Source organism: Vicia villosa, linkage group LG2 (genome assembly GCF_029867415.1).
Source record: "Vicia villosa cultivar HV-30 ecotype Madison, WI linkage group LG2, Vvil1.0, whole genome shotgun sequence".
In the NCBI taxonomy this organism is placed as follows: Eukaryota; Viridiplantae; Streptophyta; class Magnoliopsida; order Fabales; family Fabaceae; genus Vicia; species Vicia villosa.
The window spans coordinates 168,469,490-168,605,915 of record NC_081181.1 but is presented as its reverse complement, the minus strand read 5'-3'; the positions used below and the strand labels follow the sequence as shown (position 1 = coordinate 168,605,915).

The 136,426-nt window shown below is 32.7% G+C and overlaps 9 protein-coding genes across 12 annotated transcripts; 2 read left to right on the top strand and 7 right to left on the bottom strand.

The window, feature by feature from the left end:
* Positions 1-19,550: 19,550 nt before the first annotated feature.
* LOC131652896 (protein trichome birefringence-like 19) lies at positions 19,551-22,648 on the bottom strand. The gene is made up of 2 exons (XM_058922886.1): positions 22,058-22,648; positions 19,551-20,492 (listed from the first exon to the last, which is right to left on the bottom strand). The coding sequence occupies exons 1-2, from the start codon at positions 22,565-22,567 to the stop codon at positions 19,689-19,691; spliced, it is 1,314 nt and encodes a 437-aa protein (XP_058778869.1). The 5' UTR covers positions 22,568-22,648; the 3' UTR covers positions 19,551-19,688.
* LOC131652897 (uncharacterized) lies at positions 22,497-23,401 on the top strand. Its single transcript, XM_058922887.1, has 2 exons — positions 22,497-22,636; positions 22,841-23,401. The coding sequence occupies exons 1-2, from the start codon at positions 22,610-22,612 to the stop codon at positions 23,393-23,395; spliced, it is 582 nt and encodes a 193-aa protein (XP_058778870.1). The 5' UTR covers positions 22,497-22,609; the 3' UTR covers positions 23,396-23,401.
* Positions 23,402-28,464: 5,063 nt separating this feature from the next.
* Positions 28,465-32,721, bottom strand: LOC131652895 (probable galacturonosyltransferase 10). Of its 3 annotated transcripts, none has more exons than XM_058922885.1 (4): positions 32,531-32,721; positions 32,126-32,191; positions 31,748-31,930; positions 28,465-30,388 (listed from the first exon to the last, which is right to left on the bottom strand). In XM_058922885.1, the coding sequence occupies exons 3-4, from the start codon at positions 31,895-31,897 to the stop codon at positions 28,937-28,939; spliced, it is 1,602 nt and encodes a 533-aa protein (XP_058778868.1). In that variant the 5' UTR covers positions 31,898-31,930; positions 32,126-32,191; positions 32,531-32,721; the 3' UTR covers positions 28,465-28,936. The 3 variants fall into 3 exon arrangements, with proteins under 3 accessions (XP_058778868.1, XP_058778867.1, XP_058778866.1); XM_058922884.1 differs by having other exon boundaries at positions 31,748-31,984; positions 32,531-32,720; XM_058922883.1 differs by having other exon boundaries at positions 31,748-32,191; positions 32,531-32,720.
* A 5,809-nt stretch (positions 32,722-38,530) lies between these two features.
* LOC131652894 (uncharacterized) lies at positions 38,531-44,365 on the bottom strand. 2 transcript variants are annotated; one of them, XM_058922881.1, is made up of 8 exons: positions 44,098-44,365; positions 43,135-43,200; positions 42,838-42,977; positions 41,976-42,109; positions 41,185-41,365; positions 39,899-40,498; positions 39,417-39,596; positions 38,531-38,937 (listed from the first exon to the last, which is right to left on the bottom strand). In XM_058922881.1, exons 2-8 carry the CDS (start codon positions 43,169-43,171, stop codon positions 38,758-38,760), a joined length of 1,452 nt encoding a protein of 483 aa, XP_058778864.1. In that variant the 5' UTR covers positions 43,172-43,200; positions 44,098-44,365; the 3' UTR covers positions 38,531-38,757. The 2 variants fall into 2 exon arrangements, with proteins under 2 accessions (XP_058778864.1, XP_058778865.1); XM_058922882.1 differs by lacking the exon at positions 43,135-43,200 and having other exon boundaries at positions 44,098-44,361.
* Positions 44,366-55,823: 11,458 nt separating this feature from the next.
* On the bottom strand, positions 55,824-67,356 carry LOC131652893 (cell division cycle protein 27 homolog B-like). Its single transcript, XM_058922879.1, has 16 exons — positions 67,136-67,356; positions 65,443-65,515; positions 64,434-64,543; positions 63,755-63,801; positions 63,182-63,279; positions 61,086-61,381; positions 60,691-60,843; positions 59,355-59,574; positions 58,923-59,146; positions 58,597-58,662; positions 58,163-58,282; positions 57,680-57,756; positions 57,092-57,211; positions 56,801-57,020; positions 56,410-56,691; positions 55,824-56,246 (listed from the first exon to the last, which is right to left on the bottom strand). Exons 1-16 carry the CDS (start codon positions 67,238-67,240, stop codon positions 56,196-56,198), a joined length of 2,262 nt encoding a protein of 753 aa, XP_058778862.1. The 5' UTR covers positions 67,241-67,356; the 3' UTR covers positions 55,824-56,195.
* A 1,508-nt stretch (positions 67,357-68,864) lies between these two features.
* LOC131652891 (uncharacterized) lies at positions 68,865-71,662 on the bottom strand. Its single transcript, XM_058922877.1, has 5 exons — positions 71,521-71,662; positions 71,055-71,382; positions 69,845-70,599; positions 69,446-69,544; positions 68,865-69,364 (listed from the first exon to the last, which is right to left on the bottom strand). The coding sequence occupies exons 1-5, from the start codon at positions 71,603-71,605 to the stop codon at positions 69,108-69,110; spliced, it is 1,524 nt and encodes a 507-aa protein (XP_058778860.1). The 5' UTR covers positions 71,606-71,662; the 3' UTR covers positions 68,865-69,107.
* Positions 71,663-72,180: 518 nt separating this feature from the next.
* On the bottom strand, positions 72,181-73,966 carry LOC131652892 (uncharacterized). The gene is made up of 2 exons (XM_058922878.1): positions 73,455-73,966; positions 72,181-73,074 (listed from the first exon to the last, which is right to left on the bottom strand). The coding sequence occupies exons 1-2, from the start codon at positions 73,769-73,771 to the stop codon at positions 72,198-72,200; spliced, it is 1,194 nt and encodes a 397-aa protein (XP_058778861.1). The 5' UTR covers positions 73,772-73,966; the 3' UTR covers positions 72,181-72,197.
* A 6,526-nt stretch (positions 73,967-80,492) lies between these two features.
* LOC131647372 (uncharacterized) lies at positions 80,493-82,937 on the top strand. The gene is made up of 5 exons (XM_058917271.1): positions 80,493-80,651; positions 81,006-81,178; positions 81,765-81,863; positions 81,965-82,116; positions 82,378-82,937. The coding sequence occupies exons 2-5, from the start codon at positions 81,011-81,013 to the stop codon at positions 82,763-82,765; spliced, it is 807 nt and encodes a 268-aa protein (XP_058773254.1). The 5' UTR covers positions 80,493-80,651; positions 81,006-81,010; the 3' UTR covers positions 82,766-82,937.
* Positions 82,938-89,860: 6,923 nt separating this feature from the next.
* Positions 89,861-93,211, bottom strand: LOC131652889 (proline dehydrogenase 2, mitochondrial-like). Its single transcript, XM_058922876.1, has 4 exons — positions 92,535-93,211; positions 90,615-91,260; positions 90,167-90,407; positions 89,861-90,036 (listed from the first exon to the last, which is right to left on the bottom strand). Exons 1-4 carry the CDS (start codon positions 93,069-93,071, stop codon positions 89,997-89,999), a joined length of 1,464 nt encoding a protein of 487 aa, XP_058778859.1. The 5' UTR covers positions 93,072-93,211; the 3' UTR covers positions 89,861-89,996.
* Between the last annotated feature and the right edge of the window lie 43,215 nt (positions 93,212-136,426).

Below are 136,426 nucleotides of genomic sequence, written 5' to 3'. Positions count from 1 at the left end.
TTAAAATATCTCAAAAAAAATATTTTTTGGTATATGAACATATTAACATGATTAGTGTGAACTAGAAAAGTTTAATTTTAATTTTGTATTTATAGATATAAACACACAAAATACTTAATGGTCACAAGATAATATTTCAACGAGCTTTATCATATAACATAAATAAATATTTTATTAAAAATACTATATTAAACTTATTATTTTAAAAATATTTATAAAGTTTATCTATTTTATAATATTTTTTGACAGCATATCTATTTTAAAATATTAATTTTATATATTAATCAAAAAAATTGGTATGTTCTCACGAATATTTTATTAATATATTATTAGAATTTGTTGACCACATGAAACACTTCATCAACCTAGACGTCGGTTTCAAGACAATTTTAGGTGTTAAATGGTTGTCCTAATTAACATATATGGTGTCACTACGCCAAATTTGGCTTTTAGCAGCACCCCTACGAAAGCGCTTTTAGGAAAAGCGCTGGCATAGGCTTCGCTAAAGACAAAATTAAAAAACACGCTAAAAAAGCGCTCTAATAGTGGGGGGGTATGAAAGCGCTTTTAAGAAGCGCTCTGGTAGGGGGGGGTTATGAGAGCGCTTTTCAAAAGCGCTCTGGTAGGTGGGGGGTACGAAAGCGCTTTACAAAAGCGCTCTGGTAGGTGGGGGGAACGTGGGGGGAACGAAAGCGCTTTTCAAAAGCGCTCTGGTAGGGGTGTTTAATGAGAGCGCTTTTTGTCAAAAGCGCTGGTATAGACCAGGCTATGAGAGCGCTTTCCAGAAGCGCTTTAGTAGCCTTATTACTAAAATTTGATATTACGCGTTCAGAATCCCTAATTCATCTTTTTTCTCCCATTGACGCTAACTTGCCCAGAAAACCCAGAAAACCCATTTTGTCTCCCCCATCTTTTTTCTTCCACTTCGTCTCCCCCACTTTGTCTCCCACAACTCAAAGTTCTTCACCGCCGCCGCCGCCGTGTAGCATCTCGCCTCCACCGCCGCCGTCATCTTCATCTTCATGTATGTCACCTTGTTTTCTTTTGCTTTATTTTTAATTGTTTTTGTTCGACTGGCTATGTTTCTTAATAGGTTATAATCCATGAACACAATTTCTTGTTGCTTTGTTGTTGGGTACTGAATGTGTTGTGCTGAAGAACACAATTTTTCAAGAATAGAACACATTAGTGCCATTATTTTAGCTAAAAACAGAACTTTGATATTTTTATATCTAAATTGCAAACACATTTGTCAAGAATAGAACACATTAGTGCCATTTTCGTTTTTAATTATAATGGGTTGTTTGAAATGAAAGCATGAAATGAAAGCTATAGTATATGATATGAAATGAAAGCTATAGTATATTATGAAAGCATGAACTACTTGCTGCATAATTTCTTCTTTGTCATATCATTGAGTTATTTGAATTGTAATGGGTAGTTCAATTGAGGGTTAATAACTTGTCTACACCAAATGATTATTAAGAGAAACTACGTTCACTTTAATGTTTTATGGTTTTACTTGATTCTAAAATATGAGTGAGGATTCTTTCATTTCTTAAAAGGAGTAGAGTTTTGAAAAATGGAGACCTTTGTTACTAAAGTTTGTTTAATTGTATAAATGCATATATATTTGAAAGTGATAATATGTATTTTGTCTAATTTGATTTCTTATAATCTCAAAGCATTACTAATTCGATATTTATTTCATTTCATATTAAAAGTAATGTATGAAAATAAATTAAGATTCTATTTTAAAAAGACCGTTAGTTATCACTTAATCCTACTGGTGGTTATGTTGTAAGTTAGTTATAAAGTTAGACTGTTAGTTGAGGTTAATTGTTAGGACTAATGAACTAGCCTCTCATTTACGAACCAATGTATGTTGAACAAGCCGTGGTACACATGTATGCATCTGTTCTTTCTCTTGTTTGTAGTTACTAGCTAATTGATAATTGATTTCATATCATTTTAAATAATTGAGTTCTAGATTGGGTTTATTTTGATATTTGTTAGTAGTGGTGTATTTAACCGCATGGTGTGTGTGTTTAATTTTACAGTTACTTTGAAGTCTCTGGTTTCTACTTGTACAACGCCGATTCAAACCTACCCATCTCCCACATCAAGTCTAACTCAGGTTACTATCCCTTTCTTCTTGCTTATAGTTTGTTATTTTCTGCTTATAGTTTATTGTTTATGGTTCTATTTAATATCAATTTAGTGTCTCTCAACCAATTTTTTGGTTTGTGGACTTATATTACCTTGAAATAAGGTAATGTCTTCTTTAAGAATTCGGGTATTCTGATTAGGTTTTCTGATTAGGTATTCTATTATGATGATAGCTATTTATTATCTTGACAGAATTCCTTAGTACCTGATAGAGAAACCAAGAAGCATTTGTTTAGCTTAATTAAGACATGGATAAGACATGGATGAATTCAAACCGATTGTCGAAAGAGTACGAGAAAGGGGTATGGGAATTTGTTGAGTTTGCGGTTGCGAACTCCAAAGACCCGCTTCGAATGCCGTGTCCTTGCTTGGGTTGCTGTTATGCCGGGGGTAAGGTTGACGGGAATCAGTTGGGATCTCATTTACTACGGTTTGGAATTGATAGAAGTTATACATGTTGGACAATGCATGGTGAGAAAAGTACCGGGAATGCTGGGTCGAGGTGTAATAGGAAGTATGCTTCAAACGACGATTGCACAGACACATACGATTGTGATCGAGTCGAAGAGATTGCAGAAGCGCTGGAAGAAGATCTAGCGGATTGTCCCAAAATGTTTGAGAGGTTGGTAAGCGATGCAGAGAAACCGTTGTATGATGGTTGTTCAAAATTCACAAGATTGTCTGCGGTGTTAAAGTTGTACAACTTAAAGGCGGACAATGGATGGTCGGATAAAAGTTTCACAGAGTTATTAGCCCTTATGAAAGATATGCTACCAGAGGATAATGTTCTTCCCAATCGAACGTATGAAGCCAAAAAGATGTTGTCTTCTATTGGAATGAGCTATGATAAGATACACGCATGTCCAAACGATTGCGTTTTGTTTCGAAACGAGTATGCAGCGTTGAATGAGTGTCCTAAATGTGGTGCCCCTCGATATAAGAAAAAGTTGTCTCCTGCTAAAGTCTTATGGTATTTTCCTATAATTCCGAGATTTAGACGCATGTATCGTAGTGAGACCGATTCAAGACACTTGACTTGGCATGCAGATGAAAGAATTATTGATGGAAAGTTGCGACATCCGGCAGACTCACCACAATGGAGTAAAGTTGATACTGAATATCCTGAATTTGGAAAAGAAGCAAGAAACCTTCGGTTGTCATTGTCTACTGATGGAATGAACCCGCATGGTATTCAAAGTATCTCGCATAGCACATGGCCTGTGATTCTTATGATTTATAACTTACCTCCGTGGCTATGTATGAAGCGTAAGTACATGATGTTATCTATGCTAATTTCTGGGCCTAAACAACCAGGGAATGACATAGACGTATACTTGGCACCCTTAATCGAAGATTTAAAGTTTTTGTGGGAGAGAGGTGTGGAGGTTTACGATGGGTATAGGAAAGAAAGTTTCAACTTGAGGGCGATGTTGTTTGGAACAATTAATGATTTTCCAGCATACGGAAATCTATCCGGGTACAGCAACAAGGGTCAAAAGGCGTGTCCTGTTTGTGAAGATGAAACCGATACGACACGATTGGCGCTTTGTCAGAAGAATGTCTTTCTCGGCCATCGTAGATTCTTAAATTCTAATCATCACTACCGTGGGTGGAGAAAAGCATTCAATGGAGAGGCCGAACATCGTACAGCCCCGCCTTTTTTGTCAGGTGATCAAATTTTTGAAAAGGTGAAAGATGTGAGCACTCAGTTTGGCAAGCCTTTTGCACATTCAATTGTCAAGGGTGGGTGGAAGAAGAAGTCAATTTTCTTTGAACTTCCATATTGGAAGTCGTTGTACGTAAGACATTTCCTGGATGTTATGCATATTGAAAAAAATGTATTTGACAGCGTTATAGGTACGCTACTCAATATACAAGGAAAGTCTAAGGATGGCGTTAACATAAGGAATGACATGGTAAACATGGGGATGAGAACTGAATTGGCGCCCGTGACGAAAGGAAGACGAACATATTTGCCACCTGCTGTTTACACTCTATCTAGAAAGGAGAAGAAAACATTGTGTAAGTTCCTCAGTGAAGTAAAAGTTCCAGAAGGCTACTCTTCAGATATTAGAAGACTTGTGTCCATGAAAGACCTCAAGTTAAAGAGTTTGAAGACGCATGATTGCCATGTTATAATGGAACATTTTTTACCAATAGGTATACGTTCTATTCTGCCAGAAAAAGTAAGAAGCGCAATAACTAAGCTGTGTTTCTTCTTCAGGTCTATTTGCAGTAAGGTGGTCGATCCCGCGATCTTACCAACATTGCAAAATGAGATAGTTGTTACTTTATGTGATCTTGAAATGTATTTTCCTCCCTCGTTTTTTGACATAATGGTTCATCTAGTCGTTCATCTTGTGAAAGAGACACAACTGTGCGGACCAGCTTATATGAGATGGATGTACCCTGCTGAACGTTATATGAAAATATTAAAAGGGTACGTGAAAAACAGAAGTCGACCGGAGGGTTGTATTGCCGAGCGATACGTTGCTGAAGAAGCGGTTGAGTTTTGTACTGAATATCTGTCAAATGTTCAATCAATTGGACTCCCCAAATCTCATATTGTCGAAAAAAAAGAAGGAAAAAGGCTAATTGGAAATAAAGTTGTGACAGTATCAATGGTCGAACGGGATCAAGTGCACTTGTATGTTCTGCACAATGAGATTGAGGTTGAGCCGTTTGTTGAAATGCACAAAGTTGTTCTCCGAGATTTAAATCCAAATAGAAATGAGAACTGGATAGTACGAGAGCACAATCGAAGTTTCATACCGTGGTTTAGAGATCATATTTATTCAAAGTATCGTTCAGATCCTGCTTCAGTAACAGAAAGGTTGAGATGTTTAGCCTATGGTCCATCTGTAATTGTACTTTCTTATAGCGCATACGCAATTAATGGATACACATTTTATACCAAAGAACAGGATGATAAAAGTACTATGCAAAATAGTGGTGTAACCTTGGTAGCTGAAGCTATGCACATATCAAGTGCGAATGACTTAAATCCGAAATTTGCAAATTTGTCATATTTTGGGGTTATCGAGCGCATTTTGGTGTTTGATTACGCGAAGTTTCAGATTCCTGTATTTGGTTGCAAGTGGGTTGAAAATAATAGTGGCGTACGAATGGATAAGTCAGGATTTTTGCAAGTGGATCTCAATAGGGTAGGGTACAAAGATGAGCCTTTCATTCTAGCCTCTCAAGCTAAACAAGTGTTCTATGTCAATGATCCGACAAGTACGAAATGGTCTATAGTGCTTTTATCTAACAAAATAGTTGATGAAAAAATTGAAGATCAAGGTGATATTGGTGTTGGCATTGAATCTTGTACAAGAAACGATCAAAATGAGAATGAATCTTGTATTAGAAATGATCATAATGAGGGTATTTGGATCAATCCAACCGTCCGCATTGTTAAGAGACGCGTAGTACACAAACCTACCAAGAAAAGAAAGAGACGTTAGTGATAAAGGTAATAGTATACATAGTCCGACTAATTTGTTTTATTCAATTTGGTGCATATTCTCGTTTTGTACATAACTTTTGAACCATGTATCCGCTTGTTGACTTCTTTACATGTAACTATACTATTTTGACGATTCCGGAGCTGCTCATGCACTTATCTTTACATTTCGGGACTATTTTTTTATCGGTTTTGCTTCTGCCCGTAATCAAAAGTCGGGCTTAGGGTCTGAATTTCGGAAAACCGACTTTGTTTTTGAGTCCGTGGCGACGTTTTACCATAGCCATGTAAATTTCGTTCAATTCCGATAACTTTCTTTTTTACGCTTATTTTGATTTGTACCGATTTCGTTTCCGATTTACTTGTACATGCATGGTTTGACTTCCATTTGACTTGTATAGATTGTTAGCTTATTAATAGTGTACTAATGTGCTTTAGTTTGTTTGATACAGGTTCAATGGCTTCAGATAGAGATGCTCCACCTGAAAACCCACCTGAAAACTTACAAGAAAACTCACAAGAAAGAGTTGCTTCGGATACAAATGCTCCACCTGATACTGAAGCAAAAGAGGTTGCACGAGGCATCACTATTATGAGGAGTATCATACGACATAGAGACCAAGGATTAGTGTACCGATTGGAATGGAATTCTGATAAACAACCAATTGGTCCTAATTCTGCAAAGTTGACAAGTTATATTGGTACACTTGTCCGTATGCATATTCCGGTCTCCATAGCTACCTGGAAATCGAAAACGAAAAATTTAGAATTGGAGGAGAAAAAACAAGCGATTTGGGAAGAGCTTCAGGTATATATCATATATGGTTAATTGTTGTTATTATCTTGACGATAAATTGTTTAAATTATTTATACTAACACACTATGCGTACGTTTTTTTGCAGAGGACTTTTGAGATACCAGATGAACGTAAAAGCTACATACTTAGTTTGGCCGGCAAGAGATATAGAGGGTGGAAAAGTTTTTTGACAAACACCTATCTTAAGGATAAAGATGGAAAATTTCTTGAAAATGCACCGGGACGGCCAACAAAGTATGCGACCTTCATTGATGAAGCAGATTGGGCTGAGTTTGTAAAGCAAAGAGATGAAGCTTTTCAGAAAAAGAGTGCCACGAATAGGGAGAGAGCATCCAAACCCGCGTATCCATACAAAAAAGGGCGTTTGGGATATGCACGCTTAGAGGATAAAATTGTAAGTAAATAGAAATTCGATTTAATTAATTGTCTACATGTGCATGTTTTAATTGACGATTTTATCGTTTGTGTCAATGCATAGTTGGAGGAGACTAAAAGTGAGGAAGCTTCACTTCCTGTACATGTGTTGTGGAAGGAAGCTCGTGTGGGCAAGAATCACGCTGTCGATCCCGATGTTCAGAGAGTTTATACTGAATGTGTAAGTATAATACTATGTCTTTAATTAAATCAAATGTTTTTTAATATATAAATGACTTTTTATCTCCACTAATAATTATTTAAATGTAAATGAATTACAGGAGACCTTGTCGCAATCGGCATCCACCGGTGAGGAGAGCGTACTTAGTAGAGTACTAGATGCTCCCGAGTATCCCGGTCGGGTGAGGGGTAAGGGTCATGGTGTGACTCCAACCTCTTTTTACAAGAGTCCTAGGAGAAGAAATCCTTCAAATGAAGAAGTGTTGCAAAAGTTGGCGGAATTGCAAGCACAAGTCTCTGAATTGCAAAGAGATAAAGAGGCGTATATGAGAGAAAAATGCAACACTTCATCGGTGAAAGAAACTAGTGATAAGGCTAGTATCAACTATCAAAGGAAATTTCCCGAGGTAATTATAATTTTTTTTCCTTTTAAATTGTTCTATTTTATTAATGATAATGACTTTATATTTACTATTGGTTTAGGGCATTTCATCTTGCCAACTATACTTATCGGAACCGAGTTATCGACTAGTTGGCAAGGGAAAAGTGCACAACACTTCGGGAGATTTACTTCACCACAGACCGCTCCCGGATGGACACCTGAAAGTATCGGTGGATGTTGTATTAGATCGTGATGCGATTCTACCGGTACCTGACATGGTCTCAGAGACGACATTGCTGCGAGATGCAATAGGATCGTTTGTTGCATGGCCCTCGGAGCTCATTACCATTAGTGATGAGGTAAATTGAAAACGATTATGAATCATTTAGTTTTCGAATGTCAATTCTAAACCGTTTATTAATTATGTTTTACATTTTATTTTTAGACTGCTCCTATAAAACCCGCAATTAAGGGTAAAGGGATTTTACAGGAGGAGGAGTCTGTTGCATCGCTAAAAGAGGTACATTTAAAGTGTTAATATATAATCTGAATCAAAATATGCATGATTTTATATTTTACCTAACTTATATGATTTTTAGGCATCCGCTCGGGAGTCACAACAAGTGACGCAGCAGGTTCGTAGCGTACCACCCAGTGGTCCTCCGAAGCAAGCGGCAAGAAAAGGCGGTGCTTTTGTGCCTCGATACCGGGCGACACTCGCAACAATGGTTGATATGTCCGATATGAAGGATGGTGCTTTACGGGAAATCGATATGGATGAAAGTGTCTTCGGTATTGAGTTCAAGTCACATATTACAATTGATGACTTGCAAGAGATTTTTAACCAAGATCAACTAGGCGTCAGTAATATGCATTCATACATCCGGTAATATTCACTCATCCGATATATTATTTAATTAGTCCCACAATATAATTTATTTACACTTTTCAATGAAAAGAATCTAATGTTTATTATGTTTTTATTTAAGGTTGTTGTATGACAGAGTGTTGCGCGGGACTGCATTGTCTAACAGATTCCGGTTCGTGTCTTCCGCCCATTGCAGCGGAATGGAAATTGTTTCGGATCCGGAATCTGTTAGACAGCGCTTAGTCGATAGATTCATGTCCACCGGCAATACAGAATGTCTGCATCTTTGGGCGTATAATACCCGACCAGTAGGGTTAGTTTCTCATTCTTTATTCATCTAATCTCTGTTTCTTTAGTGTATAGCAATATTTTCATATAACCTATTGTTTTAATTTATAGAGCACACTGGTTGCTGCTTGCTATCAACCCGATAAGGGAAGTCGTGTATTATCTGAATTCGGTAAAGGGTGAATGGACCAATTATCCGGCCATGAAGGAAATCGTTGATTTGTAAGTAGGATCGTTCTAAATATATATTCGTGTATATTTATATATTTACTTATTTGTGGGATTGATCTAAACATATGCTTTTATATATTTGTTAATTAGATCAATACAAGTATTCCGTAGTCAACGGGACGCACAGGTATCCCGGACTAAATCAAACAACATCACCTGGATCGAAGTGCAGGTACATTACTTTTCACAAATTTGCTTATAATATTTATGCTACTTGGTAAAACAAGACAACTTATATAGAATCTTATTTGTTTTTCTATGTAGTGTCCGCTACAGCGTAACAGTTCAGACTGCGGATACTTTGTATTGAGGTTTATGAAAGAAATCATTCAGGCGAATCAATTAGAGATTCCTCCCACGGTATAAAGTTATAACTTAAGATAATTTCATATAATTTATTACATTTACCTAAATATATTATTCATATTATGTTTTTGTTTTATAGTACCTTGACGAATTCCGTGCTGCTGGGTACTCGAAGCTAAAGTTAGAAGAAATCAAAGAGGAATTGTGTCAATTTTATATTAAGCTATTTTTCATGCAGATTTGAACTATAATATTGTTGATTTTGTAATGATGTATATATATAATTTTGTAATGATGTATATATATAATTTTGGATATTATAATGGTATATATTAGTATATATATTGTCTTACTGATGGCTGAAATAATATAGTCGAAAATATATTACAGGTCGAAAATATATTACAGGTCGAAAATATTACAGGTCGAAAACATTACAGGTCGACTGGGAGGATTAAATTATAGGCTGCACATAAAAATACCTCATTTAGCAACTACAGCGCTTCTAAAAAGCGCTCTTAAAGGTCCACATACTAGAGCGCTTCTTAGTAAAAGCGCTGGCAAAGACCAGTAAAAAAGCAAAAAAAATTAAAAAATTACGCAGCATACAAAAGCGCTTTTGGAAAGCGCTCTGGTAGGCCCCCCTATGAGAGCGCTTTTTCTGGAAAAAGCGCTCTCATAGGGGGGCCTACCAGAGCGCTTTCCAAAAGCGCTTTTGTATGCTGCGTAATTTTTTAATTTTTTTTGCTTTTTTACTGGTCTTTGCCAGCGCTTTTACTAAGAAGCGCTCTTAAAGGGGGATCTACCAGAGCGCTTTTTCCAGGAAAGCGCTCTAATAGGGGGTCCTACCAGAGCGCTTTTTCCAGGAAAGCGCTCTTAAAGGGGGGGTCTACCAGAGCGCTTTTGAAAGCGCTTTCGTAGCCTACGCCAGCGCTGGCTATGGCAGCGCTTTAAAGCGCTGTTAAAGGCCAAAAAAAGCGCTGTGAAAGCTGTTCCGTGTTGTAGTGTGTCTATAAAAAACTACCCTTTTTTTTTCTTTTTTTTTGAACTTTACTTAATTCGGAAAATGAGCTTAATTAGGAGCAGTTCAATAAAGCAAATATTGATAAGAAATTATTAGTATCAATGAGTTGAGTACTAATACATTTTTATTAAGGAAAATTTATGCGAGTTGGAGTTCAGATTAGAATAAAACTCCATAAATTTTAAAATTATTTACAAATATGTATTTATATATTATCTACCAACGAGATTATCAAATCAACCAACAAAATTCAAATTAAAATAATTACTCAGATATGAGTTGATCCTTATTAATTTATAAATAAATTATTTTGGTTGATCTAGTAATAAATTTGTATTATTATTTGAAAAAATTAATATATTAAAATAAATTTAAAGGATTGGATGTATCATACTTGTAAATAAATAAATAGATTTAATTTAATTTAATTAATTATTTTATAAATGAATTAGATGGATGGATGGTAGATTCATGAATAAAACTGTCACACTAGTTTAAACCAGGTCAACTTCTGATTATATTTATCAAAAAAAATATTGATCTAAAAAAACAAAATTTTATGATATTAGAAAACATTTCTAGGTTTCAATACAAATTAGTTAGGTGGGTAGTCAATTATAGTGAGAGTGATTGGTTGATTGGTTCCAAATAACTATAAAGATGAAAATTTCTTTAGCCACCTCCCGCGAAAATCCCAAAATACCCCTGCTTCGGAAATGAACTTCCGAAGCGCTTTTTTTTAAAAAAAATTTCCACAATTCGGAAGTGCATCTCCGAAAACACCTCATGGGGGGTGTCTTCGGAGATGAACTTCCGAAAACACCTCATGGGGGGTGAATTCGGAAGTTCATTTCCGAATTATGCAGAAACTGTGTTTTTTTTTTTTATGTTTTATCTAAAACAGTCTCGCATTTTGAATTAAACGTAAACGCCAAATAAAATAAGCAATAGATAAACTGAAAATACTAATATGATAAATAAACAAAAAAAATACTAATCCGATGAAAATAATATATACAATCCGAAAATAATAATAATAATACTGTGCGGAATATACAATCCGAAATCAAAAAATAAATAAATCCGACCACTACTGGGTATGCCTAACCCTCTCACCCTGGGCCCTCCTCTGCCGCCTGTACCCCGCCGCACGGCCCGCATCAGTGACGATCATCTCCATCACGGCGACTGCCTCTGGACCGCCCTGATCAACGATACCTCGATCCAACGCGTCCCGCCCAAGCATCTCTATCCGCTGGCAGATCGGCATGAGATCAATGGCGTGGTCATCCTCGGCCTGCTGGTTCTCCAGGATCTCCTCATGTGCTGGCCTAGGAGCGCCGGAAACGTCGGGTCTCAGCAGAGGATGGGACACCCGGTAGAACCATGTGACGTACCCCTCCTCACTGTGCCAGTCCTGTGTGACCTGAGTGAGACGGTACTCCTGCGGTACCACATGATGCTGCCAGTCCTCCCATATGGCAGTGAGCTGCACTCGGGTCACTGTGTCGGGAGCAGCCTCAAAGGGTGACCTGGGTATCCGCTGCACGAATCCGAACTGACGCATGCACCGCTCAGGGAGATACCGGACCATGATGCCAGTCCCGCATGCCAACCAGCCTGAATATAGAGCAATGCCGTCAAAGGGGACAATCTGAGCGTAGTCGACGAACGGCCTCCAGGTGACGTCGTCGTGCATCGTACGGTCCAAGTACAGACGGTATGGTCCCACCGCATCGTTCCCCCTCTGGAGAGCGTATCTGGCGGCCCTGGGCATGGCGTCCACGTACGCAGGATCGATGTGAAAGCCGTGGATGCGGGAGAAGTAGGAGATGATCCAGCTCTGAAACAGAAACACGATAATGTATTAAAAATAAATACGAAACATAAATAAATAAATAAATACGATAATGTATTAAAATAAAACGTACCGTAAGCAGTGTGCAGGATCCGACCAACTGCCTCGTCCTCCAGTTGGAGGCCTCATTCAGCTTCTGGTAGAGATATGCCAGAGTAGCTGCCCCCCAGTTCCACTGGTGAACGGTATCCAGGTCCATGAAGTAGCGGAGGTAGGTCACGTCGACGTACCTGGCACTCTTATCCACAAAGCATGCAGCGCCTACCACATGCATGTACCAGCACCGGAGAGCGCAGCCGCGGTGATACTCTATGAACAGCTCGTTACGCACACCCTCAGCCTCGGCAGCCGCGTCCAGTTGGAGGCCTCATTCAGCTTCTGGTAGAGATATGCCAGAGTAGCTGCCCCCCAGTTCCACTGGTGAACGGTATCCAGGTCCATGAAGTAGCGGAGGTAGGTCACGTCGACGTACCTGGCACTCTTATCCACAAAGCATGCAGCGCCTACCACATGCATGTACCAGCACCGGAGAGCGCAGCCGCGGTGATACTCTATGAACAGCTCGTTACGCACACCCTCAGCCTCGGCAGCCGCGTCCAGGTGGTGCTCAAAATAAGTGCTCAGTGTGGTGAACCGGACATGAGGCCCAGATGTCGTGACGCACTCAAAGTGAGCAACCTCGTGCTCCATGCCCAAGTAAAGCATCATCCACTCAATGGCCTCCACCCTCTGGATCTTGGAGTGGGTCAACAGCGGCCCCCTAATCGGCAGGTGGAGAAGACACTGCACGTCATGCAAGGTGATCGTCATCTCCCCGACCGGCAAGTGGAAAGAGGACGTCTCCTTGTGCCAGCGCTCCACAAATGCCCCCTGCATGCCGGTGCTGATGGTGGTGTACCCCGTCATGCAGAGCCCGCTGAGCCCTGAACCTCGCACATGGTCGTTAAACCACTCAGCTGCTGGTTTAAACAGACTGAAAATCTTGCGGGCGTGGTTCACCATTTTCAGCGGCTCTCTCTCCTGTTAAAAAAAAACAAATAAGCGACATATATTAAATAAGCGACAAATAAACGGTTAAATTATAAAAAATGGTGACAAATAAACGGTTAAATTAAAAAAAATACCTCTCCCTCCCAGATCCGCCGAGCGACGTGATCGTGGTAGTGAATCAGCACGGAAGTGTCAAAGGGCCCTCCCGGATAGCCGTCCTCCTGCTCATCTTCCTCCCCGGCTGGAGGGTCAACATCCGGTACCCCCTCCGGCTCGTGGTAAGTCACTGCCGCCACCTCCTCCTCCTCCTCCTCCTCTCGCTGGCGGGAAGAAGATGCCCGAGCCAGCCGACTCCTAGATCCTGAACCAGATGTACCCTCTCCCACGTCCTCGAATACTCGCACACGGTGTCCCCGGCCACGCCCCTGTCCCTGTGTCGACGCCAGCTGCGCCGCCGTCCGCTCGCGTCTAGCCGACGCAGTCTGGGTTTCCCTACCCTGTCTGATGCGTGCTGGTTGGTTGCCTGACATGTTCCTGTAAACAATCGAAATCGATTAATATTCGAGACACAATAAAAAACAAAAAAAAACGCACTTCTGATACAGTTCGGAAGTTCATTTCCGAAAACTGGGATGGAGGTGTTTTCGGAAATGAACTTCCGAAACACCCCTGCGCAGAGCTTCAATCTAACCTCCAATGGCAGACCCCAAAAACCTAAACCAAAACCATTTTTATGCCTACTAAACATCCTAATATCAGTACTAACCTATCTTAATGTGATTTTTTCAGTTTCTAAACACCCTAATATAGTTTAATCAAATAGATCTAAAACTTGAAAAAACAATGATAAACTTACCAATTAGTGTTTGATGATGAGTTTGGTTGAGTTTGGAAGAAGAGTTTGGCTACTTCACACTTGCTTTTGTAGATTTTTTGCAGAGATTTCTCCTTTGGAAGTGTTTGATGATGATTAGGGTAAATGATTAGGGGGAGGGGGCTGTTTTGCTTAATCTGCAAAACGCGCATTATTTCGGAAGTTCATTTCCGAAATGCTGTTTTCGGAAATGAACTTCCGAAACAAGACAATTTTTTTTAAAAAAAAGGCGTTTTCGGAGATGCATCTCCGAAAACACATTTTTCTTGCATTTCGGAAATGAACTTCCGAAGTCAGGGGTAGTTTGGGTTTTTCACCAGGGGTGGGCTAGAGAGTTGGGAGGTTGGCAAAGAAATTCTCATAAAGATAATTTCAAGAAGAAAAAAGCAATGCAAATTATTAATAAACTTAACATCGCAAATTAATTTAACCAATTTTTTTAATTTATAGGATTTGATATAAAGAGACATGGTTAATATCTTTTTGAGTGAATACTAGTGGACTATATCATTCTAACTTTTCGGAGGTAGTTCATTCGTCCTGTATTGAAATCTATGGTTAAAAATCTTTTGTTTTATTAGAGAAATTAAAAGTATTAAAATCAATCTTAAAAGTTTGAAATAAACGGGTATTTGATAATTCTGACTTTTTTTACTCCTTAAAAGAGGTGGCAAGAGTGGTGGTTGGCTCAAAATCCCCAGGTTGGAGAGGCGTCTCTTCCTTCCACTCTTTCTTGGATTCCCCCCCCCCCTTTCGGATGGTTTAAATGTAACGTTGATGCGGGTTTTAACCGTAATCAAGGAACTACTAATAGAGGTTGGTGTATCCGAGATAATTTGGGGAATTTTGTTAAAGCAGGTGTTGCTTGGGATGTTGATTCGTTTTCTATCCTTGAAGCGGAAGCGTTGGCGTTAAAGAAAGCTATCCAAAGTGCTTTAACCCTTCATCTTGACAATGTTATTTTCGAGGGTGATTCTCTACAAGTTGTCCAAGCTATTCAATCTAATTACATTGGTGGTTCTCAATTTAATTTTATTATTCGTTCTATTATATCTTTACTTTGTAATTTCACGAACTTTAAGGTTGAGTTCGTTCAGCGTCAAGCGAATATGGTTGCCCATTGTCTTACAAAGGCGGCCAATTCTTGGCCTCGACATAGTCATGTTAACAGTATTCCTCGTTGTATCGATTCTATCCTTATGAATGAAAGAAGTTAAGTTTGTTTTGGTCACACAAAAAAAGAGGTGGTGGACAATGTGTATGCGGTATTTGATAATAAGATCTTATTCGATGAGAGATTGAGACTAGATTGCGAGTATTTGGTCATTGTATTAGATTCTCAATTGTACAAAAGGTTTAGGTCCATGTGGCTAAGGAAAAATGATTTTAATTCTGAATTTTTCCATGCCTTTATTAAAAGTAAAGTAGAGGTAGAAGGAATATTATCTCAGCCCTTAATAAAAAAGGTTGGATTAAAGGGTATCTGAAATTAAGTAAGAGGTTGTTAAGTTTTTCTCCAATCATTTTAAAGAACCAAATGCCGACTGACCTCTTTTTGACAGTGTTGTTTTATGTTCTTTTTTGAAAAATAATAATAGGTCTTTGACGGTACCTTTCAGAATCCACGAGTTAGATTTTATTGTGTCTCAGTGTGAGGGTAGTAAAAGCACACGTCCGAATGGTTTCAATTTCTTCTTTCTAAAAAGATTATGGAATTTAGTAAGAGAAGATATGGTGATCATGTTTGATTCGTTTCACTGCTTTGCATCTCTACCGCGTAGTTTTGCATCCTATTTTGTGACTTTGATCCCTAAAGTTAGCTCTCCTACCCAGTTGGATGATTTTAGACCAATTTCTCTGGTCGATTCGTTCTATAAGTTGGTAGCTAAAGTGTTAGTTGCTAGACCCGAACTGGTAATGGAGAAGCCTATATCTCCTATGTGGGTGACTTCCTGCAATGTCAGATTGAAACCCTCTCGTTTAAGTACCTAAGTTTGTCACTGAGGGTTAATCCTAGGCTTAAAGCTATTTGGAACCCTTTAGTCAATTCGCTGACTAAAAGACTTCATTTTCAGAAGCACAAATTTGTTAGCTTGGGTGGTCAAGTGGCTCTTCTTAACTCAATGCTTAATTTTATTCCCACCTTCTTTCTATCTCTTTTTGAAGATGTCTTTGAATGTTTAGAAGAAGCTTGTTAAGGTTAAAATAAGGTTTATTTAGGGTGTAGTGAAGGATTGAAGATGATAACCCTATTTAGTATCTTAGGTAGAGGAGACCATTCTTTCTCTGTGAGTCACCGGTGGTTAATAACTTTCCTTATATGTTTCATGGTTCTACTCTTTATCAGGAAAAAGCTAAGTGATATTTGAATCATACAAGAAATGATATTTTTTTCTCGTGCCTTTAATTACCATGCTCATTTAGACCTTCTTATCTCTTCTTTACCCTTTAATCTGGTTGAAAACTTGACACTCCTTTTCATTTTGGTCAACTAGGTCCATCTAAGGTAGTGTTATTTCCTTAGAAGCTTTTGCATGATAGACTCCCTTTTAGAGTGAACATGTTCAATCGAGTGGTGATTGTTGATTCTAATGGGATCTCTTGTCCCATGTTTCGGGGTTTGGTTGAGTCATTTCCCCATCTTTTTGTCATTTATGACTTAGCTTTGACAGTTTGGTATATGATTTTTTAGTGATTTGGTTGGTAGGTGGTTCTTCCTAGTGATCATAGACTTCTCTTCAAATTTTCTCTCTTTGGGTTGACATGTTGTTGTCTAGTACATTAGGAGGTCTCATTATGATATTATCTTTAATGGTATTTCAACAACTGTGAAAGAAGTGGAGGGGAAAAGTTTTTTTGGCTTGAAAATGATTTATAGATAGAGAAGATGTGGACTTATGTACTTTCTTTGTCTGACTTCAAAAATCTATCATTTGCGTCAACCAATATCATATTGAGTGCTTGTCTTGATTATGAGAATGGTAGTGATTATGTTTTTTGGTCTTATCTTGGTGAGTTCTGATTTGATAGTAGTTCTGATAGTTTGAGATATAACCTAATCTTTACGAGAAAGATTTCTAATTGCCTGCATGGACGGACCTACGTTTAGGCTTACTGGGGCTATAACCACACCAAAGTCTTACTTATTTTTTTCTTAGCAATGACAATTACTGTATGAACTTGATAAAATATTAATTATAGACAACATTTTGTTTCATGAATAGATTGCTTATTGACAACATCTACCTGTCATTTTTTTCTCCATCAATGCATACATGTTCATCTTCTCTCAATAATATAAAACACAAAATCAAAATAAATTTTGAGAAAGTCTCATTAAAAAATAAATTAAATAACAAAATAAGTGGAGTGTTTAATAAATTTAATTTTAAAAAGAAAAAGTTATTCTAAAATAAATAATTTGTACTTATATTTTAATTTTAATTTTTTCAAAAAATTATCAAAACGACTTCATTTTGTCAGAGAAAAAAAGTATTTAATTAGTCGATTTTTCAAAATTTTTGATTCACCAATTTTTATTAGTTTTGATTGGTTCTAACTAGCTCTAATTGATTTAATAATTTATCCGATCGAGCAATCAAATCAGACCAATGACCCTTCCAATTCTCAATTAGAATGGTCAGTCTAGTTTAATTTTTAAAACAATATCATTATATTTGTTAATCCCTCATATTAATGAGACTATTTTCATTATAAATATATTGTTTTAAATAACATTATTTATTATTTTCGATATAGTTTAATTCATATTTTTTTTTTATACTTAACCCCATCAATATATATTGGCTGGAACCGCCCTGCTATTGATATATGTTTGAGTATTCAATTCCTTAAATTTTAGGAGAAATATTTGGTTGTAAAAATGAGTTTAAATATTTATATTGTTCGTGTAAAATAAAACTATGATCTCTTTCATGAGTTTGAGTATATTTTAAGAATACACATTTTAAGTAAAAAATTTGTTGTATATTGTGATTCTCTCTGTATTAAAGAATTAATATTAAATTATTGAAGGTAAAGCTTTATTGTTTATTGTATTGTTTCTCAATTTAAAGAGTTAGTCTTTACTTTACAATTGTATACAGGGGATATATAATTCAAACTAAATTAATAATGATATTAAAATTACGAAAATTAATAAAGTTGAATAAATTAATTAGTGATATTAATTTCATTAACAATCTGTGTTATTTTTACTTACATTAATGACTTTATGTAATTTAAAAAGATGATTAGATTAGTTATTGGTGTTAAATTTATTAATAATTTACTTTTTCTTTTTGAAATTATCTTAATAGTTATTGAAACCAATCAACTGGTGGCTCTCACTAATTAACTATTCACCTAACATTGATACCCTAAAATATTTATTAAAGTTTTCTTTATTCATCATAAAGAAATGTTTTATTGAAATCATTAACTTTTTTTTGATAAATATAGGTAAGAGTTTGATAAGAAATCTTCAACTTTTTTAATTTATTACAAAATAACAAAACTTATCTTCACAAAATCCAATAAATATGACATTCTAGGGTGATCTTAACAAATATTTTAGCTAAAATTCTGGTATATCAGACTTCAGATGTCCTATGACATGTCGAAACATCTGAATCCGAACAAACAATAATGGCAAGGTACATAATCAAACAATACTGAAAAGTAAACAACACACCAGAATTGTTAACCCAGTTCGGTGTACAACACACTTATTCTGGGGGCTACCAAGCCAAGAAGGGAATCCACTATTAGTAGTATCAATTCAAAGCACTATGCAAACAACCTCCGATTTACTGACTTCTCACTTAATCCATACCCCGTGCAACTTCTACCTAAGAAATTCCTAGATAAGAGAAACCTCTCTCACTTCCAATCACCGCAATGATGTCTCACAATAACTACCCTAGTCACAGATATTGACGGCCCTTTAGCACAATCTTCAATTACAAACAATACATGATTAAGACTCCCTTAATCAACAAATAGTTGATCTTTCTTAAAAGCTTTGATCAAGAACAATACTCACTCTTGCTTCACAGCTCTGAGGAGAACAATAATAGAGACTTACAACTATATAACATAGTCCAACTCACAACCCGAATGGATCACACAAACCAACTCTCCTAGAGAGTGGCACAGTGACTAAGCCCTAATGCTTCTACATCTTGGACCCGTACTATTTTAGGTTACAAATAATTCTATTTATAATCTTTTTTCCAACTGGATTTAGGCTTTTAATCACAGCATACCAGCTGCTACAAATCTGTAAAAACTTCTGCATAAAAATAGGTCTTCAATCATAACCTTCCTAATTTATCTCCATAATTAGAAAGTGCATATTCTTCTTGATTCTGACTTGAATCTTCCAGAATTTTACAATCAACGCCACATAGGACTGCATAATATTCCCAAAATATCATCTGTTAAATCTTAAACTGATCCAACAGCCTAGCCCAAACAGTCACGATGTCGAATGACTCTGCATAGGACATCTTGTCCGACATGTTGCTCCAGATGATGAAATATTTTATCTAAACATGTTTATTCATAAAATAGGACTTCTTGTTCAACCTGTTCTTTTTAGCAAGCTAACACATCCTATTTAACATATTGTTGCTATATTTGTTTTACTAAAATTAATGTCAATCAACAAAATAGAGAACTAACATTAGCCACTAAAAATCTTCAAATTTATTAATTTTATTACAAAATAACAAAACTTATCTCCACAAAATCCAATAAATATGGCAATCGTAGTTTATAAAAAATATAAACGGCACATAAATAACATTTATAATCTATCTAATTATGAATCTATTCGACGTCTCTCTCCCTTTGACTTAACAATCTCCATCTTCAACATTTCAAGCAAAAAATCATTCCATGTGTCAATCGGTCCTGGCAAACACCAATGAACACAATCGTTATACAACGTCACATTCTCTCCCGGCAAATGTCCATACCTACTTGGATGCCCGTCTGGTCGCAATAACATCGATTGTGTAGTATCAAGCAATCTGAATTTCAAACCATTTCTTTTTGCCCTTTTTTGGGAAATTTTATACTCCTCCAATTGAATCATATATAACTCCATATTAGTCCCCTCTAAACTAGCTTCATTACTCTTAAATGGCTTACTCCTCACACAGTTCCCACCTTGATTCCATAGACCATTCTCAAAATGAGAGGGTGCAAATGTCCTAAGAAATGTCACACCCTTAAAATTTTCTAAACTATTTAAGGCTTTAAATGCAGTCCTAAAAGCCTTTCTATAGCCATAATACATTGTTAAATCAGTCACATTTTCTAAGAGACAATAATGGCATCCAACAATTTTTCCTTTCTCATAGAAAACCATTGGCTTCTGAAACCAATGTCCTCCATTGATTATGACATAGTCAAAATCTTCAATTTCTGATGTCCATTTTTCATCAAACTCATCAAGATAAATATTGTAGAGACCAGTGTGTGTTGGCCCATCAGAATTTTCTTGTTTTGTTTTGACAAGAAATGGTGTCCAATAAACAGCCATGGTGAAATTGTAACTTGGATATTTCCATCTCATGAAATAGTCATCTTTTGTGTATGATACATCAATGGGCCATTCCACCTATAAAAGTTAAATGGTATAAAGATTTAACAATTAATACTTATCAATCAATATTTATATTAAAGACAATAAGAAATATAGAATTAATGTATACAAAAATTTCTTCAATTATAAAAAAAAGCTAAATCCTTTGAATAATATTAAAATAATAACATGTGGCAATTATTTAATGTTGGCATGAAAACAAGAAGTTAAGCCCAAAAGAAATAATTAAATTAGTTGAATTGTCAAACCACATGTTAGCATCATCTTGTTTTGGTTACATTACATATTGACAACTATTTCACTTTCAAGATAACTTTATTATTTGAGTCAGAAAAAGACTTTATCATTGAATATGATGTTGCATAAGTACAATCTCTATAAATATAATAATCAATAAAATATCAACTACCATTAAAATGAATAAAAGACAAAATGCATAAACAAATGCATATAGCTATTTTAAATAGCTTTATTATGCAAACATCATTTATATAATATTTAATTATATCATATTATACTAGCTTAAATACATTTTTTTATTGAAATTGGACTAGTGTTGTGATTTGTGAAGGTACTATATTTTATGAGTGAGAAGCTAGCTTCAACTATGGATGCATTAATTAATTATAAATACTATTTTAAAGGTAATTCTATAGTGGAAAAAAGCAAGAAGTGAATTTATTTGAATAAGATAAATAAACAGTTGCTTTAGAGTGTGTGTTCATGTGGCCTAGTTAGGGACATATGGAGGACACTGAATGTCATTGCCAGAGTTTCAAAGCGTGCAAAGATTCCACTTTTTGTGCCATTATTATTTTCTTATTTAAGAAAAAAATTGACAAATAATAAATATAGAGGATAAAATTCTTCTACTCAAAGAATCAATCAATCTTATATTTTCATTTTATATTTTAAATAATTTGTTAACAATCCAATGCTAAAAATAATTTATATTTGTTTTGTTGATATAATATTTTATTAGTAAAGTTGTAACTAAATTATGTGGAAATAATTAATTTTTAAATATTTGTGTGACTAAATTAATTTTAAAATGTAAAGTTTACAAAATTAAATTTATTTAATGCTATGTGTGCATGTATTAAAAAAAGTACTTAGTAACTTTAATGTGTGCTATGTTAATATGTACAAGTTTACCTTTTCATATTTTAAAATAAATTAATAATACTAATAAAAATATATATTTAACAGAAAAAAGTTAACACACTTAATAAATTGCATAGAATTTTATTTACAAAGAAAAAAAATTCTTTAAAGAGAGTTTATAATTATTAATGGATGGAGTAAACTACAAACATGTTTTCTAAAGTCAAATTTACATTAAATAAACCCTAAAATTAAGGGTATTTTAGCCAAATAATAAATGTCATACACTCTTCAACAACTATTATAAAACTAAATATTCTCTTTCTAAATTTATTGAATTAGTAATATATTTATTTTATACACATTCACATGCCAAATCACTTGAATCCAAAGCAACTATGATAGAAAATGATGATAATTTACTTTAAATAAAATTTTGCAAAAAAAAATTGAAGAAATGTTGAAATGAAACTTACCCTTGATAGAAGACAAATCAAAGACTGCATGTGATTTCTCCCAACAGAATCTCCAACAAAAGCCATAGATTTTCCTCTAACAATTTCAAGAAACTGAAAAGGATTGAAAATAGGCAATTCACACTCATTTGGTTTCCATCTCCACTTCATGAAATCAGAATCTGGCCTTCCATATTTCATACAATTTTGATGTTCATGGATTGCCCAACATGTTTTGTTTGTGTAATATGGTGCTTTTGGATTTGGAACCCATTCACCACTAAATATGTCACAAGTTTTCAATGATGTTGAAGGTAAAGTTTCTTGTTCAATGTTTGAAGAAGATGATGATGATGGTAATTGCTTTGACTTGTTCATCATCAAGAGTAATGATGAACCAAAGAAAGGATAAGATAAAGGGGTGACAAGAACAAGAATTGTGACAAAGATTGCTGTTAAGATTAGTTTTGGGATCATTTGTTTTTTGTTGTAGTTGTTTCCATAGAGATGGTCTTTCTCTTGGAACTTCATTTTTGAAGGAGAGTGAGAGAAAGCAAGAGAAAGAGTTAGGAAATGAAAGAAGTTTTGGGAATATATATTGTGAGTAAAGTTTTTTATTTGTATTGAGATTTAATTGAGATTCTTAGTAATTTTTTATATGCTAGTTTGATCATTTGAATTTCACATTTGTCTATATGTAAATTCTATCTTAACGAATAAAGGTCATTGATATTAATATTATTAGATTGAATATTATCATTAGAGTTTCAAGTCTTTGAATTATAATGTTCACGTGCCCTTCAGTTGTTGACAGGATGGAGGGAGGCTCAGCAGCTTAACCCAAATAATAGAAGTATCGAACCCCCGGTCACTATCATCAGATGGGCAAAACCTTCGAGAGGCAGACTCAAGTGTAATATTGACACATCCTTTTCACATAACAAAGTGGGTATCGGTGCTTGCGTTAGAGATCATGCAAGTCAGTTTATTGTAGCCCGAACTGATTGGTTTTCGCCTTGTACGGATGTTGCTATTGGGGAAGCTCTTGGTCTTTTTAAAACCTTAAAGTGGGTTCATGAGCTGGGTTTTGACAATATGGATTTCGAGTTGGACGCAAAGCGCGTTGTGGATAATGTGACTAATCCGAAACCAAATGATTCGGACTTTGGTGCTATTACTGGCGAGTGTAATCGGTTGATGGCTCTTTTATTTAGGAACTCTCATGTTAAGTTCGTTAGAAGACAAGCTAATGAAGTGGCTCATGCTCTGGCGCGGGTGGCTCCATCTTTTGCTAGTTTTCATAATTTCCTTGAAATTCCAACATGTATTCAGAATATTGTTATTAATGAAATGAATTAATCTTTTTCCGTCAAAAAATAATTTTTATCATTTTGTTTACTTATTAAAAAAATTTCAAACTTTAACTAAGATAAAATCAGATCTTGTAAATTTAAAGTTACACTTGTAATCAATTGCTTTTGTAGATCAAAAATCAACAATGTTTAAAAAAAATACCAAAAAAATCACATTTTGAAATAAATTATCTGGGTAACCAGTTTGGGAGGAGTCCTACACATAGGCGCCACTCCCATGGCTCCAAAGTGATATTTTTTGAATGGATGCGCCGCCGCCTATGTGTAGCCAAAATTAGGGTTTCTCCTTTGTGGCACCTATGTACATATTTTGTACATAGGAGCTATATGGGGTGACTCTTATGTGTTAGGGATTTTCTATAAATATACCTCCAACCTTCCTTCATTTTCCACATCTTTTCTTCACTTTCTCTCTAATTTTTTTTGTCATGGCAACCTTGCCGATTTTTAAGAAAGATGATCATGTCTTTTTCTCAGTTGTGAAACCTCCGATTAAAATGAGATTTTGGAACATTCATTCCATGGACCATCTGAAGAGGTCGTTGTTATGTTGGTTAGACGGGGAGTACGAAGCTGGTGAAAGCATTAGACAAATTCAGAGGCAGACGAGGACATCAATTATCACAGGAAAAATCGAACGTTGATGGGTTGAAGTTAAGAACGACGTTGATGTCATTACCATGATGCATGACACAGATGACATCGTTTTGATGGTTGTGATAGCGTAAAACTGTAGTTGTTTTAATGTAGTTAATTTACGTATGTGTTTGTTGTTAAGCTTTGTTTGTGTTGTTGTTGTTTAGGCGTTGTTTGAGTTGTTGTTTAATCTTTGTTTGTGTCTGTTCAGTTGTAACACCAATATGTATCAGGAATAAATGAAGTCTAGTTGATTTCACAAAAGATAGTACAAATACAAATACATGACATACAATTATTGGTTGGTGGAGGTTGCTCCATGATTAGGACAATTATTTTTATTGCGCCTGACTTGACGACTTATGTTACACTTTCTTACCATTTTTTCATGATCATCCATTTCGGTTATGATACGCGTGCTGTTGGGTCGACCCTTTTTCTTTCGCCGCATGTTGTCATTATGCCAAACTACCTCCCCCTGATATGCAGGCCAGTAATCCTCCTTTGCCATCACTAGAAATGCATTGTTGTATACTCCGAGCAAGGTGTCCGTCATGTAAATGGTAGATAAGAGTGCTAAGACATCTCGGTGCATATAAGAACATGCTGCTATAACATGGGAGCAAGACATGCGAAAGGCTTGAAACTTTCCGCAGTCGCACCACCCTTCTTCTAGAAGAACCATGTATTCTTGTCTCGACAGGCCCTCATTACCGTCACTTGTTTCTTTTATCGTAGCTCCCAACAACAACAATATGGCTACACCACATCCCAACCAACAATGCCTTTTTATCAAGGCAATTCAAATGTCAGTTGCTACCAACCATATATGGCTACTCCACCACCCCCACCACCACGACAAAATTTTGAGGGCATGGGGAACCGACTCTTTGATAGTAGGATCGAAGAGTACATGGACAACGAGCACATGGAGGGGTTATTCCAAGACCTACCTACCCAACACAACAAGAACCTCAAAGGGGTAGGGGTTGACAACTACCCCAACAAAATTAGGTAGCGCCTAGGTGCGGAATTGACGGTCGTTACGGTGTCAATAGACATTAGAATATTTGTAATATTTTTTTAAATAACTTGTAATGCATTTTTTATTATTAATATATATATATATATATATATATATATATATATATATATATATATATATATATTTGTATTTCTAATTAGTTATTTAATATTTAATTTTATATAAAAACAAAATTAAAAAAATACAAAGAGGCATTTGCGTCACCCCACATGGCAGCCCATTTTGAGCTTGCACATAGCCAAGGGTGTGGCACAATTGTATAATTTTTTTAATCATAGGCGCCATGGGGAGTGGCTTATATGTGTAGGCACCACCAACCCTGATCATATCTAGACAATTTTATCAATTAAATTGACTAACATTATAAAATGATTGTTTTATTATTGTAATTAATAGTAATTTTAAAATTTTAAAAAAATGGTTTTTAAATTGAGTGTTATGTTCTTATTCTTTGTTTAAGCCATTAACAATGCTTAAAGTTGATTTAATAGACAATAATAGGCTTAAATAACCGTATCATGATTCATATTTTAAGATTTATTTTTAAGTACTAAAAAATATTTTAAGAATCTAAAATATATTGCAAGATTTATTTGTACTATATACTATTTGACTCAATATTACACTACTTTATTTTTATCAGTGAGATTTAACTCAAAATCAACAATATTAGCATTGTTATAAATAATATATTTTTTAATCTAAATTTATTTACTATGTGTGTATGATTTTTTAAGTGATATTTATCATTTCGTTTATCGACACACAAATATTTTTATAAGTCAATAACATGTTTTTCTTTATAATGTATTCACTAGTATTAGATATAAAAAATTAATGAAGTTTTTCCGGCAAGAGAATAGATCCCACCAGGTCAACAGTAGAATGAACCTACATAATTTATTAAGTTTGTATGATTCTTTCTTAAAATTTGATATTAAAAAGTGATACTATTGAGAAACGAGAATTGATATTGTTACACCAAAACTTGACAACTACACCGTATTTCATAAGGTTTGGTTTTTTTTTATTTTATTAAATAATTATTTTTTTATTTTTTCCAATGCAAATGAATATTTATCCTTGTTGTATTTTACCAGGTGTAACATACGGTGTACAATTTAAAGTGTATGCATAGCACTCTTCATTGAGAAATATGTGGATTCGATATAGTACAGATAATGAATTTTTTTTCTTAAGATTTGATATTAAAAATTATACTGTTGAGAAGTATGTGGATTCGATATAATACAGATAATGATATTTTAACAGCATATGATGAATCTGATGTATGAGCTGTAGCACGTTGTTCAACACTTATTAATTAAGAGGCTTATTAAGATACAAGAGGTTAAAGCTAGTGTACTGATAGTGTAAATTAATTTTACACTATTATACAATAGAATTCTAATATTCTGACATGTTATATCAGTATTTTTTTAAATTAAAAATGTGACTTGGTAGGATACACGCATCTGATTGATTGATAGTATAAAATTATTTTACATTGTTGGCGCATTTTCTTTTTTTCTTTTAATTATAAATCCCAAATATTGTAACATTTATTTTTTAAATGATCAATTTTGAATTATTTCATCAAAATACTTTTGCATAATATCTAATTAAATATACTCTTTTTTCTAAATCAACCAAAATATTAAATAGATTAATAACTGTTCACCAAATTAGCACAAAGTGTGCACGCACAATCTAGGAATTAAACAAAAATTAAAAACAATAGCATGCACAAACAAGCAAAGAAAAAAAATATATTACATTACACTAGTACACCTTTAAAGAGAATGAGTTAAATCATAATTGAAGTCTTTGGACTTTGTTTTAAACCAACCACCTTTAAATCTGTAATTTAATTTGAGTTATCATATGTAGTCCGCATAAAAAAAAAACATTATAATTAAATATCACACATTATAAATCGTTTAGTTCATTTTACACAATTTTATTAATGTATTAGTAGTTAATTTATATAAGAAAAATAAATTTGAGATTTTTTAATTGTGACATGAAAATAGAGAATAAAAGAAATACTCTTTTTGTCTGAAATTTCATTTCTTAGGAGAAATCCGTAAATCACTCGAATTCAAATTTTTGATTTAAAAAAAAAATACTTTTGTTGCATCTAAGTGGTGTAATTTGACTGAGAACAATTTAAGTGAAACTTCGGATTCAAAAATGAGTCAATATAATCTTTCTTTATTCAAATTTGTTTATGTGTTACATACTAAATCAATACTATGATAAATAAAGAAATGTGATTGTTTTATTCAATTGTAAAACAACTTATGTTTATCGACGTTTATTTATCAGCAAAACAGCTTATAATTTCATTTAATAGCAAAACAACTTATAATTTCAGACCAAAATAATATCATTACTATTAAATTATTTGTACAGTTATTTTACAAAATAAAATTATAATACGATGATAAAATATAATTAAATTGACATGTATAATTGTGTTATACATGGTTGCCTGCTGCAAAATTGTTTATATGCCCTGAGCCATTGTCCTATTAGTTGATTACAAAGAGAAGTGGTGTTTTTTCTCTTTCAGGAAAATAGGTTCTTGCATTCATATTTCTTTCTTCGATTTCATAGTCCCTTACATGAAACTAGTTTTTCATTCAACTCCTTTAACCTTCTTTCTTTAGCAAACACGAAACCACGTCGAAGGCACAACATGACTTCCTTATTTATGTTATATTTCTCCTGCAGAAAGTCCAACATAACCCCATCATTCTTAGGATATATTTTATCCCAAGTATTCTCTTCAAATTTCTCAATCACTGCATCAATACTTTCATCTTCTATATTCATTGTTTCCCCAACACAAATATTTAAGTCAAGATCAGTAAATTTTGGAGCTACATAAATAGGATCATAGTCAATTTATATTGTTGTTTTAATCTTGTCATCAAAAACAGTTTGTAGGATAATTTGTTGAAGGACATTATGATTTAAGTATCAAACATCATTCCATTCCACAAAAATTAGCTAACAACAGAAATAATCTATACAATCTTACATTTATGGGTATATACAGAAGTCTCAGGATAAGTGAGATTCAAAATGTAAAACACAGCTAGAAAAGATGGAACACTTTTTCAGTCAATAAAAGGCCAAACCATGTCTACCATATCACATCTACTCGAAAAACACAGTTCCAATTTTTGCTTTATAAATTCAATTAATGAAATAAGATAAAAATGGTTATACTAGCTACAATGATCTCAAATTTGCATGAGGCGAACAAATTTTTTTTGAAAATGTTGATGTTTGAATCTGTTAATCATTTGATCTAAAGTTCAATCAATAACTAATGTGTATGAAAAAAATATTTATTGAGAGTGATAAACCCTTTAAGTGGATGAATGGAATATAGATTTACATCTATTAAATAGTGCATCAGGTCTTACAATGAGTATTAGTGGAAATGGTGGTGGTACTAGTAGAAAAAATAAATTACAGCTGATCCCAACTCTGACTAAAATCACAAAGAAGAAACTATGAACTGACTGATATTGCGTTTAAAAGAAATAAACATTGATATGCTATAACCATGTTATAGCCGCCGAACATGCTTGAACTTTGAAAATTGTAAGCGCGTTTTTTACTGCAACATAAATACCTCCATTAGATTTGGAATCTAAAGATCATTTAACCTCCCAGCTCCACAGATCAATAATAGTGTCACTGTTTCAGTCGAGGTTTGGAATGTTCAATGATGTATTCCCATACACACCAACTGGCACTAGTGCTTGTGAACCCAAATCTTCCACCAAGATTTGAACTATGAAGTTCCAATTAATAAACCTTAATACAGAATCAATGAAAGTTGCATTGCTGCAAAAAGGGATGAGAGTAGTCAATGTGTTTTTCCCATATGGGCTTGTATTTTTCAATCCCAATCTTCAACCAAGGTTTGGAGTTGCCATTGAAGTGTAGTACAGCCCCTCTCTCTATCAACTGAGGATCAATGTTTGTGTAGCCGAAACCCAGTACATGCCACAATGGATCCAAAGGCTCGGTTAATCCATAAAATGTCAATAGTCCAGGTGGCAAAGTACCGAGTTTCCAGAGTGTCCGGTCTACATTCTTTTCCTGCCAGTAGTGGTAGATGCCAGTTACATTCTTTTTCCTCCATTCAACCAAATCAAATACATTCATCCCAAATGCCCATCCACATGCATCGGGATCAAAATGTGCTCTTATAAGAGGATGAGAATAGTTCAGGTATTTATGGTATCTATGAAATGTCTCCATGCATGTCTCAACAGCTCCATTAACATTCCCATTCAAATCAATTAAAAAAAGATCAGAAAGATCCCTCTGAACCACAACATCATCGTCCAGGAACACGATTTTCCTCAGTGCAGGAAAAACTTCAGGGATATAGAACCTCAGGTGGTTAAGCATGGATAGGTATTTGGGATTACGAAACTTGATAGGTGTCTTTCCTTCATCGCTGTTTCCAGAAAAGTAGTAGCTCTGTATTTCTGAATCTTGAAGTTGCTTAAGCACAGGAACATATGAAGCATTTAACCAAGTGAAGTCTTCATACTTCTGAACTTCTACAGTAACCCCGCGGAAATTGTTTATGGTAAACCACGCCTTCATCGCAGCATAATTTATTTCATCAGTGACAAGGTGAAAAACAATCATATTGGGATTTTTAGAATTTTTTGCAGTTGAATTGACTACAACCGAAGTTGCAATAATGTTATCAGAGAACACACAAAAGTGGTAACGATTTCTATCATTAATCTTCATCTCTCGGACCCCGTTATCCTTCGATTTCTTTTGCAAACTAAGATTTTTGAACCATTCTGTTGTCAATCTGACACCGAGACAGTATAAGCTTTTTGGGACTTCTTCTGCTGCTATTTGTCCATATTTCGAACTCTTTTCATTTACAGAACTCACCTGTTCTTCAAGAGCCTGGATTTTTGCTTTGAATCTCATGATCATGGTTGCACTGTCATAATGGAGTTGCTGGGCCTGGAATAACAATAACGCCATATCATGGATAGCAGTCTCTGATTCCCTGGTTGTTAAAGGAGAACGCCTTGTGGCAGCATTTGAGAGAAGAATTTGTGAATTGCGGATCTGAGCACTTAGTTCCCAAGCAAATTGGAGATTGTTACTTTCTTTAGCAATTATAACAAAAGCTTTTGCTAGGGATATCTGATCATTCAGTTGTCTGGTCACTGAGTCTGAACTTAACATCTCTTCAGTAATATTAAGGCCTTCCATAATCCTATCATTTTTGTAAGTTCTCTGCACAATAGGATACAAGTCATATGCTAAACAAAGGCCCAACGTAGAATTCCCTATATAATTGTAGCAATTTATTATGGTACAGATTCAAATCCAATGATTATGTGAGGTGTATTCCCACTGGAAATACTCTTTTTTTTTTTTTATCTAATGTAGAATCCCATTCAACTCACCTATTAACCATTCATTTCTTATAAAGAAATAAATCAAAAAAGAAGAAAGGTAGGGAAATTGAACTGCAGCAAAAAAATCCTCAATCTCACAAATCCAGCTGTTTCTCTCCAATGCAGGTTATATTAGGATTATATTGCTTATCTCGTATATAGCGCGAAGCACCAGCCAAAACCGCTAAAGCGCAGAGTCGGATAACCACTATAGCGGATAGCCGCTATTTCAAAACTAAAAAAAAGTAGACAAACAAAACAAAAATCCAAACAGGATATATACATCCGTAATAATTATAACTAACTTTGTTTATAAAAAAAGATTAGTTAACTTCGGTCATTTGTTACTAACATTAAAAATAAAACGTAATAGTTATAATTCTTAAAGTAATCAAAACAAAGGCAGAGGTAAAACTGAAAACAGGGGTCGGTGTTTTAGATAAATATGCCCTTGTTGAGTGCAAGGAGAGGTAGAGCTAAAAACTGAAAACTTTAGAAGAACATAGAACAGAGCCCTCTGCCATGACCCTCAGTCGCCGTAACATAGCTGAAACTACCAGGCTTTATCGTCGAAAAGAAGAAGGCTTTGCGAGAGAACCGGAGAAAGAAAACTTGAAATCTTCGCTGACACTACCAGTATTTGTCATCGGAAAAGAAGAAAGCTTTGCAGAAGAAGAAAAAGAAGAAGGCTTTGTGAGAGAAGAACCAGAGAAAGAAAACTTGAAGTCTTCGTGAAGAAGATGAAGAAAGGGCTACATGTGAATCTTCGTAAATAAGAGTTGGCTCACTCACTATGAAATAAAATGACCTAAACACCCTTAAAAAAGTCGAGAGGTAGAAAATTAGGGGGGAGGCTAATTTAGAGTTTCCGAACGATAACTTAAGCGCGACAAAAGTTACAGCTGCAACAGCGCGAGAAAACCGCTATTCTATGGTGCACAAGTTTCTTCCCAACATTGGATCAACAAGTTCCACCATATCTCACTTGATCCAATGGTAGGACTTAACAATTCAATTGTGGAAAAACTTCTCCATGGCACAACGCTTACTTCACTTGTGCAACATAGATTACTTAACAGAAAATGTAGCTTCCAAGGACTAGACTATGATCCAAAAAGAAATTAACTAAGTTTTCATACAAATTTTACAGCAAACAAGAACAGCATACGGAACAAAATTGAGAAAAAAGCAATACCTTGGACAAAGCCGGTCTAGACTCAATCTGAGTCCCTCTGGTCAGAATATAGATAAAGAGAAGAACCACTGCAACGCATAATGCCCACCACACCGCATCAGGAACCCTTTTCCGCGCTGGCCTTCGAAAATCTGTTGCTCTTCGCCTCATTTTCCAAACTTGTTCAAAACCCCAATTTCCCCTCTAAAATTCAGGGGAAAACAGAGGGAGTCACTGATCACGTGGTATTATCAAGATCTACAATACAAACAGGGGAAATATTTTGTCTTGGATTTGTGGGCGTGAGCCGGTGAAGAACTTGTGATCACTACAGTGAGCAAAAAATAAAATACCACAAAATACAACTCAAATCCAATCAAAGGTTATGGAAATGACAACCTTAATGAATCTTTCTTTTATCAACTTGAGAACAAGCCTCTCTCCTCACAGTTTGTTTCACTGTGCCTGCATCATGAGATGAAAATAAGTACTAAATTTTAAACTCGCTACTTTTCATCTGATCTACTCTCCTTACAACGTGTCTATTCTCTACCATCTAAGCGTAATTCCCACCCTCTTTTCTACTACAAATGTTACCCTAACACTCTACTATTATCAACAACATAATACATTTCTTTTAACGTAACACCTAATTTGTCAACAAATTTCTATAAAACGATAAATACAAGCTGTGTCGCAATGGCAGATACATGAAATTGATGAAAATAAAATTGAAATTCAGTTACGAAGAAATCTAAGTTATAAGCAGGGAAATAAAGTTGAAATTGATGAAATGAAACTAACCTCAAACTTCACACAATTGTGGAGGCTTGGCGGTTGAAGAAGACCTATAACCACTGCGATTTAGGGTTCTGAGTGAACGATGTGATGCGAACGAGAATCAGAGGAGATGATCGATGTGAGAGCGATGCGAGCAATGGAAAGATGTCACACGGGTATCAGGGAACAAGATCCTCAAGCTATTCCTGATTTTATTTTTATATATTTTTTAAATTTTTATTATGATTTTTTTTTTCTTTGTTGGTGTAAACTTTGAAGCAGTGCAAATTTCTTTTTTTAATACTATTTGTTCTTATTATTTAAATAATGTAATATTTTGATTAAATATTAATGGATATTATTCTTTTTCCTGTTTTAAATATAAATAAAAAATGATGTGGAAATTTGATGTATTTAGTTGATCTATAAAATAAATAAGAAAGGGAAATGTTATGAAAGTTCTTGTTACAACTTATTTGTTTGATATTATGTGTTTAAAATGGGGACATTTTACGTAATATGTTTGTTTTTTCTAAGTGGATGGAACATATTTGGTTCATCTAACTAGTTGTTGGCATTTATATAGTGATTAATGATTTTTCTCTAACAAGAGTTTCTAAAATCTATTTTCATTTTACTTTGTTTGAATTTAAAAAAAATAAAAAAAAAATAAAAAGTGAAAAGATTATTAAGTTGTCATATAAGTGAAAGTGAAAAAAAATAAGAAAATAATATGTATATATTTAATAAATTACACAATTATCGCTAATATTAAATTAAATAGAATATTTTAGTAAGTATATTTTTTTTTAATAAAACTAACATTTGTCCATAAAGATAGAAAATATTAGGAAACTTAATAAACACATTAATAGAGATGATAATAGGTCAAGCTGGCCTATAGGGGCTATAGCCTAGTCTATTTAAGACCAGATCAGGCCAAACTTATTTGATAAAAAAGTCAAATTTAAGCTTTTTAAAAAATCTATTTATTTACATCAGTAGATTTAGAGTATTAAAAAATCAATAAAATCTTTTATATATATATATATATATATATATATATATATATATATATATATATATATATATATATATATATATATATATATATATAGGGGATGACTCAAGTGAGAACACTTGGTTATTATGAGAAATGAGAACAATGAATCACGACCATTAAATTTTGATTTTGTTGATTTTAATGGACTGGATTGGTTTCTCTTTCTAGAATCCTTAATATTTATTTTAAATCAACATAGAAAGAAACTAATCCAGTCCATTAAAATCAACAAAATCAAAATTTAATGGTCGTGATTCATTGTTCTCATTTCTCATAATAACCAAGTGTTCTCACCTATATATATGTTGGTATATATAGGCATATATATTAAAAAAATATTAAATAGACCGACCTAAATATTTTTATATAGGTCGACCTATAAGACTTCTTAAGTAATATGAATAAATTAAAATTCTTAATGAGAAAGAGACTTTTTTAAGCCAGATCAGACTGGAAAAAAAACCTATAGTAGGTCATAGGACAGACTCAGACCTTGTAAGTTTATCGTGTGTCAGCCTTAGGTCTTATAAAGCCTAATCTAGCCTAGCCTATTCCTACCCATACACATTAATTATTAACTTTTAATTAAGACAATGCACAATTTTTTTAAAAAATAATTCACATGTGTCAATTATCTATAAAATATATTTCATTATATACTATTTATAACAATTAACAAAATTAACAAATGGGATATCTTTTAAAACAAATGTTAGTAAAAAAATGAAAAATAAAGGCAAAAATACACATAAGCAACTTAATTAAACATAAAAAAGTTAGAGAACATGAAAATGTGAAGCAAAAATAGTGTCCAAAACTACAATCGGGAGGGTGGTGGAACCACTTGATGCCAAAACTCGCCCTCGAACTTGACTAAATCGGTGGTATAAAGCCAAAAAAAATAGTGTCCAAAAAGAATGGTGAATTTTTCATTTAATCAAGTAAGATGTGCATTGTTTAGTAGGATTAACTACGTTTATCAAAAATTCTTTGTTTTATTTATTTTATACTTTAATTAGATTGTAATTTATTTTTGTTGAGGTTTGCCTCGTTTTTTTGTAATCGAAACTGAGAATTTTGAGTTCTCCTATCAATATATCTTTATTATTAGGTACTTTTGGTGCCTTTAGGTCTTGTTTACAAATTTGGAGGGGACGGGACAGGAAATCTTCTGAAAACGAATTTTTAAAAAATTATAGGAAAATATTTGACATTTTTTAAAAAAATTATTTTGTATAGAATGATAAAAGAATGTTTATCGTTACTATATTTTTAATTTTCAAAATATTATAACAACATAAAAAATATTTAAAAAATTTATGTAAGCCCTCCAATAAGTTTAGTGTATTTTAGAAGACAAATAAATGTTTAAAAGAATACTTACGGAAAGTTAAGAAAAATATAGTTAAAGTTACAAAGGTGTGGAGTTTGCATGGTACTTAATCTCTTCCATACATTTATTTATTTTTTCTCGGGTTTGAATAGGTTGGATCGACTTAGACTTTGTCAAGTGTGAGTTTGACTTATTAAAAATATCAAAGCCTAAGTCAGACATGTGATCTATCATAGATTTATTTTTGGATCTGAGTCTAGCCTTTTCAAATGTCTGGTTGGCCTGCTAGCCTACTTAAAAGTCTATTTCATTTGTACGTATGTAAATAAGTAATTTAATTAATGTTTATATAGGACTAAAAAAATAAAAGATCAATGATGTTAAATTTTGTTTGCACCGACTTATTTGAACTTAGTAGCATAAGTTTTGTGAGACTATTTATTTATGAAAACTTATTAAGTGTGTGTTTGGTTCTACGGTAAAAATAATTGATTTGGAGGGAATTGATTTTAGTTAAAATTAAATTTAATATAAAATAATTGATGTTTGGATATATTCACAAAAAAAAAATTGTGTGAAAATATTTGGATATTTTTATCAAAATTATTTTTGAATGTGTAAATGACAAAAACGACAAAAAAATGTTGAGTTATTAATGTTGTTCAATTTAAAGGCATAAAAGAAAAATTGATGGAAAGGGACAATTGATTTTTAAGAAGTTAGAAATTGTATCTTCATAAAAAATTTTGAACAAGAAAAAGAACGGTGGTGGCAAGTTATTTGAGAATACCAAATATGTTGGAATTGATTTTGAAGAACCATAATTGATTTTGAGGATTTCTACTAGGTAACCAAACATATACTAAAACAACTTATGATATAGTTTATTTAAACAGTTTACTTGTAAATATGGGTTTAATAACTAACATTGAGGTTGTTAATTATCTTTGTTACAAGAATGATTGCCCATTAAATCCGTGAACCATTTGCAAAAAATCTTCGACTTATTTAATTTGCGGGTTGAGTGGTTTAATGATGTTGTTGTTGGATCCAGACCTGGCAGGTTATGTTGTATCGGTTATATTACCATACACCACGGCATGCAGGGGCATTTGTCAAAAGGTGGCACAAGGAGACGTCTTCTTTCCACTTTCCTGTTGACGACCACCCTCTACGATGTGGCTTGTCTGCTCCACCTGCCTATCAAAGGGAGGTTACTCAACCATTCCCGAATACAAAGAGTTGAGGCGATTAAGTGGATGGTAGATTACCTAGATATGAATCCATTTGGGGAAGATTATGAGTCTATAACAATGAATGGGGCGCATGTAAGCTTATTCACCCTAAAAGATATTTATGAACACAACTTGGTGGCGGCAGCTGGGGCCGAGGATGAGGGTGATGCAATTTTTGTTTAGTACCACTGTGGTTGTGTTTTGTGGTGTTGGTTCATGTTATTGGTTGGCACGTTCCTTTTTGTGGACAAAAGTGCAACCTACGTGGACGTGACATACGTCCAATATTTTATATATTTGACTACATTTCATGAGTGGAACTGTTCTTGGTTGGCACGTTCCTTTTTGTGGACAAAAGTGCAACCTACATGGACGTGACATACCTCCAGTATTTTATATATTTGACTACATTTCATGAGTGGAACTAGGGGGCCGCCATTCTGGTATACCTTTACTAGAAGCTGAATGAAGCATGCAACTGGAGGACCAGGAAATTTACTGGCTCTTGCACACTCCTCACGGTACCTTTCATTTCAATTACATGACATTTAATCTGTTATTTATTTACTTGTACTCACAGATGGATCATCTCTTACTTCCACCGCATTCATGGCTACGATCCTGATCTGTTGTATACTGACGACATGCCTGGGGATGCCAGATACGTCCTCCAAAGGGGGGAATCATAAAGTGGCGTCATATTGGATATACCTTGATCGTACTGTTCACGATGACATAAATTAGACGCCCTTCCGTGATTACGGACATGTTGTCCCCTTCGACCGCATCACATTATATTCCAGATGGTTAGCATGTGGGACAAACATCGTGGTCACGTATCTGCAGGAACGGTGCATCAGACGGTTTGGACGTGTGCCGATGATACATATGTCTTCATTTGAGGCTGCTCCATACACCATTATCCACCGAACTCTCATTGATATCTTTCATGATTGAGAACACTATTTGGTGCCAGAGGAATATCGAGGGATGCATGCATCCCAGAGCTGGCACTACGTAGATGGATACGTGACATGGTTTTTTTAAAGTGTCACATCTTATCTTGACACCGGATGCTCCTGGGCATCCACATAGGCCAGCGCATGAGGAGCTCTTGGAGAATCAGCAGGTCGAGGATGACCATGCCACTGATGTCCTGCTGATATGTCAGGGAATGCAGTTGATTGGGCAAGAGGAATTGGACATAGGGATCATTCAGGAGGGAGGTGCAAAGGCGATTGCCATAGTTGAGAGGATGTTCAGGGAGGCGTCCAATGCGGCGGACTATAGGAGACAGAGGAGGTCGCAGATGGTTAGTATTAGACATACTCAATAGTAGCAATAGCCTATGTTTTATGACTTTTATTTTGTGTAGTAATATTTCAATATTTTGCATTTTCAAAACAATTGTTGTACTGTATTTTGATATTTTGGAATATTTTATGTAGGTGTTATTTTTAATTCATTTTATCGGACAAATGGTATCTAGTTTAGTTAGTACATTTTTCCAATTTTTAACAATGTAATTATGAAGTTTTTTAAAACACCACAGCCACATATCAAAATTCGCATAAGCATATCTAAAATGTGTTTTAGGTGGTTTTGGAAATTTCGGAAATGTATATACAAAAAAAAAACCTCTATATTTTAATTTCAATGTTAAAATAATAAAACTTGGAAAAATATCATTTCGAATATGCATATCTGAAACATTTTAAAATATGAAGAAAAAAAAGTGTGTTCAAATATACATATGCAAAGGGTATTTTGGGATTTTTCAAAGGGTGTTTTTCACAAGTGTACAAAGAGATTCTCTTTTACCATTGAAAGACTTTAAGATGGGAGAACCAATGTATAAAAGCCAATTAAAAATTTCTAGATTTTCCAAAAAATCAAATTCACTTATAAAATAGAGTAATTACAGTGTTTAATTTTTAAAAATATTTAATGTTGAATTTATAAGTGCGAATGCAAAAACAACTTTTGCACATGTATTTTATTGACTAAATAAATACTCCCTCCTTATAAATATGTAAGCATAAAAACACTCTTCTTTTTTTTTTTTTTTTACAAATTATAAGGAAAGAAACATCAATATTATTTCATTTAACCATTTTATTCTAAAAAATTCATCTTTTCCAAGATAAAATTAAATGTAAATTATATTTAATTTGATTTCTCTCATTTTTTCTATAAACAACTACTAATCAATTAATTTTTTTACATTTATATAAAATATTTTTAAAAAACACAAATTTAAACTTTCTTAATAAGTGTGAAATATCGGATATTTACTTATAAATTGCTACGGGGTATTACTAAATCAAGACATGATATGATAGCTTATTTTGTTGTCTATCTTATGATGGCCATCAAACAAACTTACCTAAGAATTTCATCAAACATGGCAATGAATTTATTTAGGCAGAAGTTAAGAATTGAAGCAACAGATTTTAAGTTACTTAAAATACAACTACAGTTTTCCTTTGACTTTACAGCATGTGAACAAGCTCTCTTCACGATCACAACGAATTTCATACAGACTGTGTTCTTAGGAACAGCATTTAACTAGAGACACGCAAGTGTTCCATGAATTGTAATAATGGATAAAGAATGCTTACTAATATGAACGGTTACGATAAATCATTCGAAGTTCCTTGCAGGGACTACATGTCCAAGGCAGTAAAGGAGGGTCCATGCAATAGGAATGAATTTTTCGAGTTCGACAAACATCACAGTTCTGAAGTAGATCCTCCGGTTCTCGACCACTGCAGATTACACAAGCACCTGCTCGAGAGGACTGTAAAAGCAAAAGACAATTCACAGAATTACAATATGCAAAAACTTGAGGTCAAATGTGGATAATAATGAACTATTCTATCATATTATCAAAAGTGTCTTGTAGAATGAAATATAAGTTTTATATATGATTTAATCTGTAAATGAGCAAATTTTAATTTTGGTGCCTAAAATTTTTTCTTTGGTTTTCATCCTTCCAAACTATGGAACTATTGTTTTGTCTCTACTATCACGTGACATTCGATAACTAATTATGTAACGAACAAAAGGTCATGTGGTCATTCCAGGTGAATTGAATGATGTATATACTATATTAGCATGTAGAGAAGTGCAGTATATTTGATAGATTTAATGGAAAATTTACAATTCACAGAACTGAAGTCTGTGCAAGTACTGCTGTTTGATTTAAACTGGTATGAGGATATAAACAAAAAATAAAGATAAGCCAACAATGAATGGAGTTTAATATGGAAAGCATACCTCTAAGTTATTGTCTCGAAATTCTTGATCCATGGGGATAAAAATATCTGAGCCTGGGTAGTCACATGGAATTGTCTGGGAGTAAACTTTTTGATCAGTGGTGGCTGCATGCTCAACTTTCATGATCCCCGTAATACTTGCCTTGCACAACGGACAGGTTGAAACTTTTCCCAATGCAATCTATAAATATTGAAAAGCAATGATGAGAATGAAAGAAAAATTGATAATGACATGTGTAGAATAAATCTATACAAGATATTGCAAGGGAAAATTAAAATAAACAAAAATACTACTGCAACAACAAAATCCTTTTAGCACTAGGTGGGGGAAAAAAACTAAAAATAAATAGGTTTCAATTAATCATAGTTGAAGATGGATTGGAATGAGAAGCCTATTGCCATCTTATAATCATTGAATCTATTTATCACTTTCAATTAATAGGTTTTATGTATAGTAATAGATAGATATTGGAAGAGGCTTACCCTGTGATCAACCCAACCCTGGATGCATGGAAAACAAAACCGATGTCCACAAGCTAAAATCCCCCTTGTCGAACTGAAATCTGTGAAACATATAACACATGACAAGTCCTTTGTAGTAGGTAAGTCATCAAAATTATCAACCACGTCACCACTGGTGGACTTTTCTGCAGCACTGGAACATAAGTCTACTGAAGTCTGTGTCAAAGGAAGGGGATCTTCAATAAACAAAGTTGAATTTGTGGGAGTAGATAAATGATATGAATCTCTACTCTGTTCAATGCCATCTGAACTTCCATCGATAGTTCTACTTTGCCTAGATAGTCTAGTATCAAGTCCTTCACTGTTTTCTTGAATATTTTCGATATTGACATGGCTAGAAAAGGAAGAGGTAGCTGCAGCCTCAGTGTGTAGCCTATCCATTTCGCTAAGCTGGTCGTCTGTGCTTAAATCCAAAATTATAGGGTCCAACGCCACTCGACCATCATTTTTCCCAACCCTTCTTCCTTTACGAGAATGTCTAGCTTCGGTACTTGCTTCATTCCCACTATTTCTTTTACCTTTCTTTGACAGTCTAGATGAATATGAACTTGACTCCTCGTGCTTGAAGAAGAAAGGAAAATAGAAATTAATAAGACTAACAGACAATCCAAAAGAACAAAAATTCATTTGTTTCGTTCATCATACACCATAGTGCCCCAACAGTTAATTATTTTGCTAGTTTATATAGTTAGTTAGGTATATTGCATTTTACTGCTTAAAAGTAATCAATATGTCCATGCTTATGGCAAGCATATCACGTGTTTTTAAATGGGAGCACGAGGAATGTAAGCTTGCAAACAGCAAACAGAAAACAGACATATGAGTTTAAGTTTTGTCAACAGAAGAGTGACATTGGCAGAAAAAATTAAACTCAATACAAGGAAACAGGCTCATTGCTTCACCTCTGAACCATTCAAAGTAATTAATGATTAGCAATTTCCAGTGTATTAAGTAATACCATGATATGTATTAGAAACCTGAACTGACGCCATAAGAAATACATTCGATCTAAACGGAACAACTATGGTCCATTGGTGCATAAGTAACAAGTTGAGATAATGGTTAGCATCAATAAATAACATGAGTGCTAACACATCACTCCCTGAAAGCTGCACCCTATTCAGAAAATGAGGTAACATACTGCTTATGAACCAGAATTCAAAACATTCTTGGAAACACGAAAACGAAATTTATATATAACAATTGAAAACAACTTGGAGGAGAACAAAGAGAGCAAAAATATTTACCTTTTTCAATATAGAAGAATCTTCCAAAACAGAAATTCCACAGAGCCAAGAACTGAAGTCACTATTTTGCCTTTCAGACCCAATATCAGATAAACTGCCACTAACCACTTTTTTCTTCGCCAAGCTATTTGCTTGAAAACTGACAGGAACTTCCATTAACAATGGCCCTACTTCGTGTCCACTGAAAATAATAAGGATGATAATAATGAATGAATTTAAGAAAAGGTTTTCTCCAAATTTTATTACAAGGCAAGTCAAAGGAAAGGAAATGAAAGGAAAGCACCAGTAAGTAGTAACATGATCTCCAAATAAATAATTGTCTTATTTGTCAATAAGATCAATGATGCCAAACCTCAAACTACAAAACAAACTTCAGCAAACTTAGACTCCATACAAAGAAGTCCGTCACATGACATAAAAAAACAGAACTCAGGACAACAAAAACGGTTGAGGATGAGGATTATCTTGTGAGCTTTTAGCATTAACAACACTCAAAAAGAAGCTTTTCTTAATGTTTTAGCTTCTAGATTCAGACCCATGAATGATTTTTTACTTGTTTGTAACAGTAAATTTCAGATACAATATAAAGTAAAATCTGTCACACCAAATTGATCAGTTTATGCATTTTCAACAGTCATTTTTTAATTCACACACAAGAAAAATATTCCCCAAAAGTGCTCTCTTTTTTCTATCAAGGCCATGGTAATTATATAAAATTAAAATCCAATGTTATAATTCTGCAGTAAATGGGCATAAAAAGAAAAGGAAAAGAAAGTAGAAAACATATTCACCTTTGCATGATATAGGAATCTTCTGGGACACGCCTTCCTTCCTTTATGCAGTCTTCAACCCAACGGTGGTTGACTATAGGTATTCTAAATTTTCGAGCAATATCATATTTCTTTCCTTCGAACTTCCAACACACCTGAACATTGTTGTGTATGTAATTATGTCAAATTTGTAGCTTGGTAAGTAGATAACTAGACACTGCTCATTCAAAATTAAAAACATTTGTCATAATAAAAGTTTATATAAGTATCTAAACATTAGGAAAACCATAATTTAAAAGTTATCTATATAGAGGAAAGAACCATGCCACTTAAATACTCTGCAGAGCTTCTCAAACTACTAAATGAGGAACCGGTACCTTGGCAACTGCACTCTACAACACTTCACTCAACCTTAAATATTTTTCTTCCCAGTTCTATCAGAACCATCAACTTTTTCCCTCCAACATTTTTCCTTTTGATATCAGTTATTCAATTTTCCTATGGTTTGACTCATTCATAGAATTCTTCTCTAACAAAATAGCGAAATTTAAGTTTGTTAGTTATATACAAATAAGTTGAGTTAGAGTTTGTTAGATCTGAATACTGTATATAATCTATGAAGCCTGGACACCGGAAACACAACACCGATAATGACATGTCGACACCGGTAATAATTTTAAAAAATAAATTTATTACACATAGTCACAAATTTCGGTGTCAGTTTCAGACACAGACACTTTGTTCAGAGATGTCGGTGCTAGAGAGTATATAATCAGTCTAACTACACTATATTCAAAGAGAATTATCATTTCCAGCATTCAGAAAGAAAACATTCGAAACAATAATCAAATATTTAAATTCCTCAACAAACGAAGAAACTAACCAGATGCGTTATTGATTTTGACATCATGCCAACGTAGTTGGCACCGGCATACGAAATCAGCTTAATAAGGTTGAATCGGTCAGGCTCATGGTAACCAGTCACAGTTGCCACCACCCGATCCATACCTTGAATGTTACAACCTGCACAATCAGCGATAAAAAAGAGAATAAATTAGAAGAAATTGAGGTTAACGAAACCCTAGCATTGCAGAAAAATCAGATTCGATTCGGAAAGTGAAAAACGAATTGTAATGATTTTGTTTGTGAGGGAAAATTCGAAACCCTAAGAGAGAGAGACCGTGAGATTGAGGAAGAACGGGTTCATCATTTTCCATCGCACTTCAGTTCAATGTACCTGAGCAAGCTATTACCGGGAACTTCAAAATTTTGAAATTATTTTGGGTGAGGAAGAAATTCAAAGAATTAATAAATTATTATTAATTTGTATTTACAACTAGGGGTGTTCATGGATCAATAACTAAACCAAACCAAACCATATATATGGTTTGGTTTGGATCTTAAAACTATTTTATCAAAACCGGTTTAATTTTTTAAAACCAGTTTACATGTGGATCGGTTCAGTTTTAAACCGGTTTCTCATAAAAACCAGTTTTAAATCGGTTTTTCTAAAAACCAGTTTTTTTTTTTAAAACCAGTTCAAATTCCAAATTCTAAGATCAATGCTTAACACGCAATTCTTTACCATGGCCAAATACTTTTCTCTAGTATTGTTTAACATGAATCTGAAAGCTCTTAATTTCCATCAAATTAAAAGAAAAAAATCAGTCAGAGTAAGAAAACAATATACCAATGTAAACAATTAAATTTAACTAAGAACTGAAGTTAAGAAAATGTGAGATGAAATTAGTAGAATGGTGAAACAAAAAAGTCATCATCATCCGTGGAATCCATCTCTATGGTTGTCTGTGCGCTGCTCAATCACAACAAATCCGCATATTGCAGAAAACATCAGAAACAAACAGTAGCTCCTTCAACCTTGAATCTAGCTATATTAATATGACAATCTAACCAAACTCACATGGACATTTTAACAAACAAGATGCGTGCATACAAAAAGGTGTGAAACAAATTGAACCCATTAACCCTTAGACATTTTAACAAACAAGATGCGTGCATACAAAAAGGTGTGAAACAAATTGAACCCATTAACCCTTACAACATTCAATAACACAAACAATCGAAAAAGGATCATAGTTAGCACTACCCATGAAGCCATTGTTGAGAGAAGAAAAGAAATTACCCCAGGGAATTGAATGTTGAGTTGACGATTGCGTCTGCAACCAAAACGTTTATGGCGGTGACCACAGAGGAATGGGCGGTGGCGGTGGAGGAATACGACTTTTGTTTGGGTTTAAACTTTGAAGGGTTAAGCAATTTACACTATTACAGTAAGTAAAAGAGAAAGTTTTGAGAGTGTTTCAAATGTGGAATCCAATATACCGATCCAATTTGATTAACGGTTTCCGGTTTTTTTTTGGTTATGCTAAATGGACCACCCGTTTTAAAATATTATTTTGGATTGGATTTTGAAATATGGATTAATATGGATATAAATTTGGTTTATGGTTATTGGTTTTTTTGAACACCCCTATTTACAACAACATATCTTCGGGTCGGGTTAAATTTATTGGGCTATTTTAAGAAGAGTTATACTAATTACACCCTACATCGGATAAATTCTCCCTATATCATCGTAGGGTCGTCAATTTATCTTGCCACCTCCATTTTATACATGTCATTTCATAGAGCGTTTTTACAAAATTATTTCGGTAAAATATTAGATTTTTTGAAACTTTCGGTACCGTACCGGAACGTTCATATAAATATCAAAAATTTTGTTGTATTTACTAATTTACCGTGTCTGATGCTACATACCGGAAATTTTAAATTTCCGGTACCAGATATTTCAAATTTCTGGTATGTAGCAGCAGTTAAAATTAATACCACAAATTTTAAATATCTGATACCGGAAAAAAATACCAGATATTTGAAATTTCTTGTGTGATTTTAGTTCATAAAATTTATTGTATAGGAAAAATATCAGAAATTTCAAATTTTCGGTAATACTAGGACTTATTTTTTTTCCTTTTTTTTAAATTTGAATAAAATACACGGTGAAACAATAACCGTCTTAATATATAAATAGAATAAATGTCATACATAGATGCATTACAAAAAAAATTCAAACACTTTCTAGACAATTCTTCTCAATGTCTGAATCGACCCGCATATGCTGATTCTCATGCTTTTGCATCATTAGAACAATTCTTCCTCCAACGATCAGTGATGGGAGACAGTGGACAATTGAGTCTCAACTTTACCTGAACCCAATGATTATCGTCTACAAAACCAATAACAATGATTGTATGTCGAGTCGTGTATGGGGGTGGAGCTATGAGAAGCGGGAAAATGTTATGTTCATTCTCATGAAAAGAGAAACAAATACAACATTATATCTAGAAGCAATAGGGTAACCCATATCTGGAACCAACATCCATTTCTCCTTACCCTGAACAACCAAGCGTTTTACGAGTAATGAATTCTTAACATAAGAGATAGTGTCATAGAACAACTAGGAAAACAATCCTTCTTGTTGATGGATTTTAGCATCCAACTGCATCTGAACATCATAACATGCATCTTACATCCATCCTAATGCAGATGAAATACAACGGAAACCACAGTTTCCATCTATTCCAACATCAATAATGTCATCGATGTATGGGTGAAAGAAAGCAAGAAACTCTGACAAGTACTCGCCTTTTGCAGAATTGGTAGAAGGTTGCTTACCAATTGACATGGTTGACGATTGACTCCCATTTGGTTGTGTGCATCCCAGCTTGCACATAAATCACCACGACTTGTAGTCAACATGTTCTTCAGTCTCCAATGTGCAGACTCCACCCTATAAAATCATTAACACATTAAATAAACCACTCACAAATTAACATAAACATTTTAAGATGGGAGAAATTAAAATTAAAATTCTTACTTGTTTGTTTTGTACGTGCAATCAAAAATCAACACCAGAGGAAACATATTCAACAACTTGACAAAGTTAGGGTGTTTCCAAAAGATATCAGCCACAATATATAAATTCTCCGTATTTCTAGACCAACTCATGTATTTCTCTTGGTGAATAAGGCTCAATAAAATTTGCATTTATGTCATTGCACCTTTGTTGCTCATTTTGTATGTTGCTCTAGCTCGGTATATCTAGGCAGTACTCGTGAAATTGTCTGGGTCTTTGTCTTTCAAAGCAAACACGACGTACCTTGGTGCCATATTTTACTTCGTCATGTCATTCACAGACTTTCTTTCATCATCTTTTAGACGACTCAAGGTGTCATGACCTACCAAATCCTTATCTAGTATATGATTGTGCATCCCATATGTAACTATCACCTTCTAACCAATAACACTCGAAACAGATCTCAGCCTAAATGGACACCTAAGCTTCATAGTATAATTGCCATCCGAAGGGCCCGCAACTTCATTTTTCATTTTGTAATTTCCTCCTCTATCACAGTCCATAATCAGTTTATCCTTCCTCCCTCGCAGTCCATTAGCAGAATTAGATCGGATTGTAATAACATCAATACATGAGTTTTTCCAATTGACCGTGCCCGTTCTAGAATCTTATCTCGTGATTCAAAAATCTGAGAATCACAAAAACGTATAATTAGATAATTTCATCAATTTGTAAAAACAAAAAAAAAATTGTGTATGAAGTCAAGTAAACATACTGTATCTGTGAAGAAGTAATGCATAAGATCAGTACATGAATCCGTAGAAGAAGCTGAAGTTGCCACCGCAAAGATATAAAACTTCATCTGTCATATCGGAAATTTCAGGTTTTAAAGAAATTTCCGGTACACACTTGAAATTTGGAATTTTCGTTATTGATATTCTACCGGAAGTTCGTGAAATTTTCGTGACGGGGTAATGAATTTTGTAAAATTACCGGAATTATTAAAATCTCCTATAAATCGCATCAGAAATTTTGAAATTTTGGTAAATGAATACCGTAATTTTGTAAAAAAACAAAGAATTTGCGGTATCGGCCAAAAAAAAATACCGAAAATTTGGATTTTGATGATTTTGGTCACAGTATTTTTTTTTCAAAAAAAAAAATTGAATAAATTGTGTCAGAGACATTTTAAAAAAAATATAAAACGGGAGATAGCATGTATAAAATGGAGGATAACAAGATTAATTCAAGTCTGTTTGTAAAGGATTATAGAAAAAATTATTTTGTTATTTAATCGGTTTAATTAATATATAATTTATTGAACTATTTAAAATTTTTGAATAGATTCCTACACTTAAAATTCTGTAATGGAATTATATTCTTCTGTCAATTGATCTAATTAATACTTTAATTAATAATCTCGATGTGACATACGGAGTATTATATATATCACACATCATGTTATTTAATAGCCACACTATTATCATTTAACTCATTATTTACTTAAATTTACTAAAATAAAATAACTTAGACCATCTCCATTATTTACTTAAATTTATTAAAGTAAAATAACTTATTATGATAAAATATTAATATATGACATAAAATTGTTGAATTTAATATAAATTTTTTAAGTTACATTATTGAAGTGAAAAATTGAATGAGTTATTTCAAGATAATGTTAGTGGACTCAGAAAGAACAAAAAATGAATAGAGATGTTCTTAGAAAACACAAATTAAATAATAAAATATTTTTATTGGATTAGTCAATTTATTTTTTAAAAATCATTATTGTCTTGCTAAATATGAATCCTTCCTAATTGTTTTGGCTCTTCCTCACCATGACCCTCAAATTCATAATCCACACCATGAATATGAAAACAAGAATAATTATAAAAAAAAATTCATTAATTTCAATTTAAAAATGGAAAAGTAAAAAATTCAAACTAATCTAACCAACAAATCAATTTTGTGTTTATTTATCAAAATAAAAATAACTTTTTTCTAAAACAAAATCAACTTTCTAAATAATTGTTGAAGGAGCTAGTAAATATTACTTTTCATAAAAAAAAAAAACAATTTTAGTTCTATTTTTATTACATTTTAATTTTTCTTAAATTTTGCCACAAAAAGATGAAAATTTATAAAAATACATCGAAATGATGAACTCTGAAGATCATCCTCATATCATATTTACAATCAAGCACTTTGAAGGAATTTCGTTTCATGGAGATAACATAGTAACAGGAGGTTTCAAGATCAATGAAGTATTGATAGATCATTTTCGATAAGACAGAGTTAGCTAATGAGATCAACAAGGAAAATTGGGATTCCTTTTGGAATATGCCACAAAACTTTAAGTGATGAAGAGAAATGAAATATGTTTTGAAATTGCATAAATCATAAATCAGCTTGAAAGTTGACGAAGACAACATAGTCAAGGGGAGGCTGGTGGGGCGACGCAATATGAGGCTGGCGTGATAGTGCAAATTTAGGATAAGTTCATAAAAGTGTGTTCTTGGAATTTGGGAAACCCTTGATCGAATAATGTACATACAAGTTATTGTGTTTCTTGTCCTTTATCTTCTTCTGCCTAATTAAGTTTATTTCTTATTGCATAGAGATTTATTTTGGTTGAGATTGTTCTTTGTTCTAAAACATCAAATTTTTTAGTGTGATTAAACCTTGCAATTTCATAATAAGTTGTGTCCACCGTAGCACAAAGGGGTTTTGTTTATAAGTGAGCATCATGGGTTCTAAATGAGAGGACTAGAGGTTTTCTAGACACAACAATTTTGGATTGTGGAAAGTGAATATGCAAGCAATTGTTGGAGCGGTAAAGCGGCAAGCAACAAAAGTTTTGGAAATTTATCCGGGAATTTATCTTCTCCACAGGGATCAGTGCTACTGAACTTCCGTTCGACGGATTCTTAGTTATGAGTTTGGGTTAAATGGGTTTAGACGGTAAAAAACTGAAAAGTAACTATGACATAAAAAGAATTCATTCTTCAAATAGAAGAAACTATCAAGTATTACATATAATCTACTCTTCACAAACTTAAACCTATTGACCGAATATACTCAACTTGTAACCTATCAATATTACCACATGTCAACAACACAACCCACAACATTATCTAAGTGACGATCTCTCAGACACCTAAACAACACATGAGAAATCTGAGCTTCCCGTGAATGTCGATCTCTCAGACAAACACGACCACTCAGACGCATTAAGCACTGACACTAAGTGATTATCAACCTAATCCATCTCTGCAATTAAGTTAATAGAAAATCATCCTAGATAAGCATTAGAGCCCTACATCTCTATAGCAACTCAAACACATAGCCACAAAGCAACAATCTAAGACAATAATCCATAAAAATATGAAAGCAAGCTTTATAAAACATAATAGTCAACAAATATACATGAGATCAAAGTATATAAATAACAAAACTTACAAATGAAACTACAAAGAGAAGAAATGGAGAAAAACCCAAAAATCTCACGGTTTGTCGGCTCCGATTGATGAAGGATTCAACCCCGGATCATCCATTTGACAGCTCCAATGTGTTTTCTAGCATCATTCCACTCAAAAAATGCTACTGGATGTATTGGAGCTCTAAAATATCCAACCCTCCCTCAAAATTGTGATTTTTCCTCTTTTATGACTTTCTAAACCGCCATACAGCGCGCGTCGTGTAACACCCCAATTCTATCCAAGCATTTAGGCAAGAAAATATCAGAGTATTAAAATTTCATACAACGCAATTAGGATGTTACACTAAGTAACCAAACAAACACCTAGAAAACAAACGGACATCAGCGATGCCAAAAGCATACAACACCTGCCAATAAAACGATACATAACACACATAAGATATGAACATATATATACACATATATATATATATATATACGTATAACTCTCACTCTCAAAGAGGAGTTTTCCAAAATAAAGTGTTTACAATACACAACGGCACGTTATCACATATACATGTTCAAAAGAGTCATATACAAATAAATAACAACAGACTCCCGACTACCCGGTGTTACGTATCAGAGCGACCGACAAGACCAACTGGAGAACTACCTCTTCCAAAAGACTCCCAAAGCGGCTAATCTGCAGGATGCCACTCAAGCATCAAATCAGCAGAAGGGTGAGAATATAATTCGTAATGAAAAGCATGATAAATATAGTAATCCCAACAAGTATCATCAAGAATCATACAACATAGTAATCCACTCATTTAACCACAATCGATATATAAGTAATGTGACACATGAATGATAACATAAATTATAAAGACAGACAATGATGAATGAGACTCGACTATGCATATGCATGTGGTACCCATCATTTGAACCCTCAGTTTCACCGCTTTCCGATTCAATACCTAGAATCCAAGCCACACTTCTGATCCGGACAAGATACAGAAGCTACGTCTATTTCAACGTCTGCACGTCTATTTCCAATAAAGGATCAACGACTACGCCTGATTCCATTAAGGACATCAACGTCTGCTTGTGAACCCTCACGTTTCACCACTTCCACAATGAAGTCGACTAATGCCATGAATGAGTGTACAATAACAAAACCATATATGCAATTAAGATTATCACACAGAATCTTAACATACCGCATATCTCAATAATCCGCACAATTCGAATTATCCACCAAATGTACACAACATTCACATCATAATAATATTGGCCATCGGCCCATAACTTCATCAATACATCATCAACAAGTTGTACTATCAACAATTCAATAACGAATACATACCGTTTTCATAACAATAGTTACTTGCCATTAGGTCACACATCATGTTAACAACAAACAACCAAACATCGTTACATATCAAGAATGAACATTCATTAATACATAACCTATACGAACATGATCTCATGTTATCGGCAATTAATCACATACCTCGTACCAATACAATAACGTTCACACAACACATCATCATGATTTATCATGCACTAATTCACAAAACCATTTATGAAAATCAACCAACCACTACTACATCCTATATCATCATATAGAGCATGGAAATAGCTTCCGACGTTTCAAACGACACATAAAACGAACACCCGAGTTAAAAGATACGACTTTTCAAAGTTTGGAAAACATAAACATACTTCATATGTTAATCCTACTTAGTTCTATCACTAAATCCTAATAAAAATAATAGGAGACTACATCCTATAAATCATTTCATTAAATTTTAGTGTAGATTATTATGTTAGCTTTCCAACGCTTCGAACGGCGACAAAATCGGAAACCTAACACAATAAAATGGGAAAGAAAATGGAAACTCATCAAACACACACAACAAAATCAAACACACACAACAAAGATATCATTTATCATCATACAATCATTCTCAAACAAGCTTAGATCAACCAAAGACCACACAAGGAAGTCATGGAAATGGAACAAGAAGAACAAGAACAAGAACAAGACTATAAGAATCTTACGTCCAAGATAAATTAGATTCACCCCCTTACCTTGTTTAGATTCTTCATCTTCTCCAAAACCCCCTTCTTCATTTTCTCTCCATCTTTGCTCTTCTTCTTTCTCTTTTCCCTTTCTTTCTCTCTTCTTTCTTTCCTTTTTCTTTCTTCACGTTTTCTTATATTCTTTTCTATCTCCCCCTACTTACTATTCACTCATAAAAATATCTAACTAAAATATCTACTTTACGATCTAAACTCAATTGCTCAGAAAAACCCCAAAACGCCGAATATTACCTTAATAATATTTCTAGTACCAAAAATATGAAAACCTTCAATTAAATATTAGTCCGTCATCCCGAACTAATACCGAATGAAACGACTCCAAAAACGGTAAAATTCTAATAAAGTTCACAAACGTCCAAATTAAGCATATACTTATTTTTTCCGGGCGTTACACGTCACGCGCAGGAGCGCGCATCGCGCCCAACCTGCTGTATTGAAAAAACAGCTTTTAGTAAAAATGGCGTAACTTGAGAACCGTAACTTCGATTTACGCCCGGTTCGAAGCGTTGGAAAGCTTATTCAATTTCCTATCTAACACTAAATAAATGACAGTCAAATTGATGATTTTTATCATCCTCATTTTTAGCTTTAACCACCGAATGAATTGATTCCGTCGCTCAAAATCGCGCGTTTGAAGCCATGTCTTCGACACTTTATTGCTCATGCCCCAAATACGCAATAATACCTACAAAAAGAGTAGAAAACTATCAAAAAGTATAAAAGTGTATGAAAATATATCTATTCACAAAGTATACGTATTTATGCACAAAACAGAGTATTATTCAAATGGTATTAACAAAAAGTATCGATAAGTGCAACAAAACATATATACAAAATAAGTACATTTTTGCACTTATCAGCAATCTAAACACAAGATAAGTGTATTGAAGCATTGAAGAGTAGGTCATCGATGCTTGCACGTGTAATAGAAGCAGAGAAGACTACGATGGTGGTTAAGACCATAAGTGTTATTATATTGTGTATCAGAGATAAAGTTTTATGGTAAGTAAGATAGTATTACTTTGGATGAAATTCAGACGATTGTGAAATCCAAATAATTTCCAAATGTGAAAGATGTGAAGATTGACAATAGTGGTTAAGACTTAAGTGTCTCAAGATGAGGAAATGAGCATAAAGGGATGTCTAAATTAAAATAGCTTGACAAGTCTAAGTTAAAATGCTTTATTTTTTAAAAAAGTTGGTCACTTCATGTGGTATTTTCACAAGAGGAAGGGCAATGATGATTCTGCTCATATTGTAGTTGCTTTAGATGAGGATAGTTATGAGAGTTCTGGTGCACTAAAGGTGTAGAGTTTTAGGAATCAAGATAGATGGGTAATGGAATCACGTTATTCTTATCACATGTGTAAAAAAAATACTTTAAGACTTCGAAGTTGAAGGAAGGTGGAGGAGTTCACTTTGGCGATAATAAGGCTTGCAAGGTTCATGGTATTTTGATACAATAAGACTTAAAATGTTTGATGATCGTGATTTTCATCTTCACAACGTGAGACATGTTCCAGAACTCAAGCAAAATCTGTTATCCATAAGCATGCTTGGTGATCTAGGCTATTTTACTAAAATTGATCATGGGGAAATGATGATTTCACATGGTGAAGTAATAATAGCTAAAGATTCTAAATTATGTGGCTTATATATTTTAGATGGTTCAATGTTATTTTTCACTCATCATCAGCTAGCAAAAACTGTCATGAAAAGAAAAAGCTATGCAATTTAAGGGCAAAGCATGGTGGATGCCAGAAGGTTAGTTCAAAGTAATTTAATCTGTTTTGCATAGGACAGATGGATAAAACATATTTGAACTTTGAGTTGTCCTAGAGTTTTTTGGAGTAAGACTGGTGCTAGTGCAGTTCACCTGATTAGCAGGTATTTATTACTTGATTGTAAGATACCATTTACAGGAATAAATTTCCAAATACTTATGGAGATTTAAAGTATGAATAATGTAACCTACTATGTTTTTAAGGTTGTCAAAATTTTGTTTATTGATCAAATCAAGTCACTTCAATTTGATGATAAAGTTGTGGATTATGTTTTCCATGGTTATCCAAGAGGTAATAACAGTTATGAGTTGTTGAAAGTGGAATCTGAAGGAACGTATTTTGTCATTCACATATGTATTACTTTTAGTAAGTCCGATTAGGGGAAGAAAAGTAAAGACCTAAATATAAACCTTATAGAAATTATGACATAGAAGACTCATTTTGAGGTGGAGATTTCTAATATGGATACTAGTAGTGGTGAGAGAATGATTACAGAGACTTTTGATTATCATTTGACTCATGATAAGGTAATGAAAGAGATTATACCATCACAAAGGGGTGATTATTCTAGTTTTGAGTTTTATGCTTTGAATCTAGTTGAAGGGTTGTAAAATTGAGAAACAATGACCTTCATGAAAACCATTCAAAAGTTGGTGGATTCAAAGATGGTTGAAGGAACATATTTGTGGGCTTGTTAGACTACAAAAGCAGAAAAAATGGTTGAAAGCAATTAGATGCAAGTGGCAAAATCAAGGTTCAAGAAAGGCTTGAATTTGATAAAAATTGTTCTATATATGTTGAATTCGCAGAGTGCATCAAAGTGGTTGAGGGATAAATTAGTATCACCACGATTTCAAGTTAATGTGAAGAATGTTCAAGTATGCCTTATAATCTTAAGTGGTGAAGAGAAAGGAAACATGTTTTGATATTGTTGAAATAAGAAATCAGCTTAGAAGTCAACAAAGACAACATAGTCGTGGGGGAGGCTGATAAGAGAGCTATTGCGCATCGACAAAGCTAGCACAATAATGCAAAGTGAGGCTGATGGCGGAGCTGGCACGACATCGCACAATAAGGTTTGCGGCGGAGAGTGAGGCTACCGATGGAGCTGACGCAACGAAACTGGTGACAGAGCTGGCTTGACGACACAAACTGAGGCTAGAGGCAACGGCGTAACAATGGATCTGACTGGCGATTCAATCGATAAAGCTCAAATTTAATTTTTCCAATTCGTATATATTGGACTTCTGGTTAAGGTTGGTGGATTTGTTCATTGATGAGTTATATTCTTGACTTATTATAGATACATTGGATTTCAATCTTTATAAATATGTATTTATCATTCTTGTATGCAAATCTTTCAAAATTTTAGAGATAAAGACATATAGAGAAGGAAAGAAGGGCTTAATAATCCATGTGGTAAATCTTAAAAAGACAAGGGTAAATTCTAAAGGGTTTGTTGTTGATGTTTAAAAAACCCTTAGAGAAATTTAAGAGGGGTTGAAAAACACTATGTTTCATATATAAAATTAAAGAGATGGACAAACACTTATATAGAAAATAAGATTGAAAAAGCACCTTAAGCTTAGGAGGTTGTACAAAAACATATTGATCATTAATGATGTTAGACTATGCAATAACCCTAACAAGGTGTGCATTATTTTTTATTTTATGAGAGTGGAGCAGTTAATTTCATAGGTTGAAGACGAGAATATAATTGTAAAGAGAAATGCTAGCAACACTCTCTTTTGAACACTCTTTCAAACACTCACTTTCTTATTGGTTGAAACATGTGTGGGTCCTACTACTTTATGTGAGACCTATTTTTAAAATGAGGGGCCCACACATGTTTCAACCAATAAGAAAGTGAGTGTTTGAGAGTGTTCAAAAGAGAGTGTTGCTAGCACTCCTCTAATTGTAAATATTTTTTGAATTAGTGCATTCTCTATTTTCCGAGAGTGGAGCAATTAGTTTCAAGGGTTGAACAAGGATATAATTGTAAATAATTTTGGAAAATGCTTATTCCATCCTCCTTATAGGTGCTCCCACACCACTATTAAAAGTCCATTTTATCCCTAACATTTTGTCCCTAACGTTTGAAGATGCATCTCCGAACACACTTATTTCCACCATTTCTCAATCCAAATTAAAGAGGCGCTCTTATGTAAAAATAAACCACTCAGAGATGCATTGTCGTATGTGAAAAAAGTGTGTCCGAAGATGCATCTCCGTAAACACCATTTATTCAAAACTGTGTTAGTGGTTCGGAGATGCATCTCCAGACGCTTTCTTTCATTAATCCGCATCAAAACCCTTCCATCTTTCTCATTCTTCATTTGTATTCACCACACTTTTAAAAAAAATATCAAGGTACATTTCGAAGATGCATCTCCAATTTCACCCAAATACCTTACAAAGATGCATCTTTGAACAGTATTATGTATAAAGTGCGGTGAAACTCGAAATAACACATTTTGGTTGTGATTTTAATGTGTCTGGAGATGCATCTTCGAACACACGAAAGATATTTTAGAATTGTTCAAGGGTATTGGAGACCCAACTAAGGGTGGAACGAGCATTTCCCATAACTTTCTAGATGCATAAGTGGCCCAACCAAACTGGGCCTAAGATCCAACATCGTCTAAAACATTTCAAGTTAAAATAAGTAACGAAAAACATATAAATAAAATAATAATAATATTAATAGATAACAAGGAATGAGCAATTTGACACTATAATGGAAACCAGCGCGGGTGTTGAATTATGGATAAAGTAAACTACTAATAATGCATGGATTTCTCACTAATACAACAATTTTGTACAAAATATTGGAACTAGGCAACCCTATTACATTACATTATATGCTCGAATCCTATGTGAATGAATGTCCTACAAAACTGAAGTCGGGCCTGGTAATCTGGAAATTAGATGGGAGTGATGGTTGCATGAATGAATGCTCCTCCAGCATTTGTGATGCTATTTATACACAATTAGCCGAATGCGGATATATAGTTCAAATCTTGCACTTCAAATGTTGAGCTACAAGAAATGTTGAGCTACAAGTTGTCTTCCAACTCCTCAGGGAGATGCAATTTCTCGATGGCAGCCTGTTTAAACAGAATAAGAAGCTTCAGGTGACAATTGAAAATAAATAAACAATAATCAGAAGTTACAAGTGTTCTAGAGTGATCAAATCAATGTTTATCTAAACAATCAGAGAGCAGAAAATTTAGTGAATTAGTAAATTGCTATTGTAAGCTAATTAATCACCTTAATGGTGGCAGCATCTGTTGCAGATGGTTTCAAATCCAAAGCAATACCATAATGAAACATTGCTCTTTCATTCATGTTACGCCGTCTATAAATATTGCCCATCAAAGCAAAGACACTACTTTCGTAAGGAGCGTACTCTTTAAGCTCCTCTAGGACTTCCAAAGCCTCACCAAACCTTTCCAGGCCCATTAGAATGTTGGCCTTTTGATACATGGGGAGTAGATTTTTCTTATCTGCTAAAATAGCTTTCTCCATCACGGCCAACCCTTCTTCGCTTCTCTGAAAAATCATAGAAAATCATAATTTGATAATCTTGGATACAAAAGCACAAATAATCGACAAACACGTCTAGTTTGTTCTACCACATTAAGTTCAGCAAGAGATTAACCTTCAAAGAATGCAAAGCAGTTCCTAGGTATGACAATATCACAGAAGATTTTGGGTTGATTCGGTAAGCCATACGGAAATGATGTTCTGAGAACTCAAATTTCTCTTGGCGGAGATATAACATTCCGAGTCCATACCATGCGTTATAGTGCCTTGCGTCAACCATGAGTGCACTCTGATAGCTCTTAATCCCATTTTCATAATCTTCTTGTGCAACATACCTACAAGTGGCAATGAATTACATGACAGCATGTGGGCAAGTGTATCATAAAGAAAAGGACAAGGTTCTTACTCGTGTCCACAAAGGGTGTGAGCATATGCAAATCTTGGATTCAGTTGAACAGCTCGTTGAAAATTTTTCAGTGCAGTTTCATGATCTTTCTGCAGGCTATAGCAATTTCCCATGGCACACCTGCCCAAGCATTTAACAAAGTAAGAAACCAGGATAAATGTTGAGTTTGAAAGAACAGCGAAATACAACAAAACTGAATAGGAGGAAAAGATAAAATTAATATTATCAACAGCAATAATAGAAAGGCTCCACATGCAGATATATCAAGTGAGCAAAAATACATACAGGTGTTTTATGGAAAATCCTCTACTTCATAGGTAGTAGGCACCGATATGTCTGCTAAGTGGCAACACAGCCAAAAACAAGTTTTTTTTTTGTTGCAAAAATAAGGCAGATCGGATAGGTGTAAATGCACGCTCACGTGCACACATACACACATGACAAGTCAGAGAAGATGCAGTTTAAGAAGTTTAGAAAAACGAGGAAAGACCGTAGTGGGTGTTTATAGTCTTTAAGGGAAGTGATTTCAGTCAAAAATATATAAGGTAGTATACCAAATAATAAATAGAAAGTTCCATGTGTACCTACCAAGATTGAGGAGCTAACCGATCAGTTGAAATCAGTTCCTGGGCAAGGTAGCTTAGCTTCATATCTTCCTTTAAATGCTGAATCAGAGATAAGTTTTTTGGTCAAGCAATAAATATGCAGGTATGCGTGTAAAATTCTTAATTTAAAGTGGGTGCAGGAAGGAAGATATATATATATATATATATATATATATATATATATATATATATATATATATATATATATATATATATATATATATAAGGATCCTTTTTTACATAAATAGTCATGCAGCATCAAATATTCAAATTAATAGTAGCCTCAAACATATTCCAGAGGAGCAATTTAAGGCAAGCTGCCATAAACAAGGACATCAAAAACATTGTTGATTAAGGCAATATTCTTCAATCAAGAGACTGTGCTAGTTGAAGTGTCCAAAAATGTGAGTCTCAAATGCAACAGAGACAGGTTTACTTTTCACAAAGAAAATGTATGTCAACTCACATAAAGAACTGTTGAGTAAATATCCATCCCTTCCAAATTATATGGTGCAATTTGACGAGCTAGACTAAAGACCCGATCGGCTTCTAAATTATCAACTAACTCATAGTGTGCCTTCCCAACCTGTATCAAAATATATTCAAAGTAACATGTCAATTAATTAGCATAATGCACTTCTAAGAATCTCCATTCCAATACAAGAAACATCAAAGAATCCAGTGGCACATCAAAGAATCTCCAATTTGATACCGATGGAGTGATATATATTATTTCAAAAGATGGACATTAATCCTTTATTTATATTAATAGATTATACTTGTAATCCAGTAATTCTATACAACAAACCAATTCTAATAGAATCTAATTTACCTAAAAATTATTCTAAGATTAATATGTTATGAGATATCTTTTCTTGAGAGCGGAGCCACTAAGATTACCTGAGAAAGAACCCATCCAGTATTGTAGTGCCTCTGTGGAAGTTTCAGATAGGTATCCAGTGCTTCCTACACCATAAACAAATATTAAGAAAGATATGCAATTGAGGACAAGGTATTTTCCTGATTTTATTTTTCCTTTTTCGTATTTCTAATTTAACTTATTTAATACTTTTAGTTATTAGAATTTGGATTGACCTTAACTCAACCATATGGGATACCTCCCACTTATAAACATTTTTTATGGTATGCATATAACAAGGGACTCTCAATAATAATAGTTTATATAAATGATATCTGGATTTACTCAACAAATGTTTAATTTATACCTGGCACCTATACAAGCAGGCAAGCCTATAGCCTTCACCAAGAACTCGTAGAAGGGTCAATATTTCCATCGTACCGGTGATGAATTTAGAATCACTTGTTACTTGCCCACTAACTTGAAGAGTTGTTGCATCTTGTTCATAAGATTTAGCCTCAATGGCAGCAGATGAACATGTTGTTGATGCAATATTTAAACGACCAACATCCAAAGCATCATTATGAATCCCTAAAATAAAGAAAAGTGAATCATTATTTGAAATAAAAGAAATTTTAGACAACTATATAAATGAAGCAACTCGTCATCTGGGGAGCAGCTCGCTAAAGTGAATGAATAGCTTAATTAACATTACACCAATACTACTTAAGAAGGCATATGCAAATACAGGAATTAAATTTATATAATAAGTAAAGAGAGATATATAAGCAGTTATCACCTCCATCAATGTTTTCATTGGCCCATGACTGCCCCTTTCGAATTGTCATGGTACGAAATGTCATAGGGGCAGGTTTTGAGTCTTTTGACCCTCCTTTATAAGAGTTACTAGTTACGTTTCCAGATACAACTGTTGCATTAGCATTTGAACTTACACTTGCTTCACTAGAGAGTCTTGAACTACGCCGAGGACCAGAATCAGAAAATAACCTACCCGAAATCTGGAACAATAAATATACATATTTAGAGGGAAAAAGATGGTAAAATGAGAGAATTCTTTTGTGAATTTTTGTGAACAAAAATGAGAGAATAACATCATACAGCCTGTACTCTGTAACTATCAGCATTAAGCCAAAAGTACATATCATCTCAATCGTGCCAAAAACCTTTAAAATACTTCATAAAAATAAATCTGATTGATTGAATAACATACATAAAAATAAATTACAGAATACACTTAAAAATACTCCATAAAAATAGTATGGAAGATACACTTCAAACTTTATCTTACAATACATGCACTATAATACGTCTGAGTAAATTAAAATCTAGAAAGACCAGAATACAAAATAAATTACAGTTGACTGAGATGTGGAGTAGATAATGATATGGAAAAGTAATTATATTACAACCATCTAAATGAGAAAGAATGTTGACATTAGTTGAAAAAGTAAATACAGATGCCATTAAGTTGTGACTATATGGAAACAAAATTGATGTCCGATAATGTTGTCTAAAAGTGTGACATTCTTATAATAAAAGGCTCTTGTTCAGAGCTCGATTTAAGAGCTCGATTTAAGATTGCCACTTTTGACATTAACATCAATGCATCACTATGTTAGTACCAGACCTCCAATCACAAGGACCTATTTTAGGAAAAAAGCTTAAAAAACAGTTATGCTTGGGGCAGAAGATATGTTATTAGTAAGCAGTTTTATTTATTTATTAGTAACTGTTATATTTTTAGTAAATGCTGTAGGAATTGTTAACAGGGGTATTTGATAAATTAAGATTTTGAGGTAATAGGAGAGGCACTTGGTTATATTGGAATTGGTTGGTTATAAGAGATTAGGCTCTTGAATTTCTAGGGAACTCTTATTTGTCTTCATCCTTCTCTTTATAAATATAACGCGGCGAGAATTAGAATACTTAGTGTATTAACTGTTTATCCAACCGGATCTATCACACTACTGCCAAAAGAAAAATGTATCAAACATTGCCATGGTGATCTTCAAATTAAGCCACATGATTAAATCAATGTCCATTACATATAAAATGCCACATATATTGATGTGTTTATTTAGAAATGCAAATGGAGGCAGAAGATTTGAACTAACCTTTCGTAATTTTCCTTCACCCACAAACTTTCTTCGAGGGGCTTGAATAGTAGGGTTAATTGTTGACTTAGAATTTTCAGAATTAAGTGTGCTCACATTTAGGCCATTTGGCATCACATTCCTACACAAAGGAGGTGGAGCAACAGCTGACAACTGCAAAAGAGGACAGCATAACATGTTATTTGTTCCGGAAATAAATTGAACATCAAATACAAATCTATTTGACCAAGGAGCGCGTTCTCATTTAAAGAAAAATAAGGCAGCTTTACATTTTATTGAATCCTGCTAATCCCATTCAAATTTGTGGAAACTATAACTTGACAATGTTTAGCTTTCTAAAATTGTTTTATAAACATCAATATAGGCCTATACAAAACAAAACTACAGGCAGTTACCTGTGGGGCCATTGGAGACGGGGTGTTATAAAATGACATGTTAGATGAACTGCTACTGGTGAGTTGACCAGCAGTTCCCCCTATAGATGATCCATGAGGGTTTACAGCAATATCCTTTAGACCTTGTGCGTGTCTTAGTTTCCTTGGACTCACGTCTTCGGAGACACTCTGTCCAATTGCACTAACATTACAATTTTCATCTGACAAATTTGGAGAGGTTGCGCAATTTATATATTGCTTTTGTATGCAAAATGAAGCCACTTCACCGAAAACTACAGTAGCTTCTTCAGCAGCACCTGAATGAACAGGAAACAGTACAGTCTGAATATTTAAAAATTAACAAATAAAAAAAGAATATAAAATAAAATAATAATAATAATAGTAGCAGAAGTTGAATTTGTTCTGTCTAAATTAGACTACATTCACCTCTATTTATAATGGCATATAGAATAAATACTAATTGATATCATTTGCTAGTTCTAATCCTAATAATAAATATTAAGATTGGATATTTTGGTTCTAACACTCCCTCCCAAGCTAAATCTTACTAAGTTTTACGCTTGTTACAAAGGGTGGATGTATTGTAGAGAAAATAGAGACTTCCAGACTGTAGCCAAAAAATTGTAGAGCGAATGAGGTGAGTGTAGCAAAGACAAATGTGCTCATCAGAGATTCTGAAGGTGGTTATGTTGGTTTTCAGGAATGAGTTTCACAAGAGAAGGCATAACTGGTTGAATCATAGCTGGATGCCGAGAAAAACACACCAATGGGAAAAAGAAGCACTGTATGAAGCACAGTGAAGGTGAACAACACGACAAAAGCAGGACAAAAAATGATGACCAGAGGTGATTGCAGCAAAGACAATTGTGCTCGTCAGAGAATTCTGAAGGTGGTTATGTTGGTTTTCAGGAATGAGTCTCCCAGTCCCAAGAGAAGGCACAACCGATTGGATAGCTGGATACGGAGAAACAAACACCAATAGAAAAAGAAGCACTGGATGAAGCACAGTGGAAGTGAGCAACATGATAAAAGCAGGACAAATATGAGGATCAGTTGAGAGTGGATGATGACAAAAGAAATTTTGAACACAGCAGATAATTTGAAGACATGTCAAAAGAATGACCCAGCTGTGGAGAATTAGCTGACATGTGGCTGTTCTGATGATAGTGTAGTTCAAGTGGCTGGACTAGCGACATAAGTATGATCATGGTGGAGCCAGCTGTGACTGATGATACATGCTGGAGAAGGGTCCAAGGGGAAAAAAGATGTCTCATTGGAAAACAAAAAAACAGAAAGGATCGTTGAAAAGAAATAATACTGTTTAGGAGGCTCAAAAAATAGACACAGAATGGAAAATATGGTAACACGCCGGAATACTTTTTTGGTGGCGGCAACTTGCCGCCAACAGCTGTGTGACACCCCTCTTAGTCACATGATCAGAGCATACATGCTCCGATACCGTGTTGAATTTGTGATTTTTTCCAAATCAAACTTCACTCATCTCTATTTATAATAGTATATAGAACAAATACAATACATACTAATTGACATAGTTTGTAATTCTAATCCTAATAATAAATATTAACTTTTGATTCTTTGATTCTAATAATAATAATGAAAACAACATAATGCATGAAAGTAAAGAATATCACTTAGATAACTAGATGTATTTTAAAAAAACTAAACAAGCATGTAATAACACCAAGTGTCTAAGTCTAGATTCAAACTACTTTCCTGGCAAATTTCTGCTAGTATTATCAATTCCAATATTTATTGGAACATTAGGCACTTTGTTGGTTCTGGTTATTTTTCCCATCTTATCCCAGCTATGGGCAAACCACAGTAAACTCGTGACTGATAGTCACCGAAACAAAAGTTTAAACCGTTTGAGCATTACATCAATACACCCTACAAAGTTTAAAATGTTTGCTTTGATTTAAGCAGCTTTCTTATTTGATCAAAGCTAAAAATAAGCATGTGACCTAGTCCAAAAGGGAAATACAGAACTCTAAGCAGCCCTCTAAACTACAAAATCTCCCCAAGAGGTTAATCCGGTATGCACAATGAGCTTGGGAAATCAAGTTTATTTCACAAACCTAATATGCACAACTCCTCATATGCAGCCCACATTAGAGGATCCATTGATAGTGCCTGTTTAAAATGATTAATGGCGCTTTTCCTTCTGTCAGTGTACCTGGTAAGGCAGAATAGTAAATAAATGGAGTGTAGAAGGGTGAAACATCAAATGAAAATAGCATTAAGTAAAGTACAAGTTGGAGCAAGAAAAATATTCAAAGAAAATCAGTCCCAAGAAGGCATGAACATAAGGTTCAAATCTTCACATTATATAAAGCACAATACCGAGTACTTAACGGTAATCAACACCAAATAACAATCAAACTTATCAAGAAGGGATGCATAAGGGATTAAAAAAGAGATTATACAATCCATAAAAGTTAAGCAATTACATCAATCAAAATAGTTTTGAATTTTTATGCTTAGTTTGCATAGCATAAATAGACTATACATTTGGGTACCAAATTCAAGGGTTAAAATAAAACCTTGTCATCTGCTGAAAGCATGTATGATGTAATTTAGCCAATTTATATCACTAAATTAACAAAGAAAATTCAAAAGGATTTTAAGTAGGATAATAGAAAGACCGAAACCTGTAAACCTGCCCTAATAGATAATGACCGGGTGCGCCATTTGGAACCTACAAAGTAAAAATAATCAACAAAATCAATTTATTGACCTTCTCCCACAATGCACCAATAAATTATAACAACAAAAAAAAAACCTAACACGTGGGCATGTTATGGGACCCGAAAGTCCAATAACCCACATACTTGCAAGGTAAAAATGTACTCCAGAAGGGGGCATAGGATGATCGATATGTAGCTCATGTGTATTTAATAGTGCAGGAGAATTATCTACCAACTATGTATCAGAATCAGATTACGAATGACAATTAGTAGAAGTTAGTAAGTAAGTAATGTATTCCAAATCTATGATGTAATTGTAAAATATGGGGTTAATGAAAGATTATAGTGTGTACTTGGGAGTTAATTTTTGAATACACTTCATTCAATGCAGGAGCTTCGCAGCTCTCTGCTACAGCATCCGTGCTGTAGTTTCTGTCAAATTATGTGTTTAAGTGAATAACTAATAGCATACTGAGCAATAAAATGAAACATTAAAAGAAAGACAAAAGAATCAAAATTGTTTGGGAAACAAAATATTGTCACCTACATAATTCTTTAAAAACATTTAAATTATTAATAAATTAATAATAGGGTCATAATCATCAATTTGAAGTATATTCGAAATTGAACTATTAATTTATACCTCTACACCAGACTCGTTAGCAGGGCACAATGCTGCCTCAGCTTCGCTAAGAAGATCCAAATGGAAGCAGGATACTGCAAACAAGTACCGGGATTGAGGCATTTTTGTTCCTTCAAGCAATAAAGAAAAAAATTATGACAAATAATAAAAGCACACTTAAAAAAAATAACAAACAAAGGAAAGAAAGCATTTCATTAAAAGGTAATTAAAGAATGTTGCGATCTGAAACCATGTTGCGATCTGAAACATTGTCATGACAAATTTTTACTCTCCACCTATTTGGCCTGAATACTTCAAAATTGCTAAAATTTGTATACACTACACCAAATTACATATTCAGGAGTATCTGCTAATTTTTAGTTATTTTTTTAAATAAGTTATTGAGTAATATGTTAGAGATACATCTTTAATATCTTTGTGCATGCAACTTCAAAAACATGCCGAAAAACTTCTCGCACGGCCTTATTTTTCGCCATGTAAGAAATACACACACCTTTATCCATCTTCTAGGAGAAACCAAAATGAATTCAGAAATGACAGATTATTCGGTTTATGTGTGCTCCAACTTTTAACTTATGACTTTAAAACCCATCAGATATACTAAAGAGGAAATAAGATTGTAGGACATTAATGGAGATGAACATTATCCAGTTGAAGATGGGAATGGACTTCTTGAATTGGCAGAGTTGTCTCTTGAGGAAGCATATTAAAAGCTAAGCTAATTCGGATGAGGGGAATGGGAGAGATAAAATTATTCCAATTAGCCTCATAAGACGAATAGAGAGAAATAATGATGCTTTCTGTGACATGTTCATAGCAAAATAGTTTTTAACAGGATGTAGGCAATAACATATCTTGAATTTTTAAGAGTTCCCCCATATCAAGTTATACTTAGTTGTATCCCGATGCACCGCCGCCCGTTATTAATAATCATTAATATTATTATGAATATGAACGTTACTCCAAAAATGATCAAGAAATTAATAACTAACTATTCTGAGAAACGTACCCTTTAAAATATGGTATGCAGAATAAGCTTGATTACTCTGCAAGTAACAGGCAGCTAATAATTGCAAATTTGTCTGCACAAAACAAAAATAATTACCAAACACTAACTTAGAGTGTGCGAAAAAAAGTACTACAGAAAATAATATGTACTTTATATATAATTTAATAGAGGGCCGGAATAAATTCCACAAACTAGAATTAATTAATAATTGAACAGCACTACAAAGATACAAAACTCTCGACTAAGCACATCGAATTAATAAAATTATTGATTAATAATTGTATTTAATTTAATATTATACATTACAAGTGAAACTCACACTTATAGTTAATGTTCTACATGACGTGTGAAACTCACACTTATAATTAATATTATACATTACGAGTGAAACCCACACTTGATATGCTTCTAGATTCTCTATACTACCGCCGGTATATATTCAAGTATTCACTGCAGTCAACGAATCAAAAAGACTAACACTCATACTGTAGTAAACCGGATTCAAAACAAGAAATTGAAGTATAAGTCATCTGATCTTAATTCAATTTAAGTGTTCCAAATTGCTGACGGCAGCAAATCTTTGAATATACGACAAAAAGGAATCCAGATTCCACTTGTTATACGCATATTAAAATTCTGATTTTCAATTTATATGCCTGATACACATTTTTTGCTAACAAATCCAACATATTAATATGGGGTCACGTTACGTCCTCAGACAACAATACTAGTAGCACAAAACACCATCCAATCCTTAACCTAAAAAATCTGCAATAAAATATCTTCATGTATTACCAAACAATCTTTTAAAAGCATACCAAAATTTCTTGAACCAGCTACAACATATATTGTAAAATAGCAGCCAACGCTATAGCATAGCAGAATTTTCACAAACCGCTATAGTTTGAGTTACGCGATTAAACTACAATGTGTTGTCAAATAGCGGCTATAATAGTGCTACTACAGTGCAGCGAAATTTGAACAAATCGCTATCTTATACAATCCGCCATTGGCAACAGTGGCTGTAACAACTAACAAGAAGCAGCAAATAGCTCTCAAAAACCACATAAACAAACCCCTTTCAGTTTCACTCCACAAGCAACTTCAAATATCAAACGAGAGGGAAAATCACCATCTACCGTTTTCCATCACCATAACTTCACATCCGTGTTGTCAGTAACAAATGGCAGAAAATAACGGTTTTTTTAATTCTACTACTAAGAAGTGATATGGCACCGCTACTACAGTCACTATTCAACAACATTTTATACTAAATAATCCACAATAAAACAATAATCATACATTGTTCAAATTCTACTACACTACAACCGCTCTATCTAAGGCTACTTCACATACAAACATAGGCAAACATGAATATACATAAAATTAAATTTAAAGGAAAATTCAAATCCCAATTCAACCGAATCCAAAGCTACCAACACTCTAACCTCCATCTAAAAAGTTCCGCAAATTAATTGAATCAAACAGGTTCTTAATTCTTATAACCTAACAAGAAACAACCGATCTCGATACACAGTAACGTAACACAACTAGCACGCTAAGAAGCAAAAGCAAAACAAAACAAAAAACGAAGTTCACTGAGCTCGTACTGTTCAGAAATTGAATTGAATTTTCAATTAGGTTTTGCGAATGAACCAAAAAAAAAAGTAGTGGAGTGAGAGTGAAGAAGAACCTCGGAGGGGAACTGAGCGCAGAGACGTTGAGAGATGAAGATGGCGTTGGAGTGCATGAAGTGGTGAAGACTTTTCTGAACGCAATCAATGAGAATCGATTCCATGATGTTATTTAGCTACCAAAAGTTGGTTTTTCGGTTTTCGAATTTTGAAGAGGGAGAAGAAGGGGAAGAACTAAACTGAACTAGTTGGGGTTTTTTGGGTTTTTGTTTCGGTGCTTCTCGATTTATTTATTTTATTTGTTTTCTTTTTTGTGTTGGAATTGGTTCAAATAAGGGTCGCACGTGAGCTAACCCTGTTTTTCAAATTTGGTCACGTGACTAGAGTCTGGAACATGTGAAAGTCCCGTTGGTGGAAAAAACTATCAGATAGATTGAGATTTTAAATGGTTATTTTGATTTTTTAAAAACTTAAAGATTGTTAAAGATATTTTAATTATATAAATTTTAAAGAGATTTTCTAAAAAAATTATTTACAATTTGGATATTTTAGTTTGATTTCTAATACATATTTTTAAATATTTTATAAATTTTTAAAAACTTAAAAAAGTTTCTTTAATAAAAAATTATATAGCATTAAATGTTGTGATAAAAGAAATGAGAAAACTTATATACAATTTGGTATGTTGGTATGTGTGATTTATATTATTTTTTAATTAAAATATATGTTCTTAAATAGTATTGTTTAGAAAACTTTGAAGATTTGAGTAAAATTGTTAGTGAGTGTATTTTTTAACTAAAAATATTTTTTTTAATTTTATTTTTCAAGAGAATTAAAAAAATTTATAAATTGTAAAATGCTGACAAATTTTGTTGTCATAAAATATTGATGTTTATTTTAATTAAGTGTCACAAAATTTATTTAAATTTTATACATTTTTTAATTAAATAACAAAAAATACTTAATAAAAAAAATTTTGAAATTCATTGAAATTTCTATCAAAATTACTCTTTACCATCAATCTAATTAAGTGTCAAATGATTATTTATCATACAATTCGTTTCACTTTTTTAGCACTTAAAATTGATATGGATATGAAAAATTGATTTGTATATATTTTGTGTTGTTTTCAAATAAAATTGATTTTGTCTCTAAAATTTATTTCTATTTTTATTTAAGATTTACTTGATATTATATTTTTAATTAAATTTATTATTTAACTCATTTTTAGATAAATATATTTAAATATAAATTATCATTTAACCAAGATTGACTTAGTGCATGTTTGGATTAGCTTTTGGAATGGCCAAAAGCAATTCTAGAGATGTAGAATTGCTTTTGGGTGATTTTGATATGTTTGGTTAGACAAAAGTAGAATTGATTCTGCCTCCAGAATTGATTCTACTTGAAGCTACAATTTGTAGCTTCTGCCTCCAGAATTGATTCTGGGTAATTTTTACACTGAAATTTATTGTTCAACTCACTTTTACATAAATGTATCCAAACATAAATCAATTCTGCTAAAATCAATTATGTTAGAATCAATTCTATCAAACTCAATTCCGCTAGAATCAATTCTCCCCACCGCCAATCCAAACACACCTTAGGGTCCAAACAATCCAAGCAAAGTCTTTAAACTTCAAAATTTAGACCTCCAAATACATTTTTAAACCACCCAATAAAAATAAATTTTAGACCTCCAAAATCCAAATACATTTTTAAGGAATACATAGCAATCTTATGATGAACTACTAGTTAGATCTCCAAGTACATTTTTAAACCACCCAATAAAAATAAATAAATAGCATCAAATCTGGCAACCGGACAAGTATAAATCTAGTTTTATTGACTGAAAATAAAGTTTTTGCGAGCATAAATACTAGAGTTTAACCTCAAAACATCTTCTTCAATACACATATTTCAATACATTCTTATTGAATGAAAATCGTATAAGTTCCACTAAATAAGAAATGAGATCCAAATGATGGGTTAAAGGAATTTTTCTCTTTTGTTACTAGAACGAGGACCAACTCAAGATGTCACTTGAGGAATATTGGCATGTGAAGCTTTCAGCCTGTCCTCTGAGAAGGACAGGTCAACCATATTACCTTGCAAATACTTTTCATAAGCTGGCAAATCAAAATGCCCATGTCCACACATTGCTGTCAAAATAACTTTGGCTTCTCCAGTCTCTCTACAATGAAGAGCTTCCCTAATGGTTGCAGCAATTGCATGAGTTGGTTCAGGTGCTGGTATCAACCCTTCAGACCTTGCAAACTGTATAGCACCTGTAATCAAAATGGACAATTTCATTACATATCAGTGTATCCAAAAGTTGCAAAATTGAAAGTAAACGGATCCTTAACTACCTTGAAAGCATTCGGTCTGTGGAATTGAAATCGCTTCCATTAAACCCAGCTCGTAAACATGAGAGATCAATGGCGCCATACCGTGATAGCGCAATCCCCCTACAAGTAAACAAAAATGTCAATACACCAGATATGCCAACAAATATAACATGAAAAACGGATCCTTAGATATATTGAGGGGGCTATGTGGTATCAACACATTAGACCGAAGAAGTGTCTGATGTTCAATACATGTCAGAGTTTAACACCGACACGTGTATATACTTCAGATTATTATTGATGCATAACTGTCAGTTGTGTCTGGTTTTTGTATCTGTATCGGTGTTTTATAGTTGAGGTGTCTAAACAAAAATATATATAAATTTGCGAGAAACTTTCTTAGCATATAGAACTAGTTACCAGCATGAATTGGATCAGGAACAAAGTCATGGCCAAGTGTATGCATTTTCATCAAAGGAGTCAACCCTGCTGTATCACCAAAATCATAAGCATATATCCCTTTTGTTAATGAAGGACATGCTGTAGGTTCAACTGCTCTAATCACTGGATTAATTCTTTTATTAAGCTTCTCTCTAATGAAAGGAAAACTAAGTCCTGCAAAATTGGAGCCACCACCAGTACACCCTATGATCACATCAGGAGTTTCTCCAATAGCTTCCATTTGTTTAATGCACTCTTCTCCAATAACAGTTTGATGAAGTAAAACATGGTTTAGTACACTCCCTAAACAGTACTTCGTATCAGGATTTTTAGCAGCGATTTCCACGGCTTCTGATATAGCTATGCCTAAACTCCCGGGACTTGTTGGATCGTGTCGTAGAATTCTTTGACCGGCTTCAGTGAGCATAGATGGAGATGGATGTACCTTTGCACCCCATGTTTGCATCATTAATCTTCGATACGGTTTCGAATCGTATGAAGCGCGTACTTGCCATACTTCACATCCAAGGCCAAATATGCTAGAAGCAAAGGCTAATGCACTTCCCCACTGTCCAGCACCAGTTTCCGTCACAACATTCTTGACACCTTCTTGTAAGTTATACCATGCTTGCGGAACAGCTGAGTTCGGTTTGTGTGACCCTGCTGGACTTACACCTTCATATTTGTAGTAAATTCTTGCAGGTGTGTCAAGAAGCTTTTCCAATCTCTTGGCTCTAAATTCACAAGAAAAACATATATATAAGATTCATTTAGCTAGAACTCAAAAAAATAAAATCGAACTGAACTGTTAAATCGAATCAAACCAAAAAGAACCGAGTACTGACTTGCAGTTCACTTTTAGTTTGGGAACTTTCCGTCACTACTCAGTTCTTTTTGGCGCGGTTAACATCATATTTGATCTCAATTCTCTGCAACATCAAAGATCAAGATCAGGTCCGTCTTTGAAGGCTTGCAAAGCGTGCTACCGCACAGTGTCCAAAATTTGTCAAGGTTAAAGACTTCGTAAATTGTTTGTCACAGTTAAACTATAGTTAAATAAGACCTTTATTTATTTTGTCATGGTTAACATGCGACTAATCTACAATGGGCCTCTTAAAAACTGAAACGGCTCTGATCAAGACACAAGTAAGATTTAAAACCTTAGGCATATGGTAGATAGCAGTCAAACCTGATGAGAGGAGTTGGGCGCCAAAGTTTGTAAACATCAACAACTTCATCCGGTATGTCTATGAATCTATCAGTTGTCACTTCTTGTCTGATTAACTCATCAGGAAAAAGAGGTGACAAGTCTTCTGGTTTGATTGGTTCAAAAGTGCTGGGATTCAATGGAGGTGGTGGTTTGATTGAAAGATCTGCTACTAGATTGTACCATTGATGAGGAATTTCAATTGACTTAGTATTAGTATTCAAAGTTGCTCTAACTTTGCCGCCATTTGAATGTCTCAAATGCATTGGCTTTATACTCAAAGCAAATCTTTGAGGCCATTGCTTTTCAACTGAAGTAAAAAATAAATCAATTATTATAGAATGAAAAGTATTAACGGGAGTCTTCAAAGTATAGACATTATAAAACATATTAAGAACCTCAAACTATGTTGAAGATTAAGAGTTAAATTAACTAAAAAAATACTCACCTTGACAGTTGAAGTAAGGTGATGAAAAAGTAGTGAGAGCGTTCATTTTGGGTTCTGTGTTTGGAATGAATCCTTCAAAGTTCATCAAACCATGAAATGAAATGAAATGCTATTAAAAGATATAGTCCTAAGAGTTGTTGAGATGTAGACTGTGAATTGTACTAAAATGGATACATTGACTTCTACAACTATTACTAGTCTTTCACTAAAGACAAACATGTTGTATGATGAGAAGTTACTGATTTAGTGGTCCAACCATTCAATTTAGTGTTTTTATTTTTACAATTCAATTCATACATACTAAGTATTAAATTTGTCCAGATAATGGAGCTTAATTGGTAGTGCGGTAGCTCTGCATGGACATCATTTTGAAGATATATAAATTTGAACCTGCGACATTTCACTTATTCACTTTTAAATAATGAAATTTCAACCACTAAACTAACAAAAAAAAATTCACCTAGGTTATTTGAACATAAAATATCTAATAATATTCTTCATCGATAAAAAATACATCATATAACATTTTTCAAAACCACTTTGTTATTAGGTTTTGTGTTGTTCACTATGATTTCTTGCTTCCCATAAACCACACTTGAATTTCTTAAAAAGGCAAGAATCATTAATTTATTATGTCCTTAATATTTAGAGTAAACATCAAACTATAATGAACTTTTTTACTCCCATTTGCACTTGATCTTATGAGTATGCCTAAAATCATATCTCAAAACAAACTTCCCATCTAATGTCCTAATACAAAAACTTTCAACCAAAACATAACAACCAAACCTATTCCATTCACTTTGACATGTTACCTCTTCTTTCACACTCACATCTCTTTCTCTCCCATGACCATAAACCCAACCACCTTGCTCCTCCACCCATCTCATATTATCAATAATTGCTGAACTTAATCCAACACTAACCCTTCTCTTATCATATGGATTATACACTCTAAACCATATAAAACCATTATTATCAACTCTTCCATTCTTTGTTGCTTCCATTCCACATATCAATACCTTTTCTCTTTCAACAAATACATTCATACTCACAACATTGCTTTCACTTTCATTCTCATTATCATAATCTCTTCCACATGAATAAATCTCCTCCCATTTTTGCTCTAGTGTCATATTATAAAACATTGACTTTTTCATTTGTTGTTTGACTTTTCTTCCATTTTCTTTCACAAATATAAATGGAATGTACCATTTTCCTACAACTAAATTTGGTGACCTTTTTCTTGAGATAGGAAAGTTTAAACTTGGAAGCTTTTCTCTTAGAGGAACATCAACACCTAGAGCTTCATTCAGTTTGCATGATCTATATGAACCTGAAATTCTAACTTTCCATCCTTTTTTTCTTAGGAATTTTGGTGGAATTCCGTCGGGTGTAATTGACTTTGCGAAAAATCCACCACTTTGATGAGTATGAATCTTGAAAATTTGGTATAAGTCTTTTAGATTGAATGGCTTTGGACTTTTGTCATTCAAGATTTTGTTGAAGCAACAACTCACTATGTCACCTTCTCTTGAACATTTGTATACTTTCCTACAAAATCACAAAAGTTTCAACATTGTGAATATGAATGAATTCTTATTTCGCCAGAATTACATTGTACACTATAATTCTATCAAATTCACAAATTCATACACATAAAAAAACAAATCATTTTTAAGGGTGTCCAAGATGGACTACATCACATGATCCAAATTTGCCACGTGGCTAAATACATTATCACAAACTTGCCACGATTAAATCATGTCTAAATGGTACTCTTATTTATTTTGCCACGATAAGTCGTGACTAACCTAGCCTCCAAAGACTTAAGAGTGACACCAATAAAAAGAATCCTATAACACATTTCATAAAATTTCTGAAATTTCGATAAATTCAAAAACTATAGTAAACAAACCAAATTACATACATACCCTTTGTGTCTGCCTTTGGCTCTGATGACATAGTATCTGTTGGAAGACAAAGCATGATCAGGAACAGGAAGAAACCAAACCTTAACACTTGAAGCCTGTTCATTCTCTGATGGATGAAAAACCGAGAACATTTTATCCTGAGGAAAAGGTAGCCTCTTCACATTCTTCCGGCGACATATACGCCAACAACAAGTGTCTTCATCTTCTGCTTCTTCATCTGTGATCACTAGATAGCCTGAATACGGTGCATCTGGTGGCGGTATCTCCGCTGTACTCGGAGATTTTCTGTACATAGACAAAGGCCTAGTCACATACATTTTTTCTTCTTCTTGTGGATCAGTGTTTAAGGGTCACAATATATATTGAAAATCTATAGGGAGATTCATCATTTTTCAGTTATGATTTATCAGTTTCAATTTCTTATGAATGAAGAAATGAAAATGATAAGACAAATTATTAAAGTTCAAAAGATTGGATAACGTTTCAATTATTAATTAAACTTGAAAGCATGCATTTTTCATATACCAATAGGATGTTTAAACATTTTTTTGGTCAATATTAAAGAGAATTAAAGAAAAAGAAGCATGCTTTTGCTTTAATTTTTAATTTTTTCAGTAGTGGAATTTGTACATTTATTTATAGTGAATTTAGAATGTTAGTAGTGAAAGTAGCGCCACTAGGATTGTCAAAAAAGAAAAAGTTGTAGCATCACTATATTTAGTGAAAGAATGAAGAAAATAATGGATTGTGACTATTGCTAGAGTGGTTCTTATCATCAACTTTCCAAGTCAGCTGTTCCCTTTCACTCACTTTAACAATATCATGTAGGACTAGAAAGATCTATGGACAGAGGAATTCTATATATGATTTTCTTTATTGATTAAAATTTATATAAGTCTCCTTAAATTGTGTGAAAATTTTAGAGGAATTTATATAGATTTAATCAATAAAAGAGATAGTGAAAGATCAACAAGTAACAAATGAAATTTCGGTTATGCTCATTGCTCAATATCTATGTCAAAAAAAAGTTATGCTCAATTTAATATTGTTTCTCTCATAGTGGTGTATACACTATGCTCCATGCAACACCAACGTGTAAATTTTGCTAATTCGATAAATGATTTTCTTCCCGTGAAAGTGATTACTACACAAATTCACTTGGAGCGGGCTTTGCTGGAATGAAAAAGACAGGATCTTAAAAGAAATTAGATGTACTATGTGCAAGGTGGATTGGTATTAGAACGATAAATTAAAGAAAAACAAAAGTAAAAAACAATGAAGATGATTGATTTTTATTAACGTAGTTTGGTCAATGATATATATCTCTATAATTATATAGAGCATATGTAGCTCCTTGATTTATGTCTAATAAGCAAAGGTCAATTACAGTTACAATGCTACAAACAATATATATAATATTTAGAATCATTTTATAATAATACCTTAGTCGCATCCCTAGTTACCTATGCACAACAAACATTTGGGCCTAAGACCCATTTGAACTTTCAACATAATATAAGTCACACTCAACAATTTCTTCTTCAGAGAATATCAAACATCTATCAAGACTTGCTACAAGATGATCACATCCTGACAACTATTAAGGTACAATCTTGCTTAATATTGAGAAATGTGTAATAAATCTAAGCAGTACTTGAACTTGTCACTAATAACTGATTTGGTCAACATATCAACTACATTCTCTAAAGTATGAACATTTTTAATTAATATTTGGCCAAATGCAAGTTACTTTCTTATCTTGTGAAACATTTCATTAATATGTTTGATCTTGACATGATACACCTGATTACATGACAAATAAATGACATTTTGACTATCACAATGCAACCGAACTCCACCTTTCCCAATACCTAACTCTCTCACCAATTTTGTGAATCATAAGGCTTCTTTGGCCGCTTCACTTGCCGCCATGTACCCTGCTTCAGTTCTTGACATGACCACTATGGATTGAATCGATGATTTCCATCAAATAGGTCTTCCTTCTAAAGTAAAGACATACCATGTTGTAGACCTCATATCATCTATATCACTAGTATAATATGGATTAACATACCCTACAACTGAACGGTCACCCTCTTCACAGCTAAACATGATACCATAACTCGTTGATCTTTCAAGTACTTGAAAATCCACTTGTCTCCTTTTCTATTTTGGATATAAACTTACAAATTTGACTTACAACTTGTGCAAAATTTAGTATAGTGCAAACCATATAATACATTAAACAATCATCAACACTGACATATGAAGCCTTTGACATATACTCAACGTTTGCATCTTTCTTTGGACATTAGTCCAATGAGAGCTTAAAGTGATTCGTCAATGGAGTACTCACAAACTTCGAATTACTCATGTCAAACTTGTCTAGCACATTTTCTACATAGCTTTTGTGATAGAACCATAATTTTTTAGCACTCATATCCATGTGAGTTTCTGTACCAAGAATCTTCTTAGCAACACTTAAGTATTTCATGTCAAACTCGTATCCCATTATTGTTTTTATTTCATTTACATCTTCTAAATGGTTGGCAAGAATCACCATATCATCAACATATAGTAATAGGAAAATAAAAGAGTCACCATCAAGGCTCATAACATAAACACAACAGTCATACTCACACCTTCTATAGTCAATTTGAAGCATGTATGAATAAAAGAACTTGTACCATTTCATTGCTTTAAACCATACAAAGACCTCTTCAATTTACAAACTAGTTTTCCATATCTAGTGACACTAAATCCCTCCCTCTGGATGCTCCATGTAAAAATGATCATCTAGATTAGTATGGAGGAATGATATCTTCACATCTATCTACTATAAATGCATGTCTCGGTTGGCTATTAAGGCTAACACATCCTTGATAGAAGTATGTATGATGATTGGAGAGGAAAGATCATCAAGGTTAACCCCCTTATGATGTGAGTACCCTTCTACTAATGCCCACATTTTAATTTGTCTACATCCATCAAACAAATATTCAACTCCAACCGATATTGATCGAATCATTTCAGCTCAAATTCCAAATGAACACACTGATTAAGATATGTACAACTTAGTCAAATCTCACATGATTCATGGGTCATGCGGAAGTGGAAACCGATATGCACATTGTATGAAAGATGGTAAATGTTATATATACTTTCCCAAAGATTTTCAAGCTAAAACAATTGTTGACAAGGATGGGTTTCAAGTGTATAAAAGAAAGAACAATGGACACACTGTTGCAAAGAATGGAATCCAATTGGATAATTGGAATGTTATTCCATATAATCCAAAATTGTTGGTGAAGTTCCAAACTCACATACACATGGAATGATGCAATCAAAGTACATCAATTAATTAAGTACTTATTTAAGTAAATTAATAAAGGGATAGAATCATTGCTTCCATTGTTCGAAGTGATGATGGAAATCCCCACAAAACAACAAAATATTGCTATGATAAAATAATACATTGATTGAATATATGTTTCTCCAAGTGAAGTAGATTGGAGAATCTTTTCCTTTCCAATACATGGGAGAAAACTAGCTGTAGAAAGTTTTTTTTCACTATGAGGGTGAAAATTTAGCATATTACATTGAATTTGATCGTATTAATACTGTTTTGGAAAAACCCAATTGTTACAGAATCAATATTTACATCATGGTTTGAAGCAAACAAGAAATATTCTGATGTAAGAGAGTTGACATACAAAAAGTTTATTTCAAATGTGATTAGAAAAATAATTTAGTTTAAACTGTCATATTTTAAAACTCCTACAATTTACCTCTCTATTGTGTGTGGAGTCACATGTCCAACAAGTGGTATTAGAGTCACATGTCCAACAAGTGGTATTAGAGTCCATCTCTTGTTCAAAGAATAATTGTCTCAGGAGAAAGTTGGAAAGATGATTTCTAACACCACTTTTAACAAGAGATATTTCCTAAACAAATCTCCACTGTTTAATGGTGATAGGTATGAACTACAGAAAGCTAGATTGAAAGTTTTCATTCAAATTTTTTATTTATAATTTTGGGAAACTATAATTAACGGTTCGTTTATCCATACTCACTGCACAAATAGAAAAGTAGTACATAAACCCAATTTTCTCTAGACCGTAGAGGAAAAAAGAAAGTTTGAAGCTAATTTCAAAGCTAAAAATTTTCTAGTTATGTCTTTATATTGTTAATCAATTCCTTTATGTTTATAATTGAAAATATGCCAAGGAAATATGAGACACTACTGAAATGATATATGAAGTTTCTTTCGGCCGTTCTTTGCTAGAGCAGTAGAAGGTCGTGGCTGATCTTCCACAGATAGAGTGACATCGACAGTAGTAAGTTGGTCAACCACAGGGGCAGTTGTAGTAGCCTTGACATCGGATGAGGATGCATGAATTGTAAAGGGGGTGTTACAACACAGCTAATAGGACCGGGTTTGATGCTCTGAGTGGAGGAAATCGAGTAGATCATTTGAAACTTGTCCATTTTATCTATAAAGTACATGCACATATGTTAAAAAAACTCTAGGACTCCGCCCCCACCAAAGACTTCTTTCCTTTTTGAGCGACCAACACAATAACACAAGTGTCAATCAACTTTTTCCTCTGCAAGGAACATAACACTTTGTTGGACCCAAACCCTTATTCATAACCAAGTCTCTAGTACAGAGACTCCAAATCCCCCTCATCATAACCTCTTAAGCATGGAGGGAATCCAATTTGATGTTGTAAGAATGAGCTGCAAAGTGGAAATGAGGCCATAACCAGTAGTTCACAAACCTGCTCTTGCAACAACGAGAGGACTCAACCAAGTTAGATTAGAAGGAAAGATGGGCCTCTAGAGTACGAGGCCTCACCAACATCAAACGCCTCAGGAAGTCGCTCTAGTCGCTAGTGAAGAGTTAAGCCAATGAAGATTTTGACGAAGTTGAATAAGCCCCTGATCCCAAATATCTTTTTGGGAAGCATGTATAATGTAGAACAAGTTGAAAAACAATCGAGGAAAATGTTTCTAAGACCTATACCGGTCCAAAATCAGAACAACATCATGTTGGCTAAATAATCCGACTGAAATTGAGAGGGGAAATTTTCAAGTGCTTCAGTATGGCCACCTTAAATTAAAATAAAGGAAGCCACAAATCAATCTTGGTAAACAACCACTCATAAAACAGAACCGAACGCCCGTCAAAAGAGTTGCACATCCTTTTTCCTGAATCCACCAGAAGGGCCGACTAGTCTAAAGGACAGTCAACCACGATGTTGGCTGCATTTGTAATTGCCTCAATACTGAAAGCAGGTAGAGTCCCTACTATTTCCGCTACCACTCAGTTATATTTGATCGCGTGAATAGGCACCACAAATGTAACCCTTTTTAGGGATAACTCATCAAACTTAAAATGTATGGAAGTTTTCAGCCATGAAATTCCCTTAGGCCGACCCTTGCACTCAAGATGGACCTTGGTGTCGGCATCACTGGGGTTATGACTGTGGTTTTATTTTTATAAACTTGACTATAATCCCTAACAAGTTCTCTTCTCAGACTAGCAATCCGCATTTCAAAGTTGACATAGTGGGAGTAGTCTAAGTTCTTGCACCACGAGATGAACGAGACATGGAAGCAACTGCATGATCCTCCTCAGTGTCATTGTCTGACAAGAGAGCATTGAAAGAAGGATCACTAGAGGAACTCCCTCATCCTGAGAGCCCACAAATAAAATTTCCAAATCAGAATCATCACTTAGGGATATACCTTTAGGGCCTAGGTGATCATATACGAAAAGGGACAGGTTTGAACCAAGAGATGCTCATGTTCTTGTAACAAGAGAAACATCGCTCTCAAAAATCTCTAGCTAGGCTAATAGGACTATCACTCTTATTGATTGAAGTAAAGGAAATGATGAAAGTATCAAAAGCTTGAGGTAAGAATGACACTTTGTAAAAGGAAGCTGACGAGAAAAGAAAATGTAATAGAGAGAAATGGAAGCTTTGAGCAAGAAGCTGCAACTCTTCTGGTAAATATTCTTGGGAAGAAAGAGAAGAAGAAGCTTGCAAATAGAAACTAACTTTCAGGAGTTGTGAAAATTTTCATCAACATTCAACAACCCCCCCCCCCCCCCCCCCCACACACACACACACACACACACACACACACACACACACACACACACACACACACACACACACACACACACACACACACACACACACACACACACACACACACACACACACACACACACACACACACACACACACACACACACACACACACACACACACACACACACACACACACACACACACACACACACACACACACACACACACACACACACACACACACACACACACACACACACACACACACACACACACACACACACACACACACACACACACACACACACACACACACACACACACACACACACACACACACACACACACACACACACACACACACACACACATATATATATATAAAATCGACGGCTGAATTCTTCCTTGAAAACATAAATAAATTCGAGAGCACTATAAGTAGCGTTATGCCTTAACTAGTCACCTCAAGGAAACACTTAAATGCAGGGGAAGACATTTAATGAACTTAGTACCGTTCGACAAGCCTTGGAGGCAACTATTCTATGCCCGTCCAAAAACCCAAAAAGTCAAGACCCAAACCAATGGTAATCCACTCCAAATGACCCAAGGTATAAAAGTCATCACTCGAACTATTCAAGGTACACTTTCTAATATCTACTTTTTACTACACTCATCTTAAACTCTAAACTAACTTGAGCGTTAAATTGTTAACCTTAAATGTCCACTCCCACATTATTGTATCGGAGATCAGGACCACAAATTTAAGAATCCTCACCATCAACCTCCATCTAATTCGGATTCTAGAATGCAAAACAAATATATTTAATTTAAATTTAAAGAACTTAAGAAAAATTAAAATCTAATTAACCAACACTTTTGCATAAAATAAATATTAAATAAAATGAGAAGACGTTCTACCGAGAAAAAAAAAAAAAAGAATAAAAAAAAGAAAATAAAGGAAGAGAAGCATTTTGATTTTTGGCCTCTAGAGTTTTTCCGGGTTCTCAGATCTCACACTTCCATTTTGCCGGAAACCACACTTTTTCCTTTCCACCGCCATCACTTTCATCATTCCTCTTCTCAATCTTCTTTTCAGGTTCGTTCTTCTCTTCACAGATTCCAAACCCTCTTTTCCCCATTGATTTTACTCCACATTGCTCCCCCTCGATCCATAATCGATTTCGCCCCCTTTTTCTCTATCTAGATATTGCTCATTAGATCGTTTCAGATTTGAATGCAACCCTAATTTTCATTGCTTTTTTCCCTTTGGATTTAGTCTGATTTTGTTTTATCCATGCTGATGCTGATTTTATTGTACATTTGAACTTGTTTCTGATTACATCTTTTAGGGTTTTGATTTACATGTTTTTGGTATTTTTATGTGTTGTTGTGTTGTTGCTGATTTTACTGCACATTGAATTTGTTTCTGATTACTTCTTTTGTGTGGCAGTAAGAATGTATAATAATATTGGATCCCAACCCGGGGTGCAACCTCCACTAAACACCCAACCAAATCCTTTTGGAAGTGCATTTCAAGTTGCTGGTTCCGGACTTATTCGAGGTGGATTGGGTGCATATGGAGGAAAAATATTAGGATCTAGCTCTGAGTATGTCCAAAGCAATGTAAGAACTTGTTCGATTTTTTCTGCCTCTAGTAATTTAATTTCCTTTAAGGTTACATGTTCTTATCATATTATAGGTTACCTAGTGGAAGCATGCTAGGTATGCAAGTGAGAGAATACGTATAGGGTCGCACTTTAGAAAGGTCTCCCTGGTTTGATCCCTTGTGAAAAATAGATCTATAAAGGAGAGCTCCCACCCTTGTTTCTATATCAATCTTGATTAGTTGCATATCAATCAATGTTGATGTTTGTAAGGTTACATCTTCATATTATAGGTTACCTAGTGGAAGCATGCTAGATATGCAAGTGAGAAAATACGTATAGGGCACACTTTAGAGAGGTCTCCCTGGTTTGATCCCTTGTGAAAAATAGGTCGCTAAAGGGGAGCTCCCACCCTTGTTTCTATGTCGATCTTGATTAGTTGCATATCAATCAATGTAGACTCTACTATGGAAAAAATAAATGTAGCTTAAACATGACATTAAAAGCTTAATGTACCTTGATTTTCTATCTTAAAAGATCAAGTAAAAATTAGGTATAAAGTCAAGGTTTTTGTTGTTAAATGAATCTTCTGTATTGAATTACAGATAAGTCGGTATTTCTCTGATCCCCAATACTACTTTCAAGTGAATGATCATTATGTTAAGAACAAATTGAAGGTGGTTTTGTTTCCATTTCTGCACAGGGTTAGTAACAGCTTCAAACTCTTTGCATTTGTCTCAAATTTCCATTTCATTATTTTATTTCATCTTCAAGCTGCTCTTATTTTGTTTGTTTTATGGCTCAGGGTCATTGGACTAGAATAACTGAACCAGTTGGTGGTAGGCTCTCCTATAAACCACCGATATATGACATTAATGCACCAGACCTTTACATTCCATTAATGGCATTTGGAACCTACGTTGTTCTTGCTGGCCTCTCATTGGGTCTTCATGGAAAGTACGATTCTTCTTCCTCAACCTTAATTCTGTAAAGTAGTCTTAACAATTGGATTGATCTTTCACTTCATAAAACTCATTTATTACCTGTTTGGATTAACTCATTTGAGCTTATTTATCTACCAACATAAACATTTGACTTTATCTTATTTTTGTTATAGAAGTAGTTTATACATAAACACTTATATGATAATCACTTAACTAAGATGTTTATGTAGTTTGTTTTGCTGTGGTTTCTTACTGATGCTGTATTTATGTCCAGGTTTAGTCCAGAAGCATTGAACTTGTTATTCATCAAGGGGTTGCTTGGTTGGTTTATGCAAGCTGCACTGCTTAAAGTGACATTACTTTCATTGGGAAGCGGTGAAGCTCCCTTACTCGACATCATAGCATATGCTGGATATACTTTCACTGGCATTTGTTTGGCTGTTCTTGGAAGAATAATATCCGGCTACTCCTACTACTTTTTAATGCCATGGACCTGTTTATGCATGGGAGTATTCTTAGTAAAAACAATGAAGCGGGTCCTTTTCGCAGAGGTCAGAAGTTACGACTCGAGCAAACATCACTATCTCTTGCTCTTTATTGCTTTGGTTCAGTTTCCATTGTTCACTTGGCTTGGTAACATTACCATCAACTGGCTTTTGTAGATTCATAGCTTTTTACACTGTACTGAAGCGTTCATAGTAAAATTCTTGGTTGTTGATGTTGGACAGTTGTAACTTAAGGAATTTTTTGTTCCCCCATTATTTTTGTTTTGTTGGTAAGGTTGGGGAATAAACCTCATTAGAAATGCACTAGTATAGGCCTTTGTCGCATGTATGATTGGTTTTCCACTAATCCATATATGCATGCTATGCTTAGAACTTCGTGATTTCTCTTAAGCTACAAATCTGAGCCTGAGACTTATTGCGCAGATTACAACTTCTCAATGTAACTATAAACATATTCTTAGTAGTTGAAAAAAATTTCTTTTCTATAATACCACTGAAAACATGTTTACAAAATTAATCAAGGTATATCTGTTTCAATGTTCAGTAGAGAATTATTGTTTTTCCTATACAAATTCTCCCTTTAGGTCAATCAGAAATTGGCAATAGCTGTCACAAACATTAGCAACTGCAAAGTAGATCTGTTTCAATGTTCAGTAGAGAATTCCATGAAGGCTTAACTTGTTGGATTCTACATTTCTCCATTAAGACAAAGAACATTGTGTTTATGTTTTCTTTTATTTCCATTTTCTGACAGAATTAGTATCACCTATGTTTCTGATGATCTTTTGATTCAAGTTCAATTTGAAAGTTAAAATCTATGCCACTTAATAAAAAACATACATCCCGTTTCACCTACTCAAAATCTAGGAATTAGGCCGGTGTGGGGTATTTTCATCTTTGGTGAGTTTGGTTTATCACGAAGTAGCTTTTGTTAACATGGAACTTTGAGAAATCATATTTCAATAATATCTATGTTGCTCTTGGAGAAATCATATCGAGTTGAAGACCAATGACGATTTAAAAGTTATGTGGAGATCATATCACCATAGGCTAATAAAGGGGCCGACCGAGTTCGATTTGACAGTTTTTAGATCTATTGACGACATTAACAAGATGTTGAAACGTTCAAAATCATCTAGTAACGTTTATGTTTTATTATTTAGTATTGTTTTCTTAAGTTATGTAATTGTCTGTCTAAGTTGTGTAACCGTTTATCAAATGTCAAGTTATGTTCATCATGCATCAATGAAAGTGTCAAAATGTTATCGAATAAACAATGTTGTGCAAATATTTAAGTAATACTACACATAATATAAAAGTAATAATAATGTCTAAATAAGTTCCCATGGGCTATGTGTGTTCCCTGCAATGCCAAACTAAAAATCTTGTCATCTGGGTTCACCAAACTCATGAGGTTATTCATAATGACTGCTATCATATGCAGACGTTGAGAGTCATATGCACCATGTGGAGGCGATGGACGTGGCAACACCTTATCTGAAGGTATCCTAACACCAGCATGAAAAGATTCATCATATGAAGATCCAACATAAGAAGGTCCGGGATCATCTTCACGCTACCTAGGTGGGATGATGCGAGGGTGTGATGCAGTCAGAAACCACTCCAAATACCCATCCACATACTCCGCAAGAAACTAAACCTCCACTGCATGATCTCTAAAGGCACGTGCAAAATTGATAATGTTACAATGAAACCAACTATCAATGCCCTCAGATGGAATAACAGGGAATGATTGTGGGATGTCTTGAACATATTCAAACCGGCGCAGAAACTTCTCAGACAAGTGTCTAGCCATTAACCTTTTCCATTGTAGATTACCAAAAAGTGTAGCGTCATCTAACTCCTCATACACTATATGACATGTGTAGTGTGTCTAGACGACATCGTTTACAGTCAGGACATCAATCCTCCTCATGTACTCAACAACACCCCCTGGGTGTGCATGCCTTCCCCTCCATCTCCTGGCCCGCGGGGACTCAACAATGGTAACAATAATCCGCCTTAAAAATGGACGGGAAATGCTCGTATATCCAGTACAACACTATAACAAAGACTCAGATGATCAAAAATAATGTAATAAATAGAACTAACATAATAAGAAATAATAATTTGATTATACCTGAAATAAACTCATATAACCGACAAGCTAACTGATGTTAAACATAGTCGCCTTTCTAAGGGCAAGTTATGTTTGTATTTTTTATGTAAAAAACAAGTTCTATTTGTCATATGTTTTGTTTCTAAGGAATAAATAAGGATTTTAAACTCCTAACGCACCCCATTTAATATGCGTTGAAAGATTCCGGATGTCAATATTTAGAATATCCCATGAAACATGATTGAGTTTCTAATGTCCATATAGATCTAAAACTTGTATAAATATGGACGCCCTTCATGTTGTTAACTAAAACACCCCAAAATGTCTCAATATTCGTATCATGCATTTGTCTACTTCAACATCGAGATGCTCCCTCTTGAATGTAGGTTTACAAATCACCCACTTGTCGATCTGAATTCCACATTAAAGAATCTCTTGCGATACTCTAACAATTAAATGGTCGTGAAATTATCTTATCGTTCACATTCGATTGCAAATGATAATTACGAGATCGAAGATGATATTCTAAAGATGTTAAAATGTTCTCAAAGATCTCTTGATGAAGAGATGTAATGCTAATTTTAAGATACCAAAAATCTTTGCAATCTTATGTATTTATGTATGTCAAATGAAAGATTATTATTAATGAGTCTTGCTAACTAGTGTTCTCAGGGCAATAGTTAAACATTCTAAAAAAGAAAATATTTTATAGAAAATTTAATATTTTAATTTTCAAGACATTAAATACGTATATTACCAAGATAAATTTACTATTTTAAATTCTTAATCATTGCCATATGAGCACTAGTTAACATTTCTCATTATTAATTTATGTTGTTTTTTCCATTTCTGCAATTGCTCATGGTTTGTATCAACATGGAAGATTCCAGATTTTAATTTATGGCAACCCTATGAACATTATTTCTTGTTTCGTCTATGTTTTATTTTATCTTAATAAGAAACATTGTGGATTGTAATAGAGAAAAAAGGATGTATCCTGACAGTGTAAATTATTTTTACACTGTCAATCAATGACAACCATGTATCTTATCAAGTCAGCTTTAAATTTTAAAATACTGAAATGATTTGGCACTTTAAAATAATCTGATTAGATGTCTTTATAATACTTTTTTATATTGACAGTGCACTACCACTAAACTCATTGTGATATCTAGACTAATCCTTAAGCACTAAGAAATTAAGTTTGTGGATAAGTTTGATTTGAGAGAATCCAAATTTTAATATCTAAAAGTAATTTTGACAACATAGAATGAGACTGAAGTACTCCCTCCGGTCTCAAATATAAGCAAAAAAAAATAAAAAATCTATGGTCTTAAATATAAGAAAAAAAATCAATATTTATTACATTCAATGTCACTATTTCAAATATACTCCTACAAGTTTTTACATTTTAAATATTTTCAACCATTTCCAAAGCAAAAAATAGGGGTAGAATTAGAAAGAGAGTAAGAATTAAATGCATTGAGACATTCTCCTTAAAGGGTAAGTTTTTTTTTGTAAATTTGCTTATATTTGAGACCGGAGGGAGTAGTTTTGATTACCTACCCCAAGTCCTAGCAAGTTCCGAGAAATTTTGAGTTAATCAAATTGCTTAGAGAATTGTTCATACTTTAAGTCTCTCTCTCTCTTTCTTAAAAAAATTCTAAGCCACTATTTTTATTTGCATTTGAAAAGATAAATTCTTAGATACTCGTAATAAATAGTTGGGTATTAGTGTCTTTAGTATAAATTAATTAAAACTTTTAATTTATTTTAAAATAAGATAATTTAAAAGGTGACATGATAAGTAATAATTTTGTTTGATTAGATGAAGACATCCGTTCCTAGCTAAATTAATTTGGTGTGTTAAATTTGGATGTTTTCAAATTAGTTATAGGCTTAATTGCAATTTTGGTCCCTCTATTATCATTTTTTTTTAGTTTTGGTCCTCCTATTTTAAAATCCGGAATTTTAGTCCCTATATTTTAGTTTTTTAAGGGTTTTGGCCCCCCTGCAAATTCGAAGACGATTTTAAATGAAATGACGCTCATATTAATGATGTGTCACTGTCAGTTCAGCTGTGAAATGTTAAAAAAAAAGTAATTTTATTTAAGATTTATGTTGAACATGTCATCAATGTGAGTTCAATTTCATTAAAAATTGCCTTCGAATTTGGAAGGGGACTAAAATCCTCAAAAAACTAAAATAAAGGGACTAAAATTCAGGATTTTAAAATAGGGGGACCAAAACTCAAAAAAAATGATAATAGGGGGACCAAAATTACAATTAAGCCTTAGTTATATAGTTATGATAATGCACTGAATTTAACATTTATCAGTTTCCAGCGTGATTCCAACTCTATAAAATTGGTGAGGGTACCTAATGAGTGTTTTTATTCATATACGGCTTTTGCTAATAAAAAAAAATGCAATGTATCTGTCCTCTTCAAATTTACAATACACCTAGTATATCCTTGTACGTGTTGTGTTATCAATTTTTTTCTTTTGGTTGTTTTCTTTTATTACTAAGACAATTATAATTAGGTAGGTCCTCTAAATGAGAAATTAAAGGTGTCAAAAAAAAATGTTAGTCATAAATGATTTGTTAATAAATTCACATAATCAAGTTGCAAATATTTTCACCAAACCCCCATTTTCTATTTGACTACACAAACTTAGAATGATTAAAGGTCGTTTTGGAGTATAAACCCTAATTTTATTTTTAATTAGCTAGAGATTAATATTCTTAGTTGATTATTTTATTAGTTATATACTTAATTAGAGATTAACTGTCTGTGTTCACTTTTTTATTTTGTTTTATACACTCTAGTTCCTAGAAAAATATGGCTCTAATAATCTAGAATTTGTACTGAGAGGTCATAACACTTACAAATTTATCAATACAAAATTTATTTTAAATCAATATTTTTTTTCATAATACATTTTAATTACATTGATCGCCATATATTAACACTTATAAAAAGAATCTTATAGAGCTACATATTTTCGTGCTCTTCTCTTCTAATTAATTTATTCTTTAAAAAAACGTGTCATTGACACACTAAACATATCCATTTTATGTACTTTCTAAATTATTTTGAATTTAGGAATTTTAATTTTTAAGTAATTTATTCAACCCTAATAGGGATGACAATTTGGCCCATTCCAGTGAGTTCCCACAAAAATACCCATATCAGGTAGGGTAAAAACCCGCAAAAATGGGTACGAGTACGGGCACGGATAATTACCCATTTAAATATACGGGTATGGGTGCGGGCACGGGTACCTTACTACCCACACTGCTCCATACCCGCACTACATATTTCTATAATATCATTTATATTATTATATAAAAAATGCATGTTTCTACATTTTTTAAAAATATATCGCTATTAAATCATTACACATTTTAATAAAAGTGTTTATTTGTTTCTCAACAATAACATGCATAATTTTTTTAATATTGTTAAAAAGACTTAAATTATATGATATTTTGTAATTAAATGGTTTAATTTTACTATAAATGCGGGTAAGCGGATATGGATATGGGCATTAAGGTACCCACAGAATACGAGTACGAGTATAAATATTGATACCCACGCGGGTTTGGACTCAGATACGTGGATTTTTTTAAACTGCGAGTATGGAGACGAGACGGGTACTCTAGTACCCTACCCATTGCCATCCCTAAACCCTAATAAAAATTAGTTCACATATCATTTCTTTAACAATCGTTTATACTCATTTAATTTAATTATTACTTACTAATTGATCTAAATCAATTTTTTTTTCATTGGTGTATAAATTATTCATGATTCCACAATTGTCCTGATCAAGTTGCACTGACAGCATTTGAACTTGGATGCTTTCAGATTAATTAGATAGTTCTGATAATGTACTGAATTTGGTATTTAGCAATTTCCGGCATGATGAATCCAAATCCAACTCTGTTTAATTGGTAGGGTACCTAATGAATTTTGTTTTCGCATACCACTTTTTTTCTTTCTTTCCCAAATTAGGTAATAAAAAATGCAATGTATCCTGTTCAAATTAATAATACACCCCTATATCCTAATTATTAGATATGAGTGGAGGTTAGGCCCATATACATCTTATCAATTTTCTCTTTTTGGTTGTTTTCTTTTATTAGTGAGGGAATTATAATTAGGTAGGTCCTCTATATGAGAAATTAATGGTGTCAAAAAATCTCATATATGATTGGTTAGATATGTAAGTCTATAGCCAATTTGTTATATTGTCTCCATAGCTAAAGCTAGCTATTATGGAGCCAACCAACCAATGCATGTGATTTTTCTGGAAAATAAGATATATAGGGCCATCAATTATTTATGTTTTGGACCCATAAATAGATTTTCCATAACATATTTATATAATTGTATGGAGTACTATTTTTTTTAAATTTCATTGTATAAGTTTGATCAAATTGAATTTTACTTCCTAGAATTTGTTCAATTTTACTCACTCCGATCTTAAATATAAGCAAATTTACAAAAAGCTCATCCTTTAAGGAGGATGTCTCTATGCATTTAATTCTTACCCTCTTTCTAATTTTACCCCTATTTTTTGCTTTGGAAATTGTTACAAACATTTAAAATACAAAAAATTATAGGGGTATATTTGGAATAGTGACATTAAATGTAATAAATATAGTTTTTTTTATTATATTTAAGACCATAGATTTTTTTTTGTTGCTTATATTTGAGACCGGAGGGAGTACGTTTTAGCAATAGATATCATAATTTAATCATTTGGATAAAATAAAAGTTTAACCTAATTTTATTCCATAGCCAACTTTATAGTAAATTCTCTGAAATCGGATAAAATAGAATATAATTTTATCTCATTTTTTTTAAATTAACCCTTTCCTTTAAATAATTTTAATTTTTAATAACTTAACAAAATTATAAAATTATTATTTATTAATTTTTTAATGATTCAACTAAATAATTTAAGAAATTTAATACAAATTTAAGTGCATGAAACTTTATTATTTATAAAATTCTTTATTTTAATAGTAGAAAGAGTCTAGTTGAGTGGAATTTGCAAGACTATACATTTACCTAAAATGAATTAACATAAATAACTCAAATTTGACAAAATATATGCTAACACTCAACTCAAAACTCCACATTTAAAATGTCAACAAAGTAAAATTTTATTTCATTACAAGCCATAAACTAAATTTCACCATAATTTTGAATTCTCTAATTTATAAGTAAACAGAATACTTAGATAACTATTGCATCTCTTAAAATATTGCAGCCTTTATTCTCCTTCCCAACTCCTTTCTGCAAAAACATAAACAAAACAAACCAAAAGCTATTGTCAACAAAACATCAAAATGAATAAAGGTTTCTTGTGTCACAAGCTAATAAAAAAAGTCATGCCTTTTATCTTTCTAGTTATTGAACTTTTTACCTTATGAGTTGCCTATCAAAACCGGAAGCAGCCAAAAGACCTCTATTCTCCTCAGCCCTTCTCAATAGATATGGCATAACCATCTCAACCGGACCATACGGCATATACTTGCTAACCCTAAATCCTGCATTACTCAAACCATATGAAAGTGCGTCGGACATTCCACATAGTTGTGCAAATTCAAGCTTGTGGTTCACTTTTCCAATCCCAATTTCATATGCTTTTGCAGCAGCTAATTTCCCTACACAAGATAAATTCATTGTTCACGTCAATTCAATTCTTGGTTTTTTCAAATATAGCACTGATATTTCAAATTAAAGATGTGTCTGGTGTTTAGAGATGTGATGTGTCTGGTGTCGGTGTCTAACCTATGTATATTACATTTTCTTTGTGTCCCCACGCTAGTGTTTTATCTGGTGTCTGTGTTTTTATCTAATCTAAGTAGTACCTGATTCAATATTATGCGTAGCAAGAACGACAGAGCCACGTCCATTAGCGACCTTCTCCATCAAAAAAGACGAACAATCATTGAAGCTATTATGAGTATCTTGAATACTATCATGAATCGGCGAACCATATCCAAACGATTCAGCTATTTTACTTTCCATAGACATATAAGCACCTCTAACCAACTTAAATCCCAAAGGAATGCCAATTTTATCAGCAGCTTGTGTCGCAAGCAACAATCTCTCTTTAGCATCTTTCAAGTAAGTTTGAATTGTTCCAAACACAATAGGATTATCATCTTTGTTATGAACAATCGCAGCAGAATACGTGAAGTAATCGATAGCCGGTTGAACTGTAGTGTGTTCAGCATCAACTAGTAACGGCTTGTTTGATTCAACACATTTTTGACAAAGTTGTTGTAATCTTTGGTTTGCTAGTTGAAGATCATGTTCTTCTTCTTGTGTCAATGGTTCTGGTTTTGTCTGAGTGTGGTATAATGGACTTGATTCAGAGAAAATTGGTAGAGAATCTTGTTTCCATGGTAGAACAAATGAAGGGTCTTTTTGTTGCCATCTTAGAAGATCACTCATTCTTTCTAGTAATGCCATTGGACATATTGCAGTGATTTTCACAATCACAAAACTCACCTATCGCATCAAATAAAAAATTATATATAAGATAAAGAAATACAAAAAAAAAAATATATTACTGTCTCTGATGTCTATACACAACTATAAACTGATATGTTTTACGGACACAAATGATACAGTGATTTAATAAAACCATTTTGAAAGTGAAATAATTATAACTCTTAGTTAAAAAGTGTAAAAATTAAAATTAGTACTTAGGACTTTTTGTCCAAAACCAAATAAAAAAGAATTAGTGGACCCAAATGGAAGAACTAACTTCGATTAGTGGGCTCTATTAACTCTACATTATCAAAATGTATTGGAAGTCCACATATATCGCTGACTCCACCAATTATCAAAATTCTACTTTTATTAAGTTGGAGAACTAAAAACTCCACATATCAAACATGCATTGGAGATGCTAGTTTCCAATTTTAATGAGACAGTGGCAGTGCCAACCACATTTGTCATTTAGTTAAGTGGGACCAACATTGTATGTAAAATTATTCTGTAATATAAGACAAAATGTGATCACTTTTTAACACATAATTCCAATTTAAAAGGAATTTAAAAGGACCAAAATGTAATTGGCATGACTTGAATTGGCATATAAAGTTTCTACATGACATTTCTTACTTGGCGATACATATTCATGCATAGTGACACTTGTTGCCAACTCTTCACAAAAAGTTCAACACACGCCGAATAATAATAAACCAAACATTTGGTATGAACAAAAACATATACTTTATACTTTTCAAGATATCATAAAATACCATTAGTAAATATGGGTAGATTTTCAATATATCCAAAAATACTATACATCAGTAAATACTAGTATATTAGTAAATGATGTTTCAATGGATAATTATTGAAATATTTGACTGTAGGGGTGTGTGGATTCTAACATGCAACATCTCATTAATTTATTTTTAATTATTTATTTTTAAAGGGTAAATTTTTGACCATTAAATTATTAAAAAAAAAACTAGAGAAAAAAATTCTCTTATATTCGCCCACAAAAATTTGGGATATTCATAAACAAAAAGATTCTCAGAATCAATTTTTGTTTAGAAAACAAAGGAAATATTCCAATTATCTGTAAAAAAACAGAATGAACACTTTTACACGCTACATTATCACACCAAACTAATTTGACGAAAACCTCATTTTTTTATTAAAATAATTAACAAACTTTAATTAACCTAATCAACCTTAAACAATGATTTAATCAAGATTATGAAAAGTAAACCAAAAAAAAAAAAAAGAATGAGGCAAAATTAGAAACTTACAGAAGAATGAGGAAGCGATTTGCTAACATCAACGCAATGAAGAAAGCCATTAAGATTACGATCACAACCATCGTTATCGTGCGCATCTTCAACACCATAGACAAGCATGCCACGTAAGCCAGCATCGTTAACCGACCGTATACTCCGTCCAGCAGCATCAGCATCCTCTCCAGCACAAAAATGTTCAAAGAATGTTTTCTTTGTAACCGCCATAACCGCATCTTTCATAATTCCGTTTTGCAACAACCTCGATTGTAAAGCCCATATTCCAACGTCCACCATCGGTCCTACCGCCGTTGCATGCAGAACGGCCGAGGATCGAATGAGCGTGGATGTTGGCACAGTCGAGAATAGTTTCTCGGCATTGTTTAAGTCGATAGACGGTAGTGTCTGCGACGGTGGTGGTGGCGGCGATTGTTTCTCGAGAACGGCGCCGGCGACGGCGGCCGTTGAAGGATGAGAGGAGTTGAGTGGCTTGGTGGTTGCTTTGAAACGGAGATTCTTCACGATTTTTTGTGGGACAGCGCGTGTTGCCATTCAAATTTTGAGATGTTTTTGATTTTCTTGACGATGTTTTTTTTTCTCTTCTTGTGATGAAGCTCTCTCTAGCAACACTTTGTTTCACACGTGAATTTTTTTGTTGATGTAGTTGTTTGTTACGATGTTGTAGGGTGTGGTGGTTTATATAGGCGTGAAAAGGTGAATAGGGTTTGGTTTTTGGAAAAGTACAACACTACAATTGGTTAAGTTGGGTAACTGTGTTGTGTTAGATAAGATTAGATTCTAATAACGTGGCCTAATTTTTATCTTTAGCAACTTTTTATTTTTAATTTTGACTTTCCTTATTTTAGTATATATTATAATTTTTTTCCTTTTAATATAAACACGTTTCTTTTAATTTAATTTCTTTGATTGTATATTTAGGGATGGCAAACAGACCCAAACCCACGGGGTCCACCCGCACCCGAACCCGAGTCAACGGGTGAAAACCCGAATTGACTGGGTTTGGGTTTGGGTTCGGGTGCCACCCGATAGTTCGGGTGCGGGTTTGGGTAGTGTGAAACCCGCGCCCGAAACCCGAAATCACACCCGAATATATATATATATATATATATATATATATATATATATAAATATATATATATATATATATATATATATATATATATTATATATATATAATATATTTTTTAATATATATATATATATTATATATATAATATATTTTTTAATATATATATATATATATTATATTTATATATATATATATATATATATTATATAATATATTTTATATATATAATATTATTTTTTTGTGTGGAAATTTGTAAGAAAATTGTAGGAAAAATATGTTTTATGTATTTTGTTGCGGGTTTGGGTTTGGGCGAAAAAACTCGAACCCAACGGGTGTGGGCGTGGGTGTTATTTTGTCACCCGAATAGCTTTTGGGTTTGTGTTCGGGTTCGGGTGGTAATTTCGGGTACGGGTTTGGGTAGTATAAAACCCGCACCCGCGGGCACCCGTTGCCATCCCTATGTATATTGACTTTAAAATCAATTATTCAACTTTTGAGTTGTACTAAGATAATTCATATATTTAATTATTTTGTATAAAAGTAAATGGATTTTATTTTGAGTGGTTATTGTTGTCTTATTCTATTGATTAGATAAGTTGATTTTTCTTTTCAATGGAATCTTCTTTATATTACATCTTTTTACTTATTTTAAGGTTCAAATCCCTTTATACGTGGACTAATTTTTTGTTGATTGAGTAGTACATAATTTTATTTTGTTTTGAAAAAAGAGGTGTGCATAAATTTGATACCAATCACATCTTAAGAAATTGATATAATTTGTTTCTGATATTTTAGTAAAAAAATATATTACATTATAATAGATTAATATGTATGCACTAATAACATAAAATTCTTTATTAATATTCAATCAAATCACTTGAAAGAAGTATTTTTATATATTAATTTAAAAATATCTATATAAATATTTACACGATGTGATTTGATTAGATTTACCTGTAAAAAATTTGGACACTATTAATGCATAAATATAAATTTCATATTGTAGTTATAAATATAAATATATCATATATTAGTATGTAAAATGCAATTAAGAATCCTAAAATAGAAATTAAACATTGAAAATTATGGATTTTAGTTATATCAAATATAGTTGGTTATTTTTTGCATTTGATCTTTACTGCTTTGTTTTTTATCCAATAACTAGTAATAATCATGTGCATACGCACTGTTTCTGATTTGGTATGCACATTTGTTTACATAATATATTTATTTTAGATAAAAAATAAAATTTGAATTAAAATTTTTAGATGATAAATATCATTTTTCGTATATAAAAATATTTAGATCAATAATATATTTTTTCCCGTATACAAATATTATTTATGTTTAGGTATCACTTAAAAAAAATATCAGGATCAATAATTAATTTTTGTATATAAAAATATTTAAATTAATAATAGATTTTTTTTTCCGTATACTATTTTTTAATCAATTTTTTTTGAATCACAAATACCATTTTTCATATATAAAAATATTTAAATCATTAATAGATTTTTATCATTCACAAATATTATTTATGTTTAGGTATCATTTACAAAAATATCTGAATCAATTGTGAATTTTTGTATATAAAAATATTTAAATCAATAATAGTCTTTCTCCCGTATACATTTGTTGAATAAAATTCTTTTAGATCATAAATACCATTTTTCTTATATAAAAATATTTAGATCATTAATAGATTTTTCTCATATACAAATATTATTTATGTTTAGGTATCGTTTACATAAAAATATTTAGATCAATAATAGTTTTTTTTTCGTATATCTTTTTCGAATAAATTTTTTTAGATCTTAAATATAATTTTTTCTTATATAAAAATATTTAGATCAATAATAGATTGTTTCTCGTTTACAAATATTAGTTTTGTTTAGATATCATTTACAAAAATATCTGAATCAATAGAATTTGATACTAATACAATTTGACTATAAATAATAGTAGTATCAGTATGTTACAGTTGAATAATACACTTTTTCCCGTGTATATATATATATATATATATATATATATATATATATATATATATATATATATATATATATATATATATCCTATTTTCATCGATAATACATATTTTTGAAATGAAATCAATAACAAATTAAATTTTATAAACTTCATTAATGAAATATATCAATATAATAATATTTTAAATCATATAAATTAAAGTTAATGATAAGTGACACATATTTTTGTATTTTATCTTTCAAGTATATTTTTAAATTCACTTTATTTGAAATAATTTTTTTAAACTAAAATTATTATTATTTTCTTAAAATATATTGTATCTTAAAATAAAAGTTATTCCAAATTACATTTCTTTCTTATTAATATTCAATTACTAAAGTTAATATTTAAAAACTAAATACTATTTTAAATGTAATTAACAATCATTTAATATAATCATAATAATCATTTTATTAAAAAATAATTTTTTTGGAATGTTTTGATTAATAATTGATTGGAAATAATAATAATAAAGTAATAAAAAGTTAAAAGTGAAAAGGGAAAAGTGAATTGGAAAGTAAAAAGTGAGTTGAAAAAAATCAATAAAACATATTTTTACCCTCAAATTATTAATTTAGACTAAGATAACAAAAAAGTATTTTTGTGATTTCAAAAACAACAATTTTTGACTAAATAATTAGAGTCGGCTCAATCAATTCAGATGTCCTATTTTAATTTAAAAAAACTATATAATTTAAGAATTAAAAATAATACATTACATTATATATTAACCAAATGAAACATCAAAAGATTCAAAAGATTATTTAAATTATAAATTATTTATAAAAAATTTGTGTTTTTAATATTTTTTTGATTAATTATAAAAAAAAAAATTAGTTCAGTGGTTAGCAGTCGGCTGACCCCTTAAAATCTGAGGTGTGGTGTTGAAGCATTCCCTGCACTTGTGCAGGTGTTTACGAATATAAGTATATTGGAGTAACAAATATTTTATTATTTTATTTAAACTCATTAATATTTGATCATATAAAAACTAATATATATTATTTTTAAAGATAAAATTTTATTTTATTACAAACCTATTATTTATACTAATACACCCACTCATTTTTATGAAGGTGTGTATTAACATGGTGCACATTCTTAATTTAATACTAAAAACTCTTCTCTCTCTTAATTATGATTTATTTAATTTCTTTTTAAATTATTTTCATATTTAAAATTCATTTTCTCTCTCAATTTTTTCCTCTATTAATTTATGTAGCTATTTGACATTTAACTATCTATTTGATGCATAAAAAATAAAATTTCAATTTGGTGCATGAAGAACAAAAACTCTTTAATGTTTGTTTGACAAAAACATTTTTATAATTAAATTACTACACATTTTTTAGTGTATTAATAGTGATTTATTTAACACTAACATTTATCATTAAAAAAGAACTTTTATTAATTTTTTTCTTGAAATACAGCTCAAAGGAATAACTTAATTTTTTAGTGTAACACTAATATTTATTCATTATTATTTTTAACAAAAACAAATGAATAAATATATTCTTTTGTAATGTATTTTAAACATCAACGTTTTTTTGACAACAATAATTTTATAGTAAAGTTACTTCTTAAAATACACTATAAAATAATTTAGTTTTTATTTAAAAATAAATTTAAAAAGACTGATTACTCAAAATTAAAGAAAATAGATTTGTTATAGAAAAGTTTATAAGTTGTTTCTGTAAAAAAAATTGAAAACAAATTCTTTTGAATTCTAATTAAAAAACTAAAGAAAAGTCTTTTCTTTTTTATTATTTTTTCTTTTATCATTAGTAGTGATTTAACACTAACATTTATAATTAAAAAAAAACTTTTATTAATTTTTTTCTTGAAATACAGCTCAAAGGAATAACTTAATTTTTTAGTGTAACACTAATATTTATTCATTATTATTTTTAACAAAAACAAATGAATAAATATATTCTTTTGTAATGTATTTTAAACATCAACGTTTTTTTGACAACAATAATTTTATAGTAAAGTTACTTCTTAAAATTTGTTATAGAAAAGTTTATAAGTTGTTTCTGTAAAAAAAATTGAAAACAAATTCTTTTGAATTCTAATTAAAAAACTAAAGAAAAATCTTTTCTTTTTTATTATTTTTTCTTTTATCATTAGTAGTGATTTAACACTAACATTTATAATTAAAAAAAAACTTTTATTAATTTTTTTCTTGAAATACAGCTCAAAGGAATAACTTAATTTTTTAGTGTAACACTAATATTTATTCATTATTATTTTTAACAAAAACAAATGAATAAATATATTCTTTTGTAATGTATTTTAACCATCAACGTTTTTTTGACAACAATAATTTTATAGTAAAGTTACTTCTTAAAATACACTATAAAATAATTTAGTTTTTATTTAAAAATAAATTTAAAAAGACTGATTACTCAAAATTAAAGAAAATAGATTTGTTATAGAAAAGTTTATAAGTTGTTTCTGTAAAAAAATTGAAAACAAATTCTTTTGAATTCTAATTAAAAAACTAAAGAAAAGTCTTTTCTTTTTTATTATTTTTTCTTTTATCATTAGTAGTGATTTAACACTAACATTTATTTAAAAAAAAAACTTTTATTAATTTTTTTCTTGAAATACAGCTCAAAGGAATAACTTAATTTTGTAGTGTAACACTAATATTTATTCATTATTATTTTTAACAAAAACAATTTTATAATGAATAAATATATTCTTTTGTAATGTATTTTAACCATCAACGCTTTTTTGACAACAATAATTTTATAATAAAGCTACTTCTTAAAATACACTATAAAATAATTTAGTTTTTATTTAAAAATAAATTTAAAAAGACTGATTACTCAAAATTAAAGAAAATAGATTTGTTATAGAAAAGTTTATAAGTTGTTTCTGTAAAAAAAATTGAAAACAAATTCTTTTGAATTCTAATTAAAAAACTAAAGAAAAGTCTTTTCTTTTTTATTATTTTTTCTTTTATCATTAGTAGTGATTTAACACTAACATTTATAATTAAAAAAAAACTTTTATTAATTTTTTTCTTGAAATACAGCTCAAAGGAATAACTTAATTTTTTAGTGTAACACTAATATTTATTCATTATTATTTTTAACAAAAACAAATGAATAAATATATTCTTTTGTAATGTATTTTAAACATCAACGTTTTTTTGACAACAATAATTTTATAGTAAAGTTACTTCTTAAAATACACTATAAAATAATTTAGTTTTTATTTAAAAATAAATTTAAAAAGACTGATTACTCAAAATTAAAGAAAATAGATTTGTTATAGAAAACTTTATAAGTTGTTTCTGTACAAAAGAATTGAAAAAAAATTCTTTTGAATTCTAATTAAAAAACCAAATAAAAGTCTTTTCTTTTTTATTATTTTTTCTTTTATCATTAGTAGTGATTTAACACTAACATTTATAATTAAAAAAAAAATTTATTAATTTTTTTCTTGAAATACAGCTCAAAGGAATAATTTAATTTTGTAGAGTAACACTAATATTTATTCATTATTATTTTTAACAAAAACAATTTTATAACGAATAAATATATTCTTTTGTAATGTATTTTAACCATCAACGTTTTTTTTTGACAACAATAATTTTATAATAAAGTTACTTCTTAAAATACACTATAAAATAATTTAGTTTTTATTTAAAAATAAATTTAAAAAGACTGATTACTCAAAATTAAAGAAAATAGATTTGTTATAGAAAAGTTTATAAGTTGTTTCTGTAAAAAAATTTAAAACAAATTCTTTTGAATTCTAATTAAAAAACTAAAGAAAAGTCTTTTCTTTTTTATTATTTTTTCTTTTATCATTAGTAGTGATTTAACACTAACATTTATAGTTAAAAAAAAAACTTTTATTAATTTTTTTCTTGAAATACAGCTCAAAGGAATAACTTAATTTTTTAGTGTAACACTAATATTTATTCATTATTATTTTTAATAAAAACAATTTTATAATGAATAAATATATTCTTTTGTAATGTATTTTAACCATCAACGTTTTTTTGACAACAATAATTTTATAATAAAGTTACTTCTTAAAATACACTATAAAATAATTTAGTTTTTATTTAAAAATAACTTTAAAAAGACTGATTACTCAAAATTAAAGAAAAAAGATTTGTTATACAAAACTTTATAAGTTGTTTCTGTAAAAAAAATTGAAAACAAATTCTTTTGAATTCTAATTGAAAAACTAAAGAAAAGTCTTTTCTTTTTTATTATTTTTTCTTTTATCATACACTATAAAGTTTCAGTAAAAAAATTGAAAACAATTTCTTTGAGCTGTATTTCCAGAAAAGAAAATACTAAAAGTATTTTCTTTTAATTATAAATGTTATAAAGAATATGCGCCTATGTAATTACAAAAATGTTTTTGTCAAACAAAAAAATATTAGAATGGTAATGAGTAACGTTAAAAATCTTTAATCTTACCAAATTGATGCTAAATTGATAGTTAAATGTCAAATAGCTGCATAAATTAATTGAGAGAAAAATAGAGAGAAAATGAGTTTTAGGTATGAAAATAATTGAAAAGAAATTAAATAAATCATAATTAAGACATGAGTGTTTTTAGTGTTAAATTGAGAAGATGCATATGCTTATACACACATTCATAAAATTGAGCGAGTGTGTTATAGTTAGGGGTGGCAAAATGGACTTGACATGTTTGGCATGTCCGTTTTGTCTGACTTTTGTGCAGAGCAGACCAAGGTTTTAGGCCTTCACCCTGTGATCGTCCCGTCTTATTTTTTATGCGGATTTTTGCGGGCAGGAACATTAACATAAATTTTGCATTTTTAGGTTTAAAAAGTACTTAGCCCCTGTCCCAACCTCACTTTTTTGTGGGGCATGCAAAAGTTTTAGAGCCGCACCCTCAACTATGACTGTCTCGTCCCGCTTCGTTTTCTTGCGGACTTTTACAAGACGGACATGCCCGTTTGCCACCCCTAATTATAGCATTCCCATTATTTTATTTTAAATACTATTTTAAAAATAATATTTTATTTTATTACGAACCTATTATTTTATAAATAAAAATCTATTTTATAAGCGTATACCTTTTTATAAATAAAAGTCTATTTAGTTATGAACATACTAGTTTATAAATAATTTTTTTAAAATATAAATACACTTTTTGTTATAATAGTTTAAAATTCATACATATGAAAATTATATTCAAATAATAATCAAATAAAAAATATTTAATTTTTTTAATAATATTAAATTCTAAACACATTTAAATCATACGATCTAGAAACATAGGCAAAATAATATGAGTAAGAGAGTTAGGTGCTAAATTATAGAGGAAGCATGGACAGGAGATTTAGAAGGTAACATGATGTTTGTAAATCCACGTAGAGATGATGTGGAGTATCGATTTCAAGATAATATTGCTGAGCTGTTTCCATCCTCATCAATTAATTGAGTCAAATTGTTAGATAAACAAATGAGGTGTATGCTTTTAATATGTTCATACTAGCCATATCTGGAATGAATCCTCCTATAGTACAATAATAATCCCTACGTTTTCGAGATCATAGTGTTCATCACCTCATTGAGATTCATAGTTGTGCGATAGTCAAAGACTTCTCTTTATCATCTGATGGTTGGAGTTTCTCCCTCATTTTGACTAAGATGTCTCCTTTTATGTATGATACCATCAAGTTTATTCCATCTCCGGAAGATGAAAAAAAAAACAGCTTGATATTATTACAAGAGTTTTTAAGATAAAGTTTGATCAACTTTTAAAAAGTTGACAAAGAAACATGTATTAGCCAAGGTTGTCGCATGTAAGGGCAATTTAATATTAAAATTAGAGACTTGCTATTTTGACACTAAAAAACATACACCGTATGTTACACCATCAGAAATAAAGGATATGGTCATATAACAACATCAATTGTCACATATCATAATTCCATTCCAATTCAAAATCAAAATGTTGATGAGATATTGAACAATATTTCAATTGCTGTTATATTTCACTGTGTGAAGCGTGCTGTAGGATTTTTCCCTTCTTAATCCATTGAAGGAAATTGACTGCTGAAAGAATGTTCTTTCATTCATCATGTCAACAATCTATTTATTTTACAGATTATGAGCAGATCAATGATTTGCTCACCAAACTATGTGTTACATAATCTATTTTTACTTCATGATTTGAGGCTAACAAGAAATATCTTGAGAAAGGACACTTACATATGGTCAATCTGTGAAAAAATTTGTCCATGTCAAAAGACAAAGCACATATAAACCAAGGAAAAGTGGTTTTACAATAGGAAGATTAGTTTGAATTCCTTAGAGTATAGGGGAATTTATCATCTCAAAATGATGCTTATGTTAAATTGTAATTCCTTGTGTCGTAGCAGCATGTGGCTCGACAGAACAAGGACGTGTCGAAACAAGTAGTGTATCGAGTTGTGTTAGTTGTCCAAGTGTTGAAGCGGTTAACTTCACACAGTATTTTGACTTGTGTCTAAAATAGGTATTTTGGACTTTTATGTTTTGGGTTTTGACTTAGGGAGAAAGCAAACCTAAGACTATAAGTAGAGGGACTAACCCCTATTTTGTAATAAGTTGAGCATTCACAAAATTTGCAATTGCAAGTGAATAAGAGATTTTCCATAGTTTGCGGCAGAGAGAAACTCTACAAAAAATCATCATCTTCTTCCTTTTATTTTCGTAAACCCTAATTCTTTTCTTCCCCAATTTTCTCGTTTTTCATTGTCATCGTGTAGTGATAACAATCTTGTTCATTAAGATTAATAGAATTTCTCCATTTTTGGATGGATTTCTAACAATCTATATCTAGAGCTCCGGTTGAACGATTCAAGGCAAGAAAATATCATGACAATGAATCATCCAAATGGGAATTTTCCAGCAATTCTAAAAGTTTATAATTATGAGAATTGGTGCAAGCAGATGAAGGTTGTGTTCTGTTGTCGAGATCTTTGGGATCTTGTGAAAGAAGGGTTAAAATTGCTTAAAGAAAATGCAAAAGAAGAAGAGGCTGCACATAAAGAACTGAAGAAGAAAAATTATAAAGCTCACTACAATAAATAACGCTTTTCATGATGAAGCTTTCACAACGATCGAAACAAAATCGCAGGTACATGTGAACGGAGCGAAATGTTTTATTTAAAAATAAATATTAATAAAACTGTTACCTTGAATATTCATAAATCTGACATAGATATAAGCTAAGGGTTTGAGGTTCAATTCCCAACTCCTGATATTTAATGTTATATATGGAACCAAAAAGGCGTCATTATGTTTTCTAGATTTTACGTCGGATATGTTACCCCGGTTTTTAGAAAAAATGAGATAAGTACTCCCTAAATTTTTATTCTTTTGACGACCAAAAAGGCGTATTTTTTTATATATTTTAAATCGGCTAATCTACCTCGGTTTTTTAAGTTTAACCGAGATAAAGTTTCTTTTAATTTTGACTCCCATATCCTTATATTTCACTTTTCGAGCCCTACCGAAATAACACTTTGGGTATCGACTCTTAATGCCTCCGTGTTGATTGAGTTGCGCGAGACATCACCCACGAGATCAAAGATGTTGATATCTCACTTTACGTTAGAGATAACCTTTGTGTGAGTGATACATGATAATATTGACGAGTGATTTTGGTTGAGTACAACTGGGTAGTAAGTTTAAGTATTTGATATGGTAGATAAAATGCAAACCCGAGAATTCTCTATTCTTCGAAGAATATATTATTTCTTATTTATATGTTTAATTCCCGTATTTGCCGTTTTTAAACAGTTTTAACCCAAATTCAATAATGCGAGAAACTGTCAAATGACAATTCAATAACACTAATCCCTGTGGAGACGATACGATAAAACTAAATAAATACTTACCTTTTTCTGCCACTTTACCGCTTCAACAGTCCCTCATTACTTTTTCAAAACTAATCCCAAGTGTTTCAGTTCTATTCCATATTTTATCACAACATGAAGGCCAATCAATGATATTTAAGACTTCCCCCCGACTCCTCCAGTGCCCGACAAAGCCTTGGGGGAAACTATTCAAGACCGGCCAAAAGCCCAATGGACCAAAGCTCAATCCATCTCAAATCCACTATACTCGATCCAAAGTATAAAAATAATTCATATGCTAAGTGCAAGGTACAGTCTCTGATCTCCACTTTCACTTTACTCATCTTGAATCATGAATTGACTTGGGCATTGTAGTGCTAACCATACAGGTCCATCCCGCACTATCGTAAAGGAGACCAGAACTACCGTTCAAGATAATCATTTATCTAACTATCTTCATTTATTGTTCTTAAGTGAAGCTAGGCCATCTATTTCTGGTTCCTAAAAAGAATAATATGTAAAGTATCTTAAATTTTCATAAGATTCATAATCTCTCTAATATAAATTCAAAAGTACATGTATGAAGAAAAATGATATGTCTGTCCAAGCTATTTGCTTTAGAATAAGATATTTAATTACTTTTTTTTTTTATAAACAAAGAAGGTATATTAAAAAGCACAAGGAGTGCTAACCCTCAAATACAAAAGAGAAAAGCCTCGACGATTCCCACACCAACCAAAACAACCTACCGACCAAATACACCGGCACAATCTATCAAAAACATAAATTCGGATGTATACACCAATTCTCCCAAAGAGCCGAATCTCTAACTTGAAAGGAAGAGAGAAACCATTCCCAAGACAAAAATTTAATCATCTCCACGGTATCAAAACTATCTAACACAACACCATTAAAAACAATCTCATTCCTACAAGTCCACACCCCCAACAAAAATGGCAACCCAAAAAGCAATAATGCCGTTTTCCAAATCTCTTATTTGAAACATTTAATGACAATCATTATATGTCGTATACATCAAGTAACAATCAACATATGTCATAAGCATCAAATAAGTTTCAAATAACAATTAGAATATGTCATAAGCATTGTAAAGAAAAATATACAACTTAACTAGTTAACTAAAATTCATTATTTGTTTGAATCATGGTACAAAATATGTGTCACATACACCGGAAATTAGTTAGTATCATATTTATCGGTACATATTATTTATCAGTACATATTGAAAAAATAGATTCATCAAAATACATGTTTCAATGGTTGTGACAGTGCAATTTTGACCTCACTTGTTGTTAGAGAAATGGACCATCTCCATTGTTTGGGATAAAAGAAGTGGTGGAGTAAACCTTGTGAAGGTAAGCCAAAATGACACTCAGATGTATCTATCATACTTTTTTTCAAAAAAATATTAATTAATCTCTAACTCTTAGGATAACTTAAAAACTTCTCTAAGTAACTATTCTTTGACATATCTATATTTGCCAATAGAAAACACATTCAATTTTCACTTGATCTTTATCTTCACATAATAAATTAAAGAAAAATAATAAAAACAAACACCAAATTCACCTTTACATAAAAAAAACATGATATAAATATTAGCCCAAACAAGTATTCACTGAAATTGTCTTCAATTTCATTCGGTTTATTTTCCGAGTAAGTAAAATATTTGAAATCATCAAAATACTTAATAATATAGCACAATATAATTGAGTTAAAAGTAATTAGATAAAAAAATATTAAATATTAAAATAATAATCAAATTATAAATCTGTACCATTTTTAAAATTTTAGTTTGATTAAAAATAATACTCTCTTTCATAAACCTCAAGACAAAATAACTGCAATCTATACATTAAATTGACAAGAACACTACACAAATAAAAAAGAATAATTTGGATTCACATTAAGTTAAAACTCTAACCAACAAAATTTTCAAGCTAGGTTATGATTTAAGGTTATGATTTAGAACTCTAGCCAACACAATTTATAAGCGGGTTATGATTTTTAAGTATATTTTATAATTTAGAAACTCAGTCACATCAAATATAACAAGAGGAGAAAGTAATATAATATATATTTTAATACAAAAAGAAAGAGAAGAATATAATTTAATACAATTTATACAAAAAGAAAATATAATGTAATATGAGTATTCAGTACCCTTTATATTGGTGTTTTCCTATATGAGTACCCTTTATACAAAAAGAAAATATAATGTAATATGAGTCACATCAAATAATTGGTTATATTGGTGTTTTCCTATTTGTAAACAACAAAAAAATACAAGAGGAGAAAGTAATATAATATATAATATATATTTTAATACAAAAAGAAAGAGAAAAATATTTTTTAATACAAAAAGAAAATATAATGTAATATGAGTACCCTTTATATTTTAAATTACTCCCTTTGATTAAATAAATGTCATGTAGTTTATGTGCATATTACATCTTAGAAGTTTGCCGCCCCACATTATAAAAATGAGACAGAGTATACTAAATTAATAATGCTTACATTGACTAATCTCAAAGTTTAAATCATGTCGGTTAATTTAAATTACTTTCGAAGGAACAACGTGCATCTCATGTTGGAAGTTGTCAAATTGATTTGGAAACGTGCCAATGGATGCAAGTGGAATTTTTCTACTTTTGCTTTAATTTTTTTTAAAGAAAAATGTGCTACTTCGAATCATTTTTTTTTTTCATTTATCAATATTTAATTAGTTATACTATTAGAAATACTTTTATTACAAAACTCATGTGTGTTTAAAAGAAAACTGCATGAACCTAAAAGTTGACTCTATATATAATATTTTAAGATTTTATGTGATTCTTCTATGATTTTGAAGCATTTATTCTGGTGCATCGATGATTCTTGACTCCCTAACAATGGTTTGAGAGTCTTAGAATGTGGCCAACTTGATATTAATATACTACTAATAAAAGTATTTTGTCCTATATAATATGAGTTTGATAATATTTTATTGTACGAATGTGTTTGAACTTGTTATGTTATATGGAGTTGACACAAGTGTCACATTGCATGAATTATAGTATCATGGTAGCATCTTTTTGGGTTTTACAAATTTTGTACACTATCAACTAATTAGTGATAAGTGATCCTCATGTCATGTGATAGGGACTGATACTGTCTTACATATATTTGGTGATGGTCCCTTCTAGGTGAAGGACAATGAGGTTATCAGTTGTCTATTGTGTCATGAAAATAGGAAACTAGTAATTGAAATTTGATGTTGGGATTTTAGAAAAGGGTTGGAATTGGATATTTTTCAGCCATTTCTAACTATAGTTCAATGATTTCATTTTCAAAATGTTTGTATTAAAATGGTACAACATGTGAACTTGTAACTTGAATTTTCACATATATGTAGAATGTCGCTTTAGCTGCTTCTAGCTTCAATAGAATAACCTTTTCTCTAAAATTTTATGAAGCAGTTTCGATAGAATAATCTTTTCTCTAAAATTTTATTTATGATTTAAGGGTTAAATATGTATATGGTTCATATAAATAACACACATTTCATTTTTAATCTCTATTAATTTTTTTTAATTAAATCATTTTAAAAATAGGAGTGGCAAAACGGATCGCCCGCTCCGCCTAATGCTCACCAAAAAGCTAGTAGGGCGGCAAACCCGTCAAGTAAAATAGACATAAAAATCATGTCCGCCTCACCAAGGTGGCAGGTAGGCGGGCGGCGGGCTTGCCCGCCTTTTTATTTATTTATTTATTTTCTTTCATTTTTTAATAGATTAATAGTCTTTTTTTACCTTTCAATTAAAATTTTCACTTATTTTTTATAAAACATCTTTTAAATAAATTTTACCTAAAAAAATATTGCATATAATTACAAATAAATGTATAAAATAAAATAATCAAGAATTTGAATTACTAGAATTATTTAAAAAAAGGGCGGACTTAAGGCGAGACGAACTTAACAAATAAGTGAGGCGGACTTTAGCGGGCGACGGACTTTGACGGGGCGAGTTTAGGCGGGCGGCAGATTTTGACGGGACAGGCTTCGGTGGAAGACGGACCCAAAATCCCAACCTAACCCGCCATTTTTAGGCGAGTGCACGGGCCGGCGGGCCAGAGACTATTTTGCCACCCCTAGTCCACAGTTTTAGTCATTGCCGACTAATTGCACTAACAGAAGCTGACGTGTTCTGACATGTGACAATTTTTTTTAATTAAATAGGAATTAGCAAATGTCACATAGTTATTTATTTATTAATTAATTTAAATGAAGAATTGAAACCTAATTCATCTTCGCCTTCGTAACACAACCCCCAACTTCATTTCATCTTCGTAAGACTCATCTTCATCTCCTTCAATATCATAACAACTCAGCTTCATCTAATTTTTTCATGTCATCAAACAAAACAAGGGCTACGAAACCCAATATGATGTCTTGCTCATCTGTGAAAAGCCATCCATGAAGATTGTGTGATTGCGAGGTTGAAGGGAAAAAATTGAAGATGATGTTAAGAGATCTAGTGATTTTAGTGATTCTAGTCATGAGTCTGTCAAAGGCATACACTTTGATGATAGTGAAGAAGAACGAATGAATGAATTTGATAAGGTTTTGATGCGGGTTTATATGATGGTCAACCAAGAAATACAAGTGATGATGATGTTGCAGAGATGGGCAAGGAAGTCAACCATAATTTTATCAACCATGGATGGAAAAGGAACATAATATAGAAGAAGAGTATATGACTGATGAATTTGATAGCGGGGCTGAAGATGACAGTGGCGATGATAGGCCAAATGAGACCATATGAGCTCCACAATCACACAATCTCCGTGGACGGATTTTCACAGATAAGGAAAACATCATATTAAGTTTCGTAGCTTGATGACATGAAAAAATGAGATGAAGTTGAGTTGTGATTACATTGAAGGAAATGAAGTTGGTGCGTTATGAAGATGAAGAAGTTGGGGGCTATGTTACGAAGACTACGATGAATTAGGTTTCAATTCTTCATTTAAATGAAATAAACAATTATTTCGTTAATAATAAATACATAAATTTGTGGCATTTGCTAATCCCTATTTAATTACAAAAATTTGCCACCTGTAAGTACACGTCAGCTTCCGTTAGAGTAATTGGATGACAGAGACCAAAAATGTTGACAAAGTTTTTTACGAGGATCGTTATTCGAAGGAAATTTTTGAAGGGACTAAAATTAAAATATGGGTTATTTATAGGGACGAAAAACATATTTCACCCTAGATGTAATTATATTTTTATGTCCCTTTTTTTTTATTCACCGAATTAATTCTTATATTGTAAAACTTGTGTCTTAATTTTTTTCCTCTAGATTTTAAGATTCAAAAGAAAATGATATGTCATATTTTAAAGGCTTAAATTGTCAATTGGTCCTTGTAAATATGCATGTTTTTTATTTTGATCCGTGTATCTTTTTTTGGATGAAGTCCTTAAATGTTGATTTCCATTTGATTTTAGTCCCTGATGTCACCCTTCAGTTACAAAAAAGGTGATGTGGCTAACGTTGCTGACATAGATTTATTTTTTTTGTTTAAATTGTTGATGAGAATTTATTTTTTAGCTTCCAATTACTTTTGTGGCTTTGCTCTATTGTTCCCCCCTAAAAATCCTATATAGTGTTTCACTTATAGTCCTTGTAATTAGGGTTCAAAGAAATATGAGAATCAAAGGGAGGCATTTGTGGTAGTCGCATGAAGATTGTCACCGAAATAGAACATCTATCCATTATCCATACTTAATCCATTCTCTGAGTTTAATATTTTCTTTGATAGAGGTAGACGAAGAAACATATTGACCGAGGTAAAGTTAGTTCTTTTCATCCTTTTTTGGTGTTTATTCATCAAAATCAAAGATGAAAGTTCAAATATGAGTTTTAGTTTGAATTTTCATTATGGGGTAGATTTGTTAGGGACTGTATATTCTATTACAAAATGGGGGGAGGGCATGAACATGCAGTAGGGGACATTGATCATGATATGTGGAGTTACTTTGAAGCTACTAGAATATTGAAAGACATTAGTGATCTTGATCCATCAAAATATAGGTTATGGTGGTATAAAAATGATGAGGATAAGTATAAGAGAATGATGAATGATAAAGACGTTTATGAGGTTTATGAATATGTGAATGAAATGAAATGTGTAGTGCACTTGTATGTTGATCATCTAGTTAGAGGCGTAGTTGGAGTTAATATTGAAGAACATGAATAAGATGATGGTGGGGTTAATGTTGAAGAAAAGGAAAAATATGATGGTGCAAATAATGTTGAAGAAGATGCACAATGTGATAATGGAGTTAAAATTGAAGATGAACATAATGATAAAAGTGATGATAGCGATTATGAAACTACTAGTGTAACATTTAATGATAGTGAGGAAGATAGGGCTCTAGGATTGGATGATGTCTTTGACATAGAGGATAAACAAGATGATGCAAATGGAAAAAAAGATAGAGTAAATTGTGTTGTAAAGAAGCACTAGCAAACTCAAAAGAAATTTGTGAAGGGACCTGAAAAATGTAGATTCATCAAGTTGTGTGGATAATGAGATGGAGACGAACTATTATAGTGACGAGCTTGGTAGCAGTGACCCTGATGCTTCAGATAATGAGAAGGGACTATAGTATGGTAAATTTAGGATGGAAGAGTTGGAAAAGAATTATAAGTTTATAGTGGGGTTGGAGTTTCTTTCACTTGATGAATTTAAGGAAGAAATTAGGGAAAGGTCAATCTTGAATATGAGAGATTTAAAATTGGTGAAAATGACAAAGTTGGAGTAAGAGTAATTTTCAAGGGAAAATGTGGCTTTTAGACACTTGTAAGTAAAGTTGGAAATAAGCACACATATAGAATGAAGAGATGGTTTGGTACTCACACATGTGCTAGGGTATTGAATAACAATTCAAAAAATTCCAAGTGGATAGCTAAGACTGTGGCGGCTTGGATGATATCTTCTGGTGGCGTTAAGATTCATAATATTGTGTATGAAATTAGGATTAACTATTTTTATGAAATAACCATGAATATGACATGGATGGCCAAGTAAATTTCAAAATCTTTGGTTGAAGGTGATGCAACAAATTGATACAACTTGTTGTGGAGGTACTCTGCAGGGATAAAGAGGGTTAATTTTGGGAACACTTGTAAGATCGATATGGAAATGGTTGGAGAAACTATACAGTCAAGGTTTGGTAGTTTATATTTTTTCTTTAACGTACTTAAGAAGGGCTTCACAACATCATGTAGGCCATTTATAAGAGTTGATGGATGTCATCTTAAGACCAAGCATGAAGGTACTCTTCTTATTGCAATTGGTAGAGATCCAAATGACCATTACTTTCCCCTAGATTTTGGTGTTTGTGAAATTGAAACAGAGGAGTCATGGAGGTGGTTCCTTACTTTGATTTTGGAGGACATTGGTCAATAAAATAGAATGGATCCTTGTAACTAATGGGTATTTTTGTAATTGATCCCTATGACTGGTATGTATATTTTGGAATTGATCCCTTTTAACTAATGTGAATTTCTATAATTGATCCTTGTAACTGATATGCATTTCATGCTCTTGTTAATTTACAAGGATTGATCCATGTATTTGAAGAAATATTTTAGAGATTGGAGCACAGACTATGTCTTAGGCATTTATATGTCAATTTCAAAGAGAAATTTAGGGGAGGCACACATATTAGGGACTTAATGATGGGAGCTGATAAAGCAGCTTATGTTTAAGAATGGGATGCTAAGATGAAAGAATTGAAGGTGATTAATATGAATGCTCGGGAGTGGCTATCCAAAATACCTACTAAAGCATGATGTAAGCATGCATTTTCTTTTTATCCTAAATGTGATGTACGTATGAACAATGTGCCTTGAGAATTTAATAGCACAATATTAGTTGCCACAGATAACTGAATCTTAACAATGTGTGAATGAATAAGAAATTACTTGATGAATATAAATGCTAGTTTAAGAGAATTAGTTGGTAGATGGCAACATAGACTAATGTCTAGTTCTAGGATTAGGTTAGATGGCAACATGTAGGTAATTGAATTCCAATCTGGTCTGGTGAAACAATATGGCAAGTTGAACATGTGCATACCAGACATAGTTTCAATGTTGTCATTTCAAAAATAACATGTATTTATAATTTATGGGACTTAGTAGGCATTTCTTGCAGACATGCAATAGCACATTTGGGTTTAAGAACCAACGGTCCAAAGAATTTGTGGATGATTATTACTCCAAGGTCATATATATATATATATATATATATATATATATATATATATATATATATATATATATATATATATATATATATATATATATATATATATATATATATATATGGTATGTTATAGTTTTAATATAAGTCTTATTAACGAACAAGACATGTGGCCAGAGGTTGATGTTGAAGAAATGCTACCTCCAACCTACAAGAGAGGAGTTGGAACACCTAAGAAGTTGAGGAGGAGGGAACCTGATGAGGACCCTAATAAGGGAAGGACACAAACAAGTTATTGTTGCACAAGATTTAGTATACATGGTCATAATGCAATAAGTTATACTAGTCATGTGGTTGACCCTGAAGCTAAAAAAAGAAAGGTATACATGGTCATACATTTGTATCATTTATTAATGTTATGTCTCTAGTACCAATTGCATTTGTGTTATTAATCTTGTGGTGCATTTGTAGAGAAAACTAAAGAAAAATGAATCAACCACTACATCTGGAACTGCAAGCCAAGAACCAATTGTTTTTAGTATTGCAACACAAGAACCTAATGCATTCATAACTGCAACCCAAGAACCACCTATTTCTGGTACTTCAAGATAAGAACCTAATGCATTTGTAACCGTACCAAGTGATATTGATCCTAAGTTTCAAATTCTTACTGCAAAATTTGAGACAACACAACCTCTACCAAATGTGAATGATGTAACATTTGCACTTGTTACAACTGCTACATATGCATCTGTTCAAACTACTGCATATGAGTATGATATATCTATTTCTGTACTTGATTATATTTTGTCTGCATTTGTTGAACATGAGGTACCTCAGGTAGCTATTTCTCCAACATCAAGAACTCTTGAAGTTCTTACACCAATTGAGTTTTTGTAACTTGCAACAAATATGTTTACATCATATTGTTTAATCTGATACATTGTTTCGCTTGTTATGTAGAAAAAGAAAAGAAAAGAAAAGTTTATAAGGAAATTGAACTTGAAAGGGAGGAGAAGTGATAAAACAAGGTTCTAAAATGCAAGAATCTTAAAGGAGTAGGAAGTGATCCAACATAACCTATGACTTTGTAGACATGAAGCATCTTATTGATGTATTTGGGATGATATCTTTGTTATGTATTTTGAGACCTCTTTAAATGCATTTTAATAATTGGTTGTGTAATTTGAAACCTCTTGGTTATGTATTTTGATACAATTTTATGTGTATTGGATGACAAAAAACATATGCCTTTTGGGTTATACGCATTTTGCTTATGTTAGACAAGTTCAACTTGTGCCTTTTACCTAAATAGGTTTTGCAATTTTTGTTATCTCAATTCATTAATTTCGTTCTTTAAGGTCATTTATCAAGAACATTCATTTAGGTATAAGAACGAAAATAAAAATAATCACAATCAGTTGGATGACACACTTCTATTTAGTTCTTAGTTCTGGTGTGTGTTTAATGAATATTTGAATGTTGCTTTATATTAAAATCTTATGTGTTCCTGCGTGCATTGATCTATAAGATGTGCTTAAATCTTTACATCATGCTTTGCCTAAAAATAGCCTAAGGGGAAGTTCCTTATTACATTTGATTGGTGTATTTTTTAGATAACTTGCTTAGCAAGATGTCTTAACTATTGGTGAGATATCATGTCTTCGGTTTTCTCTATTCTTTCTGGTGTGCGCTGTTTAGAAAAATGTGTGTGTAACTATGATATGAAATATATGCACAAAGTTTCATTATTAAAGTTGTATGAACACTTGAAAACTTGTTGGAATCATATGAAATTAATTGTTTGAAAGATGTTATTTGAATTTCAGACGAATCCATTCTTATATACATCCTATGAAACCTTTATGAGAAGATTCGCATGTTTGCAATCAAAGTATGCAGTATTGTAATGTGTTAGAAAAATCTTGAACCTGAAAATTGAAATAATGCACTTATTCGCTTTGGTATTCGAATACAATAATGCGGTAGTCGAATACAACATCCCCAACTTTTAAATAAATTCATATTAATTACTATTTCAAAAATAAGATAATCACGACTGTTTTGAAATTTTTATTACGATAGTTTTGAAAGTTTTAATACGACGGTTTCAGCTGTCATAATTTCCCAACATTCATATTTTTCAAACAGAATGATCCTGTAACTAGTTACGTCTTTTGCGTAACCGCTTAACACTCTTCAAATTTTCAAATAGAACCTTCTTGTAACCAATTACCAAAAATAAGAAAATTGGTTATGAAAGTATTATTACTTCAGTTTAAAAGGCCATAATTTACAAAATACTGAATGATTTAAAAAATCAAAAAAATTAATTTTTTAATGGAAATGCTCAAGTGTTTTAAGTGCATGATGGTTAAAGAACTTTGGAGATGAAAATGTATAAGAAACTTTGAGCATATAAAGTTATATGTCATGAATTGTAATGAACCTTTAAACATGATCCATTAGCTTGATTCTTCACTTGATAAGCTTCATCCTAAGTCAACACTTATCCATCAATATCTTATTCTTTTTCTTCTTTGATCACCATTGTCTTCATCAATCTTAATCATGATCAAATATCTCTACTCATCACTTGATAAAGCTTCATAATTGGCAAGCATTCATCATATGTCTTTTAAACTTTTTTCTTCTTTGATAATTTTCATCAACCTTTGTCTTCATCAAAATTACATTTGATAGAGGATGAATATCTTCTTCATAGTGTGTTTGTTTCCAACATTAATTAGGAGATTTGAGATTTTTTTCGTTCAGAAATATTTTCCAGCTTTTGCAAAAGTTTTGTTTGGGAAATATTTCTTAATCTAAATCACCACAAAGAAGAATTTATTATATTTGATTTTATTAAAAAACGATTAGTTGAATTTTGGATTCAATTGTTTTTCTATTTAACCCTATTGAACTCTTTGGCTGAATCGTATTTCATATATAAAGAAATGATTCTCCTGATCTGAAGACCAACCTTTTGAAAAAAGAATGTGAGTGCCACGTTCAAGTTTTGTTGAGTTTGTGTTTCATGTGATTCTTGTGTAATACTTTATTCTAGTTAGTCTTTCATACCTAATTGATATAAAGTATTTGATATGTGTAATTGTGATATATGTCATGTCTCAAATAATTAATGCGGGGATATCAAATTTAGGGGAATCTGAGTTATAATTCACAAGTAATATTAAAAAAATGACATTAAACTAAGAGAATTTAGATGAGACTCTTGTGTACTATTGATTACTTGCAATGACTGAATTTCCTTTTCTGTGGACTATAATCTTCCAGACATAGGTGTCTATTGCACCGAGCTGAGTTACCAATTCTTTGTATCTCATTTTATAGTTCATTGAATAATTCTGATCATTTTATCTCACATTGTTTCAAACATTGTATGAAACATCTTGTTGCTGACCGGACATAATTTTAATTTTTAAAATATTATCACTACATATACTATATAGAGTTGAATATGTTTTTGGTCTCTATAAATGATCAAATTTTGTTTATAGTCCCTATAAAAAAACTGAAATATTTTGGTCCTTACAAAATTATTATACATGTAGTTTTAGTCCCCGCTATTAAACTAATGTATATTTTTGAATGATTATTTTGCAGACATGTTTAGAACGTTATAAAAAGTTCCTTGTAAAAAAAAACAACTCAAAATATAATTTTTATGTCGAAATTTTTATAACTTTTATCATTATTTTTTTAAAATTTAAAAAATTCATATTTAATTATTCTCATTTTTAACAATTCTAAAATTTGATAAAGAAATATTTTCCAGAATTCTTAACATGTATGAGAAAAAATATTCAAAATTTTAAAAGTTAAAGAGTAATTAAATAATTTTCAAAATTTTAGAAAATAACAGGGACTAAAATTGCTTAAATAAAATTTTTGTAGGGACCAAAAAATGTTATTTTTTTTAATAGGGACTAAAAATAAAATTTGAGATATTTATAAGGACCAAAAACATATTTTATTACAATATTATTCAAGATCCTCCAAACTCTTCATTAAATACAATTTTTTAGTTTTTCAAATTAAAACTTTTTGTATAATAAATAAAACTAAAAAGCCATAAATCTTTTTTCACATAAATTCTTCTTCAATTCTTTTAACTCAATCATTCTCTTTTCAAAGCTCGAACATCTAGGGATGTAAATGGATATCCATGATGAAGGATAATATGAAATTTATGTCCGCTCCGTTGGATAAATATGATATCCATATCCGCCCCATATTCTTGTGGGTATCCACTAAATGGATAATCTGCATGTTTTAAGGTATCCACGGATGTTTACAGATATCCATGAATGACATTTTTTCTAATTTTTTTTTTGGAAAAAAATATTTTCAACTTCCTTTAAAGGCATGAGAATTTATTATCACATAACATACATACAAACCTCTATTATTTTAACAACAAAAGTTTATCACATTAATTTTCTTCATTTTCACAAAAACATAATATTCATACATTTCATTTTTAACAAAAAAATGAAATATATTATGATTGTGAGTTATGGTGAAAAAACGGACGACAAATGAGTAGAAAGGACGGCAAATGAAATATATTATGATTGTGAGTTATTGTTGAAGTGAGGTATGAAGTAAAGAAAATGTTTAAATATGAAATGACCAATATGATTTATATGGAATGTAAAAGATTTTCTTCTAAGAAAACTTAAAAAAATATAATAAACTAATATTTAAGAAATTCTTATAATTTATTAACGGATATAGATATCCGCAGACATGAGTATCATTATTAAATTCATGTTCATATCTATTACTAAACGAATATTTAAATATTCATTTATTTTATCTACAAATATCTATTAAATTATCCACCCCATACTATTTTTTTCATCCCTACAAACATTCATTTTCTTCCAAACTCTCAATCAAAAACTAAAATAATTAAAAAAATCTAAAATACTTAAAAACAAATCTTTCCATTAAAAATCTGCCACTACCTTAGTAATTTCTAATGTTTCTTTAACCGACCACTATACTTTGACAAGTAATTACTCCATTAGACATATCAAAATTACAATATACTAGTATTTAGATGTTTTCTGGGCCCTTGATGATGGACGAAGTAGTGACAGCCATGGAGTTTGCCCACTCCAAAGGCTGGCATCTTAATATACTTGAAGTTGTATTGAAAAAATTGAAATAAATAACTTAATTTAGAACAAAACATCCTTCAACTTTAGTCCTCCCTCTACTCCCATGTACTTGTGGAGAAAGTAGGAGAAAAAATTACGATTTCCGGCACTGACGTTCTCTGATAGCAATTTCCAGTGAGCCCCTACTATGGGAAAAAGGGGCGTAGGACGGCCGTCGAAGCGACAGGCGGTGACACACCAAAAGAAGATGGAGAGGACTATTGTTACACAGGCGGTGGTGGAGACTGGACAGGAGGGGAAGATAGACGGTGCGGAGGAAGTTATTACGCTGAAGACTACACAATTGGAGGACGATGAAGAAGGGACTGCAACACCACGAAATAGCCCCAGGGTTTCAAATGTTGCGTCTCCGGTTAGAGTTCTAACACCGCAGATTGGGGTAGTGGAACAACCACAAGGTAAATTGTGGACAGATGTGATTCAAGGGAATAGAGATCTCAAACGAGGTATGGCAGTGGAATTCATAGCTCTGACGGTAGTCAATGGCGAAGATGAAGTAGCGATTGAAGAGTCCGATGTGGAGGATGAACTATAATATTGGGAGAATGCTTTGATCCTGTTTGCTATCAGGGAATCACTTTCAATGAATGTCGTCAAAAGATTCATGGAGAAGGTATGGAACTTTGTTACTCTACCTGAGCTTTACTATAATGAATCTGGATATTTCATAGCTAGGTTTAAGACCAGTGAGGATAGGGATAATGTTATGCTCCAGGGGCCATATTTCATATATGGAGTCCCTTTATTTGTGAGGCACTGGTTTGCTGAGTTTGAAATTAAAGAAGATATGTTAAAAGTGGTTCTTGTTTGGGTTACATTACCTCAGTTACCTCTGCATCTCTGGGAGGAAAGAGTATTTCCAAGATCACTAGTGTGATAGGCAATCCCATAACCACTGATGAATGCACAGCAAAGAAGTTGAGGATTTCTTATGCTCGAGTGCTGGTTGAAGTGGATATCACTCAGAAGAGCAAGGAAACAATTTGGATTAAAGACCATACGGGGAGAAAATTTGAGCAAAAAGTTGAAAATGAAGGAAAACCTAAGTATTGCCAGCAATGTTTGAGAATGGGCCATGATTGTTCTATCAAGCCTGTGACCAAAAAGAAGAATAAGGACAAGGTGTGGCAGCCTAAGACAGTGGAGATAGTTGTAGAGAAGAACACTGGGATTGAGAACACTCAGACCACAGAGGAAACCTGGATTGAGGTAACATCAGGCAAGGGTGACAGAGGAAAGAAGCCAATGAAAAAGAGCCTAGTTAGAGCTCAAGAGGTGGTATGCAACAATAGTTTTAATTCCCTACAGATTGGAGATACTCTGATAGGGGAGCCCTCACAAGCTACATGATAGTTACATGGAATGTAAGGGGCATGAATAATGGAGCTAGGCATAGAGAAATTTAGTCTTCTCTTGTTGAGTTCAAAGTCCCCATTGTTGCTCTACTTGAGACCAGAATAAAAGAGCATAATGTTGTTAGCATAAAGAATAAGTTTGGCAGATGGAACATAGAAGACAATTATAGAGATCATCCTAATGGTAGAATTTGGCTTTTCTGGAATCCCAGTGAGATTAGGCTGCAAGTAACACACACATCAGATAGGTTTTAATCATTGTTGTGTATGCCTTCAATCAATTGGATAAAAGAAGAACTCTTTGGAATGATTTGGAGGCCATAGGGCAGGGTATCCAGGATCCTTGGATTGTGTTAGGAGATTTTAATAATGTGCTCAAGAGTAATGATAGAGTTGGAGGAAATCCTGTCCATGAGAATGAATATAAGGACCTTGCTACTTTGATGCAGAGAATTGGTCTATTTGAGGCTACTACTAGAGGAAGCTATTATACTTGGACCAATAAAAGTACCTCTAATCCAATCTATTCTAGAATAGATAGGATGATAGGGAATAATGATTGGTTCCAAAGTTTTACTGATGCTACCATTGAAGTTTTCCCCCCTAGGATCTCTGATCATGCTCCCATCAGAGTTAGTATTATGAGGAAAGATGTGCAGAGAAAACCATACATGTTCAAGTTCCTGAATTGCCTTACTCAGGAGCCCACTTTTTTCCAGCTGGTTCAGAATAATTGGCAGCAACATATCAGAGGACCCCCTATGTACAGACTCTGGACCAAGCTAAGAAGATTTTGGCCTATCCTTAAGCCTTTGACAAAACAATTGACTGACATCCAGATTTAAATTCAGCAAGCCAGAGACAACTTGGTACAAGCCCGGAATAGATTACATCAGGCCCTCTTTGATAGAAATGCTATAGAGCAGGTGAAAATTTGCACTGAGCAGGTGGTTAAACTGAGCCAACTTGAAGAGAATATGTTGATGCAAAAAGCTAAGATTAATTGGTTAAAGCTAGGGAACAATAATAATTCCTTTTTTCATGCTTCTATAAAGGAGAAGAACAAGCATAAGGGAATCCACTCTTTGACAATAATGGAAGGTATCAAAATTACTACTCATGAGGACATTGAGAATGAAATCCTCCTCTTTTATGAAAAGGTGGTTGGGACAAGAATGAACAGACTTGAAGGGATTAATATACCAGCAATAAGGGATGGTAAGACTCTGACCAGAGAGAGTTCCATGAAGCTTATCAGGCCTGTGGAGGGGAAGGAGATTTGGGATGCATTAGCTAGCATTGGTAATAACAAAGCCCCAGGTATGGATGGTTTTAATGCCTATTTTTTCAAAACTGCCTGGAGAATTATAGGAAAAGATGTGATTGATGCTGCCAATGAATTCTTTCAGAAGAAACACATGTACAGGGCTTTTAGTTGTGCTCAGGTCACTTTTATCCCTAAGACTGTCAGTGCTGAAACTGTGAAGGAGATGAGGCCAATCTCTTGTTGTAGTACTTTCTACAAAATTATTTCAAAAGTTCCGACTACTAGATTGGGAGAGGTGCTAAGTGAGATTATAGATGATAGCCAGTCTGCATTTGTGCCTGGTAAGCTCATACAGGATAATATAATGATGGCCCAGGAATTGGTTAGGGGTTATGGAAGGAAGCACATATCTCACAGGTGTATGATACAAATTGATATCCAAAAAGCATATGACACTGTTGAGTGGTATGCTTTGTTTAAAATCTTACATGAATTAGGCTTCCCTAGTATGTTTGTTGAGTGGATCTCTGCTTGTGTAACCACTGTCTCCTACAGGTATTCCATTAATGGCAGTCCATCTAGAGTGCTCAGAGCCAAAAGAGGCCTGAGACAGGGGGGTCCCATATCTCCTCATTTGTTTGTTTTGCTCATGGAGTACTTGCATAGGCTGCTCCTGTCATTAGCACAAACTCCTAACTTTAAGTTCCATCCTAAGTGTGATAAGATGCATATAACAAACTTATGTTTTGCAGATGATCTTCTTATTTTCACTAAATAGGAGCCTGTTTATGTTCATCTTATGATGGGAAAAATTAGAGAGTTTTCTGCCAGTACATGATTGGTTGCTAGTCATCCCAAAAGTAAGATCTACTTTGGTGGAGTGAAGGAGGAAACTCAGGAGCTTATTCAACAGGAAATAGGGTTTGCTATTGGTACTTTGCCTTTCAAGTATCTAGGTGTTCCTTTGGCTAGTAAGAAGCTGACTATACATATGTGTCAACCTTTGATTGAGAAAATGACAGGTAGACTTAACCACTGGTGCACAAGGTTGCTTTCTTATACAGGTAGAATTCAATTGGTTAGGAGTGTCCTCTTCTCCATAGCCAACTACTGGATGCAGGTTTTTCCTCTTCCAAAGAAGGTGATTCATCATGTTGAAGCTCTGTGCAGAAGTTTCATATGGACAGGAAAAGAAAACATGTCTAAGAAAGCACTGGTTTCTTGGGAAAGTATGTGTGATCCTATATCTGCTGGTGGAAGAAATCTGACTGACTTGAAGCTATGGAACAAGGCTACCATAGGCAAAATGTTGTGGAATCTTTGTGCCAAGGCTGACAAGCTTTGGATTAGATGGGTTCACTTGTATTATATCAAAGGACAGGATTGCACTAGCTATATTCCACCTCAACAGAGCTCTTGGCTGATAAAGAGTATGTTTAAGCATGGAGCAAAGATTAGAATGACAGAGGCATGACAAGAAGCTAATTTGCAACAGAGGTACATAACTAGGAAAGTATACAAGGGCCTGCAGGGTGTAAAGATAAATGTGCCTTGGAGAAAACTTTTATTTGGCAATGGAGTTAGACCAAGGACCATATTCATATTGTGGCTGACTTGCAGGAAAAGATTGATGACCAAGGATAGACTTTGTAAGATTGGAGTGCATACTGATGGTAAATGTGCTTATTGTGAAGATGTTGAGAGTTGTCAACATTTGTTCTTTGAGTGTAGGTATACAAAGCACATTTGGAGACAAGTGTTATGCTGGCTCAAGCTAGACCATACTCCTCAAAGTTGGGATGTGGAACTGATTCGGCTGTGCAACACTGTTAAGAGGAAGAACAGGCAGAGTAAATTGTTGCAAATTGCAATTGCTGAAGTGGTATATGCTGTGTGGATTGTTAGGAATCAAAGAATCTTCCAAGAGGATCACATGGTTGAATTGGATAGCCACAACATTATTCAAAACATCAAATGGAGCATATGTGGAAACCAAAAATTGGAAACTTATTGCAACATGTTAGAGGAGTAGTGTTTTTGTGTTGTTACTTGTCTAATTTGCTTTAGCCTAGTCTTGTTGGTGCCTGGATCTGTTTGAGATCGGCTTGTATCAAACGTTTATTTTTTGGAATAAAATTATTCTTAATTGCTAAAAAAAAACTTATTTTGGAACAAATTTATTTTTGGAAAAGATGAAATGTACTATATAATATGAATTTGGTAATATTTTATTGTGCCAGTGTGTTGAACCTGTTGTTTCAATATTTAATGTGTGAGTGTAAATTGAGTTGGCATCAAGTGTGTCACATTGCATAAATCAGTATCAGCAAGCAAATCTCGTACAACAAATTTGCCCATTCAGGCCATGCTATAGCATCTTTGTGTGTTTGTACAAATTGTAATTATTAATTAATTAGTGATTATTGATACGCATTTGATAGTGATTGATACTGTTTTTATATACATTTGATGATGATGTACATTAGTGATTAGAGGTGGAGTTGGCATTGTCAATTTGGCATACAAATTGGAAATTAGTGTTTAAAATTTGATGTTGAGATTTGATCATTTGGACAAAAGGGTTAATTACTTTGATGTTGGAAAATTAGTGTTTAATTATTTTACTTTCAAAATGTTTGTATTATATTTGTGGCATAGCTATGTAGAATTCAAGATTAGCTACTTTTGAGTTTGATAAGAGAATTTTATTTAAAGAATTTCATTTATAATTTCTAATAATTATATTTAAATTTAATCATAATTTTAGTCTTTCTATTTTTATATATGTTCATGGAAGTGGCTTAACTATTACAAAATTTATTAGCTTTGTAAAAAATATATATTTAAAATTCAAAAGTGATAATCTAACATAGTTTAAATAACTTGATATATTTTTTTAGATTTTAAAACTCAAAATTGATGATTTAACACCCTAACTTCAAATTTTAATTTTTTAAAGATAAATTATAATTAGGATGTTACTTCAACAAAACAATTATATATTATTTATGCAACATCAACTAGTTCGCAGTGGAACGTGGAAATCACAACATACATTAAAAAATATTTTTTAAAGAAATTCAAGAAAATAAAATTTTATTTACAACTCAATAAGACATAAGCGCCTTATTCCTCAATGTTACAGAATCAGAGTATTATTCGACTAAACAAAAGCAATAAATGTGAAGAGGGCCTCAAAGCCAACTCTCAATCATTACGAACTATCACTCCTGCTGATTATCTGTACAACCATTACACAGGGCATCCAACAAACAAAGAAAGAGGTGAGAATACTCTTACAAATTATAACAATGAAAATTAATTCTAAAACACGCACAATTACAATCACAAGTACTGTCACAACTCATAGTATATGCAATTCTACAATGCACTAACTCCACCTGTATGCATGTGGTACCAAGTATGTGGATATCAGAGGTATGTTATTGATTTTGTCTATCGTCTTTGGTCCCTCACCTGAACCAACGATCCCACCAATAAATATGAGACCCGCCTCTAGTCCTTCAATTGAACCAACGATCCCACCAAATGAGTCTTAGGCCACCATTGGACCGAAGTCCTACCCAACTCTAAAATATATGTATATATGGTAACATGAACAAGCAAACATGCATTTCACCAAAAGATTTATAAATCACCAGCGAATTATTTATAAAATTATTCACCAAAAAGTGGTTCCATGTGCAAACCACGCATTGCCAATAAAAGCCTCCAAAATAATTATTATATCACCAAAATATACATTTAAACATAACTCATACATAAAAATCAAATATGATTATTCATCAACACACTATAGCAACATGCATAGGTAATTGTACCTAATTATACATTTACACACCCCCTTAACATACAAAATAATTTACAATTATGCATTTATTCACATTTTATCATTTTTATACCAACCCTTAATTAATTGTAAAATAATTAATTAAAAACATTTTATGATTTAGCATATAAATAATGATGCAATATACGATTTAATAATAATTATTATAAAGTAAAAATTTTAATATTGTGTCATATTTTAAAAATAATTCAAATAAATAATGGAGGAGAGAGAGAAAAAAAAGGACACATAATCTCCACTATTTATTTTAAAATCTAATGGTTCTGATTCATTCTCATATTCTCACATATAAATAATATTCTCATATGATACGTCCTCATATATATATATATATATATATATATATATATATATATATATATATATATACACACACTACAAAAAAAAGGTCATATGTCACGGACAGAAAATTGCGGCTATATGCAAATTAACTGTGGTTTTACGCTTTGGCCACGGAAACGTGACTGTGGGATATGCAGGCGAGGCCTAAAGTATAAGTTACGGTTTTCTTGTTTGGGCCACGTTTTATATACACATGTGGCTTGTATAGGCCACAGTTTAGGTATTTAGGTTAAGGCTGAGGCTTATCTTGCGCCTCAGTTCTAAACATGCCAAATTGTAAAACCACGGTTCTTATTTAATGTATAGCATACAGTTTAGTTGCCTAGGTCTTGCCACAGTTTTTTTATGGCCACTAATTAAAACGCAGCTAAGTTTTGCACGTTTTACACCATTTAATCTTGCCACGGTTTATTTTTGTGCCGCATAGTTATGACATGTTCTTCTTCATGCCATGGTATAAAAATGTCATTTTAGATCAATATAAAATGTCTTCCGACAAGAATACTCATTTTTGTAGACATTGATTAAAAAAATTAAAATCTAATTATACAAGCAAATATTAAGCCACAACGTCAAGAACAAAATATTCATTAAGAAATAAGTAAGTATACATCAAGTGACGCTACCGACTAATAAGTCGCAAAAATATAGATAAGTTTTGAAATTATCATTTTTAAACAAAACCAAGTTTCTCTCGAGAGAGTCGTCCCAAATTCAAAACAAAACAAAGGTTTTAAGAAACACAACTATACTATTAATTAAACTCATGCATCATAATATTCTTCTTCTTGATCATCTCCTTGTTCTTCTTCCTTATCTTCATGACAAGCTTCTTCGTCTCCATTCTCCAAGGAACATGATTCCAAACATACTATAAGTAAGGCATGATAATTAATTTTCTAATAGTTACAAATCACATGTAAATTTCTATTAGTACTAGCACATCAGTTCATCAAATATGAAAAATAATGATCAACATAAATATTGTACATTAAAGCAAACATGCACAAACACATACATAAATATAAGTTCCTTGCTAAGCAACTGCATTTCAAAGTCGTTATCAAAGCACAAGTCAATCAATTTACATAAAAACATAAACATTTTTCTAAGATGGAACACATAAAGTATGCACAAACACAAACATAAATATCTACAAACATAAGTAAATATTCAATTTGATCCTAAAATATGAAGGAGTAACACTGGATCATTCCAGCACTCTACATTAGAGCTAGAATAAAAGCACTCCAAACAATAAGAAAATGTTAATTAAATTCGTTTTTCCAAGACATATGATGAGCTAGGGAATACAACATTAAATTGTAAAGAATATGGATGCATTTGTTTAGAGATCAAAACAGCGCTGCTAACTTGATTATAATTTTTCAATTCTTGGCATTATTAAATAATAACAACAACATAAAGATTATTGTTATACACTCAAACAATTCCAGGGACCATATTGAACATTTAACAAAGATGCATCAATATATTAATCTACTATACATGAATAATGATCAGCTAAATAGATTCAAAGCACATAATAACAATATGCAATCAAGTCTAATACATTACTAGGCAAATAGACAATACTAATGCTGAAATTCAACTAGTTAACTAGTTAACACTGAAATCAACAGATGAAATCAACAAAGGTAATATATCATTTGTAGGAATGTGCTTCATTTGTAGTTTAGAGTATACCTCTTCACAATGAGGAATATGAGTTGATGCAGACGAATGTGGACCAGCAGGAGCAGTAGTAGTATTATTGGAACTGCCCATAGCAATTGCCATCATATTAGAGATCTCCTCGTCACTCATATGTGAGTTTTGTTGCTTCATCATGGTCTTAAAAAGTGCCTTCATACCATCCATCTCCTTCTTCATGCCAACCACTTCATCACTATGCTGCTTTTTAATAACCAAAATTTCTTCTTTTCTTTTAAGCATGGTTGGTGTCTTTGTTCTTCCATAGCAACGAACTCGACCAGATTTTTCTTTCTTAAAAAATGACTTAAATGTCTCAGATTCATTTGAGTTCTGAATTGAATCTTGAAGCTTAGCCTAATTAAACAAATTTCACATTATATTTAACATTCCATATATTTAACAAATAATCATATATACATTTAACATATTCATAATTGTCTTACATATATTTACAGTCCATATATTTAACTGTTCATATATTCATAGTCCATATATTTAACAAATAATCTTAATAACCAAATCCATCAATAAAAATAGAAAAATTACAATTGCAGTTTGTGTTTCCTCATCCGGTTGTTTTCCTTTTAGACTTTATCCTGTCTAAATGAATATCTCTGCCCGGCTAACTTCCTTTCCGTCCTCTTTCTTTGCATGCTACATTGGTTGATATTAAACAAAGGCAATTATGAATCAGTTAACCAATACAGAATTATAAATTGAAGAATGTATAACACCCTACCAGTTTTGCACGAATCCTTGCAAAGCTTGTTGGTCCCATACGATGCATATACTTTTGCTTACCTCTGCTCACAAAATTTACTTTGCTAATTTTCTACATTCAGGAACAACAAATGTTAGACAATAAAATAACAAAGTTGTAAATAAGTCATAAAATTATCTTACTTGGAGTTTACTATTTTTCCAATAGGCTATCAATTGCTTGAAATGAACTACAAGTACGATCTGGGGACATTGTTATAATCTTTCGCTCATAATATTTGTCCTTTTCAACCTTAAACCAATAGCATTTAAACAACACAAAGTTGAAGTTTCCATAGTGGTATAACTTAATTATATCAATAATGGCTCCATAATATGTGATGGGTTCTGTCCTTGGAGCTATCAAAACTTGAAGTTAGTGAAACTAAAGTTACATCGGAATTTTGAGTTTAGCGATTCGTGTCTCGTTTCGTAGTATGGAACCTATATCCATTAATGATGTAACATAGATACCTCTTTGCAACAAAATTAGGACCTCTAGAAAGTTTTTCAAGTTGTTATGGCACATCATCTTTCTGGGCACGAGTTTTAAACCATTCCCCAAAATCTTTACTTTGAATTTTGGCCTTGGTCCACTTCCGTTTGTTAGTGTTTGAATTAACACTACGATCATGCTTAATACAAAAGTCAACAATTTATATGTTAACATAACTTTAAAATTAGGATTAATAGATAAACACATAGGAAGACAAATAGTTATTTTAGTACCTGATGTAAATTTGAACTTCATTGCAATTGAATAAGATATATCGATGGGCATCATCCTTTGATTTCACATCAAGATGAAAGGGTTCACCTGCCCCCCTTAAAGGATGACCCGCAGTTGTAAAATAATCATCTGTATCTGTTTCAAGTGAATCACTAACATCATAATTCTGACTCTTCCTATTCAACCTTGTATCTACATTGCTATGCAAATACCTTGAGCAAAATGTTATAGCTTCTCATCCAGATACCCCTCGGCAATAGAACCTTCAGGGTAAGCTCTATTGCGGACATAGTTCTTAAGTTTACATAAGTATTTTCGATGGGATACATCCATCAAATTTGAACACGACCACCCAGTCTATCTTCATTTACCAGGTGAATGGGCAAGTGAACCATTATGTCAAAGAAACTTGGAGGAAATATCATCTCCAACTGACAAAGTATCTCTACAATCTCCTCTTCTAAGTAATCTAAATCTTCCACTTGTATAACTTTCTGACATAGAGAGCGGAAAAAGGAACCAAGATGAATTAGTGGGGTTGCCACCTCCTTGGGCATTGTGCTTCTTACTGCAATTTGCTGTAAATAGTGTAACATGAAATGCACATCATGACTCTTGTAACCATTTTTTTTTTGTCAGCAACTTGTACGCATTTTGAAATATTTGATGCAGTCCCAACTGGTAACTTGGCCGCCTTTATAACTCCACAAAAATTGACTTCTCGTGCAGAGTCATTGAGAAACATGCTTTTGCAAACTCTAAACGTCCTTCACCAATCTCCCTTGGATGAAGTCTTTCTCTAATTCCCAAATCTTGTAGATCATAATGGGCTTTAATATGATCTTTTGTCTTCCCCAAGATGTCCAAAAGAGTTCCTATAATACTATCACATATGTTTTTTTTAATGTGCATTACATCTAGATTATGGCACAATGTATTCTAAGCCCAGTAAGGCAACTAAAAAAAATTGACCTCTTCTTCCACGGGCCATCAACTTTCTTCTTTTTCGTCTTCCCGAATTCATTATTGAAATCCTTTAAAATTTCAAGGATTTCTACCCCGTTTAACATGGATGGTGCAGTCCTATTCATAATGGTGCAGAGGATTTCTGCCCCGTTTAACATGGATGGTGCAGTCCTATTCATAATGGTGCAAAGTCCCATTCTTGGTAAAAAGATATGGTGTCCATATATATATATATATATATATATATATATATATATATATATATATATATATATATATATATGATTCACTCACTTAAAAGATAAATTTCATTTGATCGAGTGTTATAGCAATTATTCAATAAATTTCATAATTTTAAAAATGAAAATTAAATAATTGATTGAGTTTCAAGTGCGGGAGATGTTCGTGTTCAATATATAAAATATAATGTGAGGAGTATAAATTAATTAAAATGAAATAGTATAATTATCATTTAAAAATTAATATGATATCCTTTTAATTAAATTAACATTAAATATTTATACTTTAATTATGATTTAATAAATGACTGTCTATCAAATCTCAATTACATTACCCTATTATTAAGAGAATTTCTTCACCCACCTTCTAACCTTCTTGCTCACCCCTGGTGAATTTACAACACTACCCCTTGTTTCGGAAGTTCATTTCCGAAAAGGTACTTTTTTTTTGAAAAAAAGGTGTTTTCGGAAATGAACTTCCGAAAACGTGTTTTTTTTAATATAAAATATTGATTTCGGAGATGCATCTCCGAAATAAAGTTACATTTTCAGAAAATGTGGTGTTTCGGAAGTTCATCTCCGAACTCACCCCCCTTGGAGGAATTCGGAAATGCACTTCCGAAAAAAGGTCTGGACAGAAGAAAAATAACAAACAAGAACGATTCGCTTTATTTAATCGGATGAAGACGATGGAGGAGACGCTGCAACAGGTTAGAAAGTCCTGATCCTCTAGAAATCCATACCACATTGTAACTTACCAACATAATAAACAACAACAAAAAACTTATGAGCAAACTATACTTACATCATAGTGGTGTAGATCCTTATCAGCCACTCGCAACTGAAAATGATTAGCACGAACTTGAATTTTCCTTCCCAATTTTCCTTCCCAATTTTCCTTCTGAGACGACGGAGCCGACTCTAGAGTAGCCTTCTGTTTAACTTCGGCAGTCAGGCTCTCGATGGAGATCAGAGCCGAACTCAAGGAAGCAATCGGCGCTGCGACAGATGGAACAAACGGCGCTGAAACAGATGGACGAACAACCGAAGCTGCAACAACAGACGGAGGAGAGGTAACCGGGGCCGGAGCATATGACGGAGGAGGTGGATGTCCGGAGGAAGAAGGATTGGAGGTACGTCCACCGCGAGAGCCACGGCCACCACCACCACGGCCTGATCTTGCAGCATTGATGGTTGATTGTTGAGAATGTGCAGGAGATGGTTGACTCCGGAGATTTTCGGGATGATTTCCTCCACCGCGGCGAGACATTGTGATGAAAGCAGTAACAAGAGATAGAAAACGTTAAAGCAAAGAAGAAGACTTAGGATCGAAAATGATTTGGGATATTTTGAAAGAAAAATGGGTGAGAAGCTTTTAAATAGGAAAGTGTTTTAGAAGTTAACCGTCTGAGAGTGGTGGGGAGAAGGAAAAGGGAACTTCGAAATTTCAAAAGGTTTTTTATTCTTTTAAATAGGGCGTGGCTGTGGAGCTTCCCAATTTTTGTTACGTAGGCTTTTAAGTAGGAAAGTGTTACCACATTTCTTAGAAGGTAACCGTCTTAGAAGGCTTACGTAGGCACATGTGTCCACATTTCTTACCTGATCAGGGGACGTCATTACAAAAAAATCAAACAAAGGGGTGCGCTGGGAAAGTCAAAGTTCTATGTTTATAATCCAGAAGATGGATAGTGTTCGCGGCGATGAAATCCAAGAATCTACATATTGAAATCAGAACAATCCAAAAACTAAGATGATAAATCCAATACAAAAACACTGTGCGATACAATCCGAAATCAGAACAAAACAAAACAAAACACGTCAAACAAAACAAAAACACGTTATTCTGCCCGACGAGCGTTACAAAATACACATCAAACAAAATAAAAACACGTTATTCTTCCCGACGAGCGAACTCCTCCGAATGAAGATAATTATACCAATCCTCATCCCACTCAGTATCAGAACCATCAGCGTTGATCACACCTGAAGACTGAGTCTGCACGTCCGAGCCATGCACCCCCAGGGGACGAGAAGCAGAACCAGTCAAAACCTTCTTCTTCTCCTTCACCTCCTTCACCTCCTTCTTTGAAGAACCCTTTCTTCCCTTAGCGCCACCCATTCCTGCGTAAAAATGAAGAAAGAAAGGTCCATGAGACCTCCTTTTATAAAAGAAGAAAGGGACACAAACTTCAAAGAAACAGGCACAATAAACAAAGGCGTTAAAAATAAAGTACTTGCAAATTAAAACGGACACTCCCTACCCTCTCTAGAAGACGCAGTCCTGCGTGGTGGTTGATTGTCTGACATGTTCCTGTAAACAATTGAAATCGATTAATATGCGAGACAAAATAAAAAACAAAAAAATTTGAACTTCTGATACATTTCGGAAGTTCATTTCCGAAAACTAGGATGGAGGTGTTTTCGGAAATGAACTTCCGAAACACCCCTGCGATGGAGTTTTCTGCAACTTCCATGGCAGACCCCTAAACCAAACTTCAAACCAAATCAAAATGCTTCTAAACAACCTAAATACTACTAACAACCTAACCATATATCATTTATGCAATTAAAACCCTAAATAACATGCATTTGAATAATAGATCTAAAAATTTCAAAACTTACAAAGTGTTAGGATTGAGGGTTTTTGAATGTTGTTTAGCAGTGTGATTGGAGCCTTGATGCAGCTTTGGAATTCTGTTTGCACAAATTTTCGCCTTTGCCACTTTTTGTTTTGATTTAGGGTAAATGATTGGGGAAGGGGGAGTGTTTTGATAAATCTGCAGAAATCGCAGTATTTCGGAAGTGAACTTCCGAAATAAGTCAATTTTTTCAAAAAAAAGACGCTTTCGGAAATGAACTTCCGAAGCAGGGGTATTTTGGGATTTTCGCTGGGGGTGACCCCATAGGGAGGTGGCTAAAGAAATTTTCATTATTAACCCTTTAAAATTAAAAAGAACAAAGTTAAAAAATTACTTTTCTTATTGGACAGATATTTTATGTTGCCCTTATTTGATGGAGTAGTTGTCAATTTGATTACATCCATGTTGAAAAATTGTTTTGAAATTTCCAAGTTCGTAAACAACTCATAGTTGCATATTCCATCGCCTACCATTACTGAATTAATTAACTCCATTGCCAAGAAAAAAACTAAAAGGAAGATTTTGTTCCCACATAAGCAACACGTTCTTATGATAATCTAACTTGCTTAGAAAATTTTCAAAGTGATAACTCAAATTATGTTTATTCTGTCACAATCTAGTCAGCATATAATATTCAAATATATCTAACAAGCGGTAACACGGAACTGCCATATTGTAAATTAAATATTTAAAATAAAATTGAATATAGGCATTGTGAAAAGCTGGTTTTTGTTAGTAGATTTGACGAGATAATGTATAAATATAGGAACACGTTTGAAATATTATTTATAAGGTCCAAAGTCAAGTCATATGATGAGATCCAATTTGTTGGGTAAGACCGTAAGCCAAATTGCAGCTAGAGAAATTTACTTGCAACTCAGTGGAGTAAGAAATTTTAGAGAGTCTGGGCAAAAATTTTACACTCTGTTTTTATTAATTTTATATTTTATTTTTACTAATTTTGTCTAAAAATTTTCCCCTTAATTTTGTCTATTTTTATTAATTTTGTCCTTAATTTTGTCTAAAAATACTAATTTTGCGATGTTGTCTAAAAATCGATTATTAGTGTGGAGAATATACAACGAAAAGAGGGGGTTGAGCCCGAACGCGTGTCCGGGCTCGCTGAGCTATAGCTCCGTCCATTCTGATACACACATAACTCATTTGACTATAATATTCTTTGATTTGAAAAATTTACTTGGTTTTTTAAAAGATTCAATAATATATATGATGTGCCGAATTTTATAAAAGATTAAAAAAAAAAAGAATTGAGACTGACAGTGTAAAATAATTTTACACTGTCATTCAATAAAAATTCATCATTTAGCCATGTCATATAACGTATTTTAAAATAAGAGTTGATTTGACACTTAACATAATCGTGATTGGTTGACAGTGTAAAATTATTTTACACTTTCAATGTATATTCTTTATTTGAATTTCCGCACACAAAATTTGCTGCATAAGTTATTTACAATAGTATATAAAGGAGTGTACTGTTTTATTTTTTAAAAAATGGTACTTATCTAAATAATTTGACAGTAAAATAAAAAGAGTAAAAAAGGATATACACTGACGATGTAAAATATTTTTAGACTTTCAACCAATCACAACCATATATTTAATTAAAATATAATTTTAATTTAAAAACCTAATATGATATAGCAAGTGTAAAGATTTTAATTGGTTGTATGTGTAAAGTTAATTTACATCAATACACTACCTTTAAACCCTAATAAAAAACATCGCCAAAAATTTTGATATAGAAAAACCGTCTTTGCTAATGATTTAATCCGTCAAATATGCATACCAATTGTTTGATGTATTGTTTACAAGATTACACAATTTCTTAAGCCTATGAACCTAAGACATCATCTTGTCTTCAATGCCTTAGTTGAATTTGCAAACCTGATTTCAGTTTCTGCCATTCATATAAATCAACATTCAAAATATTCACCTTCTTATAGCTTCCACCATCCTGATTCCAAGACAAATCAACACCCTTGAATTTCCTTAATTTAAGTTGAACTTCAACCGAAGCATGAACTATTTTGAAGAGAAAAAATCCATGTTAACGTCTAGAATAAACAGATTACCCTCAATCTTTTTTTTTTAATTAGTGCTCAATTGACACCGTTGACATAAGAAATAAGAAATTCATGAATTGTATCGAAATGTTTTTTTCCTCGTATAGTGTTGTGTATGTATGATTCCTTATGTATCTTCAATTCTTTAAGAAGTTGTTGGTGGACAAGTGTATAATTCTCCTTTTCTTTACTGAACAAAGCTGAAACAACATGATAACTCTAGTTACTATTACCCTCAACATCAATAATCTCTGCAGTTACTATTACTCTTAACATCTACAATCTCTTCAATGTATTTGTGCATAAAAATCGTCATCTCTTCTATGTGATTATTTTTGGTAAAAGGGGTGAAGGAGATGGTTTGCTAATACGGACACCTTTGAAAACATTTTTTTGAGAATTTGAAGTTGGAGAAACTAAAAAATGTGTGTCAACATGTTTGGAATATGAAGGAGACTGCTTCGTTGAATTGTCACTCTATGTTGGATTGATCTTCTTAGAAGCATCCTTTATTTTTACCAATTCCAAGGGTGGTTTCAAATCTATGGTTTCTAGATAGGCAATGTCTCTCACGAAGACATACGGTCTTCCTACAGTTTCATTTTGTCATCGGTTTTCAAAAATCTCTTTTGAATCATTTCTGATTCAGTGAGATATATTCAATTTACCATCCTTTATCGTACCATCATCATCAAAGCAGATCTTTTCCAGTGCGTGAAAACATCATCCATTCTTATGGGTCTATCAAGTTTCATCTTCTTCGAAATTAAAAAAGCACATGGAAGACCATATGTCTTCCAAAGAGGTAGGAGAATTTAAATGCAAAAACTGTTAAAACTTTGGGATGATGATCATTATGTATCTAGGTACAGAATGTGTGAGGATGGAGAAATCACTCGGAATATAATTTAGACTCATCCTAATTCCATCATGTTGTTTGACATATTTTTCAATATGTTCCTAACTGATTCAAGATAAAAGACCAACAACGACATGCTTCCATTTCTAAAAATTGTTGGTGTTACTTCTACGGAGATGACTTTTTTAGTTGGGTTTGCATTTTTTAAAAGTGGAAAGGAGGACAATGTTATTTAGATTTTAGAAGTGATTCGAACTATGTTTAAAGACCAAGAAAACATAATACGAAAGTTAACTTCCAAACGCAACATCCATTTTAAACTAGCTAAACCACATCCTTACAAGAAATGAGGAAGAAAATACACGTACATTACCTTAAATTATAACTTCTTTTACTCCTTTTGATGTGAGAAAATAAAATAATGTAGTTTTGAAGTACAAAACTTGACTGAAAATGGAAGGCGGTTTCTGTAGGATTTTGTGAGTATGGTGGAGTATAATGACGTGATCATGAAGAGTACATACAGGGTGATGTTTTATTCATTTTTCCCACTTGATAAATCTGAAAATTAACTTTCATATTATCCACTGATATTTCATAATTAAACACACTAACATGAGTTCTAAATGTGTCCAGAGGTTAGTCTGAAACTTAACCTACAGGCTCATTTTCTATCTGTATGAAGGTTAACTTCTGTATTTTTTTTTTTTTTGGCAAAATGAAGGTGGCAGACTTTCAAAATGTTTTGAGGGACACCTAGAAGTTAACATCGGTTTTACTTCAAGGGTGTTTTTGAATTTCCTAAGTGTGGCTTATCGGCACTAAGGATGGTGTAGCAACCTGCCCTAAAAATTTAGCTTTTAGAGTCGCCACCTATTCTGAAGGGCGAATAGGAAACCCTACGCAGTATAGAGATCAGGGTAAGATACTATATTCAGGTCGAGGGAAGGTGTTAGGCACCCTCAGGCCCTTTCCTAAAGGCTAATGTTCAAAGATTAGGGTTGCATGGCAGGATTTGTAAAGAAATGTGGCAAACAAAATTATAATGACATGATTGAGATTTTGAAGAGGGGGACTCGCCTTGTTACCAAGTGCCTACGTACCTCCTTAGGGAGGATCAGAGTCTACGTAGTTCGGGAACAGGATTGTACGCCTTAGAATTGATTATAGAGATTGTGTGAAGTTGTTTTGAAATTGTTTTGAGGCTCTTCGAATTGCCTATCGCAGTTTGCATTTGATTTGAAAGGGCATTTTGAGTTGCCCAGGATAAAAATCCTGTAGTATTGTGGTTTAGTGTATTTTAGATGTTTCGGGCGTACAACCCTGATTTGGCACAATTAACCTCAATGATCAATAGGTTTGATCACCATAGTTAAAAGATTGGGGTTTTGCACCATTACCAATTTAAATCGATTGATTCGATTATCACTAATAATGAATTAACGTATTTTATTATTTTATGAATTTGTATTTTTATACTGTTACCTCTCATAACCGATTAATACGATTACAAATAATAACAATTTGATAAGGTATGCTAATCATCATAACCAATAAGATGGTTAAAACCATTTAGCAAAAATGAGTTTATTTTAATTTATAGGATTTGATTAATTAAATTAATCGATTATTAACCATCGCGACCAATAGATTTAGTCGGAACGAATAATAAATTAAATCCTAATATCCTTGGCCAAAGGGCTAATGGGATGGAGCAAACCCTAATATCTTAATGTATTTATAAGGGTTTTTTATTATAATTAAAATTAATTAGATAATTAACTCAATTAAATCGAATAATCGAAATAATCAAATAAATCGGGGGAATCCTAAACCCTAGTCATATTAGCCTAATCCTATTTTAATATCCTAATCCTAATTTTATAAATTAATTAAATTACATTAACAATAAATCTAAACAATTAATCTAAAAAAAAAAGATAAGTAACAAAATAAATATACGAAGGAACCTGGCGGTAATCCCGTATGGTTGCCCTTTGAATGCCCATGGTAGACATGCATGCTGGTGTACGTTAGATTTGGGCCACAGGAGATCCAATGGTGGTGATGTGAGAGAATATACTGGACACCTGGGCATGAGGCGCATGGGATCCTAGGCAAGTTTCTCATAAAAATAATATGGCCCTGGGGAGGTTTGAACCCCCTCCCTCTAGGCTATGCGCGTAGCTCTTAACCAGCAGGCCAAATCCCATTTAGTGTCATTGGTATCTGCAAGAATTAAGAAATAACGTACCTGGATCAATTTGTTAGCTTGACCAAAATGCCAGCGCGGGACCCACTTATCTCCTAACCAACCAATCCCGCGCCGTCTTCTTCATTAGAACACACACAGTGGATGCGTGGATCTACTTCCAAACCGTGAATCCATCTCCATCCTCCTATCTTCACACATCCATAACTTCATCAATTCTCCATGAAATCAAACGAAATTTGAACCAAAATTGTAGATCTAAATGCCACGAACACAACCATCATTAATTTGAAGCAAACAAAAGGCTATATCAAGTGCGAAATCATCCTTAAAGTCACGGTTGCAATATGTTTCAACAATAATAACATATAACGAAACTCAAATAAAACAATGTTACCTTGACAAAGTGACCAC

What these genes read in the sequence shown, in the direction of transcription:
- LOC131652896 (XM_058922886.1), bottom strand. Translation starts at nt 22,567, where the DNA reads ATGAAGTTCCAAGAGAAAGACCATCTCTATGGAAACAACTACAACAAA. An exon ending in TGATTTGTCTTCTATCAAGG is followed by an intron (nt 20,493 to 22,057) that starts GTAAGTTTCATT and finishes TAACTTTTATAG; the next exon opens with GTGGAATGGCCCATTGATGT.
- LOC131652897 (XM_058922887.1), top strand. Translation starts at nt 22,610, where the DNA reads ATGAAAGAAGTTTTGGGAATATATATT. An exon ending in AAGTTTTGGGAATATATATT is followed by an intron (nt 22,637 to 22,840) that starts GTGAGTAAAGTT and finishes CGTGCCCTTCAG; the next exon opens with TTGTTGACAGGATGGAGGGA.
- LOC131652895 (XM_058922885.1), bottom strand. Translation starts at nt 31,897, where the DNA reads ATGAGGCGAAGAGCAACAGATTTTCGAAGGCCAGCGCGGAAAAGGGTT. An exon ending in CTAGACCGGCTTTGTCCAAG is followed by an intron (nt 30,389 to 31,747) that starts GTATTGCTTTTT and finishes CCTATTGTGCAG; the next exon opens with AGAACTTACAAAAATGATAG.
- LOC131652894 (XM_058922881.1), bottom strand. Translation starts at nt 43,171, where the DNA reads ATGGAAAATGATGAACCCGTTCTTCCTCAATCTCACG. An exon ending in ATTCTTCTATATTGAAAAAG is followed by an intron (nt 40,499 to 41,184) that starts GTAAATATTTTT and finishes TTCTTCTTCAAG; the next exon opens with CACGAGGAGTCAAGTTCATA. An exon ending in TTCGAGACAATAACTTAGAG is followed by an intron (nt 38,938 to 39,416) that starts GTATGCTTTCCA and finishes TTGCTTTTACAG; the next exon opens with TCCTCTCGAGCAGGTGCTTG.
- LOC131652893 (XM_058922879.1), bottom strand. Translation starts at nt 67,240, where the DNA reads ATGGAATCGATTCTCATTGATTGCGTTCAGAAAAGTCTTCACCACTTC. An exon ending in GTGAAGGAAAATTACGAAAG is followed by an intron (nt 59,575 to 60,690) that starts GTTAGTTCAAAT and finishes TTATTGTTCCAG; the next exon opens with ATTTCGGGTAGGTTATTTTC. An exon ending in CGGTTAGCTCCTCAATCTTG is followed by an intron (nt 57,212 to 57,679) that starts GTAGGTACACAT and finishes ATGCTTGGGCAG; the next exon opens with GTGTGCCATGGGAAATTGCT.
- LOC131652891 (XM_058922877.1), bottom strand. Translation starts at nt 71,605, where the DNA reads ATGAACTTTGAAGGATTCATTCCAAACACAGAACCCAAAATGAACGCT. An exon ending in ACCTTACTTCAACTGTCAAG is followed by an intron (nt 71,383 to 71,520) that starts GTGAGTATTTTT and finishes TTTTTACTTCAG; the next exon opens with TTGAAAAGCAATGGCCTCAA. An exon ending in ACAGACCGAATGCTTTCAAG is followed by an intron (nt 69,365 to 69,445) that starts GTAGTTAAGGAT and finishes TTTTGATTACAG; the next exon opens with GTGCTATACAGTTTGCAAGG.
- LOC131652892 (XM_058922878.1), bottom strand. Translation starts at nt 73,771, where the DNA reads ATGTATGTGACTAGGCCTTTGTCTATGTACAGAAAATCTCCGAGTACA. An exon ending in GCCAAAGGCAGACACAAAGG is followed by an intron (nt 73,075 to 73,454) that starts GTATGTATGTAA and finishes GTGATTTTGTAG; the next exon opens with GAAAGTATACAAATGTTCAA.
- LOC131647372 (XM_058917271.1), top strand. Translation starts at nt 81,011, where the DNA reads ATGTATAATAATATTGGATCCCAACCCGGGGTGCAACCTCCACTAAAC. An exon ending in TGTTTCCATTTCTGCACAGG is followed by an intron (nt 81,864 to 81,964) that starts GTTAGTAACAGC and finishes TTTATGGCTCAG; the next exon opens with GGTCATTGGACTAGAATAAC. An exon ending in TCATTGGGTCTTCATGGAAA is followed by an intron (nt 82,117 to 82,377) that starts GTACGATTCTTC and finishes ATTTATGTCCAG; the next exon opens with GTTTAGTCCAGAAGCATTGA.
- LOC131652889 (XM_058922876.1), bottom strand. Translation starts at nt 93,071, where the DNA reads ATGGCAACACGCGCTGTCCCACAAAAAATCGTGAAGAATCTCCGTTTC. An exon ending in TACGCATAATATTGAATCAG is followed by an intron (nt 90,408 to 90,614) that starts GTACTACTTAGA and finishes TATCTTGTGTAG; the next exon opens with GGAAATTAGCTGCTGCAAAA. An exon ending in TTTGATAGGCAACTCATAAG is followed by an intron (nt 90,037 to 90,166) that starts GTAAAAAGTTCA and finishes ATGTTTTTGCAG; the next exon opens with AAAGGAGTTGGGAAGGAGAA.